The sequence below is a fragment of the Rhinichthys klamathensis genome, unplaced genomic scaffold (assembly GCF_029890125.1).
Source record: "Rhinichthys klamathensis goyatoka isolate OS25496 unplaced genomic scaffold, OSU_Roscu_1.1 h1tg000461l_1, whole genome shotgun sequence".
Lineage (NCBI taxonomy): Eukaryota > Metazoa > Chordata > Actinopteri > Cypriniformes > Leuciscidae > Rhinichthys > Rhinichthys klamathensis.
This window is the reverse complement of record NW_026606950.1, coordinates 1,100,477-1,244,655: the sequence shown is the minus strand read 5'-3', so window position 1 is coordinate 1,244,655 and position 144,179 is coordinate 1,100,477. Positions and strand designations below refer to the sequence as shown.

General features: G+C 41.2%; 1 protein-coding gene across 2 annotated transcripts; it reads left to right on the top strand.

Annotated features, from left to right (window-relative positions):
• Positions 1–47,125: 47,125 nt before the first annotated feature.
• si:ch211-236d3.4 (protein FAM107B) lies at positions 47,126–135,332 on the top strand. 2 transcript variants are annotated; one of them, XM_056236668.1, is made up of 5 exons: positions 47,126–47,164; positions 75,174–75,231; positions 119,589–119,820; positions 134,714–134,870; positions 135,052–135,332. In XM_056236668.1, exons 1-5 carry the CDS (start codon positions 47,141–47,143, stop codon positions 135,166–135,168), a joined length of 588 nt encoding a protein of 195 aa, XP_056092643.1. In that variant the 5' UTR covers positions 47,126–47,140; the 3' UTR covers positions 135,169–135,332. The 2 variants fall into 2 exon arrangements, with proteins under 2 accessions (XP_056092643.1, XP_056092644.1); XM_056236669.1 differs by lacking the exons at positions 47,126–47,164; positions 75,174–75,231 and adding an exon at positions 113,464–113,682.
• The last annotated feature ends 8,847 nt before the right edge of the window (positions 135,333–144,179 follow it).

The window sequence follows — 144,179 nt, the reverse complement described above, 5'->3', positions numbered from 1 at the left end:
CAATGATCCTGAGAGACTGATTGGTTGTCTGAGTAAAATGAGCCCGCCCTCTTGTCTCTATGACACTGTGATCCAGAGTTATGTTCAATACAAAAGCGGTTTCTATGGTGTAGGACGGCCCATTTCATGGGCCGTCCTACACCATAGTAAGTCAATGGGGCAACTTTGGGCCCCTCCTGCCCCTCAGGGGTGCAACTTTTACCCCATTGTGTGGTATGTTCTTACAGAGCCTGTCAGCCTCTTCAAATGTGGCCAATTTCACGTTTCTGCGACATCCTCGTTCCGAGCTACGGCTCGTCAAAGTTTTTCGCAATGTTAAGTCTATGGGATTTTTTTGGGCCGTTTTTCGCCCCTGGGGCGACCATCGTACCCCCGATCTCTTAGAAAAGTCATAGCACACCATTCCCGAACAGGCCGCACGTTTTGACACCTCATTCATGGGTCTGTGACAAAAACTGCGGGAGGAGTAGCGCGTCAAAAAGTGGCCAGAAGAATAATAATAAGAAGAATAATAAGTATGTGAGATAACAATAGTGTTGCTTCGCCATAGGCAAGCACCACTAATAATAAGTATGTGAGATAACAATAGTGTTGCTTCGCCATAGGCAAGCACCACTAACTAGAATGTACATTTCCAGAAGAAAATGTGAAGTGGTGCTTGCAGTGGCAAAACTCGCCGCTCGGTTGCTAGAGTGTGGTACATTATTGCATACGAGACAACAAACACGTCTCTACGATGTTCTGGTGCTGAGATATGGCTTATTTATGTGTTTGTATGGTTACTAGGGTACTCTATATGGTTGCTATGGTGTGCTTATACAGTTTATGAGATGATATTTAAAGACCAGTTGACAGTCTAAGTCAAAAAAGCCAAACTCCATGTTTCTACTATTTTCTGGAGCTGAAATATGGCTTGGAAATGTAGTTTTATGGTTGCTAGGGTGCCCTAAGTGGTTGCTAGGGCACGGCTATGAAGTTGTTATGCCCCTACTTATTGGCTGCTCGATTGGCCGAGTCAAAAGAGCCCAACCCCAAGTCTCTATGACCTTCTAGTCAAAAGATATGATCTCACAAATGTTGTGCCAATGTTAAGTCTATGGGAATTTTTTCGTCCGATTTATCGCCTGCTGAACGAACATCGTACAACCGATCACTTAGAAAAGTCATAGCACACCTCTCCTCAATGAGCCGGTCGATTTGACACCTCATTCATGGGTCTACGACAAAAAATGCGGGAGGAGTAGCGTGCCGAAATTTTGTCTAGGTGAATAGTAATCACAATACTAGAATGTACATTTCCAGAAGAAAATGTGAAGTGGTGCTTGCAGTGGCAAAACCCGCCGCTCGGTTGCTAGGGTGTGGTACATGATTGCATACGAGCCAACAACCATGTCTGTACGATATTGTGGAGCTGAGATATGGCTTATTCATGTGTTTGTATGGTTACTAGGGTACCCTATATGGTTGCTATGGTGTGCTTATACAGTTTATGAGATGATATTTAAAGAGCAGTTGACAGTCTGAGTCAAAAAAGCCAAACTCCATGTTTCTACTATTTTCTGGAGCTGAAATATGGCTTGAATATGTTGTTTTATGGTTGCTAGGCTGCCCTAAGTGGATTCTAGGGCGCGAATATGAAGTTATTATGTCACTACTTATTGGCTGCTTGATAGGGCGAGTCAAAAGAGCCCAACGCCAAGTCTCTATGACCTTCTGGTGAAAAGATATGATCTCACATATTTTGTGCCAATGTTAAGTCTATGGGACTTTTTTCGTCCGATTTATCGCCCGCCGGACGAACATTGTACAACCAATAACTTAGAAAAGTCATAGCACACCTCTCCTCAATGAACCGGTCGATTTGACACCTCACTCATGGGTCTACGAAAAAACGTGCGGGAGGAGTAGCGTGCCGAAGTTTTGTCTAGGTGAATAGTAATCACAATACTAGAATGTACATTTCCAGAAGAAAATGTGAAGTGGTGCTTGCAGTGGCAAAACTCGCCGCTCGGTTGCTAGGGTGTTCTTGGAGTTTGCTATGATGATGCAAGGCAGTTGCTAGGGTGTTCTGGGTGGTTGCTAGGCGGTTGCTAGGGTGTTCTGGGTGGTTGCTAGGGTGTTGCTAGGGTATTCTGGGTGGTTGCTAGGGTGTTGCTATGCGGTTGCTAGGGTATTCCGGGTGGTTGCTAAGGTGTTTTGGGTGGTTGCTAGGTGGTTGCTAGGGTGTTGCTAGGGGGTTGCTAGGGTGTTGCTAGGTGGTTGCTAGGGTGTTGCTAGGCGGTTGCTAGGGTGTTCTGGGTGGTTGCTAGGGTGTTGCTAGGCGGTTGCTAGGGTGTTCTGAGTGGTTGCTAGGGTGTTGCTAGGTGGTTGCTAGGGTGTTGCTAGGTGGTTGCTAGGGTATTCTGGGTGGTTGCTTGGGTGTTGCTAGGCGGTTGCTAGGGTGTTCTGAGTGGTTGCTAGGGTGTTGCTAGGCCGTTGCTATGGTGTTATGGGTGGTTGCTAGGGCGTTGCTAGGCAGTTGCTAGGGTATCCTGGGCGGTTGCTAGGCGGTTGCTAGGGTGTTCTGGGTGGTTGCTAGGCAGTTGCTAGGGTGTTCTGGGTGGTTGCTAGGCGGTTGCTAGGGCGTTGCTAGGTGGTTGCTAGGGTAATCTGGGTGGTTGCTAGGGCGTTGCTAGGTGGTTGCTAGGGTATCCTGTTTGGTTGCTAGGCAGTTGCTAGGGTGTTCTGGGTGGTTGCTAGGGCGTTGCTAGGCAGTTGCTAGGGTGTTCTGGGTGTTGCTAGGGTAATTTGGGTGGTTGCTATGGTGTTACAAGGTGGTTGGTAGTTGTCAAAGATGGTTACTATTGAGTTTGTAGCATTTTATTGGCATGATTTAGCACTTAGCTAATCAATATTAGCATGTAGCTATTCACTGCTAGCATGTGTAGCATGTAGCAAGTCCTGTTTGCTAGCATGAGTCAAAAGACCCAACCCCCATCTCTATACGATGTTCTGATGCAGAGATGTAGGTCTTGCAAAATGGTTGCTAGGGTACTCTGTTTGGTTGCTAGGGAGTGGCTTGGCAGCTGCCAATCATGAAGCTCCAAAGTCAATGTGAATGTATAAACCAACCCCCATCTCTATACGATGTTCTGATGCAGAGATATTGGTTTTGCAAAATGGTTGCTAGGGTACTCTGTTTGGTTGCTAGGGAGTGGCTTGGCAGCTGCCAATCATGAAACTCCAAAGGCTTCTTGTCAGTATGAATGATATAAACCAACTCCCACGCCTTTGTGACATTCAGAATGGAAGATATCATTATTTGGATTTTGGTTGCTAAGGTGCTCGATAATGGTTGCTAGGGCGTGGCTAGGAAGTGTTGAGGTGATTCATGATTGGCTGTTTGCTGCCCCGAGTCAAACGAGACCACCCTCATGTTTCTATGACAATTCAGTCCAGAGATATCCCTTCGATCTCTTTCAATGGAAGTCTATGGGAGTTGTTGCTAAGGTGCTCTAAATGGTTGCTAGGGCGTGGCTTGATAGCTTCACAATGATCCTGAGAGACTGATTGGTTGTCTGAGTAAAATGAGCCCGCCCCCTTGTCTCTATGACACTGTGATCCAGAGTTATGTTCAATATGAAAGCGGTTTCTATGGTGTAGGACGGCCCATTTCATGGGCCGTCCTACACCATAGTAAGTCAATGGGGAAACTTTGGGCAGCTCCTGCCCCCCAGGGGTGCAACTTTTACCCCATTGTGTGGTATGTTCTTACAGAGTCTGTCAGCCTCTTCAAATGTGGCAAATTTCACGTTTCTGCGAAATTCACACTCTGAGCTATGACTCGTCAAAATTTTTCGCAATGTTAAGTCTATGGGATTTTTTTGGGCCGTTTTTCGCCCCTGGGGCGACCATCGTACCCCCGATCTCTTAGAAAAGTCATAGCACACCATTCCCGAACAGGCCGCACGTTTTGACACCTCATTCATGGGTCTGTGACAAAAACTGCGGGAGGAGTAGCGCGTCAAAAAGTGGCCAGAAGAATAATAAGAATAAGAATAAGAATAAGAATAATAAGTATGTGAGATAACAATAGTGTTGCTCTGCCATAGGCAAGCACCACTAACTAGAATGTACATTTCCAGAAGAAAATGTGAAGTGGTGCTTGCAGTGGCAAAACTCGCCGCTCGGTTGCTAGCGTGCGGTTAGCTAGTTTTTACCAAGATGCTAGCATGATTAGCATTATTAGCATGTTGCTAGCATCATGCTAGCATGATTAGCATGTTGCTAGCATCATGCTAGCATTATAAGCATGTTACTAGCATGTTTTAGTTAGATTCTCCCATTATGCTAGCATGTTGCTAGCATGATGCTAGCAAAAATAAGAATGTTGCAAACATGTTTTAGTTAGATGCTAGCATTATTTGCATCATGCTAGCATGATTAGCATATTGCTAGCATCATGCTAGCATGATTAGCATATTGCTAGCATCATGCTAGCATGATTAGCATATTGCTAGCATCATGCTAGCATGTTTAGCATGTTGCTAGCATGATGCTAGCATGTTTAGCATGTTGCTAGCATGTTGCTAGCATCTTGCTAGCATGATGCTAGCATGTTTAGCATGTTGCTAGCATGTTGGTAGCATGATGCTAGCATGATTAGCATGTTGCTAGCATGATGCTAGCATGTTTAGCATGTTGCTAGCATGTTGCTAGCATGATGCTAGCATGATTAGCATGTTGCTAGCATGATGCTAGCATGATTAGCATGTTGCTAGCATATTGCTAGCATGTTGCTAGCATGATTAGCATGATGCTAGCATGATGCTAGCATGATTAGCATGTTGTTAGCATGATGCTAGCATGATTAGCATGTTGCTAGCATGATGCTAGCATGATTAGCATGTTTCTAGCATATTTGTAGCATGATTAGCATGTTGCTACCATGTTACTAGCATGATTAGCATGTTGCTAGCATGATGCTAGCATGATTAGCCTGTTCCTAGCATGTTTGTAGCTAGTTGCTAGCATGATTAGCATGTTTCTAGCATCATGCTAGCATGAATAGCATGTTGCTAGCATTATGCTAGCATGATTAGCATGTTGCTAGCATGATGCTAGCATGTTTAGCATGTTGCTAGCATGGTTGCTAAGGTATTACTAGGTGGTTGCTAGGGTGTTGCTAGGCGGTTGCTAGGGTGTTCTGGGTGGTTGCTAGGGCGTTGCTAGGCAGTTGCTAGGGTATCCTGGGTGGTTGCTAAGCGGTTGCTAAGGTAATTTGTGTGGTTGCTAGGGCATTCCTAGGGTGTTCAGGGTGGTTGCTAGGGTGTTGCTAGGTTGTTGCTAAGGTATTCTGGATGGTTGCTAGGGTGTTCTGGGTGGTTGCTAGGCAGTTGCTAGGGTGTTCTGGGTGGTTGCTAGGCAGTTGCTAGGGTGTTCTGGGTGGTTGCTAGGGTGTTGCTAGGCAGTTGCTAGGGTATCCTGGGTGGTTGCTAGGCGGTTGCTAGGGTGTTCTGGGTGGTTGCTAGGGCGTTGCTAGGCAGTTGCTAGGGTGTTCTGGGTGGTTGCTAGGGTAATCTGTGTGGTTGCTATGGTGTTACTAGGTGGTTGGTAGTTGTCAAAGATGGTTACTGTTGAGTTTGTAGCATTTTATTGGCATGATTTAGCACTTAGCTAATCAATATTAGCATGTAGCTATTCACTGCTAGCATGTGTAGCATGTAGCAAGTCCTGTTTGCTAGCATGAGTCAAAAGACCCAACCCCCATCTCTATACGATGTTCTGATGCAGAGATATCGGTCTTGCAAAACGGTTGCTAGGGTACACTGTTTGGTTGCTAGGGAGTGGCTTGGCAGCTGCCAATCATGAAGCTCCAAAGTCAATGTGAATGTATAAACCAACCCCCATCTCTATACGATGTTCTGATGCAGAGATGTAGGTCTTGCAAAATGGTTGCTAGGGTACTCTGTTTGGTTGCTAGGGAGTGGCTTGGCAGCTGCCAATCATGAAACTCCAAAGGCTGCTTGTCAGTATGAATGATATAAACCAACTCCCATGCCTCTGTGACATTCAGAATGGACGATATTCCTCTTTGGATTTTGGTTGCTAAGGTGCTCGACAATGGTTGCTAGGGCGTGGCTAGGAAGTGTTGAGGTGATTCATGATTGGCTGTTTGCTGCCCCGAGTCAAACGAGACCACCCTCATGTTTCTATGACAATTGAGTCCAGAGATATCCCTTCGATCTCTTTCAATGGAAGTCTATGGGAGTTGTTGCTAAGGTGCTCTAAATGGTTGCTAGGGCGTGGCTTAATAGCTTCACAATGATCCTGAGAGACTGATTGGTTGTCTGAGTAAAATGAGCCCGCCCTCTTGTCTCTATGACACTGTGATCCAGAGTTATGTTCAATACAAAAGCGGTTTCTATGGTGTAGGACGGCCCATTTCATGGGCCGTCCTACACCATAGTAAGTCAATGGGGCAACTTTGGGCCCCTCCTGCCCCACAGGGGTGCAACTTTTACCCCATTGTGTGGTATGTTCTTACAGAGCCTGTCAGCCTCTTCAAATGTGGCAAATTTCACGTTTCTGCGACATCCTCGTTCCGAGCTACGGCTCGTCAAAGTTTTTCGCAATGTTAAGTCTATGGGATTTTTTTGGGCCGTTTTTCGCCCCTGGGGCGAACATCGTACCCCCGATCCCTTATAAAAGTCATAGCACACCATTCCCGAACAGGCCGCACGTTTTGACACCTCATTCATGGGTCTGTGACAAAAACTGCGGGAGGAGTAGCGCGTCAAAAAGTGGCCAGAAGAATAATAATAATAAGAAGAAGAAGAAGAAGAATAATAAGTATGTGAGATAACAATAGTGTTGCTTCGCCATAGGCAAGCACCACTAACTAGAATGTACATTTCCAGAAGAAAATGTGAAGTGGTGCTTGCAGTGGCAAAACTCGCCGCTCGGTTGCTAGGTTGTGGTACATGATTGCATATGAGCCAACAACCATGTCTGTACTATGTTCTAGTGCTGAGATATGGCTTGTTCATGTGTTTGTATGGTTACTAGGGTACCCTATATGGTTGCTATGGTGTGCTTATACAGTTTATGAGATGATATTTAAAGACTAGTTGACAGTCTGAGTCAAAAAAGCTGAACTCCACGTCTCTACAATTTTCTGGAGCTGAGATATGGCTTGAATATGTTGTTTTATGGTTGCTAGGCTGCCCTAAGTGGTTGCTAGGGCGCGAATATGAAGTCATTATATCACTACTTATTGGCTGCTTTATAGGGCGAGTCAAAAGAGCCCAACCCCAAGTCTCTATGACCTTCTGGTGAAAAGATATGATATAACTAATTTTGTGCCAATGTTAAGTCTATGGGACTTTTTTCGGCCGATTTATCGCCCGCCGGACGAACATCATACAACCGATCGCTTAGAAAAGACATAGCACACCTCTCCTCAATGAACCGGTCGATTTGACACCTCATTCATGGGTCTACGACAAAAGGTGCGGGAGGAGTAGCGTGCCGAAGTTTTGTCTAGGTGAATAGTAATCACAACACTAGAATGTACATTTCCAGAAGAAAATGTGAAGTGGTGCTTGCAGTGGCAAAACTCGCCGCTCGGTTGCTAGGGTGTGGTACATTATTGCATACGAGACAACAAACACGTCTGTACGATGTTCTGGTGCTGAGATATGGCTTATTCATGTGTTCAGGTGGTTACTAGGGTACTCTATATGGTTGCTATGGTGTGCTTATACAGTTTATGAGATGATATTTAAAGGGTTAGGTTAGGTTAGCAAACTCCATGTTTCTACTATTTTCTGGAGCTGAAATATGGCTTGGAAATGTAGTTTTATGGTTGCTAGGGTGCCCTAAGTGGTTGCCAGGGCACGGCTATGAAGTTGTTATATCACTACTTATTGGCTTCTTGATAGGCCGAGTCAAAAGAGCCCAACCCCAAGTCTCTATGACCTTCTGGTCAAAAGATATGATCTCACAAATTTTGTGCCAATGTTAAGTCTATGGGACTTTTTTGGGCCAATCTATCTCCCGCCGGACGATCATCGTACAACCGATCCCTTAGAAAAGACATAGCACACCTCTCCTCAATGAACCGGTCGATTTGACACCTCATTCATGGGTCTACGAGAAAACGTGCGGGAGGAGTAGCGTGCCGAAGTTTTGTCTAGGTGAATAGTAATCACAATACTAGAATTTACATTTCCAGAAGAAAATGTGAAGTGGTGCTTGCAGTGGCAAAACTCGCCGCTCGGTTGCTAGCGTGCGGTTAGCTAACTTTTACCAAGATGCTAGCATGATTAGCATGTTGCTAACATCATGCTAGCATGATTAGCATGTTGTTAGCATTCTGTTAGCATTATTAACATGTTGCTAGCATGATGCTAGCATGATTAGCATTTTGCTAGCATGTTGCTAGCATGATGCTAGCATGATTAGCATGTTGCTAGCATCATGCTAGCATGATTAGCATGTTGTTAGCATCATGCTACCAACATGCTAGCATGATTAGCATGTTGCTAGCATGATGCTAGCAAAAATAAGCATGTTGCAAACATGTTTTAGGTAGATGCTAGCATGATTAGCATATTGCTAGCATCATGCTAGCATGTTTAGCATGTTGCTAAAATGATGCTAGCATGGTTGCTAAGGTGTTACTAGGTGGTTGCTAGGGTATTATGGGTGGTTGCTAGGGCGTTGCGAGGCGGTTGTTAGGGTGTTCTGTGTGGTTGCTATGGTGTTGCTATGCGGTTGCTAGGGTGTTGCTAGGGGGTTGCCAGGGTGTTTTGGGTGGTTGCTAGGCGGTTGCTAGGGTGTTCTGGGTGGTTGCTAGGGTGTTGCTAGGCGGTTGCTAGGGTGTTCTGAGTGGTTGCTAGGGTGTTTTTAGGCGGTTGCTAGGGTGTTCTGGGTGGTTGCTAGGGTGTTGCTAGGCGGTTGCTAGGGTGTTCTGAGTGGTTGCTAGGGTGTTGCTAGGCGGTTGCTAGGGTGTTCTGGGTGGTTGCTAGGGTGTTGCTAGGGTGTTGCTAGGCGGTTGCTAGGGTGTTCTGGGTGGTTGCTAAGGTGTTTTGGGTGGTTGCTAGGCGGTTGCTAGGGTGTTGCTAGGTGGTTGCTAGGGTGTTTTGGGTGGTTGCTAGGGTGTTGCTAGGCGGTTGCTAGGGTCTTCTGGGTGGTTGCTAGGGTGTTGCTAGGCGGTTGCTAGGGCGTTCTGGGTGGTTGCTAGGGTGTTGCTAGGCGGTTGCTAGGGTGTTCTGAGTGGTTGCTAGGGTGTTGCTAGGCGGTTGCTAGGGTGTTCTGAGTGGTTGCTAGGGTGTTGCTAGGTGGTTGCTAGGGTATTCTGGGTGGTTGCTAGGGTGTTGCTACGGGGTTGCTAGGGTGTTTTGGGTGGTTGCTAGGGTGTTGCTAGGCGGTTGCTAGGGTGTTCTGAGTGGTTGCTAGGTGGTTGCTAGGGTGTTGCTAGGCGGTTGCTAGGGTGTTCTGAGTGGTTGCTAGGTGGTTGCTAGTGTATTCTGGGTGGTTGCTAGGGTGTTGCTAGGCGGTTGCTAGGGTATTCTGGGTGGTTGCTATGGTGTTGCTAGGCAGTTGCTAGGGTGTTTTAGGTGGTTGCTATGGTATTCTGGATGGTTGCTATGGTGTTACTAGGTGGTTGGTAGTGTTTACATTTGGTTACTATAGAGTTTTTATAATGTTCATGGCATGATTTAGCACTTAGCTAATCAATATTAGCATGTAGCTATTCACAGCTAGCATGTTTAGCATGTAGCAAGTCCTGTTTGCTAGCATGAGTCAAAAGAGCCAACCCCCATCTCTATACGATGTTCTGATGCAGAGATATTGGTCTTGCAAAACGGTTGCTAGGGTACTCTGTTTGGTTGCTAGGGAGTGGCTTGGCAGCTGCCAATCATGAAGCTCCAAAGTCAATGTGAATGTATAAACCAACCCCCATCTCTATACGATGTTCTGATGCAGAGATATAGGTCTTGCAAAATGGTTGCTAGGGTACTCTGTTTGGTTGCTAGGGAGTGGCTTGGCAGCTGCCAATCATGAAACTCCAAAGGCTGCTTGTCAGTATGAATGATATAAACCAACTCCCATGCCTCTGTGACATTCAGAATGGACGATATTCCTTTTTGGATTTTGGTTGCTAAGGTGCTCGACAATGGTTGCTAGGGCGTGGCTAGCAAGTGTTGAGGTGATTCATGATTGGCTGTTTGCTGGCCCGAGTCAAACGAGACCACCCTCATGTTTCTATGACAATTCAGTCCAGAGATATCCCTTCGATCTCTTTCAATGGAAGTCTATGGGAGTTGTTGCTAAGGTGCTCTAAATGGTTGCTAGGGCGTGGCTTGATAGCTTCACAATGATCCTGAGAGACTGATTGGTTGTCTGAGTAAAATGAGTCCGCCCCCTTGTCTCTATGACACTGTGACCCACAGCTATGTTCAATACAAAATCCCTATGTAATTTACCATAGTAGGAGAAACGCATGCATTTCATGGGCCGTCCTACACCATAGTAAGTCAATGGGGCAACTTTGGGCAGCTCCTGCCCCACAGGGGTGCAACTTTTACCCCATTGTGTGGTATGTTCTTACAGAGTCTGTCAGCCTCTTCAAATGTGGCAAATTTCAGGTTTCTGCGACATCCTCGTTCCGAGCTACGACTCGTCAAAGTTTTTCGCAATGTTAAGTCTATGGGATTTTTTTGGGCCGTTTTTCGCCCCTGGGGCGACCATCGTACCCCCGATCTCTTAGAAAAGTCATAGCACACCATTCCCGAACAGGCCGCACGTTTTGACACCTCATTCATGGGTCTGTGACAAAAACTGCGGGAGGAGTAGCGCGTCAAAAAGTGGCCAGAAGAATAAGAAGAATAAGAATAATAAGTATGTGAGATAACAATAGTGTTGCTTCGCCATAGGCAAGCACCACTAACTAGAATGTACATTTCCAGAAGAAAATGTGAAGTGGTGCTTGCAGTGGCAAAACTCGCCGCTCGGTTGCTAGGGTGCGGTTAGCTAGTTTTTACCAAGATGCTAGCATGATTAGCATGTTGTTAGCATTATGCTAGCATTATTAGCATGTTGCTAGCATGATTAGCATGTTGCTAGCATGATGCTAGCAGAATTAGCATGATGCTAGCATGATTAGCATGTTGCTAGCATGATGCTAGCATGATTAGCATGTTGCTAGCATTATGCTAGCATGATTAGCATGTTGTTAGCATCATGCTAGCATCATGCTAGCAAGATTAGCATGTTGTTAGCATCATGCTACCAACATGCTAGCATGATCAGCATGTTGCTAGCATGATGCTAGCAAAAATAAGCATGTTGCAAACATGTTTTAGCTAGATGCTAGCATGATTAGCATATTGCTAGCATCATGCTAGCATGTTTAGCATGTTGCTAGCATGTTGCTAGCATGGTTGCTAAGGTGTTACTAGGTGGTTGCTAGGGTATTATGGGTGGTTGCTAGGGCGTTGCTAGGCGGTTGCTAGGGTGTTCTGTGTGGTTGCTATGGTGTTGCTAGGCGGTTGCTAGGGTGTTCTGGATGGTTGCTAGGGTGTTGCTAGGCGGTTGCTAGGATGTTCTGAGTGGTTGCTAGGGTGTTGCTAGGTGGTTGCTAGGGTATTCTGGGTGGTTGCTAGGGTGTTGCTAGGCGGTTGCTAGGGTGTTCTGGGTGGTTGCTAGGGTGTTGCTAGGCGGTTGCTAGGGTGTTCTGGGTGGTTGCTATGGTGTTGCTATGCGGTTGCTAGGGTATTCTGGGTGGTTGCTAGGGTGTTCTGGGTGGTTGCTAGGGTGTTGCTAGGCGGTTGCTAGGGTGTTCTGGGTGGTTGCTATGGTGTTGCTATGCGGTTGCTAGGGTATTCTGGGTGGTTGCTAGGGTGTTTTGGGTGGTTGCTAGGCGGTTGCTAGGGTATTCTGGGTGGTTGCTAGGGTGTTTTGGGTGGTTGCTAGGGTGTTGCTAGGTGGTTGCTAGGGTGTTCTGGGTGGTTGCTAGGGTGTTGCTAGGTGGTTGCTAGGGTGTTCTGGGTGGTTGCTAGGGTTTTGCTAGGGTGTTCTGGGTGGTTGCTAGGGGGTTGCTAGGTGGTTGCTAGGGTGTTTTGGGTGGTTGCTAGGGTGTTGCTAGGTGGTTGCTAGGGTGTTCTGGGTGGTTGCTAGGGTGTTGCTAGGTGGTTGCTAGGGTGTTCTGAGTGGTTGCTAGGGTGTTGCTAGGCGGTTGCTAGGGTGTTCTGGGTGGTTGCTAGGCGGTTGCTAGGGTATTCTGGGCGGTTGCTAGGGTGTTGCTAGGGTGTTTTGGGTGGTTGCTAGGGTGTTGCTAGGTGGTTGCTAGGGTGTTCTGGGTGGTTGCTAGGGTGTTGCTAGGGTGTTGCTAGGTGGTTGCTAGGGTGTTCAGGGTGGTTGCTAGGGGGTTGCTAGGTGGTTCCTAGGGTGTTTTGGGTGGTTGCTAGGGTGTTCTGGGTGGTTGCTAGGGTGTTGCTAGGTGGTTGCTAGGGTGTTCTGGGTGGTTGCTAGGGGGTTGCTAGGTGGTTGCTAGGGTGTTTTGGGTGGTTGCTAGGGTGTTGCTAGGTGGTTGCTAGGGTGTTCTGAGTGGTTGCTAGGGTGTTGCTAGGCGGTTGCTAGGGTGTTCTGGGTGGTTGCTAGGCGGTTGCTAGGGTATTCTGGGTGGTTGCTATGGTGTTGCTAGGCGGTTGCTAGGGTGTTTTGGGTGGTTGCTAGGGTGTTTTAGGTGGTTGCTATGGTATTCTGGATGGTTGCTATGGTGTTACTAGGTGGTTGGTAGTGTTCACATTTGGTTACTATAGAGTTTTTATAATGTTCATGGCATGATTTAGCACTTAGCTAATCAATATTAGCATGTAGCTATTCACAGCTAGCATGTTTAGCATGTAGCAAGTCCTGTTTGCTAGCATGAGTCAAAAGAGCCAACCCCCATCTCTATACGATGTTCTGATGCAGAGATATTGGTCTTGCAAAACGGTTGCTAGGGTACTCTGTTTGGTTGCTAGGGAGTGGCTTGGCAGCTGCCAATCATGAAGCTCCAAAGTCAATGTGAATGTATAAACCAACCCCCATCTCTATACGATGTTTTGATGCAGAGATATAGGTCTTGCAAAATGGTTGCTAGGGTACTCTGTTTGGTTGCTAGGGAGTGGCTTGGCAGCTGCCAATCGTGAAACTCCAAAGGCTGCTTGTCAGTATAAATGATATAAACCAACTCCCATGCCTCTGTGACATTCAGAATGGAAGATATCCCTGTTTGGATTTTGGTTGCTAAGGTGCTCGACAATGGTTGCTAGGGCGTGGCCAGTAAGTGTTGAGGTGATTCAGGATTGGCTGTTTGCTGGCCCGAGTGAAACGATCCCACCCTCATGTTTCTATGACACTTATATCCTGAGATATCCCTTTGATCTGTTTCAATGGAAGTCTATGGAACTTGTTGCTAAGGAGCTCTAAATGGTTGCTAGGGCGTGGCTTGATAGCTTCACAATGATCCTGAGAGACTGATTGGCTGTCTGAGTAAAATGAGCCCGCCCCTTTGTCTCTATGACACCGTGATCCAGAGTTATGTTCAATACAAAATCCCTATGCAATTTACCATAGTAGGAAAAACACATGCATTTCATGGGCCGTCCTACACCATAGTAAGTCAATGGGGCAAATTTGGGCCCCTCCTGCCCCTCAGGGGTGCAACTTTTACCCCATTGTGTGGTATGTTCTTACAGAGCCTGTCAGCCTCTTCAAATGTGGCAAATTTCACGTTTCTGCGACATCCTCGTTCCGAGCTACGACTCGTCAAAGTTTTTCGCAATGTTAAGTCTATGGGATTTTTTTGGGCCGTTTTTCGCCCCTGGGGCGACCATCGTACCCCCGATCTCTTAGAAAAGTCATAGCACACCATTCCCGAACAGGCCGCACGTTTTGACACCTCATTCATGGGTCTGTGACAAAAACTGCGGGAGGAGTAGCGCGTCAAAAAGTGGCCAGAAGAATAATAAGAAGAACTAGAATGTACATTTCCAGAAGAAAATGTGAAGTGGTGCTTGCAGTGGCAAAACTCGCCGCTCGGTTGCTAGGGTGTTGTTGGAGTTTGCTATGATGATGCAAGGCAGTTGCTAGGGTGTTCTGGGTGGTTGCTAGGTGGTTGCTAGGGTGTTCTGAGTGGTTGCTAGGGTGTTGCTAGGTGGTTGCTAGGGTATTCTGGGTGGTTGCTAGGGTGTTGCTAGGCGGTTGCTAGGGTGTTCTGGGTGGTTGCTAGGGTGTTGCTAGGTGGTTGCTAGGGTGTTCTGAGTGGTTGCTAGGGTGTTCTGGGTGGTTGCTAGGGTATTCTGGGTGGTTGCTAGGGTATTCTGGGTGGTTGCTAGGGTGTTGCTAGGCGGTTGCTAGGGTGTTCTGGGTGGTTGCTAGGGTGTTGCTAGGCGGTTGCTAGGGTGTTCTGAGTGGTTGCTAGGGTGTTGCTAGGTGGTTGCTAGGGTATTCTGGGTGGTTGCTAGGGTGTTGCTAGGTGGTTGCTAGGGTGTTCTGTGCGGTTGCTAGGCGGTTGCTAGGGTATTCTGGGTGGTTGCTATGGTGTTGCTAGGCGGTTGCTAGGGTGTTTTGAGTGGTTGCTAGGCGGTTGCTAGGGTGTTCTGGGTGGTTGCTAGGGTGTTGCTAGGCGGTTGCTAGGGTGTTCTGGGTGGTTGCTAGGGCGTTGCTAGGGTGTTCTGGGTGGTTGCTAGGGTGTTCTGGGTGGTTGCTAGGGTGTTGCTAGGTGGTTGCTAGGGTGTTTTGAGTGGTTGCTAGGCGGTTGCTAGGGTGTTCTGGGTGGTTGCTAGGGTGTTGCTAGGCGGTTGCTAGGGTGTTCTGGGTGGTTGCTAGGGCGTTGCTAGGCAGTTGCTAGGGTGTTCTGGGTGGTTGCTAGGGTGTTGCTAGGGTAATTTGGGTGGTTGCTATGGTGTTACTAGGTGGTTGGTAGTTGTCAAAGATGGTTACTGTTGAGTTTGTAGCATTTTATTGGCATGATTTAGCACTTAGCTAATCAATATTAGCATGTAGCTATTCACTGCTAGTATGTGTAGCATGTAGCAAGTCCTGTTTGCTAGCATGAGTCAAAAGACCCAACCCCCATCTCTATACGATGTTCTGATGCAGAGATATTGGTCTTGCAAAACGGTTGCTAGGGTACTCTGTTTGGTTGCTAGGGAGTGGCTTGGCAGCTGCCAATCATGAAGCTCCAAAGTCAATGTGAATGTATAAACCAACCCCCATCTCTATACGATGTTCTGATGCAGAGATATTGGTCTTGCAAAATGGTTGCTAGGGTACTCTGTTTGGTTGCTAGGGAGTGGCTTGGCAGTTGCCAATCATGAAACTCCAAAGGCTTCTTGTCACTATGAATGATATAAACCAACTCCCACGCCTTTGTGACATTCAGAATGGAAGATATCCCTCATTGGATTTTGGTTGCTAAGGTGCTCGACAATGGTTGCTAGGGCGTGGCTAGGAAGTGTTGAGGTGATTCATGATTGGCTGTTTGCTGCCCCGAGTCAAACGAGACCACCCTCATGTTTCTATGACAATTCAGTCCAGAGATATCCCTTCGATCTCTTTCAATGGAAGTCTATGGGAGTTGTTGCTAAGGTGCTCTAAATGGTTGCTAGGGCGTGGCTTGATAGCTTCACAATGATCCTGAGAGACTGATTGGTTGTCTGAGTAAAATGAGCCCGCCCCCTTGTCTCTATGACACTGTGATCCAGAGTTATGTTCAATATAAAAGCGGTTTCTATGGTGTAGGACGGCCCATTTCATGGGCCGTCCTACACCATAGTAAGTCAATGGGGAAACTTTGGGCAGCTCCTGCCCCCCAGGGGTGCAACTTTTACCCCATTGTGTGGTATGTTCTTACAGAGTCTGTCAGCCTCTTCAAATGTGGCAAATTTCACGTTTCTGCGAAATTCACACTCTGAGCTATGACTCGTCAAAGTTTTTCGCAATGTTAAGTCTATGGGATTTTTTTGGGCCGTTTTTCGCCCCTGGGGCGACCATCGTACCCCCGATCTCTTAGAAAAGTCATAGCACACCATTCCCGAACAGGCCGCACGTTTTGACACCTCATTCATGGGTCTGTGACAAAAACTGCGGGAGGAGTAGCGCGTCAAAAAGTGGCCAGAAGAATAATAATAAGAAGAATAATAATAAGTATGTGAGATAACAATAGTGTTGCTTCGCCATAGGCAAGCACCACTAATAATAAGTATGTGAGATAACAATAGTGTTGCTTCGCCATAGGCAAGCACCACTAACTAGAATGTACATTTCCAGAAGAAAATGTGAAGTGGTGCTTGCAGTGGCAAAACTCGCCGCTCGGTTGCTAGGGTGCGGTTAGCTAGTTTTTACCAAGATGCTAGCATGATTAGCATGTTGCTAGTATCATGCTAGCATGATTAGCATGTTGTTAGCATTATGCTAGCATTATTAGCATTTTGCTAGCATGATTAGCATGTTGCTAGCATGATGCTAGCATGATGCTAGCATGATTAGCATGATGCTAGCATGATTAGCATGTTGCTAGCATGTTGCTAGCATGATGCTAGCATGATTAGCATGTTGCTAGCATAATGCTAGCATGATTAGCATGTTGTTAGCATCATGCTAGCATCATGCTAGCATGATTAGCATGTTGTTAGCATCATGCTACCAACATGCTAGCATGATTAGCATGTTGCTAGCATGATGCTAGCATGATTAGCATGTTGCTAGCATGATGCTAGCAAAAATAAGCATGTTGCAAACATGTTTTAGCTAGATGCTAGCATGATTAGCATATTGCTAGCATCATGCTAGCATGTTTAGCATGTTGCTAGCATGTTGCTAGCATGGTTGCTAAGGTGTTACTAGGTGGTTGCTAGGGTATTATGGGTGGTTGCTAGGGCGTTGCTAGGCGGTTGCTAGGGTGTTCTGGGTGGTTGCTATGGTGTTGCTATGCGGTTGCTAGGGTATTCTGGGTGGTTGCTAGGCGGTTGCTAGGGTGTTCTGGGTGGTTGCTAGGGTGTTGCTAGGGGGTTGCTAGGGTGTTCTGGTTGGTTGCTAGGGTGTTGCTAGGCGGTTGCTAGGGTGTTCTGGGTGGTTGCTAGGGTGTTGCTAGGCGGTTGCTAGGCGGTTCTGGGTGGTTTCTATGTTGTTGCTATGCGGTTGCTAGGGTATTCTGGGTGGTTGCTAAGGTGTTTTGGGTGGTTGCTAGGCCGTTGCTAGGGTGTTCTGGGTGGTTGCTAGGGTGTTCTGAGTGGTTGCTAGGGTGTTGCTAGGTGGTTGCTAGGGTAATCTGGGTGGTTGCTAGGGTGTTGCTAGGTGGTTGCTAGGGTATTCTGGGTGGTTGCCAGGGTGTTGCTAGGCGGTTGCTAGGGTGTTCTGGGTGGTTGCTAGGGTGTTGCTAGGGGGTTGCTAGGGTGTTCTGGTTGGTTGCTAGGGTGTTGCTAGGCGGTTGCTAGGGTGTTCTGGGTGGTTGCTAGGGTGTTGCTAGGCGGTTGCTAGGCGGTTCTGGGTGGTTGCTATGTTGTTGCTATGCGGTTGCTAGGGTATTCTGGGTGGTTGCTAAGGTGTTTTGGGTGGTTGCTAGGCGGTTGCTAGGGTGTTCTGGGTGGTTGCTAGGGTGTTCTGAGTGGTTGCTAGGGTGTTGCTAGGTGGTTGCTAGGGTAATCTGGGTGGTTGCTAGGGTGTTGCTAGGTGGTTGCTAGGGTATTCTGGGTGGTTGCCAGGGTGTTGCTAGGCGGTTGCTAGGGTGTTCTGGGTTGTTGCAAGGGTGTTGCTAGGTGGTTGCTAGGGTATTCTGGGTGGTTGCTATGGTGTTGCTAGGCGGTTGCTAGGGTGTTTTGGGTGGTTGCTAGGGTATTTTAGGTGGTTGCTATGGTATTCTGGATGGTTGCTATGGTGTTACTAGGTGGTTGGTAGTGTTCACATTTGGTTACTATAGAGTTTTTATAATGTTCATGGCATGATTTAGCACTTAGCTAATCAATATTAGCATGTAGCTATTCACAGCTAGCATGTTTAGCATGTTGAAAGTCCTGTGTGCCAGCATGAGTCAAAATACCCAACCCCCATCTCTATACGATGTTCTGATGCAGAGATGTAGGTCTTGCAAAAAGGTTGCTAGGGTACTCTGTTTGGTTGCTAGGGAGTGGCTTGGCAGCTGCCAATGATGAAACTCCAAAGGCTGCTTGTCAGTATGAATGATATAAATCAACCCCCATCTCTCTACGATGTTCTGATAGAGAGATGTAGGTCTTGCAAAATGGTTGCTAGGGTACTCTGTTTGGTTGCTAGGGAGTGGCTTGGCAGCTGCCAATCATGAAACTCCAAAGGCTGCTTGTCAGTATGAATGATATAAACCAACTCCCATGCCTCTGTGACATTCAGAATGGACGATATTCCTCTTTGGATTTTGGTTGCTAAGGTGCTCGACAATGGTTGCTAGGGCGTGGCTAGGAAGTGTTGAGGTGATTCATGATTGGCTGTTTGCTGCCCCGAGTCAAACGAGACCACCCTCATGTTTCTATGACAATTCAGTCCAGAGATATCCCTTCGATCTCTTTCAATGGAAGTCTATGGAACTTGTTGCTAAGGAGCTCTAAATGGTTGCTAGGGCGTGGCTAGATAGCTTCACAATGATCCTGAGAGACTGATTGGCCGTCTGAGTAAAATGAGCCCGCCCCTTTGTCTCTACGACACTGTGATCCAGAGCTATGTTCAATATAAAAGCGGTTTCTATGGTGTAGGACGGCCCATTTCATGGGCCGTCCTACACCATAGTAAGTCAATGGGGCAACTTTGGGCAGCTCCTGCCCCACAGGGGTGCAACTTTTACCCCATTGTGTGGTATATTCTTACAGAGCCTGTCAGCCTCTTCAAATGTGGTAAATTACACGTTTCTGCGACATCCTCGTTCCGAGCTACGACTCGTCAAAGTTTGACGCAATGTTAAGTCTATGGGATTTTTCGGCCGGTTTTTCGCCCCTGGGGCGAACATCGTACCCCCGATCCCTTAGAAAAGTCATAGCACACCATTCCCGAACAGGCCGCACGTTTTGACACCTCATTCGTGGGTCTGTGACAAAAACTGCGGGAGGAGTAGCGCGTCAAAAAGTGGCCAGAAGAATAAGAAGAATAAGAAGAATAAGAATAATAAGTATGCACAATAACACTAGTGTTGCTTTGCCATAGGCAAGCACCACTAACTAGAATGTACATTTCCAGAAGAAAATGTGAAGTGGTGCTTGCAGTGGCAAAACTCGCCGCTCGGTTGCTAGGGTGCGGTTAGCTAGTTTTTACCAAGATGCTAGCATGATTAGCATGTTGTTAGCATTATGCTAGCATTATTAGCATGTTGCTAGCATGATTAGCATGTTGCTAGCATGATGCTAGCAGAATTAGCATGATGCTAGCATGATTAGCATGTTGCTAGCATGATGCTAGCATGATTAGCATGTTGCTAGCATTATGCTAGCATGATTAGCATGTTGTTAGCATCATGCTAGCATCATGCTAGCAAGATTAGCATGTTGTTAGCATCATGCTACCAACATGCTAGCATGATCAGCATGTTGCTAGCATGATGCTAGCAAAAATAAGCATGTTGCAAACATGTTTTAGCTAGATGCTAGCATGATTAGCATATTGCTAGCATCATGCTAGCATGTTTAGCATGTTGCTAGCATGTTGCTAGCATGGTTGCTAAGGTGTTACTAGGTGGTTGCTAGGGTATTATGGGTGGTTGCTAGGGCGTTGCTAGGCGGTTGCTAGGGTGTTCTGTGTGGTTGCTATGGTGTTGCTAGGCGGTTGCTAGGGTGTTCTGGATGGTTGCTAGGGTGTTGCTAGGCGGTTGCTAGGATGTTCTGAGTGGTTGCTAGGGTGTTGCTAGGTGGTTGCTAGGGTATTCTGGGTGGTTGCTAGGGTGTTGCTAGGCGGTTGCTAGGGTGTTCTGGGTGGTTGCTAGGGTGTTGCTAGGCGGTTGCTAGGGTGTTCTGGGTGGTTGCTATGGTGTTGCTATGCGGTTGCTAGGGTATTCTGGGTGGTTGCTAGGGTGTTCTGGGTGGTTGCTAGGGTGTTGCTAGGCGGTTGCTAGGGTGTTCTGGGTGGTTGCTATGGTGTTGCTATGCGGTTGCTAGGGTATTCTGGGTGGTTGCTAGGGTGTTTTGGGTGGTTGCTAGGCGGTTGCTAGGGTATTCTGGGTGGTTGCTAGGGTGTTTTGGGTGGTTGCTAGGGTGTTGCTAGGTGGTTGCTAGGGTGTTCTGGGTGGTTGCTAGGGTGTTGCTAGGTGGTTGCTAGGGTGTTCTGGGTGGTTGCTAGGGTTTTGCTAGGGTGTTCTGGGTGGTTGCTAGGGGGTTGCTAGGTGGTTGCTAGGGTGTTTTGGGTGGTTGCTAGGGTGTTGCTAGGTGGTTGCTAGGGTGTTCTGGGTGGTTGCTAGGGTGTTGCTAGGTGGTTGCTAGGGTGTTCTGAGTGGTTGCTAGGGTGTTGCTAGGCGGTTGCTAGGGTGTTCTGGGTGGTTGCTAGGCGGTTGCTAGGGTATTCTGGGCGGTTGCTAGGGTGTTGCTAGGGTGTTTTGGGTGGTTGCTAGGGTGTTGCTAGGTGGTTGCTAGGGTGTTCTGGGTGGTTGCTAGGGTGTTGCTAGGGTGTTGCTAGGTGGTTGCTAGGGTGTTCAGGGTGGTTGCTAGGGGGTTGCTAGGTGGTTCCTAGGGTGTTTTGGGTGGTTGCTAGGGTGTTCTGGGTGGTTGCTAGGGTGTTGCTAGGTGGTTGCTAGGGTGTTCTGGGTGGTTGCTAGGGGGTTGCTAGGTGGTTGCTAGGGTGTTTTGGGTGGTTGCTAGGGTGTTGCTAGGTGGTTGCTAGGGTGTTCTGAGTGGTTGCTAGGGTGTTGCTAGGCGGTTGCTAGGGTGTTCTGGGTGGTTGCTAGGCGGTTGCTAGGGTATTCTGGGTGGTTGCTATGGTGTTGCTAGGCGGTTGCTAGGGTGTTTTGGGTGGTTGCTAGGGTGTTTTAGGTGGTTGCTATGGTATTCTGGATGGTTGCTATGGTGTTACTAGGTGGTTGGTAGTGTTCACATTTGGTTACTATAGAGTTTTTATAATGTTCATGGCATGATTTAGCACTTAGCTAATCAATATTAGCATGTAGCTATTCACAGCTAGCATGTTTAGCATGTAGCAAGTCCTGTTTGCTAGCATGAGTCAAAAGAGCCAACCCCCATCTCTATACGATGTTCTGATGCAGAGATATTGGTCTTGCAAAACGGTTGCTAGGGTACTCTGTTTGGTTGCTAGGGAGTGGCTTGGCAGCTGCCAATCATGAAGCTCCAAAGTCAATGTGAATGTATAAACCAACCCCCATCTCTATACGATGTTTTGATGCAGAGATATAGGTCTTGCAAAATGGTTGCTAGGGTACTCTGTTTGGTTGCTAGGGAGTGGCTTGGCAGCTGCCAATCGTGAAACTCCAAAGGCTGCTTGTCAGTATAAATGATATAAACCAACTCCCATGCCTCTGTGACATTCAGAATGGAAGATATCCCTGTTTGGATTTTGGTTGCTAAGGTGCTCGACAATGGTTGCTAGGGCGTGGCCAGTAAGTGTTGAGGTGATTCAGGATTGGCTGTTTGCTGGCCCGAGTGAAACGATCCCACCCTCATGTTTCTATGACACTTATATCCTGAGATATCCCTTTGATCTGTTTCAATGGAAGTCTATGGAACTTGTTGCTAAGGAGCTCTAAATGGTTGCTAGGGCGTGGCTTGATAGCTTCACAATGATCCTGAGAGACTGATTGGCTGTCTGAGTAAAATGAGCCCGCCCCTTTGTCTCTATGACACCGTGATCCAGAGTTATGTTCAATACAAAATCCCTATGCAATTTACCATAGTAGGAAAAACACATGCATTTCATGGGCCGTCCTACACCATAGTAAGTCAATGGGGCAAATTTGGGCCCCTCCTGCCCCTCAGGGGTGCAACTTTTACCCCATTGTGTGGTATGTTCTTACAGAGCCTGTCAGCCTCTTCAAATGTGGCAAATTTCACGTTTCTGCGACATCCTCGTTCCGAGCTACGACTCGTCAAAGTTTTTCGCAATGTTAAGTCTATGGGATTTTTTTGGGCCGTTTTTCGCCCCTGGGGCGAACATCGTACCCCCGATCTCTTAGAAAAGTCATAGCACACCATTCCCGAACAGGCCGCACGTTTTGACACCTCATTCATGGGTCTGTGACAAAAACTGCGGGAGGAGTAGCGCGTCAAAAAGTGGCCAGAAGAATAATAAGAAGAACTAGAATGTACATTTCCAGAAGAAAATGTGAAGTGGTGCTTGCAGTGGCAAAACTCGCCGCTCGGTTGCTAGGGTGTTGTTGGAGTTTGCTATGATGATGCAAGGCAGTTGCTAGGGTGTTCTGGGTGGTTGCTAGGTGGTTGCTAGGGTGTTCTGAGTGGTTGCTAGGGTGTTGCTAGGTGGTTGCTAGGGTATTCTGGGTGGTTGCTAGGGTGTTGCTAGGCGGTTGCTAGGGTGTTCTGGGTGGTTGCTAGGGTGTTGCTAGGTGGTTGCTAGGGTGTTCTGAGTGGTTGCTAGGGTGTTCTGGGTGGTTGCTAGGGTATTCTGGGTGGTTGCTAGGGTATTCTGGGTGGTTGCTAGGGTGTTGCTAGGCGGTTGCTAGGGTGTTCTGGGTGGTTGCTAGGGTGTTGCTAGGCGGTTGCTAGGGTGTTCTGAGTGGTTGCTAGGGTGTTGCTAGGTGGTTGCTAGGGTATTCTGGGTGGTTGCTAGGGTGTTGCTAGGTGGTTGCTAGGGTGTTCTGTGCGGTTGCTAGGCGGTTGCTAGGGTATTCTGGGTGGTTGCTATGGTGTTGCTAGGCGGTTGCTAGGGTGTTTTGAGTGGTTGCTAGGCGGTTGCTAGGGTGTTCTGGGTGGTTGCTAGGGTGTTGCTAGGCGGTTGCTAGGGTGTTCTGGGTGGTTGCTAGGGCGTTGCTAGGGTGTTCTGGGTGGTTGCTAGGGTGTTCTGGGTGGTTGCTAGGGTGTTGCTAGGTGGTTGCTAGGGTGTTTTGAGTGGTTGCTAGGCGGTTGCTAGGGTGTTCTGGGTGGTTGCTAGGGTGTTGCTAGGCGGTTGCTAGGGTGTTCTGGGTGGTTGCTAGGGCGTTGCTAGGCAGTTGCTAGGGTGTTCTGGGTGGTTGCTAGGGTGTTGCTAGGGTAATTTGGGTGGTTGCTATGGTGTTACTAGGTGGTTGGTAGTTGTCAAAGATGGTTACTGTTGAGTTTGTAGCATTTTATTGGCATGATTTAGCACTTAGCTAATCAATATTAGCATGTAGCTATTCACTGCTAGTATGTGTAGCATGTAGCAAGTCCTGTTTGCTAGCATGAGTCAAAAGACCCAACCCCCATCTCTATACGATGTTCTGATGCAGAGATATTGGTCTTGCAAAACGGTTGCTAGGGTACTCTGTTTGGTTGCTAGGGAGTGGCTTGGCAGCTGCCAATCATGAAGCTCCAAAGTCAATGTGAATGTATAAACCAACCCCCATCTCTATACGATGTTCTGATGCAGAGATATTGGTCTTGCAAAATGGTTGCTAGGGTACTCTGTTTGGTTGCTAGGGAGTGGCTTGGCAGTTGCCAATCATGAAACTCCAAAGGCTTCTTGTCACTATGAATGATATAAACCAACTCCCACGCCTTTGTGACATTCAGAATGGAAGATATCCCTCATTGGATTTTGGTTGCTAAGGTGCTCGACAATGGTTGCTAGGGCGTGGCTAGGAAGTGTTGAGGTGATTCATGATTGGCTGTTTGCTGCCCCGAGTCAAACGAGACCACCCTCATGTTTCTATGACAATTCAGTCCAGAGATATCCCTTCGATCTCTTTCAATGGAAGTCTATGGGAGTTGTTGCTAAGGTGCTCTAAATGGTTGCTAGGGCGTGGCTTGATAGCTTCACAATGATCCTGAGAGACTGATTGGTTGTCTGAGTAAAATGAGCCCGCCCCCTTGTCTCTATGACACTGTGATCCAGAGTTATGTTCAATATAAAAGCGGTTTCTATGGTGTAGGACGGCCCATTTCATGGGCCGTCCTACACCATAGTAAGTCAATGGGGAAACTTTGGGCAGCTCCTGCCCCCCAGGGGTGCAACTTTTACCCCATTGTGTGGTATGTTCTTACAGAGTCTGTCAGCCTCTTCAAATGTGGCAAATTTCACGTTTCTGCGAAATTCACACTCTGAGCTATGACTCGTCAAAGTTTTTCGCAATGTTAAGTCTATGGGATTTTTTTGGGCCGTTTTTCGCCCCTGGGGCGACCATCGTACCCCCGATCTCTTAGAAAAGTCATAGCACACCATTCCCGAACAGGCCGCACGTTTTGACACCTCATTCATGGGTCTGTGACAAAAACTGCGGGAGGAGTAGCGCGTCAAAAAGTGGCCAGAAGAATAATAATAAGAAGAATAATAATAAGTATGTGAGATAACAATAGTGTTGCTTCGCCATAGGCAAGCACCACTAACTAGAATGTACATTTCCAGAAGAAAATGTGAAGTGGTGCTTGCAGTGGCAAAACTCGCCGCTCGGTTGCTAGGGTGTTGTTGGAGTTTGCTATGATGATGCAAGGCAGTTGCTAGGGTGTTCTGGGTGGTTGCTAGGTGGTTGCTAGGGTGTTCTGAGTGGTTGCTAGGGTGTTGCTAGGTGGTTGCTAGGGTATTCTGGGTGGTTGCTAGGGTGTTGCTAGGCGGTTGCTAGGGTGTTCTGGGTGGTTGCTAGGGTGTTGCTAGGTGGTTGCTAGGGTGTTCTGAGTGGTTGCTAGGGTGTTCTGGGTGGTTGCTAGGGTATTCTGGGTGGTTGCTAGGGTATTCTGGGTGGTTGCTAGGGTGTTGCTAGGCGGTTGCTAGGGTGTTCTGGGTGGTTGCTAGGGTGTTGCTAGGCGGTTGCTAGGGTGTTCTGAGTGGTTGCTAGGGTGTTGCTAGGTGGTTGCTAGGGTATTCTGGGTGGTTGCTAGGGTGTTGCTAGGTGGTTGCTAGGGTGTTCTGTGCGGTTGCTAGGCGGTTGCTAGGGTATTCTGGGTGGTTGCTATGGTGTTGCTAGGCGGTTGCTAGGGTGTTTTGAGTGGTTGCTAGGCGGTTGCTAGGGTGTTCTGGGTGGTTGCTAGGGTGTTGCTAGGCGGTTGCTAGGGTGTTCTGGGTGGTTGCTAGGGCGTTGCTAGGGTGTTCTGGGTGGTTGCTAGGGTGTTCTGGGTGGTTGCTAGGGTGTTGCTAGGTGGTTGCTAGGGTGTTTTGAGTGGTTGCTAGGCGGTTGCTAGGGTGTTCTGGGTGGTTGCTAGGGTGTTGCTAGGCGGTTGCTAGGGTGTTCTGGGTGGTTGCTAGGGCGTTGCTAGGCAGTTGCTAGGGTGTTCTGGGTGGTTGCTAGGGTGTTGCTAGGGTAATTTGGGTGGTTGCTATGGTGTTACTAGGTGGTTGGTAGTTGTCAAAGATGGTTACTGTTGAGTTTGTAGCATTTTATTGGCATGATTTAGCACTTAGCTAATCAATATTAGCATGTAGCTATTCACTGCTAGTATGTGTAGCATGTAGCAAGTCCTGTTTGCTAGCATGAGTCAAAAGACCCAACCCCCATCTCTATACGATGTTCTGATGCAGAGATATTGGTCTTGCAAAACGGTTGCTAGGGTACTCTGTTTGGTTGCTAGGGAGTGGCTTGGCAGCTGCCAATCATGAAGCTCCAAAGTCAATGTGAATGTATAAACCAACCCCCATCTCTATACGATGTTCTGATGCAGAGATATTGGTCTTGCAAAATGGTTGCTAGGGTACTCTGTTTGGTTGCTAGGGAGTGGCTTGGCAGTTGCCAATCATGAAACTCCAAAGGCTTCTTGTCACTATGAATGATATAAACCAACTCCCACGCCTTTGTGACATTCAGAATGGAAGATATCCCTCATTGGATTTTGGTTGCTAAGGTGCTCGACAATGGTTGCTAGGGCGTGGCTAGGAAGTGTTGAGGTGATTCATGATTGGCTGTTTGCTGCCCCGAGTCAAACGAGACCACCCTCATGTTTCTATGACAATTCAGTCCAGAGATATCCCTTCGATCTCTTTCAATGGAAGTCTATGGGAGTTGTTGCTAAGGTGCTCTAAATGGTTGCTAGGGCGTGGCTTGATAGCTTCACAATGATCCTGAGAGACTGATTGGTTGTCTGAGTAAAATGAGCCCGCCCCCTTGTCTCTATGACACTGTGATCCAGAGTTATGTTCAATATAAAAGCGGTTTCTATGGTGTAGGACGGCCCATTTCATGGGCCGTCCTACACCATAGTAAGTCAATGGGGAAACTTTGGGCAGCTCCTGCCCCCCAGGGGTGCAACTTTTACCCCATTGTGTGGTATGTTCTTACAGAGTCTGTCAGCCTCTTCAAATGTGGCAAATTTCACGTTTCTGCGAAATTCACACTCTGAGCTATGACTCGTCAAAGTTTTTCGCAATGTTAAGTCTATGGGATTTTTTTGGGCCGTTTTTCGCCCCTGGGGCGACCATCGTACCCCCGATCTCTTAGAAAAGTCATAGCACACCATTCCCGAACAGGCCGCACGTTTTGACACCTCATTCATGGGTCTGTGACAAAAACTGCGGGAGGAGTAGCGCGTCAAAAAGTGGCCAGAAGAATAATAATAAGAAGAATAATAACTAGAATGTACATTTCCAGAAGAAAATGTGAAGTGGTGCTTGCAGTGGCAAAACTCGCCGCTCGGTTGCTAGGGTGTGTATAGCTAGTTTTTAGTAAGATGCTAACAAAATAAGCATAATGATAGCATGATTAGCATGTTGCTAGCATCATGCTACCGTGTCTTTAGCATGATGCTAACATGATTAGCAGGTTGCTAGCATGTTTGTAGCTAGATGCTAGCATGATTAGCATGTTGCTAGCATCATGCTAGCATGATTAGCATGTTGCTTGCATCATGCTAGCATGATTAGCATGTCGCTAGCATCATGCTAGCATGATTAGCATGTTGCTAGCATCATGCTAGCATGATTAGCATGTTGCTAGCATAATGCTAGCATGATTAGCATGTTTCTAGCATCATGCTAGCATGATTAGCATGTTGCTAGCATCATGCTAGCATGATTAGCATGTTGCTAGCATAATGCTAGCATGATTAGCATGTTTCTAGCATCATGCTAGCATGATTAGCATGTTGCTAGCATAATGCTAGCATGATTAGCATGTTGCTAGCATAATGCTAGCATGATTACCATGTTTCTAGCATCATGCTAGCATGATTAGCATGGTGCTAGCATCATGCTAGCATGATTAGCATGTTGCTAGCATCATGCTAGCATGATTAGCATGTTGCTAGCATCATGCTAGCATGATTAGCATGTTTGCTAGCATGTTTGTAGCTAGATGCTAGCATGATTAGCATGTTACTAGCATCATGTTAGCATGATTAGCATGTTGCTAGCATCATGCTAGCATGATTAGCATGTTGCTAGCATCATGCTAGCATGATTAGCATGTTGCTAGCATCATGCTAGTATGATTAGCATGTTGCTAGCATCATGCTAGCATGATTAGCATGTTTGCTAGCATGTTTGTAGCTAGATACTAGCAAGATTAGCATGTTGCTAGCATCATTTAGCACTTAACTAATCGATATTAGCATGTAGCTATTCACAGCTAGCATGTTTAGCATGTTGAAAGTCCTGTGTGCTAACATGAGTCAAAAGACCCAACCCCCATCGCGATACAATGTTCTGATGCTGAGATATAGCTGTTACAAAATGGTTGCTAGGGTAATCTGTTTGGTTGCTAGGGAGTGGCTTGGCAGCTGCCAATCATGAAACTCCAAAGGCTGCTTGTCAGTATGAATGATATAAACCAACTCCCATGCCTCTGTGACATTCAGAATGGAAGATATCCCTCTTTGGATTTTGGTTGCTAAGGTGCTCGACAATGGTTGCTAGGGCGTGGCTAGGAAGTGTTGAGGTCATTCATGATTGGCTGTTTGCTAGCCCGAGTCAAACGAGACCACCCTCGTGTTTCTATGGCACTTCTATCCGGAGATATCCCTTCCATCTCTTTCAATGGAAGTCTATGGAACTTGTTGCTAAGGTGCTCTAAATGGTTGCTAGGGCGTGGCTTAAAAGCTTAACAATGATCCTGAGAGACTGATTGGTCATCTGAGTAAAATGAGCCCGCCCCTTTGTCTCTACGACACTGTGATCCAGAGTTATGTTCAATATAAAAGCGGTTTCTATGGTGTAGGACGGCCCATTTCATGGGCCGTCCTACACCATAGTAAGTCAATGGGGCAAATTTGGGCCCCTCCTGCCCCTCAGGGGTGCAACTTTTACCCCATTGTGTGGTATATTCTTACAGAGCCTGTCAGCCTCTTCAAATGTGGTAAATTTCACGTTTCTGCGACATCCTCGTTCCGAGCTACGACTCGTCAAAGTTTGACGCAATGTTAAGTCTATGGGATTTTTCGGCCGGTTTTTCGCCCCTGGGGCGACCATCGTACCCCCGATCCCTTATAAAAGTCATAGCACACCATTCCCGAACAGGCCGCACGTTTTGACACCTCATTCATGGGTCTGTGACAAAAACTGCGGGAGGAGTAGCGCGTCAAAAAGTGGCCAGAAGAATAAGAAGAAGAACTAGAATGTACATTTCCAGAAGAAAATGTGAAGTGGTGCTTGCAGTGGCAAAACTCGCCGCTCGGTTGCTAGGGTGTTCTTGGAGTTTGCTATGATGATGCAAGGCAGTTGCTAGGGTGTTCTGGGTGGTTGCTATGGTGTTGCTATGCGGTTGCTAGGGTATTCTGGGTGGTTGCTAAGGTGTTTTGGGTGGTTGCTAGGCGGTTTCTAGGGTGTTCTGGGTGGTTGCTAGGGTGTTGCTAGGGTGTTGCTAGGTGGTTGCTAGGGTGTTTTGGGTGGTTGCTAGGGTGTTGCTAGGCGGTTGCTAGGGTGTTCTGGGTGGTTGCTAGGGTGTTGCTAGGTGGTTGCTAGGGTGTTCTGAGTGGTTGCTAGGGTGTTGCTAGGTGGTTGCTAGGGTATTCTGGGTGGTTGCTAGGGTGTTGCTAGGTGGTTGCTAGGGTGTTCTTGGTGGTTGCTAGGGTGTTGCTAGGTGGTTGCTAGGGTGTTCTGAGTGGTTGCTAGGGTGTTGCTAGGTGGTTGCTAGGGTGTTCTGAGTGGTTGCTAGGGTGTTGCTAGGCCGTTGCTATGGTGTTCGAGGGTGGTTGCTAGGGCGTTGCTAGGCAGTTGCTAGGGTATCCTGGGCGGTTGCTAGGCGGTTGCTAGGGTGTTCTGGGTGGTTGCTAGGCAGTTGCTAGGGTGTTTTGGGTGGTTGCTAGGCGGTTGCTAGGGCGTTGCTAGGCGGTTGCTAGGGTAATCTGGGTTGTAGCTAGGGCGTTGCTAGGCGGTTGCTAGGGTATCCTGGGTGGTTGCTAGGCGGTTGCTAGGGTGTTCGGGGTGGTTGCTAGGGCGTTGCTAGGCAGTTGCTAGGGTGTTCTGGGTGGTTGCTAGGGTGTTGCTAGGGTAATTTGGGTGGTTGCTATGGTGTTACTAGGTGGTTGGTAGTTGTCAAAGATGGTTACTGTTGAGTTTGTATCATTTTATTGGCATGATTTAGCACTTAGCTAATCAATATTAGCATGTAGCTATTCACTGCTAGCATGTGTAGCATGTAGCAAGTCCTGTTTGCTAGCATGAGTCAAAAGACCCAACCCCCATCTCTATACGATGTTCTGATGCAGAGATGTAGGTCTTGCAAAATGGTTGCTAGGGTACTCTGTTTGGTTGCTAGGGAGTGGCTTGGCAGCTGCCAATCATGAAGCTCCAAAGTCAATGTGAATGTATAAACCAACCCCCATCTCTATACGATGTTCTGATGCAGAGATATTGGTTTTGCAAAATGGTTGCTAGGGTACTCTGTTTGGTTGCTAGGGAGTGGCTTGGCAGCTGCCAATCATGAAACTCCAAAGGCTGCTTGTCACTATGAAAGATATAAACCAACTCCCATGCCTCTGTGACATTCAGAATGGACGATATTCCTCTTTGGATTTTGGTTGCTAAGGTGCTCGACAATGGTTGCTAGGGCGTGGCTAGCAAGTGTTGAGGTGATTCATGATTGGCTGTTTGCTGGCCCGAGTCAAACGAGACCACCCTCATGTTTCTATGACAATTCAGTCCAGAGATATCCCTTCGATCTCTTTCAATGGAAGTCTATGGGAGTTGTTGCTAAGGTGCTCTAAATGGTTGCTAGGGCGTGGCTTGATAGCTTCACAATGATCCTGAGAGACTGATTGGTTGTCTGAGTAAAATGAGCCCGCCCCCTTGTCTCTATGACACTGTGATCCAGAGTTATGTTCAATATAAAAGCGGTTTCTATGGTGTAGGACGGCCCATTTCATGGGCCGTCCTACACCATAGTAAGTCAATGGGGAAACTTTGGGCAGCTCCTGCACCCCAGGGGTGCAACTTTTACCCCATTGTGTGGTATATTCTTACAGAGTCTGTCAGCCTCTTCAAATGTGGCAAATTTCACGTTTCTGCGACATCCTCGTTCCGAGCTACGACTCGTCAAAGTTTTTCGCAATGTTAAGTCTATGGGATTTTTTTGGGCCGTTTTTCGCCCCTGGGGCGACCATCGTACCCCCGATCTCTTAGAAAAGTCATAGCACACCATTCCCGAACAGGCCGCACGTTTTGACACCTCATTCATGGGTCTGTGACAAAAACTGCGGGAGGAGTAGCGCGTCAAAAAGTGGCCGGAAGAATAATAATAAGAAGAATAATAAGTATGTGAGATAACAATAGTGTTGCTTCGCCATAGGCAAGCACCACTAATAAGAAGAATAAGAAGAATAAGAATAATAAGTATGCACAATAACACTAGTGTTGCTTTGCCATAGGCAAGCACCACTAATAAGTATGTGAGATAACAATAGTGTTGCTTCGCCATAGGCAAGCACCACTAACTAGAATGTACATTTCCAGAAGAAAATGTGAAGTGGTGCTTGCAGTGGCAAAACTCGCCGCTCGGTTGCTAGCGTGCGGTTAGCTAGTTTTTACCAAGATGCTAGCATGATTAGCATGATTAGCATGTTGCTAGCATCATGCTAGCATGATTAGCATGTTGCTAGCATCATGCTAGCATTATAAGCATGTTACTAGCATGTTTTAGTTAGATTCTCCCATTATGCTAGCATGTTGCTAGCATGATGCTAGCAAAAATAAGAATGTTGCAAACATGTTTTAGTTAGATGCTAGCATTATTTGCATCATGCTAGCATGATTAGCATATTGCTAGCATCATGCTAGCATGATTAGCATATTGCTAGCATCATGCTAGCATGTTTAGCATGTTGCTAGCATGTTTAGCATGTTGCTAGCATGATGCTAGCATGTTGCTAGCATGTTGCTAGCATGATGCTAGCATGATTAGCATGTTGCTAGCATGATTCTAGCATGATTAGCATGTTGCTAGCATATTGCTAGCATGTTGCTAGCATGATTAGCATGTTGCTAGCATGATGCTAGCATGATTAGCATGTTGCTAGCATGGTGCTAGCATGATTAGCATGTTGCTAGCATGATGCTAGCATGATTAGCATGTTTCTAGCATATTTGTAGCATGATTAGCATGTTGCTACCATGTTACTAGCATGATTAGCATGTTGCTAGCATGATGCTAGCATGATTAGCCTGTTGCTAGCATGATCCTAGCATGATTAGCATGTTTCTAGCATCATGCTAGCATGATTAGCATGTTGCTAGCATTATGCTAGCATGATTAGCATGTTGCTAGCATGATGCTAGCATGTTTAGCATGTTGCTAGCATGATGCTAGCATGGTTGCTAAGGTATTACTAGGTGGTTGCTAGGGTGTTGCTAGGCGGTTGCTAGGGTGTTCTGGGTGGTTGCTAGGGCGTTGCTAGGCAGTTGCTAGGGTATCCTGGGTGGTTGCTAAGCGGTTGCTAGGGTAATTTGTGTGGTTGCTAGGGCATTCCTAGGGTGTTCAGGGTGGTTGCTAGGGTGTTGCTAGGTTGTTGCTAAGGTATTCTGGATGGTTGCTAGGGTGTTCTGGGTGGTTGCTAGGCAGTTGCTAGGGTATCCTGGGTGGTTGCTAGGGTAATTTGGGTGGTTGCTAGGGCTTTGCTAGGCAGTTGCTAGGGTGTTCTGGGTGGTTGCTAGGGTGTTGCTAGGCAGTTGCTAGGGTATCCTGGGTGGTTGCTAGGCGGTTGCTAGGGTGTTCTGGGTGGTTGCTAGGGCGTTGCTAGGCAGTTGCTAGGGTGTTCTGGGTGGTTGCTAGGGTAATCTGTGTGGTTGCTATGGTGTTACTAGGTGGTTGGTAGTTGTCAAAGATGGTTACTGTTGAGTTTGTAGCATTTTATTGGCATGATTTAGCACTTAGCTAATCAATATTAGCATGTAGCTATTCACTGCTAGCATGTGTAGCTTGTAGCAAGTCCTGTTTGCTAGCATGAGTCAAAATAGCCAACCCCCATCTCTATACGATGTTCTGATGCAGAGATATCGGTCTTGCAAAACGGTTGCTAGGGTACACTGTTTGGTTGCTAGGGAGTGGCTTGGCAGCTGCCAATCATGAAGCTCCAAAGTCAATGTGAATGTATAAACCAACCCCCATCTCTATACGATGTTCTGATGCAGAGATGTAGGTCTTGCAAAATGGTTGCTAGGGTACTCTGTTTGGTTGCTAGGGAGTGGCTTGGCAGCTGCCAATCATGAAACTCCAAAGGCTGCTTGTCAGTATGAATGATATAAACCAACTCCCATGCCTCTGTGACATTCAGAATGGACGATATTCCTCTTTGGATTTTGGTTGCTAAGGTGCTCGACAATGGTTGCTAGGGCGTGGCTAGGAAGTGTTGAGGTGATTCATGATTGGCTGTTTGCTGCCCCGAGTCAAACGAGACCACCCTCATGTTTCTATGACAATTCAGTCCAGAGATATCCCTTCGATCTCTTTCAATGGAAGTCTATGGGAGTTGTTGCTAAGGTGCTCTAAATGGTTGCTAGGGCGTGGCTAAATAGCTACACAATGATCCTGAGAGACTGATTGGCCGTCTGAGTAAAATGAGCCCGCCCCTTTGTCTCTACGACACTGTGATCCAGAGTTATGTTCAATATAAAAGCGGTTTCTATGGTGTAGGACGGCCCATTTCATGGGCCGTCCTACACCATAGTAAGTCAATGGGGCAACTTTGGGCAGCTCCTGCCCCTCAGGGGTGCAACTTTTACCCCATTGTGTGGTATATTCTTACAGAGCCTGTCAGCCTCTTCAAATGTGGTAAATTACACGTTTCTGCGACATCCTCGTTCCGAGCTACGACTCGTCAAAGTTTGACGCAATGTTAAGTCTATGGGATTTTTCGGCCGGTTTTTCGCCCCTGGGGCGAACATCGTACCCCCGATCCCTTATAAAAGTCATAGCACACCATTCCCGAACAGGCCGCACGTTTTGACACCTCATTCGTGGGTCTGTGACAAAAACTGCGGGAGGAGTAGCGCGTCAAAAAGTGGCCAGAAGAATAAGAATAAGAATAAGAAGAATAAGAATAACTAGAAGGTACATTTCCAGAAGAAAATGTGAAGTGGTGCTTGCAGTGGCAAAACTCGCCGCTCGGTTGCTAGGGTGTGGTACATTATTGCATACGAGCCAACAATCATGTCTGTACGATATTGAGGAGCTGAGATATGGCTTATTCATGTGTTTGTATGGTTACTAGGGTACGCTATATGGTTGCTAGGGTGTGCTGGGTGGTTGCTAGGGCGTTGCTAGGCAGTTGCTAGGGTGTTCAGGGTGGTTGCTAGGGTGTTCTGGGTGGTTGCTATGGTGTTGCTAGGCAGTTGCTAGGGTGTTCTGGGTGGTTGCTATGGTGTTGCTAGGGTATTCTGGGTGGTTGCTAGGGTGTTTTGGGTGGTTGCTAGGCGGTTGCTAGGGTGTTCTGGGTGGTTGCTAGGGTGTTGCTAGGGTGTTGCTAGGCGGTTGCTAGGGTGTTCTGAGTGGTTGCTAGGGTGTTCTGGGTGGTTGCTAGGGTGTTGCTAGGCGGTTGCTAGGGTGTTCTGGGTGGTTGCTAGGGTGTTGCTAGGGTGTTGCTAGGCGGTTGCTAGGGTGTTCTGGGTGGTTGCTAGGGTGTTGCTAGGGTGTTCTGGGTGGTTGCTAGGGTGTTGCTAGGCGGTTGCTAGGGTGTTCTGGGTGGTTGCTAGGGTGTTGCTAGGCGGTTGCTAGGGTGTTCTGGGTGGTTGCTAGGGTGTTGCTAGGCGGTTGCTAGGGTTTTCTGGGTGGTTGTTAAGGTGTTTTAGGTGGTTGCTAGGCGGTTGCTAGGGTCTTCTGGGTGGTTGCTAGGGTGTTGCTAGGCGGTTGCTAGGGTCTTCTGGGTGGTTGCTAGGGTGTTGTTAGGCGGTTGCTAGGGCGTTCTGAGTGGTTGCTAGGGTGTTGCTAGGCGGTTGCTAGGGTGTTCTGAGTGGTTGCTAGGGTGTTGCTAGGTGGTTGCTAGGGTATTCTGGGTGGTTGCTAGGGTGTTGCTAGGCGGTTGCTAGGGTATTCTGGGTGGTTGCTATGGTGTTGCTAGGCGGTTGCTAGGGTGTTTTAGGTGGTTGCTATGGTATTCTGGATGGTTGCTATGGTGTTACTAGGTGGTTGGTAGTGTTCACATTTGGTTACTATAGAGTTTTTATAATGTTCATGGCATGATTTAGCACTTAGCTAATCAATATTAGCATGTAGCTATTCACAGCTAGCATGTTTAGCATGTTGAAAGTCCTGTGTGCTAGCATGAGTCAAAAGACCCAAACCCCATCTCTATACGATGTTCTGATGCAGAGATGTAGGTCTTGCAAAATGGTTGCTAGGGTACTCTGTTTGGTTGCTAGGGAGTGGCTTGGCAGGTGCCAATAATGAAACTCCAAAGGCTGCTTGTCAGTATGAATTATATAAACCAACCCCCATCTCTATACGATGTTCTGATATAGAGATGTAGGTCTTGCAAAATGGTTGCTAGGGTACTCTGTTTGGTTGCTAGGGAGTGGCTTGGCAGCTGCCAATCATGAAACTCCAAAGGCTGCTTGTCAGTATAAATGATATAAACCAACTCCCATGCCTCTGTGACATTCAGAATGGAAGATATCCCTGTTTGGATTTTGGTTGCTAAGGTGCTCGACAATGGTTGCTAGGGCATGGCCAGTAAGTGTTGAGGTGATTCATGATTGGCTGTTTGCTGCCCCGAGTCAAACTAGCCCACCCTCATGTTTCTATGACTCTTATATTCTGAGATATCCCTTTGATCTGAAATGGGGTACATTTCCAGAAGAAAATGTGAAGTGGTGCTTGCAGTGGCAAAACTCGCCGCTCGGTTGCTAGCGTGCGGTTAGCTAGTTTTTACCAAGATGTTAGCATGATTAGCATGTTGCTAACATCATGCTAGCATGATTAGCATGTTGCTAGCATGATGCTAGCATGATTAGCATGTTGCTAGCATGTTGCTAACATGATTAGCATGTTGCTAGCATCATGGTAGCATTATTAGCATATTGCTAGCATGATGCTAGCATGATTAGCATGTTGCTAGCATGTTGCTAGCATGTTGCTAGCATGATTAGCATATTGCTAGCATCATGCTAGCATGTTTAGCATGTTGCTAGCATGATGCTAGCATGTTTAGCATGGTGCTAGCATTTTGCTAGCATGATGCTAACATGATTAGCATGATGCTAGCATGATTAGCATGATGCTAGCATGATTAGCATGTTGCTAGCATATTGCTAGCATGATTAGCATGTTGCTAGCATGTTACTAGCATGATTAGCATGTTGCTAGCTTGATGCTAGCATGATTAGCCTGTTGCTAGCATGTTTGTAGCTAGTTGCTAGCATGATTAGCATGTTTCTAGCATCATGCTAGCATCATGCTAGGGCGTTGCTAGGCGGTTGCTAGGGTGTTCTGGGTGGTTGCTATGCGGTTGCTAGGGTATTTTGGGTGGTTGCTAAGGTGTTTTGGTTGGTTGCTAGGCGGTTGCTAGGGTGTTCTGGGTGGTTGCTAGGGTGTTCTGAGTGGTTGCTAGGGTGTTGCTAGGGTGTTGCTAGGCGGTTGCTAGGGTGTTCTGGGTGGTTGCTAAGGTGTTTTGGGTGGTTGCTAGGCGGTTGCTAGGGTGTTCTGGGTGGTTGTTAGGGGGTTGCTAGGGGGTTGCTAGGTGGTTGCTAGGGTATTCTGGGTGGTTGCTAGGGTGTTGCTAGGCGGTTGCTAGGGTGTTCTTGGTGGTTGCTAGGGTGTTGCTAGGCGGTTGCTAGGGTGTTCTGAGTGGTTGCTAGGGTGTTGCTAGGTGGTTGCTAGGGTGTTCTGAGTGGTTGCTAGGGTGTTGCTAGGTGGTTGCTAGGGTGTTGCTAGGCGGTTGCTAGGGTGTTCTGAGTGGTTGCTAGGGTGTTGCTAGGTGGTTGCTAGGGTATTCTGGGTGGTTGCTAGGGTGTTGCTAGGCGGTTGCTAGGGTATTCTGGGTGGTTGCTAGGGTGTTGCTAGGCGGTTGCTAGGGTGTTTTGGGTGGTTGCTATGGTATTCTGGATGGTTGCTATGGTGTTACTAGGTGGTTGGTAGTGTTCACATTTGGTTACTATAGAGTTTTTATAATGTTCATGGCATGATTTAGCACTTAGCTAATCAATATTAGCATGTAGCTATTCACAGCTAGCATGTTTAGCATGTTGAAAGTCCTGTGTGCTAGCATGAGTCAAAAGACCCAAACCCCATCTCTATACGATGTTCTGATGCAGAGATGTAGGTCTTGCAAAATGGTTGCTAGGGTACTCTGTTTGGTTGCTAGGGAGTGGCTTGGCAGCTGCCAATAATGAAACTCCAAAGGCTGCTTGTCAGTATGAATTATATAAACCAACCCCCATCTCTATACGATGTTCTGATATAGAGATGTAGGTCTTGCAAAATGGTTGCTAGGGTACTCTGTTTGGTTGCTAGGGAGTGGCTTGGCAGCTGCCAATCATGAAACTCTAAAGGCTGCTTGTCAGTATAAATGATATAAACCAACTCCCATGCCTCTGTGACATTCAGAATGGAAGATATGCCTGTTTGGATTTTGGTTGCTAAGGTGCTCGACAATGGTTGCTAGGGCGTGGCCAGTAAGTGTTGAGGTGATTCAGGATTGGCTGTTTGCTGCCCCGAGTCAAACGAGCCCACCCTCATGTTTCTATGACTCTTATATTCTGAGATATCCCTTTGATCTGTTTCAATGGAAGTCTATGGAACTTGTTGCTAAGGAGCTCTAAATGGTTGCTAGGGCGTGGCTAGATAGCTTCACAATGATCCTGAGAGACTGATTGGCCGTCTGAGTAAAATGAGCCCGCCCCTTTGTCTCTACGACACTGTGATCCAGAGTTATGTTCAATATAAAAGCGGTTTCTATGGTGTAGGACGGCCCATTTCATGGGCCGTCCTACACCATAGTAAGTCAATGGGGCAACTTTGGGCAGCTCCTGCCCCACAGGGGTGCAACTTTTACCCCATTGTGTGGTATATTCTTACAGAGCCTGTCAGCCTCTTCAAATGTGGTAAATTACACGTTTCTGCGACATCCTCGTTCCGAGCTACGACTCGTCAAAGTTTGACGCAATGTTAAGTCTATGGGATTTTTCGGCCGGTTTTTCGCCCCTGGGGCGAACATCGTACCCCCGATCCCTTATAAAAGTCATAGCACACCATTCCCGAACAGGCCGCACGTTTTGACACCTCATTCGTGGGTCTGTGACAAAAACTGCGGGAGGAGTAGCGCGTCAAAAAGTGGCCAGAAGAATAAGAAGAATAAGAAGAATAAGAATAATAAGTATGCACAATAACACTAGTGTTGCTTTGCCATAGGCAAGCACCACTAATAAGTATGTGAGATAACAATAGTGTTGCTTCGCCATAGGCAAGCACCACTAACTAGAATGTACATTTCCAGAAGAAAATGTGAAGTGGTGCTTGCAGTGGCAAAACTCGCCGCTCGGTTGCTAGCGTGCGGTTAGCTAGTTTTTACCAAGATGCTAGCATGATTAGCATGATTAGCATGTTGCTAGCATCATGCTAGCATGATTAGCATGTTGCTAGCATCATGCTAGCATTATAAGCATGTTACTAGCATGTTTTAGTTAGATTCTCCCATTATGCTAGCATGTTGCTAGCATGATGCTAGCAAAAATAAGCATGTTGCAAACATGTTTTAGCTAGATGCTAGCATTATTTGTATCATGCTAGCATGATTAGCATATTGCTAGCATCATGCTCGCATGATTAGCATATTGCTAGCATCATGCTAGCATGTTTAGCATCAGCATGTTGCTAGCATGATGCTAGCATGATTAGCATGTTGCTAGCATGATGCTAGCATGATTAGCATGTTGCTAGCATGATGCCAGCATGATTAGCATGTTGTTAGCATATTGCTAGCATGTTGCTAGCATGATTAGCATGTTGCTAGCATGATGCTAGCATGATTAGCATGTTGCTAGCATGATGCTAGCATGATTAGCATGTTGCTAGCATATTTGTAGCATGATTAGCATGTTGCTACCATGTTACTAGCATGATTAGCATGTTGCTAGCATGATGCTAGCATGATTAGCCTGTTGCTAGCATGTTTGTAGCTAGTTGCTAGCATGATTAGCATGTTTCTAGCATCATGCTAGCATGAATAGCATGTTGCTAGCATTATGCTAGCATGATTAGCATGTTGCTAGCATGATGCTAGCATGGTTGCTAAGGTATTACTAGGTGGTTGCTAGGGTGTTGCTAGGCAGTTGCTAGGGTGTTCTGGGTGGTTGCTAGGGCGTTGCTAGGCAGTTGCTAGGGTATCCTGGGTGGTTGCTAAGCGGTTGCTAGGGTAATTTGTGTGGTTGCTAGGGCATTCCTAGGGTGTTCAGGGTGGTTGCTAGGGTGTTGTTAGGTTGTTGCTAAGGTATTCTGGATGGTTGCTAGGGTGTTCTGGGTGGTTGCTAGGCGGTTGCTAGGGTGTTCTGGGTGGTTGCTAGGCAGTTGCTAGGGTATCCTGGGTGGTTGCTAGGCGGTTGCTAGGGTAATTTGGGTGGTTGCTAGGGCGTTGCTAGGCAGTTGCTAGGGTGTTCTGGGTGGTTGCTAGGGTGTTGCTAGGCAGTTGCTAGGGTATCCTGGGTGGTTGCTAGGCGGTTGCTAGGGTGTTCTGGGTGGTTGCTAGGGCGTTGCTAGGCAGTTGCTAGGGTGTTCTGGGTGGTTGCTAGGGTAATCTGTGTGGTTGCTATGGTGTTACTAGGTGGTTGGTAGTTGTCAAAGATGGTTACTGTTGAGTTTGTAGCATTTTATTGGCATGATTTAGCACTTAGCTAATCAATATTAGCATGTAGCTATTCACTGCTAGCATGTGTAGCATGTAGCAAGTCCTGTTTGCTAGCATGAGTCAAAAGACCCAACCCCCATCTCTATACGATGTTCTGATGCAGAGATGTAGGTCTTGCAAAATGGTTGCTAGGGTACTCTGTTTGGTTGCTAGGGAGTGGCTTGGCAGCTGCCAATCATGAAACTCCAAAGGCTGCTTGTCAGTATGAATGATATAAACCAACTCCCATGCCTCTGTGACATTCAGAATGGACGATATTCCTCTTTGGATTTTGGTTGCTAAGGTGCTCGACAATGGTTGCTAGGGCGTGGCTAGGAAGTGTTGAGGTGACTCATGATTGGCTGTTTGCTGCCCCGAGTCAAACGAGACCACCCTCATGTTTCTATGACAATTGAGTCCAGAGATATCCCTTCGATCTCTTTCAATGGAAGTCTATGGGAGTTGTTGCTAAGGTGCTCTAAATGGTTGCTAGGGCGTGGCTTAATAGCTTCACAATGATCCTGAGAGACTGATTGGTTGTCTGAGTAAAATGAGCCCGCCCTCTTGTCTCTATGACACTGTGATCCAGAGTTATGTTCAATACAAAAGCGGTTTCTATGGTGTAGGACGGCCCATTTCATGGGCCGTCCTACACCATAGTAAGTCAATGGGGCAACTTTGGGCCCCTCCTGCCCCTCAGGGGTGCAACTTTTACCCCATTGTGTGGTATGTTCTTACAGAGCCTGTCAGCCTCTTCAAATGTGGCAAATTTCACGTTTCTGCGACATCCTCGTTCCGAGCTACGGCTCGTCAAAGTTTTTCGCAATGTTAAGTCTATGGGATTTTTTTGGGCCGTTTTTCGCCCCTGGGGCGACCATCGTACCCCCGATCTCTTAGAAAAGTCATAGCACACCATTCCCGAACAGGCCGCACGTTTTGACACCTCATTCATGGGTCTGTGACAAAAACTGCGGGAGGAGTAGCGCGTCAAAAAGTGGCCAGAAGAATAATAATAAGAAGAAGAAGAAGAAGAAGAATAACTAGAATGTACATTTCCAGAAGAAAATGTGAAGTGGTGCTTGCAGTGGCAAAACTAGCCGCTCGGTTGCTAGCGTGCGGTTAGCTAGTTTTTACCAAGATGATAGCATGATTAGCATGTTGCTATTATCATGCTAGCATGATTAGCATGTTGTTAGCATTATGCTAGCATTATTAGCATGTTGCTAACATGATTAGCATGTTGCTAACATGATTAGCATGTTGCTAGCATGATGTTAGCATGATTAGCATTTTGCTAGCATGTTGCTAGCATGATGCTAGCATGTATAGCATGTTTCTAGCATGATGCTAGCATGATTAGCATGTTGCTAGCATGATGATTAGCATGTTGCTAGCATGATGCTAGCATGATTAGCATTTTGCTAGCATGTTGCTAGCATGATTAGCATGTTGCTAGCATGATGCTAGCATGATTAGCATGTTGTTAGCATCATGCTAGCATGATAAGCATGTTGTTAGCATCATGCTACCAACATACTAGCATGATTAGCATGTTGTTAGCATTATGCTAGCATGATTAGCATGTTTACTAGCATGATGTTAGCATGATTAGCATTTTGTTAGCATGTTGCTAGCATGATGCTAGCATGATTAACATGTTTATAGCATGTTGCTAGCATGATTAGCATATTGCTAGCATGATGCTAGCATGTTTAGCATGTTGCTAGCATGATGCTAGCATGGTTGCTAAGGTGTTACTAGGTGGTTGCTAGGGTATTATGGGTGGTTGCTAGGGCGTTGCTAGGCGGTTGCTAGGGTTTTTGGCTGGTTGCTATGGTGTTGCTAGGCGGTTGCTAGGGTGTTCTGGGTGGTTGCTAGGGTGTTGCTAGGCGGTTGCTAGGGTGTTCTGAGTGGTTGCTAGGGTGTTGCTAGGCGGTTGCTAGGGTGTTCTGGGTGGTTGCTAGGGTGTTGCTAGGCGGTTGCTAGGGTGTTCTGAGTGGTTGCTAGGGTGTTGCTAGGCGGTTGCTAGGGTATTCTGGGTGGTTGCTAGGCAGTTGCTAGGCAGTTGCTAGGGTGTTCTGGGTGGTTGCTAGGGTGTTGCTAGGCGGTTGCTAGGGTGTTCTGAGTGGTTGCTATGGTGTTGCTAGGGTATTCTGGGTGGTTGCTATGGTGTTGCTAGGCGGTTGCTAGGGTGTTTTGGGTGGTTGCTAGGGTGTTTAAGGTGGTTGCTATGGTATTCTGGATGGTTGCTATGGTGTTACTAGGTGGTTGGTAGTGTTCACATTTGGTTACTATAGAGTTTTTATAATGTTCATGGCATGATTTAGCACTTAGCTAATCAATATTAGCATGTAGCTATTCACAGCTAGCATGTTTAGCATGTTGAAAGTCCTGTGTGCTAGCATGAGTCAAAAGACCCAACCCCCATCTCTATACGATGTTCTGATGCAGAGATGTAGGTCTTGCAAATTGGTTGCTAGGGTACTCTGTTTGGTTGCTAGGGAGTGGCTTGGCAGCTGCCAATGATGAAACTCCAAAGGCTGCTTGTCAGTATGAATGATATAAACCAACCCCCATCTCTATACGATGTTCTGATGCAGAGATGTAGGTCTTGCAAAATGGTTGCTAGGGTACTCTGTTTGGTTGCTAGGGAGTGGCTTGGCAGCTGCCAATGATGAAACTCCAAAGGCTGCTTGTCAGTATGAATGATATAAACCACCCCCCATCTCTATACGATGTTCTGATATAGAGATGTAGGTCTTGCAAAATGGTTGCTAGGGTACTCTGTTTGGTTGCTAGGGAGTGGCTTGGCAGCTGCCAATCATGAAACTCCAAAGGCTGCTTGTCAGTATGAATGATATAAACCAACTCCCATGCCTCTGTGACATTCAGAATGGACGATATTCCTCTTTGGATTTTGGTTGCTAAGGTGCTCGACAATGGTTGCTAGGGCGTGGCCAGTAAGTGTTGAGGTGATTCAGGATTGGCTGTTTGCTGCCCCGAGTCAAACGAGCCCACCCTCATGTTTCTATGACAATTCAGTCCAGAGATATCCCTTCGATCTCTTTCAATGGAAGTCTATGGGAGTTGTTGCTAAGGTGCTCTAAATGGTTGCTAGGGCGTGGCTTGATAGCTTCACAATGATCCTGAGAGACTGATTGGTTGTCTGAGTAAAATGAGCCCGCCCTCTTGTCTCTATGACACTGTGATCCAGAGTTATGTTCAATACAAAAGCGGTTTCTATGGTGTAGGACGGCCCATTTCATGGGCCGTCCTACACCATAGTAAGTCAATGGGGCAACTTTGGGCCCCTCCTGCCCCTCAGGGGTGCAACTTTTACCCCATTGTGTGGTATGTTCTTACAGAGCCTGTCAGCCTCTTCAAATGTGGCAAATTTCACGTTTCTGCGACATCCTCGTTCCGAGCTACGGCTCGTCAAAGTTTTTCGCAATGTTAAGTCTATGGGATTTTTTTGGGCCGTTTTTCGCCCCTGGGGCGACCATCGTACCCCCGATCTCTTAGAAAAGTCATAGCACACCATTCCCGAACAGGCCGCACGTTTTGACACCTCATTCATGGGTCTGTGACAAAAACTGCGGGAGGAGTAGCGCGTCAAAAAGTGGCCAGAAGAATAATAATAATAAGAAGAAGAAGAAGAATAACTAGAATGTACATTTCCAGAAGAAAATGTGAAGTGGTGCTTGCAGTGGCAAAACTCGCCGCTCGGTTGCTAGGGTGCGGTTAGCTAGTTTTTACCAAGATGCTAGCATGATTAGCATGTTGCTAGTATCATGCTAGCATGATTAGCATGTTGTTAGCATTATGCTAGCATTATTAGCATGTTGCTAGCATGATTAGCATGTTGCTAGCATCATGCTAGCATGATTAGCATGATGCTAGCATGATTAGCATATTGCTAGCATGTTGCTAGCATGTTGCTAGCATGTTGCCAGCATGATGCTAGCATGATTAGCATGTTGTTAGCATGTTGCTAGTATGATGCTGGCATGATTAGCATGTTGCTACCAACATGCTAGCATGATTAGCATGTTGCTAGCATGATGCTAGCAAAAATAAGCATGTTGCAAACATGTTTTAGCTAGATGCTAGCATGATTAGCATATTGCTAGCATCATGCTAGCATGTTTAGCATGTTGCTAGCATGGTTGCTAAGGTGTTACTAGGTGGTTGCTAGGGTATTATGGGTGGTTGCTAGGGCGTTGCTAGGCGGTTGCTAGGGTGTTCTGGGTGGTTGCTATGGTGTTGCTAGGCGGTTGCTAGGGTATTCTGGGTGGTTGCTAGGGTGTTCTGAGTGGTTGCTAGGGTGTTGCTAGGTGGTTGCTAGGGTATTCTGGGTGGTTGCTTGGGTGTTGCTAGGCGGTTGCTATGGTGTTGCTAGGTGGTTGCTAGGGTGTTCTGAGTGGTTGCTAGGGTGTTGCTAGGCCGTTGCTATGGTGTTATGGGTGGTTGCTAGGGCGTTGCTAGGCAGTTGCTAGGGTATCCTGGGCGGTTGCTAGGCGGTTGCTAGGGTGTTCTGGGTGGTTGCTAGGCAGTTGCTAGGGTGTTCTGGGTGGTTGCTAGGCGGTTGCTAGGGCGTTGCTAGGCGGTTGCTAGGGTAATCTGGGTGGTTGCTAGGGCGTTGCTAGGTGGTTGCTAGGGTATCCTGGTTGGTTGCTAGGCAGTTGCTAGGGTGTTCTGGGTGGTTGCTAGGGCGTTGCTAGGCAGTTGCTAGGGTGTTCTGGGTGGTTGCTAGGGTAATTTGGGTGGTTGCTATGGTGTTACAAGGTGGTTGGTAGTTGTCAAAGATGGTTACTATTGAGTTTGTAGCATTTTATTGGCATGATTTAGCACTTAGCTAATCAATATTAGCATGTAGCTATTCACTGCTAGCATGTGTAGCATGTAGCAAGTCCTGTTTGCTAGCATGAGTCAAAAGAGCCAACCCCCATCTCTATACGATGTTCTGATGCAGATATATTGGTCTTGCAAAACGGTTGCTAGGGTACTCTGTTTGGTTGCTAGGGAGTGGCTTGGCAGCTGCCAATCATGAAGCTCCAAAGTCAATGTGAATGTATAAACCAACCCCCATGTCTATACGATGTTTTGATGCAGAGATATAGGCCTTGCTAAATGGTTGCTAGGGTACTCTGTTTGGTTGCTAGGGAGTGGCTTGGCAGCTGCCAATCATGAAACTCCAAAGGCTGCTTGTCAGTATGAATGATATAAACCAACTCCCACGCCTTTGTGACATTCAGAATGGAAGATATCATTATTTGGATTTTGGTTGCTAAGGTGCTCGATAATGGTTGCTAGGGCGTGGCTAGGAAGTGTTGAGGTGATTCATGATTGGCTGTTTGCTGCCCCGAGTCAAACGAGACCACCCTCATGTTTCTATGACAATTCAGTCCAGAGATATCCCTTCGATCTCTTTCAATGGAAGTCTATGGGAGTTGTTGCTAAGGTGCTCTAAATGGTTGCTAGGGCGTGGCTTGATAGCTTCACAATGATCCTGAGAGACTGATTGGTTGTCTGAGTAAAATGAGCCCGCCCCCTTGTCTCTATGACACTGTGATCCAGAGTTATGTTCAATATAAAAGCGGTTTCTATGGTGTAGGACGGCCCATTTCATGGGCCGTCCTACACCATAGTAAGTCAATGGGGAAACTTTGGGCAGCTCCTGCACCCCAGGGGTGCAACTTTTACCCCATTGTGTGGTATGTTCTTACAGAGCCTGTCAGCCTCTTCAAATGTGGTAAATTACACATTTCTGCGACATCCTCGTTCCGAGCTACGACTCGTCAAAGTTTTTCGCAATGTTAAGTCTATGGGATTTTTTTGGGCCGTTTTTCGCCCCTGGGGCGACCATCGTACCCCCGATCTCTTAGAAAAGTCATAGCACACCATTCCCGAACAGGCCGCACGTTTTGACACCTCATTCATGGGTCTGTGACAAAAACTGCGGGAGGAGTAGCGCGTCAAAAAGTGGCCAGAAGAATAAGAAGAATAAGAATAATAAGTATGTGAGATAACAATAGTGTTGCTTCGCCATAGGCAAGCACCACTAATAAGTATGTGAGATAACAATAGTGTTGCTTTGCCATAGGCAAGCACCACTAATAAGTATGTGAGATAACAATAGTGTTGCTTCGCCATAGGCAAGCACCACTAATAATGATAAATGTATGAACTGTACTCTGCCTATATCCTACTTTTTAATTAAACTGTTGTTTTAAATTATTATCGCACTTGCAAGTGTCAGTCTTGTACGGAAGTGTATTGCATTTACTTGAGGAAAAATCATCTACTCTGTTTTTCTGAATTAACAAGTTAATTATCTCAGAATTACGAGATAATATTTTATGGAAAAAAGTTTTTGCTCTGTTTTTCTGAATTAACAAGTTAATTATCTCAAAATAACTCATAATTCAAGAGTAACTCATTAATTCATAAAAACAGAGTGAAAAAAATGTTTTTCAAGAAAAATGTATCTCATAATTCTGAGATAATTAACTCGTTAATTCAGAAAAACAGAGATTTTTTTTTCTTCAAGTGAATGCAATACGCTTCAGAAGTCTTGTCTAAAATTAAATACTGTAGTTAAATTGTCAAATTATGTGCTTAATAATGATAAATGTATGAACTGTACTCTGCCTACTTTTTAATTAAACTTTTGTTTTAAATTATTATCGCACAAAAACAATATATTCTGTTTTTCTGAATTAACGAGTTAATTATCTCAGAATTACGAGATAATTTTTCATGGAAAAATGTTTTTGCTGTTTTTCTGAATTAATGACTTAATTATCTCAAAATTATGAGTAACTCATTCATTCATAAAAACAGAGTGAAAAAAATGTTTTTCAAGAAAAATGTATCTCGTAATTCTGAGATAATTAACTCCTTAATTCAGAAAAACAGAGTAGATTTTTTTTTCTTCAAGTGAATGCAATACGCTTCCGTAGTCTTGTGTCTAAAATTAAATACTGTAGTTAAATTATCAAATTAAGTGCTTAATTTTTTTTTTTTTTTTATGTGTATTGCATAAAAAAGCAAACAAATCAGCCTTTTAAAATGTATTACGGCACATGCCGGATTATGCTAACACGCTTTACAGAAAATGAGAATAACATAGCTCATATAAAATGCTATTTTATCACCTGACATTAATGTGATTCGACTGGCTCACTTTCCTGTGCCATGGCTGGATTCCCAAAGTAGAGGACATTGCAAAAACATGTAAAAACAGAGCAGACCACCCATGCCTTGATAATCCCGGCAAAAATCAGACCCCTTCCCTGAATTCTGACAGTTATTCCGAGTCCATCCCACCATGAGCCTTTCCCAAGACTTCCTTCTCTGTCACCGCCAATTAGCATAATCTTGGGGCAGTGGATAAATCCTGCAAGGAAAGCGGAGTAACAGGTGCCACGCATGGTCTGGATTACTCTGACTCAGTTTGATTCCAGTTTGTTTAAAGCTAAGAAACCCAAATACCTACCTCAAGTTTGCAAGCTGGTCCTTTTTGTCAAGCCAAAGAATGTCAGAGAGACTTAGTCATGATAATCTAACCCAACTAGTCACTTTTGCCAGACTAGCCCACGTCTGATCTGCCAGGGAGAGAGGGTTTTTCAGTCTTCACCCCCTCCCTTCCTCCTTCCCTCTCTGGTGGAGCCCAAGTGGACACGGATCAAGTCGAGGAGAAGAGTAGAGTTTGGACTCACAAAGAAATCTCTGACATCTGGGCCTAGCGGACATACAGCAACCTCATCCCGCCCCGAAGTCTCAGCATGGGGGCGTCGTATGGAAAAAAAGTAAGTTATTTTTGTTTAGCAGTTAAGGTAACTGATAGTGAGTGGATGACACAGGCCATGGCTTGTTTTCAACACTTGACATGTCTTGTTCACATCAGAATCATCGCCAAGCATTCAAGCTACTGCTATTTTGTCTTTTATTATTAATATTGAACAATTGAAACATCTAAAGTAATAACTTTTTTTCAATGTAACCATCTAATGTGTGAATGAGTGCTGATTTTAACGTTACTTTGTTTGTTATAGTCAACATTCATGATAATGCTTTGATACTTTCCAATTAACACTTGTTTACATAGTCTAAAAGAGCATTTGAGTCCAGGACGGTAATGCTGTTTACGGTTGGCGCAATATAAAACGGATTTGCTCTCATTTCCACGAGTTTCGGATTAACCCAAGAGCCCATTGTTGGTGTTTTGAATATTTAGGCCATTTGCAGTGAAGTATTGGAGGAGTAACACTGACAAATATTCGAGCTATGGGGAGGGGTGCATGCTGGGAAGGTGTGGTGGGGACTGAAGTTGACTCAATGCTCAGTGCTGCTAGTGACAGCTGACAGCTGCTGTAGAGAGGATTATAGCATACAAGAGCCTCTTCTGATTACCTACGTCTGAGCCATTCGACTGTACAATCAAGCGTCAGGTTTATTAAGGTGAAGAGTCACCGTCAGAATTAAATACATCTTGGATAAGGAACTGTTCTGTATAGGCATGTAGCTAAATGTTTTGTAAATTAGCAGGTTATTGACCAATCTTTATCCAGAAAAGGGCTGTTTCTTAAAAGCATTGTGAGCTAAATTGATATTAGAGACCATTGTTCTGGTTCTATGATCTATTCAGTCTTACAATGATTTTGAGCCCTGGACCATAACTAGTTGTCTATAATTGTGAAAACATTACTAGGTGTATTGTGTCTGTTTCTTTGGACACTTTTATGTGGCCAGGAGTTTATTTTTCCTAAAATTAATGTATTCCCCCCACTGAATCACATTAAAAGTATAACTTTATCATGATCTTGATCATTTATTTGTGCTACTTTGCATATGCCTTTTATAGATTTGTTATCTTAAATTATGAAAAGCATCAGGAAATATGAATTATTATAAATGAATATATGAAAATTCTAACAACACAAACATAGAGTATAATAAACATAATGTCATGTGCTTACTTACACTTACTAACTAACAGTCACACACTCACTTACTCAGTTAGCCTACTTAGTTACTTTCTGTTGTGGTGTCATTTGCACTAGAGTCCTGCGCGGGACTGTTTTCTTCATCCCGCTCCCGCCCGCGCCCGCCGAATTTCTGACCATTACCGCCCGCTCCCGCAACGTATGTGTTACACTCCCGCCCGCTCCCGCAATATGTATGTCCACTCCCGCCCGCACCCGCAAAACTCGGAGAATTTATTCCCGCACAATAATAGAGATGCATTGACTTTGTGTCTTCTCCCGTCCCGCAGGAAAAAAAAAAGCGCGTATTTGTATTGCTATTGTTAAAGAGATTCATGGGGTTGTTGGTTTCGTTTCCCTGGCCTGCATGTAGCCTATTCTGACGCACTGATCAGGAAGATGAATAGTAAATGTCAGACTTGCCTTGCTCAGGTTTTGTGCTGTAAATACCTCGTTTAAGGTTCTTTTCCACATCATTGACATCTCCATCATGTCGTTAGGCAACCTCCCGATCCCGCAGGGGTTTTTTTTGTCCGCCCATTCCCGCCCGCAGCAAAGTTCAAACCGCCCGCTCCCGCGAGATTTGGGTTGGGTCCCGCGGGACCCGGCGGGACTCAATCCCAATGCAGCCCTCTAATTTGCACCATAAACAGCAGTTTTGTACCTAATCAAATTTTCTTTGAATTTACAGCACTTGTTTACTAAGTAGAAAGCAGTCGGTCAAGAGCTTGAGAATATGATGTGTGAAAAAACAAACAGAAATTAAAGTCAAATATAAAGTAATTCAGTCACATTTGGCAAAACGAGTGAAAATAATGTGAAATTTTGTGCATTTGGAATACATAAAAAAGCTAGCTATGAAGTTAATGTGTAATTTTGTGTATTTAGGATGCATTAAATGCTAGCTATGAAGTTAGCCTTATCATGGGGTGGGGAATTTTCATAATAATAATAATAATAATAACAATAAACTGACAAAGAAAGTGTGTTTTAAGAAGCCTATTCTTTAAAAGACACTCCCAATATTGTTCCCTTCATTCTAGCAGCGGGGCAGAGGTCGTGGATTTATGCTGATTTACTTTCAAGACACGCTATCAAAAAGCCGCCAATAATACTCTAGCAATGACCTTGCAAATTCCTTTCCAAGTCCCACATGCAAACTGGAGCCAGACCAATTCAGTATCCCGTAATCACCCGAAATATCATTCTGTTCAACCAGCATGGCGGATCATACAGCCTGTACTTCAAAACTTACAGTATATCTGAAGTAAAGCAAGAATGGTGGCCCCCGGTGAGCAGATTGTTTTTTTGATAGTCCAGCAGTTTTTGGCATGTGAGTTGTTCAGTAATGTCTAAGGTGCAGCAGAGAAACCAGTGCTCAGCGAGAGCTGAAAATGTCAGCTTGTCAGAGCTGTAATTTCACCCTCTCTGCCAGCTTCCGGGACTCTTGGCATGAGCTGAATACCTTGACAGGACCTCACAGTTATAGACCCTCACATTACAAGACCCCTCTTTCCCTTTATCAAATAGGCTGTTGAACTGAGGCCTAACTGGAAGAGAGATCATGCAAACATTTGCGATTGTTAAAGTCCCCCTGCATGTAGTCAATCATTTTATCCCTTAAAACTCAACTTTAATCACCAAAATGACATCTTTAAACGTTTTTTTCTTTGAATTTTATTTGTCATGCCTTAAAGTAGCTTGAATGTAACTCTACACCCTTGCCTCGTTTGGTATACGCGGTTCTATGAATATGCAAATTAGCCCCGCCTCCACTCAGCTCCAGCTCAGAGATCCACTGGTTGACGATCACACGTTGACCTGATTGGTTACCAGGTTTTATATGACGTCAGAAACATAGATATCCATAATGAAGGCTAGATGTCTCATCAGCACTGCTGGCCAATGGAGGTCGACGTCCGCAACTGGCGGCCATCTTGTCACAGGCAGCTCGCTCACTCGTAACATTGTGTTTTAATGAAATAACCATAACTTCAGCGCCGCCGCTCCCACCACGCGCATCACGCGCTGTGCGTAGGGCACCAAGTGCTGAGGGGGCACCAAAAATAGCCTAATGAAAAACCAATCATCAAACTTCTTGTTATAATCAGATTCAGCGCGTTCTTCCTCTTCATTCCGCAGCGGCGCCGAGCAGAGACAGAGAGCACGTCAGAAACACAGGACAGGGTGTGTGTGTGTGTGATGTGTTCATGTGTGTGTTCATCTGAGCCTCATTGGTCTGTCACTGCTCGTCAATGTCAGAATATTTGAGATGACCAATCAAATCAAAGTAGGCGGGCTTTATGTTCACAGACGCTGAGCGCGAATTTTAACAGTGCAACTCGACGCTTCAGTTTACGGTCAAGTGCGAGATAAGATGTAAGTAGCTAAACTTAACTTTATTTGACCGTTTTTTTTAGGTCATAAATGTTAAACGAATGACAAAAAATAATTAGGCAAACTAATATAGTTTTGTCTAATTTCGCCATTTTGAACTGAAAATAGGCCTATGTAACATGTAGCCTAGTGTAATAGTTTAGGCTACTGTCATTGTTAGGGGACAAGAAACATGAACAAAGCCGTTTTCATCATGTTAGGCACAGGATTTATAATGAATGTGTACATATTGAGAATAAAATACAAATTGTAACCTTTAGTAAATTAAAAAAGCCAACTTTAGGAGGGGAAGAGACAAAGAGAAACAAAGAGAAAAAGAGTGTGATGCTGATGAGGAGAGAAAAATAATCAGCTGCCCACTGACATGGTTTTAAAGCTGTTGTTATCGATTTTTTTTTTTTTTTTGCCTTCACAACATCTTTAAAATGCACATCTGTAGTTCAGAAAAATCCCAAATTTCCCCCGAACACCCTTAACTAACCTGCCTCAAATTCGGGATCCCAGTGATTATAAAACCATGCCATTGCATGGTAATGAAACTAGTTAATAGTAAGCATTAGACCCTAATCTAAAGTGTTACTTTTTAGCTTTTTAATTTTTTTATAAATCATACCCTCATTGGGGGCTTAGCCCCCCTAAATGAAAATCCTAAATAAAAATGTTTTTTTTTAGGGGGGGGGGGGGGGGGGGGGTAGGGGGGCGGGGGGGCATCATAAAGGAATTATGCTTAGGGCACCAAAATGGCTAGCAGCGGCACTGCATAACTTGCTCAATTTTCTACCGATTTTCAAACGTTTTGGTTTGTTATAAACGTCAGAGATGTAGTTATGACACTGCATACTGTATAGTGTATAAATAAATAATCATCCAGTATTATAGCCACGTTAATAATGTTTGTAAGAAACCAAACCGTTTGTAAATCCGTCAAGTTTTCAGCGAGATAAGAGTATTTGTGTTCATGCTGATCACTCATCTTACATCAGGCACCACAGAGCCCGCCAGAAAGCTTGCCTGTGACAAGATGGCCGGCGGTGATGATGATGATAGGGACTCTTTATTGTGGATATCTATGGTCAGAAACACCAACGATTTCAAACCGCATTTTTTGAGACTGACTAATTGGTTCACTGCAGTTTTATGGAGAAAATACTCAGCAATGGTGTTGACTTATGAATTTGCACATGGTTTTTCTTAAAGCACATTAAAAACACCACATAGACAACAACATTAAAAGCTTTATTTTCACCACAGGGGGACTTTAATATAACCTCATGCAGCGACATGCTCTGTTTTGTTGTGTCTGGTAAACGCAATTGATTTCATTAAAACTTTGTTCTGTGTTCATCCTGTGACAAGCTTTATTCCACTGGAGCGTGTGTCTCCACTGTGGCATTTCATGCATGGGTGAGATGAGACGCACCTGCACAAAGCTCACTCAATCACGAGTGAATATGGAGTAATTGGGATACTGGTTGTAACCCAAGCAAATTAAATCTTACGAAAAATAAGTGGGCCTATACTTTTTTTGGTGTATAAAAGTATACTTTTAAGTATACCAGTCTAGTAAACTTTGAGTACACGACTAGTTTACAGTTAAGTTTTCCGTTTGTACTGCAACTATACAAGTGAACTGATCATCAGTCAAATACTTTTGCAAATATTTTGGTTTATGAAAGTGCACTTTGAAGTATACTCTCACAGTAAACTACTCCAAGTAGGATATACTAAGTTTCCTTTAAAGGAACATGCCGACTTTTGGGGACTTTAGCTTATTCACCATATCACCCAAGTCCACACATACCCTTCTCATCTCCGTGTGTGCCGTAACTCTGTCTGACGCACCCACCGCTAGCCTAGCTTAGCACAAATATTGGAGGTAAACAGATCTAACCTACTGCTCCCAATAAGTGACAAAATAATGCCAATATTTTCCAATTTACATGTTGTGATTTGTATAGTCACAGCGTGTGTACAAATAACAAGGTCACATGAGACACAGCCATCTTCTAACCGTATACATACTGGGAACTATTTTCTCAGAAGGTGAAGCACTGCTGCTTGGGCGGAGTGATTTGCACCTGAAAAGCACCGTTGTTACTTCCGTCAACAAAACCAACTTGATATACAGTCCCTCCAGAAAAACGTGATTATGCGATCGCTGAATTCAATGCATAATCAGCCAAAGTCCGCATATTTATTTATAAATTGCTGATTTCCGCGCAAAATATGCGGCTTGCATGATTTCATAATCCCCGCATTTTCGTCGCAAAAAAGTCACATATATCTTAGCAGAAAGTTGGAAAATGTTGCGTTTGCTTCACACAAGAGCCGTTTCCCCCCGTTGCCATGGAAACGTTATGAAGTGACGTAATTATGCGACGTGAACATCATCGAAAAGCTGTAAAACAGGAGCACACTTTATTTTTTAATATTTTCTTTTATTCATTTTTACTGAAGTTGTAGCATATTCCTCTAGTAAAGCTACAGAACTTGTTTGACTCATCATGGAGGCGATTGGTATCTCACAACTCGCACTTTATTCCCAAATCGATCTCGTATAACTGTCTGCCACACGTTCTACCGTCCACATCGTTACTTTTATAAACAAAATAAGATAAAAGAAGTAGCATCAAACAGAAATTACCCGCACACATGGGGTGTTCGAGGCACGCATACAATATAATACTGCAGACAGTTCAACAGGGAGCGCAGCTCTTAAAGGGGCCACGCCTTATTTCCACTCGATACAGTCTGAAATAAAACAAGATGAGAAATTAAATATGTCCAGCGCTTTCTGTGATGTAGTATGCTTGCTTATCATAGGAAGTAATAAGAAATGACCCTTTACATTAAGGTAGGAGCCTAGTGAGAACAGGGTGTTGGGGGGGAATCACTTTTTTTCTCTTTTTCATCAAACCGCAGTTTTTGCAAGTTCCCGCAATTTCATCGCAAAAAAATGCATAAATATCCCGTATGTTCCATCGCATTTTTAAAGAAAACGGGCCGCGTAATCAAGGATTTTTGCCCGCAACAATCACAAAAAACTCCGCGTTTTTCTGGAAGGACTGGATATAGCTAGTAGCGAATGTGACTGGAGATCTCAGGTGCCGTGAGCAAATCACTCCGCCCCCAAGTAGCAGTGCTTCGCCGGGCGGGCTTTTTTGGGCTTCTTTTGGCTTCAAAATCTCAGGCTCTACTCACTCCCATTATAAAGCTTGGAAGAGCCAGGATATTTTTTAATATAACTCCGATTGTGTTTGGCTGATAAAAGAAAGTCATATACAAATAGGATGGCTTGGGGGTGAGCAAATTTCATTTTTTGGTGAAGTATCCCTTTAAAATAAACACTTGGTGTGGATGCATATGTAGTTATTGTTTTTGATGTGAATGGGCCTTTATTCCACACTGGACACTGTTTGTATACTGAGCATTATGCAGTAAACAGCATACTCGGTTTCATTCCAAACATAGCCTCTGGTTTGGCATTTTACGTGCTTTGGGTGGAAACTATTTAGGAACAATAAAGCTCAGACTGATCTTGGATGTGCATCTCTGCTCCTAAATTATAATGAGTAACAACAAAGCTGGTCAGGATTAATACGGCTACATCAGCCAACTCCTGAGCAGAGCACTTGCATGTGATTTCCCTACTGCTAAATGGGATGTCAAGTTGTGCTAATGCTTCCTGTGCCAGAGACCTACTGAGGAAGATTAGACCAATCAGACAAATCCTTTCTAAACGAACCAACAGTCAAGCTAAAAATAATTACACGCTCTGGGACGGAATTTAACTCTGAAAGTACAGGTGTTTATGTATATTTATATAGAAGTCATCAAGAGTCAGAAGTCAGAAGAGACCCCACAAATGTCTAATACGTTCAAAAGTTTATTCACGGTTTTCTTTTTTAATAAATGGACTAAAGTAGCTTTTGTAAAGGTGCACATGGTATTTATTTGCCAGTCTGTCTTCCACTCACTGAGTCATCAGTAATGTTGGACTTCTGACATCTAGTGGTGTGGATGAAGCAAGTTTTCAGTTACCATTGCCATCATTCAATGACGGTCGTATTTGTCACCCATGATTCATTTATTCCACATTTAAAAGTGAGGCTGGTCATGTGATCTCAACATAACAGCCACCATGATGAGGCGCCCCGCTTTATGTGATACTTGTATTGGCTACTGACATGACTGGTCTTTGATTCTTATAGTGCATCTTTAAGTTACACCAGGTTGATTTTATAATTACCTATAATTAGCCATATAAAGATTCTATTCTATTCTATTATACTACATTCTCAGGTATTATTGTATAACATGCTTTGCTGGAGGACAGCTTGAAATCTTTTGTGAGAAATTCCACTAATATAGCTGTTTAAAAGTTGTATTTGTTGTGTTCTTTTTCTGCTATACACCAAATATGAGCTTTTATTAATAAAAGGAAAGCATCAACATTACAGTAGCTTTTTGTTTTAATGTAATGTTAACTGTATCACTTGTGTGTTTTCACAGTTGTTTGAACATCTGTATTAATTTTGTTATAAAAAAAGAGGAATCCTAAATAGTTAAAGGGATATCTCACTTTGGAATTAATTTCTGGTATGTTTTAGCTTACCTCCAGGGCATCCAAGATGTAGGTGTCTTTGTTTCCGCAGTAGTTTCAGTTTTGATATGTTTAGGTCAAACCGTTCTTGTCTGTCAGTCATATAATGCAGGTCTATGGTCACCAGCATGCACAGAGAAGTCCAAATTAAACATGATTTAATGACTCGTAAATGTAAGTACACATTGATCTCCTAAGACACGAAACGAGCGGTTTGTGTGAGAAAACGAACAGTATTTATTAGGGGTGGGAATCTCTAGGCACCTCACGATTCGATTACGATTCAGAGGGCTGCGATTCGATGCTAAATCGATTATCAGAATCTTTTTTTTGTGTGTGTGTGACTATAAATACTTTGCTTTAAAAGTACAAAGTAATGACCCATAAAGAATTAACGTACAATATATTTTATTAACATTGCAAAGAACGAACAGGAAAATACATGTGTGTCTGAACTAGCAGCAGCATATTTGTAGTAAATTAATAATATAACAACGACCGGTAACGTTACAGCCGAGTGTTTTTCCTCCTCTGGCTGGAAACGTGTCATTTGGCTTCATGTGTCTTGTTTCCGAAATATTTTAGTTTTACTCTACAAAGCTTACAACTAGTGTGGCTCTTGTCCAGCTCCTTTCCCCCTTCAACTTCAGAAGCCAAAATATTTCCACACGTCAGCTTTTAACGAGGAGGGTGTTTGGATTTGGCGCTCAGCCATCGCGTCCGCGTCTGTTATGTGCACGCCACAGACGGTCCGGCCACTGCACTTCCGCGCTTCAGAGTTCCGTCTTTCGCGTTCCGTCAATATTACGTTATTATAAATATATATCTAAAAAAAAAATTATTTTTTTTTGAAAATCGATTTTTGACAATTGTGAATCGATTCAGAATCATCCACGTCCGCAATTCAGAAGCGATTTTTTCCCCCACCCCTAGTATTTATATCGTTTTTACCTCTTGTAAACGCAGCCACGTCCAAGTGATCTGAGGGCGCCGGCGCTTCGGTCTGTGCAAGCGCCGGAAGTGATCTCTCGCGCGTGTACGTCACTCATACAATTATTTTATTTTTTATTGTTTTCTTTTACGACAGTTTAAACATCCCGGATAAGCACAAATTAGTACCATTTTAATTAGCCGTCTTAGCTACAATCTCTGTTCTGTGTAAACAATGAGTGACGTACACGCGCGAGAGATCACTTTAGTTACCATAGACCTGCATTATATGACTGACAGACAAGAACGGTTTGACCTAAAAATATCAAAATTGAAACTACTGCGTAAACAAAGACACCTACATCTTGGATGCCCTCGAGGTAAGCTAAAACATACCAAACATTAATTTCAAAGTGAACTATCCCTTTAACTGCTGAAATCTGGAGTTTAGCAGCTTCCGGTTGGCTGATGTCAGACAGTGAGTGTGAAGGAGAAAAAGAGGGTCAGATTGGAAGTAAGATGGGTCCAGACAGCAGAAAGTAGAACCCTGGAGACGAGTAACTGAACCTGTCCGTGGTGCACTTCAGCCTCTGCAACAAACGCGTCTCTTACACAGGACTCTCAAAGAAGAAATCCCTTTCTCTCTCACCGTCTCTCTCTTTTAGCATTAGCACAGGTCTCATTTCACTCCATTAAGAGAAGAAAAAAACTCTGAAATAAGAAACAACACTTCAATTTAAAGGCTAAATTGTGGGTTGCAGGCGGAGATAGAGGTTAATCTGAGACTGTGGAATGCTGAAGTTTCAAATGACTGCTCGGATGTTTCACTTTACATTAGATATTTGTTTCTCTAAATTAGACTTAGTTTTTAATTTAATTTCCTTTTTAAATACTTTCATTTTCCTGTATGTTCTTGAAAATGATGTAGAAGACATTAAACTCGATCAAATGATGGAATTTATGAGGGAAAAGGTTCACCACTCATCATAAAAAAATAAAACAATGTAATCAACTTATGAATAGTGTGGCACAGTTTAAAATATGAAATATTCTAGAATGTCTACAGCAATGTATGGTTTATGAACATGGTGTTATGAATATAATTTTGCATGTGATTTTTATTGTCTCAACTCAACTTTTATTTATAAAGCACTTTCAAAACCATTCAAATGGACCAAAGTGCTGTCCACAAGTAATAAATATCTATAAAATACACAGAAACATAAAATTACATCAAGACATGACACCCAAAGAATCAAACCACAAATCACTCACAGTTGCTATACTCACACCCCGAAAATCGAGCCACAAAACACTCACAATTCTCAGACCTAATCAACCGCCAAAAGCTTGATGAAATAAATAAGTCTTCAAGTCCTTTCTAAAAATATCCATGCTTGACGAGGATATTGTGGTCAAAAATTCTATAAAGATATATATTTGCTAAATCCTATAAGTTGGTTTGACCATCTAAATATGTACTGATAAAGAGCATGTTTCTTTGCAAGTTAATAATTCACGAATCAATTTTCTCTTTCATTATTTTGGTTTGACCTTAATTATTAATACTAATGTTTTCCTCCCACACAGTTTCCTCCAACACAAAGCATTGTAGCCTAGAACAAATTGGGTTTCAAATATTGTTTTTTGAAGGATATTTTTCTCATTTGCTGGAAAAGAATCACTTATAGGCCTACTATGGGAATCATACATTTGACCCAGTGCTGCTGATCAAAATCCATGCTTGCATGCATTGAAAGTAAATGAGTAGTCTAAAACTCATTAATTGTCGTTACTGAAATCCCCAGAGCTTTGTAACTGACACGTTGTGATTCATTGAGAGCTTAAAAAGCACAGCTGCATATGGCTGATTTGCCCTTTGGCATATGAAACTAAATATATGTGTTGTACACAAATATTTGATGACGCTTGACGCAGTTCAGGTTTTATTTATAACCTTTTTTACTGCATTTACATATATAGCATTGGATGTATTGGTTTAGGCCATGACGACGTAGGCTGTGTGGATATGTACTGGTCTAGTACTATATTCCCCACCAGGTGGCACAATCGCTCCAAATGTTAAAATGCCTTTAAGTATTACGTATCAGCATATGACATTTAAAAACTGTGGTTTACTATAAAACAATTTTGTGTAACAACATAAGGCAAATATCTTACAACTAAAAACTTTTTTAGCAGCATCACATTTTACAAATATGACCAGGATATTAACACGCCTTGGGATCAAATGAGAGAAATGTGTTTAGTTTGTGAGTTGTCTGAAAGTGTACTTGATTGCAGAGTTATCTAAAAGAGTTGACTGTCTTAAGGAAGCCCTGTATAAATATAGATCAAACCGTTCTGGATACTGGCTAGTCAGTGCAATTTTTTCTTCTTTAATGTTAAATCAATTTAATGTTTATCCAACTGCGACCCTACATAGCATACGATTAAAAATGTAAATTCTATAAAGGTTTATAAAGTCCAACATCTCCAAATTCACCCATTTTTAGGCAGAAAATAGTACTGCAAAAAAAAAAAAGTTTACCTTACTAATTCAAAAAGTCTGTTGTTGGACTACTATTAGATGAGCCACATTTGAAGTTGTAATGAATAAAAGACTCACATTACAGTTAAAAAGACCCCAACTCGTGTCCGTTTACTGTAGAACATGCATGTGCATTAGCTGGACAAGCCTAAAATAAAAAATAAAAATAAAAAAAATCGTATTTTTTGTGAGTGATTGACTTGTTGTTTGTGATGCAAATTTGAGTCTATACATAGTCAAGTAGATTTAAGATATATTTGTATTGTTGAAAAATTCCTGCTTGGGGACATTACGGGTTGGTTTGCACAAGGACAAGTGTATGTGCACACACTTGACTACACACATGTACAGCTGTTTATTAGAGTGGCTCCAAGCAGCCCAAGATTTATCACCATTTCCACTTACTTTCATCTCAACGGGAAACCAGAAGATGGACTCTGATCTTGTGTAGTTTACCAGGTCTTAGCTCCCATTAAAACACATAATGACCATTAGGGGAATGGAAAATGTTTTAACTGCGTAAGGAAAGAAGCCTTTAGGGATCTCTAATGTCTGTTTCATTGCAACATTTAGATTCATATTCGTATTCAGGCCCAGGCAGCAGATCAGGACCATGGGAATCTGCAGAACGGTGTCACAAACAGAATGATAAACGAATAAACAATATTTTATCGTACATGAAATCATTCCTTATCAGTGTATGTCTGTGTGCCGCAGCGGGTCCCTGCAGAAGACTGGAGCGTTGATCCGTGCCCATGTTCTCCAGTAGGTCCTGTGGATAATTAGCAGGCTGTCTCTCCCCTCCGTGGCCTCCGCTAATTGTTTGTGTTGTCTAGGAAACCTGAGAACCCTCCGCTTGAAACCAGAGCAGCAAAGCAGCGCCAAAATCTATTAAAACACCCTTTTTGTTTGTGGCTTATGCGTGAGGATGCAATATCACTTTGCAGTATATGGGTACAGAGACAGGTTCTGAACAGCGTAAATAAAACATGAGAGATCAGAACGGGCCACAAGCAGAAAGGTCAAGCGATCACTTCGGCCAGTAACTGGACACTACAGGTGAGGCGCTGTGGCATCCAGCCCGTCTTGGAGGACAATGGTGCATTCTAGAAGAGGTCACGCTTGGCTCTCCTCGAGGTTCAGTGATGCCAGATTGCTTTGGCCGTGGCCTATATTCTGTCCCTTGTGATAGACGAGAGGACAACTTTGATTTCAGAGAGGTTGATGTTCTTTTCTACATTAGGCTACTACATCATACTGCACTAGAGGCCTGTAAAAAATGATCGTGATTTTAACGGTAAAAAACTGTAAAAAATGCTACGGGGAAAAACTGTTAATTGGTTAACAGAAAGTTTTCCATACTATATACGGTGAATAACTGTGATAGATCTAACCGTACATTTTATGTAATTTTACAGTTAAATACCATTCAATTTACAGTTTTTGGAAGTGAAAAAGAACAAGTCACTTTATAATTTACTGTGAAAAAAACGTAAATTGGCATTCCCACAATTCCCTGCTTGACACTTCACATTTGATATATTTTTGTTGAAATAACTGTTTCTTCATAGTTTTTTTTTTTTCTAATCAGTTATGTACATTAGGGTTTTATTTTACATTTAATGATGTTAAATTAATGTTTATTGCATTTTTAAAATGGCATGTGTTACCATGATGGTGTAAATATTAGTATTAACTTTCTCAGCTTGTGGAAAAGCTGTTTATGATGAGCTTTGGTTCATCATGTGACTCATCACCACTGTGATATGTGGTTGTCATTGTAATACAATGGTACAGAACAGATATTAGTACTTCAATAGATTGGTAAATCAACATTATAGCAGATAATGAAATACGTTTTTTACTGTAAATTTAAGTTAAGTCTGTAAAACCTAAAAAGTTGCTACCGTATTTTTTACGGTAAATTTAACTGAATTTTATTTTTTTTACAGTACAATTTGTTAGTACTGTGCCATTATACACTTACCCAAATTATCCTTCATTATGCTATCATTGTAAAATAAAACAACATCAGCGGAAACAGACGATTAGTCACGTGGGTTTAAAGGGTTCGTTCACCCCAAAATGTAAACTCTGTCAGTAATTACTCTCCCTCATGTTGTTCAACCCCGTAAGACTTTCGTTCATCAGATATTTTTGATTAAATCTGAGAGCTGGATCACTCCTCCATAGGCTTCTATGTAATAGAAACAGTCCAAGTGACTACAGTGGCTCAACCTTAAGTTTATCAAGCGACGAGAATACTTTTTGTGCGCAAAAAAATAAAATAAAAATAACGTAAAATTAAGTAATTACTGACAGAATTTTTGGGTGAACTAACCCTTTAAAAGGTGCTATATGTACGTTGTTGACCGTACTAAAGCATAAAATACCATAATATGTTTGCAGATATTTCGGAAACATGCTGATTTCAAATACTCATTTCTCTGAAAAACACTTCTACAGCCAGTTATTTTACTTTGAAATGTGCGCTCCATGTGGGAATGTCTGTTTTTGTTTTGGTCTGTGCGATACCGGATAAAAACCACCTCAGGTGAGCGTTAAAAATTTTGCGAAAAAACATTTTTCCTAAACTTTGGCATTTCCATCACTCGTTTCTGATGCGAGACTTCAAAATGCGAATAAAAACAGGGTGATGAAAACATAGCTATTGGTGTCTGAGTAGTTTTAAATTTATAAAAGGAGAGTCTTATTATTTACAAAGGAGAGTTGGATCCAAGTGCAGCAGACACATTTATTTAAATGTGCACAACAAGAGTAAATCCAAGCAGAAACTAAATATTCCAGACATGGGCTAAACCAGAACTGAAACAAACACACACGTAACATCCATCAAGGGAAACACAGACAAAGAATATGGGAAACACATGGGTTTAAATACACAAGATAACAAGGAACAGGTGAAAGTGATTAGTAGCTATGGAGATTAATGAGGGTAACTATGGAAACAAACCATGGACTAATGCTGCCTTCAGTTCACGTGCTAGTGGAATAACGGTAAATACTAGTTTCCTAGTTTAAAAAATTGGAAATGAACGACCTCTTAAGACAAAATTTGAATGCGATGAGCTCGTAATCATGACTTCAGAAGTGGGAAGTAAGATTGTGGGATCAGAAGTGGGATTTCCGATACCACGTGAAGGCAGCTTAAAGGGATACTCCACCCAAAAATTAAATTCTGTCATCATTTACTCACCCTCAAGTTGTTGCAAACCTGTATGAGTTTCTTTCTTCTGCTGAACACAAAGGAAGATATTTTGAAGAACGATTGGAACCGAACAGTTGTTTGGCACCATTGACTCCCATAGTAGAAAAAAAAAATACTATGGAAGTCAATGGTGCCAAAGATCCAATCGTTCTTCAAAATATCTTCCTTTGTGTTCAGCAGAAGAAAGAAACTCATACAGGTTTGCGACAACTTGAGGGTGAGTAAATGATGACAGAATTTTCATTTTTGGGTGGAGTATCCCTTTAAGGAAACAAGGCAAACACAGGATGTAAAACACAGGAACTATGAGAAAAGGAACTACATATTAAGAGTCCTAAGACACAAAACAGGGAAACACGAAACAGGAATCGTAACAGATACAATGTTAAAGGTGCTCTAAGCGATGTCACGCGTTTTTTAGGCCAAAACATTTTTTGTCACATACAGCAAACATCTCCTCACTATCCGCTGGCTGCCTGTCCCCTGAACACACTGTAAAGAAACGCGATCTCTGTAGACAGCCCAGGCTCCACAAACGGCAACAAAAACAAACTGCGGCGACCCGCTCCCCGAAACATAACAAACTGTTCCAGCCAATGACCGACAAGAAGGGTTTGGGGGGGTGGTTTGGGGGGGTTAGTGTGCGGATGAGGAGGAGGGAGGGTCTAGCTAGCCTCCGTTTTGTTTGACAATAGTTCGAATGTCAACAAGAAGTGACGTCACCCAGGATCGCTTAGAGAACCTTTAATATACCAAAACTTGAACTATCATAATCTGCTTTTCACCCCTTAAAATGTACTGATAGCCACCATAATAATACAAGTGGCACAATAGAAACTTAAAACTAAACAACATAAAATGCAATGCAAAAAACAATATAATTCCCAGTAAGCATTACTGACAACAAAAATTAGAAGAAAAAAAGTTATTTTTATAAAACATAATTTATGTCGTGTTTGCACATGGGAATGTCCTTGTACTGTTTTTCATCATAAAATACTATGGTAATTCATAATTTTTGCTTCTAAAAAACATCAATTTGACTGTAGTATACAGTGAAATTACATATATTGCAATGTTGAACAAAATGTATTGTTTTGTTCATTCCCATTGCGTCACGTTTTGAGTTTATTTGTTCATGTTTAGAGTTTGTTTTTGTTCTGTTCTGTTCCTGTCTGTGTTTCAAGGTTGTTTTTTCTAGCTTGTTAATTAGTTCAGTCTTCCTCCGTATGTGTTCATGGTTACTGATTGGTTTATTTCTGTTTAGGTGTGTTTACTGTCTATTCAAGCCCTGTGTTTCTTTCAGTTCATTGTCAGTTTTATTACTATTTTGGTTGTTCTGTTCCAAGTTCCAGAGATTCTTTAGTCTTTTGTAAAGTTTTGAGTTTGTTTAATAAAAGAAGCTGCTGCATCTAGATCCTGGCAACTTTCTTTTGTGCTGCGACCAGTGATTGTGACACATTATTTTTCATATTTTATTGTTTCATTTTACCTTTCAATGGAAGTGCTGTCATTGCAGCTATAACTATGATTTCAGCGTGCCAGATATTGTTTCTACATAAAAATGCATAGTAGGGCATACTCTCGTTTAGTAGAGTTTAGTGCAGTGTATGACTTTCATTTTGCTGTGCAGGAGCATATTTTGAAAAAGATTATTTTGATAATAAAAGTCAATAGGGTCCTATGTTGTTTTGGACCCCATGAACTTGAATTGACAAAAACTATTGAAAGATTCTTCAAAATATATACACTACACCATAGCCTCACTATAGTAAACTTAAATATGCACACATACAAATATCAATACTACATTGCACTGTACTGAAACTTGCACTATAAAGTCAGGTCACTGGTCAAGCAAACACACATTGTGGATTCTAGACTGTAAACTATCCGGCAGTGTTCCTATCGAAAAGGTGATTGGCCCTTTAGATGAAAGCTTCCATTCCTACTGTTGCAAAGTTCTACATTACAATTTCTACCATTTATTTTTCTGTCTCTCGCCTACATCTGCACCGCACTGGTCTATCAGTACTATACTATACTGTACTTTACAGCATGCTATTTGTTCATTCACAATTTTAGAGATGGCCTGTATTGTTTAACGTTTAATTTGTTAATTTGTGTCTGTGTTGTCTGAATAATCACAGTCATACTGACACATATTGACTGGCTTAAGAACCATTTCACCAGAGAATCAAGATATATGAAAACCAATTCCACACTTAATGGACTGAGGGGCATGCCATAATTAAAGGAGAGCATTCAATGCCGAATAAATCCAATTCATGCTATTAAACACCACTCTACCATTCACGGAACGCTGCTCCAAATATGGATTGACTCTTAGAGAGCATAAGCTTATTTCAACCTGATTCCATTGTTACTTGAGGAGGCTTTGCATCTTTCAGCCTCTTAGTAAGTCTTTGTTGATTATAATACTGTGTAAAGCCTCTCTCCCAATGAGAGGACACAAATCCCCTTTAAATACAAGCAAATTAATTACATCTCAATAAAGCTTCCTTCTTTTTTATATCAGGCCTGAGAGCTCACTTGGTATTTGTGCAGGTGAATAAAACTCCTCTGTTGGTTTTGTTTGCAAAGGGTGTGTAAGGGACAGCTAAGCAGAAATTATTGCACTGAATTTTCCCTCTAGGTTGTAAGAGGTCTATGTAAGCCTGAAATGAAAGACATGTGTTCTTTCCTCAGAATGTGACTCTCTTTTATTTCCCAATTTCCATGTCCTTGCTGTGAGTGATAAGACAGTGAGGCCCTTGTGAAGACACCAAGCCTGAGCAGGCTTCTCCTAGCAACTGCTGCTTCAGTATCCATTCACTCAGCTAGAGGGTTCTGCATTAAATATATCTCAGGAAAGATCCGGAAAAGAGTCCTCGGGCATTAATTTGTAACTGCGGGCTGTAGAAAAGCTGGGTCCACTCAAAAAGAGAAGGGGTGCATGCTCCTACTGCTGGATCACAAAACTTTTACATCTGAGACCAAGTGGTTTCATTGAGTATAAATACTGGGGTTGAATATGAATATGTTTTGGTTTGGTTCTGTTTCTGTTTGCCTATGTTTCTTGTCATTGTAAGTTGACCTGTGTCAGAAATCACCCCCTATACCCGTGGTAGTGATGGTGGTGATGGTGATGGCGCAGTGGATAAGACACATGCCTTTGGTGTGAGAGACCCGGGTTCGAATCCACTGTGAGACACCAATGTGTCCCTGAGCAAGACACTTAACCCCTAGTTGCTCCAGAGGCGTGCGACCTCTGACACATAGAGATACCCCTCGCTGCAGACTGTAGCGCGGTTACGTCACGTATACACGTCACGTATGTACGTCACGTATGTGTTACCACGCATGCGCAAAGTAGACGCATGTGCGCACGCGCAAATTATACGCATTTGCGCACGCGCAGTTCATTACAATCACTTCCGGCGATGGATTCGATGGCAGTAAGTCAATCAATACGCATTATTTATGCTCTTTTAACAATTGTTCCTTTGTGTTAACGGCTTTTAATTGTAAGAGATTCCATAGAGCGCATCAGAAATGTTTTAGATTTTACAAAAAAATTTATGTTTTATGATCTCATATTATCAAAATGACTTCAGCGAGTTTCAGCGAGTCTTAAAATGATATGTATAAGTCTTAATTCGCCTTTAAACAAATTAAGGTTTGAAAGATGTCTTCAAATAGAGCAGAAAGACTTATATAAGTAATGTAGTTGATTGTTCCATCCATTGCAAAAGAAATGTTGTTCCTCAGTATCAGATCGTAACGTTACTGTAAAAGTTACATTCGTGAATGTAGTGAGTGTACTGTAAGTTATGTTAAATACATTTGTGGTGAAATTAATTAAAAAGTAATGGAGTTGAACATTGTATTTTGCTCAAATAAGATTCATTGTGATTCTCCTTAGTTGTTTATATCATTTAGATAGCATAACTTTTCTTTTTTTTAAACTAGTTTATGTTGTTCATAAATAAAGAAAAGTATTTTAGGTACTTTACAGACAAAGCCAATAACTTTGTTTAAAAAAAATATATATATATAAAATTTCTTGTATGACTCTGTACTATATTAATGCCTTTCTTCAAAATGATTCATATTGTTTGTTCTGTATTTTATCTAAATTAGGTGTTGTGAACTGGAGTGCATTTTCCAGCAATACAAGCAAGAGTTCCGGGTGCCCTACTCGTTAACTCTGTGCTTGCACTGCAATATACGAGGACTGCCCACCTGGGGCTGGGTATATGGGTGATGGCAGAAGGGGAGTCCTGCGTTGATTTTATTCTGATAAGGAGGTTGAGGGCTATGCTCAGTTGATTGTTTTTTCAATGATGGAGGGGAATTTCAAGCTGAGTAGGTGTGTGTGTGTGTGTGTCTGTCTGTCTCTCTCTCTCTCTCTGTGTTTGTGTGTGTGTGTGTGTGTGTGTGTGTCTGTCTCTGTGAGTCTCTGTCTGTGTTTGTGTGTGTGTGTGTGTGTGTGTGTGTGTGTGTGTGTGTGTGTGTGTCTGTCTCTGTGTGTGTGTCTATCTCTGTGCTTGTGTGTGTCTGTCTGTCTGTGTGTGTACAGATGTATGTGATTATCTGTATTTGTACATATTTCTTTTACACAATTATCTTTGTTTTGAAATAAAAGTTATGAGTTTGTTTTTTGAGTTGGCATGCATAATATCGGATACAGAGATTGACAATGTGCTGTATGTAGTTGGTTTAACTTCAAACTACTTTATTGGAATAAATGTTTTATGATAGCCTATATAATGCACAAAAATAAACAATTGTTAACTATTAAAGGGGAATGATTAAAATAAGAAATATATAAGGTGCCATCAGTGTTTACAGTAATTTTGTAATTTACAAAGTGAAGTGCAATAAAAGACAGAATGAATCTAAGGCTGCTGGTGTCCTTTTATAAATCCACCATTGAGAGCATTCTTTCATATTGCATCTCTGTGTGGTTTGCTGCGTGTTCTGCTGCTGACAAAAAGGCTCTGCAGAGAATCATCAAGACTGCAGAAAACATTATAGGATGCCGTTTACCATCTTTGTCAGACATTGCACTTAGTCGCACTCTCTCAAGGGCCAAAAACATCATCAAGGACAATACTCATCCAGGTCACCTTTTGTTTCAACTGTTGCCTTCTGGTAGGCGTTATAGGTCTATACAATCCAGCACCACCAGATTAAAAAATAGCCTCTTTCCAAATGCACTGTTTTAATTCAACTTTATACTGATTTTATACTGTTTTTATTTTTGTTTTATTTATATATATTATTTTATGTACTGTAGGGATTATTTAAATGTATTTATTGTATACACCAGTGGAGAGTGATCCCAATTTCGTTGTATTGTAAAGTACAATGACAATAAAGGCATTCAATTCAATTCAATAGAATGTGAAAATAAACTTTAAATAACATACTACACAGATATTACACAATAATACATTCTAAAATTTCTTATAAGTTTACCTTAAATCAGGCATAGTTAAAACTATGGATGTGTGTTTTACTTCTTTTTGCTGCTTTCATTATTACTTTAGAGTTTTTTAATACATTAACATTTTTGTTAAATATTATGTCAAATTGACGCGGGACGTCAAAACACGTGACGTAACCGCGTAACGCGCATGCGCTGTCGCCGCGATATGGCGCATGCGTGGTAACACATACGTGACGTACGTACGTGACGTATTGTATATACGTGACGTCACCGCGCTACAGTCTGCAGCGAGGAGTACTTGGACACATATAGCAATTGTAAGTCGCTTTGGATAAAAGCGTCAGCTAAATGAATAAATGTAAATGTCTATACCCTTAAATAGGAACATTTTTGAGTGGACTGCCATTTGTAGTTGTGTTATGTAGTTTTTCAACCTTCATAATATATTTCCAAGACCCTTGTGATGGTACATCGACTTAAAATAAGTTAAATGACAAGTCTGCCATAGCCTGACGTGGTCTGTATCGCTTTTACTGGCACTGTGTAACTTCGGGTTTCGGGTAGGAACCCGTGCACAAAAAGAACTACAAAATTCGACTGCTTTACGGCATACGTCACTTCCCCCACCACTTCCTCAAATTGTCTGTGGCCATTGCAGACATCCCAAGCATGGGCGTAGGTTTGGTCTCAGCTTTGGTGGGGACATCCCCCCCCCTCCATCTATTTCATCTCATTATATTGTATCCTGACCCCGATACACCATCCTGTATACTGTCAATAAAGAGCTAGTATAACTGTATAATCTCAAAAATGCACTCTCAAAAAATAAAAACCTGAGACTGTGTAATGCTGAACAACCAAACATTTTATTTAACATAAATTATTATGTAGGCCTACATTAGTATTTACACTAACAAAAAATACTGTCACAAGGAAGTACTTTCAGAACTTGTGGAGCAAAACAAATCTAAATAAATAAATATAATAACCTTTTTCTATTATAAACACTTTTTACCCTCCAGTACCTCTAACAAATACTCACACTCACGTTAATACCTGGGAATGTGAAATGCTGAACAACCATACGGTTTACTGCTTCTATTGTTCTCAATTGTAAGTCGCTTTGGATAAAAAGTGTCTGCTAAATGAATAAATGTAAATCTGTTGTGGTTTGATGCTGTCTTTCCTGCATACAAAATGGTTGATTAATTTTGTAGTCTATCCTATGGCTAGCAAGTTTAACCCTCCTACCAGATATTGTTATTTGGATATTATCAATCAAATAATTATTCATTATATTTGAATAACCAACAGTGTTAACTTTTGCCTTTTTAACATTGCCAACATGTTTTTCCAGCACATGTGTCTAGCAAGTAACTTAGGCTACACTCAGAAATACATTACATAAACAGAATGTAGAAACGAAAAATGTCTCAGATGATCCACTGTTTATGACTGCAAGATTCTAAGTTAAGGTAGGCTAATTAACATTCAGTGACTTGCTAACATAGCATTCTATCATGATAGCGCGACTTCTATGAGTCTATCCGTGCTGCACACCCCTAATTAATGCTCCTAACCTTGAAAGATTGCAGAAGCTAGGTTTAACTGTAACAATATTCTGGGTAACCAGGATCACCAGTTAATACTATTTTCCACAGTAGAATCTGCATTTGAAAGCCTGGTCAGTCACTACTACTGCTAGTTATTTGTGTGGCTAGTTATTTTTGCCTACTTACACTCTGCTTTATGAAAAGGCTTCGTATGTCCCCTTTCTTCTTCTTGGGTGACATAGCTGATCTACAAAGTACAAAAAGGGGCAAAAAACGGAACATTAAAATGTTTTACTCTGGCCTTTTTATATGGCAGGCAGAGAGACAGCCCTGGTAACTTACCGTCGGCGTCGTCACGCGCGCACACACACACACGCACACACCACCCGCTCGCTGCCAGTGAGTGCAAGCACAAAAAGTAGTCCCGGCCCGCGCGTGTAGCCTGCCTGTCAGATACCCCGCCGCCAATCAAATTACGGCGTATCTTGTACCGTCGTCGTCCTGGCCGTTGGAATCGATCCAAATAGCAGTGCAAAGATCCAAATGCAGCGCAAATATCAAAATAGCAGTTCAAAGGAGCTTGCTATATTGGTGGGGACAAATTTGTCATCTCAAAATATTGATTGGGACTAGTACCTAGCGTCCCCCCCTAAACCTACGCCCTTGATCCCAAGTCTCCCGGGAGTCTCCCGCATATTGATAGCGTCTCCCTGATGCCCGAAAATTAGTTCAAATCTGCCGGAATCTAGAGCGCTCATGCGAGACATAACATACTGCGTGCATAACATACATAGCGCGAGCACGGCAGAGAGTGAGAGAGCGAGAGACCTTGCGAGACCATGCAAACTGCCACCCCCCGTCAACAATCCAGTCACCAAGATATACCTCACTGAAATGACTTCTTGCAGGTTGGGATGTCTGCCATTGTTGATTCCAAAGCCGGTGCTGGATAAACAGCGAGCGTGCGCGTGCGACAGTAGGCTGCGGAAGGCTAAATTATTTACGACAGCAGTAATGGACAATTCTGCTTCCAACCTGTAGGGCGACCGCTGAGGAAAAGTTACTTGGTGTTGCTTTAAGGTTCATACATAGTTTCCATGACAGAGTTCAAGATCAATCTTTTCATCTTACTACTGGAGCTGCCAGTTTGCCAAGTTTCAAATGATTATTAAACGGCAAGCACAAACCATGCAAAAGCGACAGACCTTCAGGCGCAATTAGTATCCAATTTGTGTCACTCGTTTTCATTCACTCCTTCAAATGGACTATATTAGTGGAGTAATGTAGGGAACAGGGAATAGAGTATAGGGGGCGATTTCAAACACAGCCCTGGTTTCCTCTTGTGTGCCAGTTAATTACTGATTACGTTCACCTGTGGTTCATTTTGTTCCCTCGTTTACCTCTGTGTATTTAAGTCCTCAGTTTCCTTTGTTCAGATGTCCGTTCTATGTTACGTAAACTAGGGTTAGCCTAAGCTCCTTCTCATTAGTCTAGCCTATAGAGTTGGACTGTTAGATGTGAGTCATGGACTTAGCCAAGTCTATGTCGATTTACTGGTAGCTTTGCTCTAAGGGATCTAGATGCTCTTGGGGCATGGCTCAGACTAGCTTGAGATTCTCATTTCATTGACACTTAAATCGCTATTCTAGACAGTGTTGATAATGAAGGAATTAAATGATTTAAGTTACATGTAGCCTAGTGAAATTTCTGTCATAAAAGTTTATTACTAAATATTTCATTATTTCAATAATTGATGAAATAAAACTGGTTTGGGCCAGCTTTTTCCAAGCAAAACTAAATATAATCTGAAAAAAACGCATGTTCATTTGTTGTCATGAACAAAATGTTCAACTTAATATTAAATTCTACAGGGATCTTTGGATCCTTTCAACCAGGCATGCAATTTGTGAATTAAGTTTTTATTATTTTTTTTATTATTCAAATAAATATCGAACCACGGTGCTTCGTGGTAATGCTGCTAAATTAAATAACATGTAGGCCTATAGAATAATTATGAACTTAAATGAAACAATATCGCAACATTTCGACAAATACATTATTTGATCTGTTTTTACATTTTAATTCAGGGCGATTTAGCCTGCTACATTTCATTAGAGCGAGATTTTCACCCTTGTCATTTTCTCATTGGGAAGCGCTTACATAGGCTACATGTTTGAGTAGATCCTCTGTACCTCTCGTTTTCATATGGATTACATAATCAGATAACATTTATTAGCCTGAATATTTAGACATTTAAAGGCATTAGACAGAGCCGATTTCTTATAGTGACTGAGCTGAAGTGGCTTTCGGTTCATTTTTGTGACGCGCAGTTCCCGGAGACAGAGACGACAGATAAACTTTTGTCGTTAGCAAAAGTTCGAATAAAACCCGATTTTAGAAAAATGCATAGGGCCACTCGGCGTGGTCTGCCAAAACACTTAATTATAAACTTCAATATTTCATTCAAAATAATCTCAAAACGCTTTGTGAAATTTTGAAAAGCCGTGCATGCATTAAGGCCACTTGAACTATGGACAACTGAAACGCTGGTTTTGATTTTATTGTTTATCGTTGTTTAAACGTGCTTGTTCTGTTGCATATCTCTATTTTATATTTGATATGGTCTATTGGTGAAGTAGCCTATAGCATTGATTACTGTGGAGGGAGGGGTGTGGGGATTCAAATAATTCAGCAGAAGCAGGGATGTTTAGACCAGAAGGAAATCCCCGTCCCCCTGGCAAATCACACTTTACTTAAAACCATGTTTTTAAAAACTCTAGGTTGTAGGGAATCAAAAAAAAAAAAAATAATAGGCCTAATAAAATATATATATATATATATTGGCTATATATATAAAATTACTTTTTTTACAGAACTGCTTTTGAAATTACGATTGGCCTCATACGATTGGTACAGATGCAAAGTCGTTCTGTTGGATACTATTGTTCCTTAGTGTAAAATGGAAATGCATGGTAATTTTATTTTATAAATATAAGCAAAAAACTGTATGGTGTACCAGAGTTTTAGAGCTACACAAATCTCTCTGCATTAATAAATATAAAATTTACAATAGACCATGTTTGTTCGGGATTTGAACCCGTGTCATCTTGATGATCGAACCGTAAGTTCTACCACTCGGCTATGAATTTTCTCACTGAGAAATGCCCAAACGTTTGTTTGTCATGAGCGAGAAAACGTTTTGTCGTTAGCCTGTGAGTGTAGGCCTACTTTAGCCTACATGAATAAAAGTAGACCTTTTACAGTTTTAAAAGATGATATCTTATCTGTATGACCAACAATTACGCAGTAAGTTCTTTTAGCTGTTATGAGAAAAATAAATTCAAATGAACGCGCCGCCGCGTTTGTCAAACTCTAATTCAACATGCCAGAATAAAGCCAGATTTTAGAATAATGCATAGCCACTCGGCGTGGTGTGCCAAAATACCCTAATTATAAACTTCAATATTTCATTCAAAACCATCTCAAAACGCTTTGTGACATTTTAAAAAGCCGTGAATGTATTAAGGCCACTGGAACCCGGATCGTAACTGCAACGCGCTGCATGTCTCAATACAGGAGCAGAAGCGCTGGTTCAGATTGTATTGTTTGTTGTTTAAACGTGCATGTTGCATATTTAAAAATATTTGTTTAAAAATAAATGTTTGTTGTAGGCTTATTTGCAAATTACCATAACTTGTAGAATTTCATCCTTACTGTTAATTGACATTAGCCCCACTTACGTTTTGATAAATGTCCCTTTGCGCCACCTGGCGGTCATTTCGCGAACGACTTTGAAATGCGACTGGTTTATTTTTATTGTATTGGTCTACTTTAAAAAATAATACTTTATAAGACATTTATGGAAAAAGACTATTTTCTTTTCAAGATTCTGTAGAATGGCCCATATAGCATTTGACTAGAATTTGTTTCCAGGTATGACTAAAAATGTGCTTTTGGCTTTCATTTATATTTTGATTGTTTGTATATATATATATATATATATATATATATATATATATATATATATATATATATATATATATATATATATATATATGTGTGTGTGTGTGTGTGTATATATATATATATATATATATATTTAGGCTATATATATACAAGAAAGAATGCAATGACAATATATATATATATATATATATATTGTCCTTGCATTATTTCTTGTGTGACACCCCTGAATGAAAGGCTCATTATTATGTAGGGTCACTGTCTGAGAACCACTTAATATTCATGATAGGGGTTGGGCCGTTCCGCCCATCTGCATATTGCCTTGGCAAACAAAAAAATGTTTTTCACAATTTAAAACAATCTATTGGTTTATGTGAATGATTAGGAAGGATGATTTTCAGATCATTTTGAAGCCAGAACTCGAAGCGTCAACATCCATTTGTCAAAAGTCTTGTGGACACATATTTAGTATTTGTTTTGTGGTCTTATTTCAGCAGCTTTCATTTTAATTTTTTTCAATAACCACGCATAAACAATATTCTCTTAAAAATACAAACAATGTACATACAAGTTGCTCACAGATTATGGTAGCCCTGTTTGTGCTATATAGAGTGAATTTACACCTTTGCCATTAACATGTTTATAAATAACTGAAAAAAGCACAAATGTAAGGGCATCACAGAACATCCAAATGGCCCCAAAAACACCTCAGACCCCAGAGGGTTAAGGGCCTTTCCTAACATGGTTATATTAGTTACTGGGAGCAGTGTTGTTCAAGGTGTGTTCCCCTGACACATTATTGGCTCAGGGCTCAGGTCTTTAGGTTTTAGTGATTTTTAGATTGGTTCGACCCAAAAGAGGGCAGGCATTGGTCAGCATGGCGTAGTTGATATTGGCCTCCCCATAGTGTCAGCAACTGACCAGTGTAGTGTTCTCTAAAAAGGGGTTTACCTGAGAAAGGGAACGAGACGTTGTGTCACGTTGCTTTGGGTATGCCTGCATATCTTTCTTCAGACAATGCAAATCTGATGACGTGTTTTCAGGCGCCCTTCTTATTTGCTGGGGCATACCTTGTGACATCATCACAATGCGTCCGCCAATGATTGGTGTGATTTTACACATGCTTCAGGCACTGGATTCCAAGAGGACACGTTCCCATAGCGCCAGCAACTGCATCTTCTTTCCTTTCTCCGGGAACAGGGGTTACATCAATTTTATGGAATTGTACAACAGGAAAAGCTCTTAGACTTAGAAACCAATATGCCGATCTAAAAAAAAAAAAAAACGTAAAATTTGTTGGCATTCTCATGGCGTTCCAAAAACTGTAACATTAAATGAAAATAGGTTTGGCATCAATGCTTCCTTTTACAGTCCTGTTACTCATGTACTTATTATAGTAATTATAATTACTGGGTAATAACTAGGTACTAACCCTGAACCTACCCCTAACCCATGTACTTACCTTATACATTGTAAGTACACGTAAGTACTGTACTGTAAAAGGAAGCGTTACCGCATCAATAATGTCAAATGGTATCATTGAATTCTGGTGCATCTAATGATGCCAAATTTTAAAGAGATGTGAGAAGAGGAAAGGTTTCAGTGAAATGTTCAGTGAAAACCTGTGAAAACTTGTTCTTATAAGGTTATTTTCTGACCCTAAAGGTGATGATACACAGGGCAACTTTTTGAGCAATGTTGCTGGGCAATATGACACATTACATTTCTACATTACAATAATACATTTCTATCTGGATAATTTAGATCAGTCGTGGGCCCTGTGTCTCATCTGGTTGCCTGTTGATGGCAACATCGCCAAGCAACATTGCTCAAAAAGTTGCCCTGTGTATCATCACCTTAAGACCCTAGAACATAGAAATGCTACTCCTTGCTAGAATTGCACGGCAAGAGAAAAGGACTGGAACAGCCGGTTTCATGTTACAACAGCAGAAGCATGGTTAATGTGCTTCCACCTTTCCTGGATCCATGACAACTGAACTCATATATCCTAAATCAATTGGAGAAAGGAGCAAGCAGACAGAGAGCCAGTAATGCTGTGATTGATGAGAGCGATGTGAATATTTGTAAGCTGATAAGCCTCTTTTTTTCTCTCTCTCTTCTCTGTCTCTCTCTCGCACGACGCACGCATCAGAAGGGATACAACATTGAGCAGCAGAGTGTGAAAAACGGAAAACACCTGAATGGAGTGGGTAAGTCTACACTCACGCGTCCTTGAGAACAATGAAAGCCGCCCAACAGCCCTGCAGAGGAACAATGCAATGTTGCCACGGCTCCTTCTGTTCCACGCAAATGTCTTTGACCTTGTTTCTTGACACGTCACGGCTGAGTCAAAAAGACTTCCGAAGACCCATGCCTCCTGACATAAAATAATAATAAAGGCTTTTAAATGTGTCATGTGCCACTGGCCTTGAAAAGTTCTTCATTTGATCTAGGAGCGAAGACAAGAAAGATCCTGTTTTTAATAGGTTAAGTTTAGTTGTTTGGCAAGAAACGTCAAACTTGTGCAATTAATATAGAATTGCGATCAAGTCGAATTTATTTATATAGGGCTTTTCACAATACACATTGTCAAAGCAGCTTTACAGAAAATCATGATGTTAATGTTTATAATATCATAATATCTTCATGCCTTATATTGTCGCATTTAGCAGATTAGAGCTGGCCGACAATATAGTTTACATTTTGCGATAAACAAGGAATCAAGAAGTTGAGCTATATTGGCTTGTATATATGTATACATGAGCATGTTGTATTTTACAACATGTTGTACTTTTTATACAGAGCTGGGTGATAATATAGTTATATTTTACGCCGAAATAAAAAACAGGCAGTTAAGGTTTCCTGTATGGCTTGACGTTAGGGCACTGTATGTCTGTGAACACAGTTGGATATATCCAACTTTATATATAAAGCTTTGCGAAAATACAGTTTACATTTCTGCGACGATATAAACAATCACACAGCCGAGATTTGCTAAATAGTACAGTATGTATTGCTATATGTCAGTATTCTCTATAAAAGATAAAGTAGGATGTACTATACAACTTTTAATATATCCCTGACGATAATATAATTTACAATTTTCGACGATATAACAATCAGTATAGTATAGGCTACATACCACTTAATGTGAGTTTACTGTATGTACTGTACGTATGCAGATAAGATTGGATATACTTAGTAGATAGTAGTTTTTCTTTATTAATTATTAAGTAAGTCTGATCACAGGTATGATTATATCTGATGATTTGCAACAGCTTCGAATGACTTGGCCCAGTAGTGCACAACACAACGAAATTAAAAAATTAAACACAAGTTAACAACACAACGAAAACAAGCCACAACAAAACGAACTATACTAAGCTAATTAGGGCCCAAGCCTTGAAAAGGCGAAGGCCCTATTGTTTTCCTAAGGATTATTATTTATTATTATTAGGGCCCAAGCCTTGAAAAGGCGAAGGCCCCTATTGTTTTCCTAAGGATTATTAGGGCCCAAGCCTTGAAAAGGCGAAGGCCCTATTGTTTTCCTTAGGATTATTAGGGCCCAAGCCTTGAAAAGGCGAAGGCCCTATTGTTTTCCTTAGGATTATTATTTATTAGGGCCCAAGCCTTGAAAAGGCGAAGGCCCTATTGTTTTCCTAAGGATTATTATTTATTATTATTATTATTATTATTTTACTACCTTTTGGGCACTTTTGGGGGCCTTAACGTGCTCGAAAACTCTTGAAACTTTGCACACATCTCAGAACCCGCGGCCATCAGGGCCGGGCTGAAGCTGGTACCCGGGCGTGGCAGGGGGGCTCGACAGCGCCCCCTGGAACGTGGTTTGAACACTTGGTCCATAAATCAAACACGCTTGCATGTAATAATATGAAACTCAGTACACATATAGATCTCATCGGTTCATATATACTTCATGCTCTTACTTTTTACCCCAGCCCAACAGGAAGTCGGCTATTAAGGGTTGTTTGGAAAACACATGCAATGGAATGTGAAATACTCCTCCTAGAGAATTCAAACACACGGCACGAAATTCGGTCAGCATGAAGTCAAGACACTGAGGATGAAAAATTGCCAGGGGATTTTTGATATCTCGAACGGTTTGGCCGTGGCGAGTAAACGAAATTATGGCGAGAAACGTGAAACAGGAAGTGTGTTATAACTACTGCATACATTAACTAATCTTGATGAAACTTCAGCAGTGTGTTCGTTGTAAGAGCCCGATCACATGGATGTGACTATTGTGAGTCAAAGTTATAGCGCCACCAACTGGCAGCAGGAAGTGTGTCACTTTCAAAATGCTTTTAAATCACCCTCTTATTTTTACCCGATTTGCTTCAAACTTCATGTGCATAATGTAGACACACGCCAGATGTAGACCTGTGAAAGGATTATTGATATCTTAGATACTGTTGCCATGGCAATGCATCAAACATTAATATTCCTTTTTTTAAGCTTTTTCATGCTTTTTTATGCTTTCGGGCACTTTTGGGGTTCTTAACGTGCTCGAAAACTCTTGAAACTTTGCACACGGGACAAAACCCGCGGCCATCAGGGCCAGGCTGAAGCTGGTACCCGGGCGTGGCAGGGGGGCTCGACAGCGCCCCCTTGAACGGGTCAGACAATTTGGTCCATATATCCAACACGCTTTACCCTATTTGCTTCAAACTTGATGTGTATAATGTAGACACAAGCCAGATGTAGACCTGTGAAAGGATTGTTGATATCTTAGATGCTGTTGCCGTGACAACGCATCAAACTTTAAAATTCTTTTTGGATACTTTTGAGATTCTTAGCGCACTTTTGGGGCCCTTAACATGCTCGAAAACTCTTGAAACTTTGCACACGGGTCAGAAACCGCGGCCATCAGGGCCGGGCTGAAGCTGGTACCCGGGCGTGGCAGGGGGGCTCGACAGCGCCCCCTGGAACGGGGTCCGAAAACTTGGTCCATAAATCAAACAGGCTTTACCCGATTTGCTTCAAACTTGATGTGTATAATGTAGACACACGCCAGATGTAGACCTGTGAAAGGATTGTTGATATCTTAGATGCTGTTGCCGTGACAACGCATCAAACTTTAATATTCTTTTTGGATACTTTTGAGACTCTCAGCGCACTTTTGGGGCCCTTAACATGCTCAAAAACTCTTGAAACTTTGCACACGGGTCAGAACCCGCGGCCATCAGGGCAGGGCTGAAGCTGGTACCCGGGCGTGGCAGGGGGGCTCGACAGCGCCCCCTGGAACAGGGTCCGAAAACTTGGTCCATAAATCAAACACGCTTGAATGTAATAATATGAAACTCGGTACACATATAGATCTCATCGATTCATATATCCTTTGTACTTTTACTTTTTACCCCAGCCCAACAGGAAGTCGGCTATTATGGTTTGTTTGGAAGCGTATGCCCCTGGAATTCGATATACTCCTCCTAGAGAATTCAACCAATCGCCACGAAACTCGGTCAGCATGAAGTCAAGACATTGAGGATGAAAAGTTGCCAGGGGATTTTTGATATCTCGAACGGTTTGGCCGTGGCGAGGAAACGAATTTATGGCGAATAAAGGAAACAGGAAGTGTGTTATAACTTCTGCATACATTAACTGATCTTGATGAAACTTCAGCAGTGTGTTCGCTGTAAGAGTCCGATCACATGGATGTGACTATTGTGAGTCAAAGTTATAGCGCCACCAACTGGCAGCAGGAAGTGTGTCACTTCCTGAAGGCTTTGAAATCACCCTCTTATTTTTACCCAATTTGCTTGAAACTTTATGTGTATAATGTAGACACACGGCAGATGTAGACCTGAGAAAGGATTATTGATACCTTAGATACTGTTGCCGTGGCAACGCATCAAACTTTATTATTCTTTGTTGATGCTTTTGAGACTCTTAACATACTTGAAATTGCATGAAACCCGACAGACACATCACATTTATTAGACAGTAGACATGTGCAGAGTTTCAGAAACGGGCGTGGTGAGGGGCTCAGTAGCGCCACCTTTTGTCAAAAGTGGGGGGATTGATTTTATCTACAGTAATAAAAATCGGTATGTGTATTGTTCTCCTCCAGCCAGACAACTTTCTAATTTACACTCAATAGCTCCAACCAACAGGAAGTCAGATATTTTGGTTTGAAAATTGTCATTTTATGTCTCTCTCTCTCTGAGCCTACGTCTATGTATGTGTGTGTGTGTCTGTGAGTGTGGGGAGGGGGAGGGGGGCTAGATTAACCATTTGACTGCTGTGTGGTTTGGCCTGCATTAAAAAAGAAAAAAAAATGTCTTACGCCTTGTATTTTTTAAATAAGTTGTATTAATAAGTAAAGGCATATAACCAGTTGAATTGTAGTGCATTGAAAATAGTTTTATATAATTAGTTTATTAATTAAATTAACTTGGTCAGAAAATTTGGTCCATAAATCAAACACACTTGCATGTAATATTATGAAACTCTGTACACATATAGATCTCATCGGGCCAAACAACTTTAAGCCAGCCCAACAGGAAGTGGGCTATTTTGGTCTTAATGTGGATGTTTTGCAAAACCAGGCTCTACATTTTTACCCACTCCTCTTAAGTGGTTTATTTTATTCCCACCAAACTTTTTCAACATGATGAAAATACATTAAAGAAGCATAATTGTGAATATCTATTGAATATCTCTAATTGTTTTGCTATGGCGAGGGATTAAAGTCATGTAAAAAAAAATAAACACTAAAAGCCTCATATCTTCTAAAAATTTAATTATACACCATTTATTTCTAGATAAAATTATACAAATATCAGAACTAAACCCATTTTATTCTTGTTTTCAATTTAAGAATAATGTACAAGTTTAAAAACAGCCAGGATGCACTATTCAGTTAAAAAATAAATATATCAAGTAATACATAGGGCTATACTGCCCTCTTGTGTTCAAAATCAGGTAGGCCTGTTGTATTTAAATATAGGTAGCTGCTATGTGACTCCGAGAATTTTTTCTCACCGGTTATTTGACGTGTAACACCGGGGGCTTTTATATCGCTAAGTTAAAAGTGAAAGTAAAGTAAGGACATTTATAGTGGTGGCGCTCACAGTGCGCTCGAATGAATTTCTATGGAAGTAGAAATGAAAAAACGTTCGCTCTGTTTTGCTCGCTCGTCGCCATGGACGCGCACCGTAATGAATGCCACTGCAGCCGCATACTTTTTAGTGTCACTTTAAAATTAGTGCAATATCGGGGGCCAATTGCTTGAATTGTGAGTTCAATAGTCTATTATTTTTCACGGAAAACACAACAACAAAAGAGTACAATGATAGATTCGCTTAAATAGGCGCTTTTACATAAAATAGCCTATTCCGTCATCATCTTTTCAGTCAGCTCTTCACTCTCGTGATTAATGAAATTTGACTCCTGTTGCTGATATTTGCTGCAACTTTCGTTCCGCTCACAATTTAGTAAGCAAACACGCTTCAAATGTGTTTTTATTTTATTTTTGTGTATATATATGTGTGTGTATATATATGTGTGTATATATATATATATATATATATATATATAGCTTATGTTTCAAATATGAGTTAATTAACAATCGTTTGAAAGAATGATACTTTTAAACATATCACTAAGCCGTCATTAGGTGTCGCCAGGCGACCGTCTTAATGAGCGAGTCATTGATTCATTTGTTCGAACGATTCGTTCGAACGGCTGAGTCATTCATGAATGAGACAGATTATGGATTGGTCATTGAATCTTTGAGTCAACCGATTCGTTCAAAATGCTGAATCATTCAGTAATGAGAAAACACGTTGCTGTGAGATGCTCGATGGTTCTGCTGTGATCTTTGTTTAACTAGTTTCACTGCTGAAACAGAAAAAAGTCAATATTGCATATAAAATGTAAGTGATTTGACTTGTGTGTGTGTCTGTGTGTGTGTGTGTGTGTGTGTGTGTGTGTGTGTGTGTGTGTGTGTGTGTGTGTGTGTGTGTGTGTGTATGATTGTGTCTGTTACTTTTTGGATATATATCTTTTTATATAAAAAAAAATAGGCATACAACCCATATATTTTAAATGTATTGTTTGCTTTAAATTACATTAAGATTTGTATGTTTGGTAATTGAACCTGAATGAATTTTAAATGAATGTGCTATATTTCAGAGTTTTCCTTAAAATTTGACCTAACACTAACTTTATTCTCATCTGAATGATAGATTATTTATTTCTGTATAAAATAAAAAAGAGATTTTGGTTGGGTGACAGTTGTAGTTTACAGTTTGACAAAAGCACAATGTTGTGTTTTATTGCGATTGTTCACAAATATAAGTAAACACTTATGAGATAGATGTTTATGGATTGATTGGTCATTGAATCTTTGAGTCAACCGATTCGTTCAAAATGCTGAATCATTCAGTAATGAGAACGCGTTGCTGTGAGATGCGCGATGGTTCTGCTGTGATCTTTGTTTAACTATTTTCGCTGCTGAAACAGAAAAAAAGTCAATATTGCATCTAAAATGTAAGTGATTTGACGTGTGTGTGTGTGTGTGATTGTGTGTGTGATTGTGTCTGTTACAGTGATAAGAGTTTAACCCTTGTTAAACTTTAGACCTTGTCTTTTTGGATATATATCTTTTTATATTAAAAAATAGTCATACAACCCATATATTTTAAATGTATTGTTTGCTTAAAAATTACATTAAGATTGTATGTTTGGTAATCGAACCTAAATGAATTTTACATGAATGTGCTATATTTCAGATCATATATTTGTTTTCCTTAAAATTTGAACTAACACTAACTTTATTCTCATCTGAATGATAGATTATTTATTTCTGTATAAAATAAAAACACCTTTGATTTTTCTTTTTTAATCAATGTAGAATGTGTAACTGAAAAAATAAACAGATTAGGGCTCTGTTTGATGACAAGAAATGAAAACCAATGCGATATGATGAATGTCCAAAAGATGGCTCCCACAGACTGTTTTTAAATAGGATTGTTTGATATTTTTTGCTTTTAAACTGTGTGTGTGTGTGTGTGTGTAAGAGATTTTGGTTGGGTGACAGTTGTAGTTTACAGTTTGACAAGAGTTTATAGTTTGACAAAAGCACAATGTTGTGTTTTATTGCGAGTGTACACAAATATAAGTAAACACTTTGCAGTTTGAATAATGTCCTGTATGAACAAAAGGACGGAGTATGTCTTTATGTCTACATTGTTCAATTACGCCACACACACACACACACACACACAAACACTATTTTTCTAATCAGATCAGGCAAGTAATATTCTGTCTTGTCTCTTAAAACAATATATATATATTTATGTATATATATATATATATATATATATATATATATATGTGTGTGTGTGTGTGTATATATATATATAAATATAGCTGCGAGCAGCGTGAAAGGGCCAAAGCCGGCGGCACCGCCACCCCGGTTATAGCGCCACCAACTGGCAGCAGGAAGTCTGTCACTTTCAAAAAGCTTTGAAATCACCTGATTGCTTCAAACTTCACTACTATGATGTAAACACACGGCAGATGTAGACCTGGATGTAGACCTGACCTTTCAGAAGGTTGCTCTCGCATACTTTGTGGTTGACATGTGCCCTCAATGCACACTTTTGCAGAGCCCACACTGATACAAGCTCTACAGCACACTTCTTTTCGACAGTCAAAGCAGGGTTACGTTTTTGCACGTCGTGCACAATAACCCTAAAGGCACCAGGGTGGCGGTGCCACCGGCTTTATATATATATATATATATATATATATATATATATATAAATAAATATAGCTGCGAGCAGCGATGAAGGGCCAAAGCCGGTGGTACCGCCACCCCGGTGCCTTTAGGTAACTAAAGGCACCGGGGTTGCGGTGCCACCGGCTTGGGCCCGTAATCGCTGCTCGCAGCTATATTTATTATTATTATTATTATTTTACTACCTTTTGGGCACTTTTGGGGGCCTTAACGTGCTCGAAAACTCTTGAAACTTTGCACACATCTCAGAACCCGCGGCCATCAGGGCCGGGCTGAAGCTGGTACCCGGGCGTGGCAGGGGGGCTCGACAGCGCCCCCTGGAACGTGGTTTGAACACTTGGTCCATAAATCAAACACGCTTGCATGTAATAATATGAAACTCAGTACACATATAGATCTCATCGGTTCATATATACTTCATGCTCTTACTTTTTACCCCAGCCCAACAGGAAGTCGGCTATTAAGGGTTGTTTGGAAAACACATGCAATGGAATGTGAAATACTCCTCCTAGAGAATTCAAACACACGGCACGAAACTCGGTCAGCATGAAGTCAAGACACTGAGGATGAAAAATTGCCAGGGGATTTTTGATATCTCGAACGGTTTGGCCGTGGCGAGTAAACGAAATTATGGCGAGAAACGTGAAACAGGAAGTGTGTTATAACTACTGCATACATTAACTAATCTTGATGAAACTTCAGCAGTGTGTTCGTTGTAAGAGCCCGATCACATGGATGTGACTATTGTGAGTCAAAGTTATAGCGCCACCAACTGGCAGCAGGAAGTGTGTCACTTTCAAAATGCTTTTAAATCACCCTCTTATTTTTACCCGATTTGCTTCAAACTTCATGTGCATAATGTAGACACACGCCAGATGTAGACCTGTGAAAGGATTATTGATATCTTAGATACTGTTGCCATGGCAATGCATCAAACATTAATATTCCTTTTTTTAAGCTTTTTCATGCTTTTTTATGCTTTCGGGCACTTTTGGGGTTCTTAACGTGCTCGAAAACTCTTGAAACTTTGCACACGGGACAAAACCCGCGGCCATCAGGGCCAGGCTGAAGCTGGTACCCGGGCGTGGCAGGGGGGCTCGACAGCGCCCCCTTGAACGGGTCAGACAATTTGGTCCATATATCCAACACGCTTTACCCTATTTGCTTCAAACTTGATGTGTATAATGTAGACACAAGCCAGATGTAGACCTGTGAAAGGATTGTTGATATCTTAGATGCTGTTGCCGTGACAACGCATCAAACTTTAATATTCTTTTTGGATACTTTTGAGATTCTTAGCGCACTTTTGGGGCCCTTAACATGCTCAAAAACTCTTGAAACTTTGCACACGGGTCAGAAACCGCGGCCATCAGGGCCGGGCTGAAGCTGGTACCCGGGCGTGGCAGGGGGGCTCGACAGCGCCCCCTGGAACGGGGTCCGAAAACTTGGTCCATAAATCAAACAGGCTTTACCCGATTTGCTTCAAACTTGATGTGTATAATGTAGACACACGCCAGATGTAGACCTGTGAAAGGATTGTTGATATCTTAGATGCTGTTGCCGTGACAACGCATCAAACTTTAATATTCTTTTTGGATACTTTTGAGACTCTCAGCGCACTTTTGGGGCCCTTAACATGCTCAAAAACTCTTGAAACTTTGCACACGGGTCAGAACCCGCGGCCATCAGGGCCGGGCTGAAGCTGGTACCCGGGCGTGGCAGGGGGGCTCGACAGCGCCCCCTGGAACAGGGTCCGAAAACTTGGTCCATAAATCAAACACGCTTGAATGTAATAATATGAAACTCGGTACACATATAGATCTCATCGATTCATATATCCTTTGTACTTTTACTTTTTACCCCAGCCCAACAGGAAGTCGGCTATTATGGTTTGTTTGGAAGCGTATGCCCCTGGAATTCGATATACTCCTCCTAGAGAATTCAACCAATCGCCACGAAACTCGGTCAGCATGAAGTCAAGACATTGAGGATGAAAAGTTGCCAGGGGATTTTTGATATCTCGAACGGTTTGGCCGTGGCGAGGAAACGAATTTATGGCGAATAAAGGAAACAGGAAGTGTGTTATAACTTCTGCATACATTAACTGATCTTGATGAAACTTCAGCAGTGTGTTCGCTGTAAGAGTCCGATCACATGGATGTGACTATTGTGAGTCAAAGTTATAGCGCCACCAACTGGCAGCAGGAAGTGTGTCACTTCCTAAAGGCTTTGAAATCACCCTCTTATTTTTACCCAATTTGCTTCAAACTTTATGTGTATAATGTAGACACACGGCAGATGTAGACCTGAGAAAGGATTATTGATATCTTAGATACTGTTGCCGTGGCAACGCATCAAACTTTATTATTCTTTGTTGATGCTTTTGAGACTCTTAACATACTTGAAATTGCATGAAACCCGACAGACACATCACATTTATTAGACAGTAGACATGTGCAGAGTTTCAGAAACGGGCGTGGTGAGGGGCTCAGTAGCGCCACCTTTTGTCAAAAGTGGGGGGATTGATTTTATCTACAGTAATAAAAATCGGTATGTGTATTGTTCTCCTCCAGCCAGACAACTTTCTAATTTACACTCAATAGCTCCAACCAACAGGAAGTCAGATATTTTGGTTTGAAAATTGTCATTTTATGTCTCTCTCTCTCTGAGCCTACGTCTATGTGTGTGTGTGTGTGTGTCTGTGAGTGTGGGGAGGGGGAGGGGGAGGGGGGCTAGATTAACCATTTGACTGCTGTGTGGTTTGGCCTGCATTAAAAAAGAAAAAAAAATGTCTTACGCCTTGTATTTTTTAAATAAGTTGTATTAATAAGTAAAGGCATATAACCAGTTGAATTGTAGTGCATTGAAAATAGTTTTATATAATTAGTTTATTAATTAAATTAACTTGGTCAGAAAATTTGGTCCATAAATCAAACACACTTGCATGTAATATTATGAAACTCTGTACACATATAGATCTCATCGGGCCAAACAACTTTAAGCCAGCCCAACAGGAAGTGGGCTATTTTGGTCTTAATGTGGATGTTTTGCAAAACCAGGCTCTACATTTTTACCCACTCCTCTTAAGTGGTTTATTTTATTCCCACCAAACTTTTTCAACATGATGAAAATACATTAAAGAAGCATAATTGTGAATATCTATTGAATATCTCTAATTGTTTTGCTATGGCGAGGGATTAAAGTCATGTAAAAAAAAATAAACACTAAAAGCCTCATATCTTCTAAAAATTTAATTATACACCATTTATTTCTAGATAAAATTATACAAATATCAGAACTAAACCCATTTTATTCTTGTTTTCAATTTAAGAATAATGTACAAGTTTAAAAACAGCCAGGATGCACTATTCAGTTAAAAAATAAATATATCAAATAATACATAGGGCTATACTGCCCTCTTGTGTTCAAAATCAGGTAGGCCTGTTGTATTTAAATATAGGTAGCTGCTATGTGACTCCGAGAATTTTTTCTCACCGGTTATTTGACGTGTAACACCGGGGGCTTTTATATCGCTAAGTTAAAAGTGAAAGTAAAGTAAGGACATTTATAGTGGTGGCGCTCACAGTGCGCTCGAATGAATTTCTATGGAAGTAGAAATGAAAAAACGTTCGCTCTGTTTTGCTCGCTCGTCGCCATGGACGCGCACCGTAATGAATGCCAGTCCAGCCGCATACTTTTTAGTGTCACTTTAAAATTAGTGCAATATCGGGGGCCAATTGCTTGAATTGTGAGTTCAATAGTCTATTATTTTTCACGGAAAACACAACAACAAAAGAGTACAATGATAGATTCGCTTAAATAGGCGCTTTTACATAAAATAGCCTATTCCGTCATCATCTTTTCAGTCAGCTCTTCACTCTCGTGATTAATGAAATTTGACTCCTGTTGCTGATATTTGCTGCAACTTTCGTTCTGCTCACAATTTAGTAAGCAAACACGCTTCAAATGTGTTTTTATTTTATTTTTGTGTGTATATATGTGTGTATATATATATAGCTTATGTTTCAAATATGAGTTAATTAACAATCGTTTGAAAGAATGATACTTTTAAACATATCACTAAGCCGTCATTAGGTGTCGCCAGGCGACCGTCTTAATGAGCGAGTCATTGATTCATTTGTTCGAACGATTCGTTCGAACGGCTGAGTCATTCATGAATGAGACAGATTATGGATTGGTCATTGAATCTTTGAGTCAACCGATTCGTTCAAAATGCTGAATCATTCAGTAATGAGAAAACACGTTGCTGTGAGATGCTCGATGGTTCTGCAACAGGAAGTGTGTTATAACTTCTGCATACATTAACTGATCTTGATGAAACTTCAGCAGTGTGTTCGCTGTAAGAGTCCGATCACATGGATGTGACTATTGTGAGTCAAAGTTATAGCGCCACCAACTGGCAGCAGGAAGTGTGTCACTTCCTAAAGGCTTTGAAATCACCCTCTTATTTTTACCCAATTTGCTTCAAACTTTATGTGTATAATGTAGACACACGGCAGATGTAGACCTGAGAAAGGATTATTGATATCTTAGATACTGTTGCCGTGGCAACGCATCAAACTTTATTATTCTTTGTTGATGCTTTTGAGACTCTTAACATACTTGAAATTGCATGAAACCCGACAGACACATCACATTTATTAGACAGTAGACATGTGCAGAGTTTCAGAAACGGGCATGGTGAGAGCAATTAGAGAATAATGTTTAAGTTTAAAAACAGCCAGAATGGTTGTTTAGTCAAAAAAATTTTTTTTCCAAATCATACATAGTGTTATACTGCCCTCTTGTGTTCAAAATCAGGTAAAAAGCGAAAGTAAAATAAGGACGTCTGCACAATTCATTAATAATGGTGCAGAGTAGAGTGAGCTTTTTCAATTAATTCCTATGGAAGTAGGAATGAACTAAACAACGTTCGCTCTGTTCTGCTCGTCCCTCACCGTGGGCGCGCAGAGTTATGAATGCCCGTGCAGCCGTGAGCATTTTAGTTTCATTTTAAAATTAGCGCCATTTCGGGGGACGTATTACTTTAATTTATTTAACAAAAACACAATGTTGTGTTTTATTGCGAGTGTACACAAATATAAGTAAACACTTTGACGTTTGAATGATGTCCTGTATGAAGAAAATGACGGAGTATGTTTCACTGTTCAATCGCGCTGAGCCACCCAGACCCCCACACACACACTGACACACACACACACACACACACACACACAAACACACACACACACACACAATAATAAAACATTCAACCTAACATATACAAATTACACTGCTATGTTGAAATAGTCAGTAGTACAATTTGTATCATTCACAGTAAGCACCGCTCCACTGTGATTTTTCCAAGCACATTTTTGCACAAGTGAAGAGGATGATTTTTTCCGTCGATATTGGAACGTGAGTGAAGTACAAAGCCTGTAATAAAGAATAGTTTAGCATCCAAATACATCGCAAATGTTGCAACATTTAGATTCTAAAGAGAGATTTACGTGAGCCTAACACCACTTACTTTTACTTTTGTTTTAAATTTTTTCGTTTTGGCTTTATTATAGTTATTTTTTTATTCGTGTTCTGTTCTGAATATCATTAAATTTAAAGGATTTGTTGTGGAATATTTTGAGTGTATAATCAAATAACACTAAACCGTCACTAGGTGTCGCCAGGCGACCGTCTTAATGAGCGGGTCATTGATTCATTCGTTCAAACGATTCGTTTGAACGACTGAGTCATTCATGAATGAGACAGATGTTTATGAATTGGTCATTGAATCTTTGAGTCAACCAATTTGTTCAAAATGCTGAATCATTCAGTAATGAGAAAACACGTTGCTGTGAGATGCAATGGTTCTGCTGTGATCTTTGTTTAACTATTTTCGCTGCTGAAACAGAAGAACAGTCAATATTGCATCTAAAATGTAAGTGACTTGACACGTGTGTGTGTGTGTGTGTGTGTGTGTGTGTGTGTGTGTGCGTGCGTGTGAGTGCGTGCGTGCGTGCGTGTGTGTGTGTGTGTGTGTGTGTGTGTGCAATCAATCCCAGGTAAGAGGCATGAATAATGAGAATTGGACTTCTAGGAGTGAGGTTAATATTCCGGAGACGGTTCCCTCGGATTGTGAAAAGGAGGCGGCGCGGGAGAGGCCAGGCATTGCGCTACTTCTATTTCAAAGTTTAAAACAATGCTAATATCATTTTTTTGAACGATTTCATTACAAATGTTTATTTTATATATTTATAAAATATTATAAAATATAATAACTATGTTTTGTCCTATTAACAAAAGACAGGCAATGTACTATTAACAAATGTTAATAGTTTTTTAAAAGTTAAAATGATACTTTATGCATTTGTTTTGTGTCAGATGATTAACAATATAAATTAAACAAAGCTTAAAACAAACAAAATAATAAAACGAAAACAAAGCTTGAACATTTTATTTAATTGAAAAGCCTTTTTGAAATAAAATGTGTTTTTTTCCCTCTGAAATAGCAAAAGCATCGCACACTTAGCTGTACCTGCTCTAAATAAATAATAGTATTTAAATAAAAATACAAAATCGAAATAAATAAATTATATAAAACAAAATCAAATCAAAGAAAATAAATCTTATTAAAGTTATGCAGGCACACATTTAACAATAATTTTCAAGTGACAAATAAAATCAATCAAAATTCCTTACACATGGAGTTAATCCTGACGATTCCTGAGGCGCCTTTCCTCATGACACTCGCTTTTTTTTTCGAAGATATATTTTCTTTGGTTTGATTTTGTTTTTGTAATAATTTATTTTATTTAGTTCGATTTTGTATTTTTATTGAATTACTATTTTTTATTTAGAGCAGGTACAGCTAGTGTGTGATGCTTTTGCTATTTCAGAGGAAAACAATAATTTTATTTAATTAATAATTTTTGTTTCAGTCCACCATATAATTATGTTGTGTTTGATCTATGGAAAAAAGTTAGTTGTGAAATGGTTGAATATTAACAAAAGTTAATAGTTTTTTACAAGTTAGAATAATACGATATATATATATAAACAAGCCGGTGGCACCGCCACCCCGGTGCCTTTAGGGTTACTGTGCATGACGGGCAATATCGTAACTCCGCTTTGACCTTTGAGAAGATGTGTGCTATAGAGCTTGCATTGGTGTGGGCTCTGCAAAAGTGTGTGTGTGTGTGTGAGGCGTGATTGAACAATGTAGACATATATATATATATATAAAGGCACCGGGGTGGCGGTGCCACCGGCTTGTTTATATATATATATATATATATATATATGAATATAGCTGCGAGCAGCGATGAAGGGCCAAAGCCGGCGGCACCGCCACTCCGGTGCCTTTAGGTAACTAAAGGCACCGGGGTTGCGGTGCCACCGGCTTGGGCCCGTAATCGCTGCTCGCAGCTATATTTATTTATTATTATTATTATTTTACTACCTTTTGGGCACTTTTGGGGGCCTTAACGTGCTCGAAAACTCTTGAAACTTTGCACACATCTCAGAACCCGCGGCCATCAGGGCCGGGCTGAAGCTGGTACCCGGGCGTGGCAGGGGGGCTCGACAGCGCCCCCTGGAACGGGGTTTGAACACTTGGTCCATAAATCAAACACGCTTGCATGTAATAATATGAAACTCAGTACACATATAGATCTCATCGATTCATATATACTTCATGCTCTTACTTTTTACCCCAGCCCAACAGGAAGTCGGCTATTAAGGGTTGTTTGGAAAACACATGCAATGGAATGTGAAATACTCCTCCTAGAGAATTCAAACACACGGCACGAAACTCGGTCAGCATGAAGTCAAGACACTGAGGATGAAAAATTGCCAGGGGATTTTTGATATCTCGAACGGTTTGGCCGTGGCGAGTAAACGAAATTATGGCGAGAAACGTGAAACAGGAAGTGTGTTATAACTACTGCATACATTAACTAATCTTGATGAAACTTCAGCAGTGTGTTCGTTGTAAGAGCCCGATCACATGGATGTGACTATTGTGAGTCAAAGTTATAGCGCCACCAACTGGCAGCAGGAAGTGTGTCACTTTCAAAATGCTTTTAAATCACCCTCTTATTTTTACCCGATTTGCTTCAAACTTCATGTGCATAATGTAGACACACGCCAGATGTAGACCTGTGAAAGGATTATTGATATCTTAGATACTGTTGCCATGGCAATGCATCAAACATTAATATTCCTTTTTTTAAGCTTTTTCATGCTTTTTTATGCTTTCGGGCACTTTTGGGGTTCTTAACGTGCTCGAAAACTCTTGAAACTTTGCACACGGGACAAAACCCGCGGCCATCAGGGCCAGGCTGAAGCTGGTACCCGGGCGTGGCAGGGGGGCTCGACAGCGCCCCCTTGAACGGGTCAGACAATTTGGTCCATATATCCAACACGCTTTACCCTATTTGCTTCAAACTTGATGTGTATAATGTAGACACAAGCCAGATGTAGACCTGTGAAAGGATTGTTGATATCTTAGATGCTGTTGCCGTGACAACGCATCAAACTTTAATATTCTTTTTGGATACTTTTGAGATTCTTAGCGCACTTTTGGGGCCCTTAACATGCTCAAAAACTCTTGAAACTTTGCACACGGGTCAGAAACCGCGGCCATCAGGGCCGGGCTGAAGCTGGTACCCGGGCGTGGCAGGGGGGCTCGACAGCGCCCCCTGGAACGGGGTCCGAAAACTTGGTCCATAAATCAAACAGGCTTTACCCGATTTGCTTCAAACTTGATGTGTATAATGTAGACACACGCCAGATGTAGACCTGTGAAAGGATTGTTGATATCTTAGATGCTGTTGCCGTGACAACGCATCAAACTTTAATATTCTTTTTGGATACTTTTGAGACTCTCAGCGCACTTTTGGGGCCCTTAACATGCTCAAAAACTCTTGAAACTTTGCACACGGGTCAGAACCCGCGGCCATCAGGGCCGGGCTGAAGCTGGTACCCGGGCGTGGCAGGGGGGCTCGACAGCGCCCCCTGGAATGGGGTCCGAAAACTTGGTCCATAAATCAAACACGCTTGAATGTAATAATATGAAACTCGGTACACATATAGATCTCATCGATTCATATATCCTTTGTACTTTTACTTTTTACCCCAGCCCAACAGGAAGTCGGCTATTATGGTTTGTTTGGAAGCGTATGCCCCTGGAATTCGATATACTCCTCCTAGAGAATTCAACCAATCGCCACGAAACTCGGTCAGCATGAAGTCAAGACATTGAGGATGAAAAGTTGCCAGGGGATTTTTGATATCTCGAACGGTTTGGCCGTGGCGAGGAAACGAATTTATGGCGAATAAAGGAAACAGGAAGTGTGTTATAACTTCTGCATACATTAACTGATCTTGATGAAACTTCAGCAGTGTGTTCGCTGTAAGAGTCCGATCACATGGATGTGACTATTGTGAGTCAAAGTTATAGCGCCACCAACTGGCAGCAGGAAGTGTGTCACTTCCTAAAGGCTTTGAAATCACCCTCTTATTTTTACCCAATTTGCTTCAAACTTTATGTGTATAATGTAGACACACGGCAGATGTAGACCTGAGAAAGGATTATTGATATCTTAGATACTGTTGCCGTGGCAACGCATCAAACTTTATTATTCTTTGTTGATGCTTTTGAGACTCTTAACATACTTGAAATTGCATGAAACCCGACAGACACATCACATTTATTAGACAGTAGACATGTGCAGAGTTTCAGAAACGGGCATGGTGAGAGCAATTAGAGAATAATGTTTAAGTTTAAAAACAGCCAGAATGGTTGTTTAGTCAAAAAAATTTTTTTTCCAAATCATACATAGTGTTATACTGCCCTCTTGTGTTCAAAATCAGGTAAAAAGCGAAAGTAAAATAAGGACGTCTGCACAATTCATTAATAATGGTGCAGAGTAGAGTGAGCTTTTTCAATTAATTCCTATGGAAGTAGGAATGAACTAAACAACGTTCGCTCTGTTCTGCTCGTCCCTCACCGTGGGCGCGCAGAGTTATGAATGCCCGTGCAGCCGTGAGCATTTTAGTTTCATTTTAAAATTAGCGCCATTTCGGGGGACGTATTACTTTAATTTATTTAACAAAAACACAATGTTGTGTTTTATTGCGAGTGTACACAAATATAAGTAAACACTTTGACGTTTGAATGATGTCCTGTATGAAGAAAATGACGGAGTATGTTTCACTGTTCAATCGCGCTGAGCCACCCAGACCCCCACACACACACTGACACACACACACACACACACACACAAACACACACACACACACACACACACACACAATAATAAAACATTCAACCTAACATATACAAATTACACTGCTATGTTGAAATAGTCAGTAGTACAATTTGTATCATTCACAGTAAGCACCGCTCCACTGTGATTTTTCCAAGCACATTTTTGCACAAGTGAAGAGGATGATTTTTTCCGTCGATATTGGAACGTGAGTGAAGTACAAAGCCTGTAATAAAGAATAGTTTAGCATCCAAATACATCGCAAATGTTGCAACATTTAGATTCTAAAGAGAGATTTACGTGAGCCTAACACCACTTACTTTTACTTTTGTTTTAAATTATTTCGTTTTGGCTTTATTATAGTTATTTTTTTATTCGTGTTCTGTTCTGAATATCATTAAATTTAAAGGATTTGTTGTGGAATATTTTGAGTGTATAATCAAATAACACTAAACCGTCACTAGGTGTCGCCAGGCGACCGTCTTAATGAGCGGGTCATTGATTCATTCGTTCAAACGATTCGATATCAGTACGAATCAACGAATCATTCAGTAATGAGAACGCGTTGCTGTGAGATGCTCGATGGTTCTGCTGTGATCTTTGTTTAACTATTTTCGCTGCTGAAACAGAAAAAAAGTCAATATTGCATCTAAAATGTAAGTGATTTGACGTGTGTGTGTGTGTCTGTGTGTGTGTGTGTGTGTGTGTATGATTGTGTCTGTTACAGTGATTGTTTAACCCTTGTTAAAGTTTAGGCCTTGTCTTTTTGGATATATATCTTTTTATATAAAAAAAATAGCATACAACCCATATATTTTAAATGTATTGTTTGCTTTAAATTACATTGAGATTTGTATGTTTGGTAATTGAACCTGAATGAATTATAAATGAATGTGCTATATTTCAGATCATATATTTGTTTTCCTTAAAATTTGAACTAACACTAACTTTATTCTCATCTGAATGATAGATTATTTATTTATGTATAAAATAAAAACACATTTGATTTTTCTTTTTTAATCAATGTAGAATGTGTAACTGAAAAAATAAACAGATTAGGGCTCTGATCGAGGACAATAAATGAAAACAAATGCAATATGATGAATGTCCAAAAGATTTTTTTTGCTTTTAAACTATGTGTGTGTGTGTGTGTGTGTGTGTGTGTGTGTGTGTGTGTGTGTGTGTGTGTGTGTGTGTGTGTGTAAGAGATTTCGGTTGGGTGACAGTTGTAGTTTACAGTTTGACAAAAGCACAATGTTGTGTTTTATTGCGATTGTACACAAATATAAGTAAACACTTTGCAGTTTGAATAATGTCCTGTATGAACAAAAGGACGGGGTATGTTTTTATGTCTACATTGTTCAATCACGCCACACACACACACACACACACACACACACCAACTATTTTTCTAATCAGATCAGGCAAGTAATATTCTGTCTTGGCACACTTCATATAACTTTCAAACTTGTGTACTTATTTCATGTGTCCATTAAGTCCATGAGACCGTAGGGTGTCTCATTTTTCATTTTAGGTTTCAGAAGGTTGCTCACGCATACTTTGTGGTTGATATGTGCCCTCAATGCACACTTTTGCAGAGCCCACACCAATGCAAGCTCTACAGCACGCATCTTCTCAAAGGTCAAAGCGGAGTTACGATATTGCCCGTCATGCACAGTAACCCTAAAGGCACCGGGGTGGCGGTGCCACCGGCTTGTTTATATATATATATATATATATATATATATATATAAAGGCACCGGGGTGGCGGTGCCACCGGCTTGTTTATATATATATATATATATATATATATATATATATATATATAAATATAGCTGCGAGCAGCGATGAAGGGCCAAAGCCGGCGGCACCGCCACTCCGGTGCCTTTAGGTAACTAAAGGCACCGGGGTTGCGGTGCCACCGGCTTGGGCCCGTAATCGCTGCTCGCAGCTATATTTATTTATTATTATTATTATTATTATTTTACTACCTTTTGGGCACTTTTGGGGGCCTTAACGTGCTCGAAAACTCTTGAAACTTTGCACACATCTCAGAACCCGCGGCCATCAGGGCCGGGCTGAAGCTGGTACCCGGGCGTGGCAGGGGGGCTCGACAGCGCCCCCTGGAACGTGGTTTGAACACTTGGTCCATAAATCAAACACGCTTGCATGTAATAATATGAAACTCAGTACACATATAGATCTCATCGGTTCATATATACTTCATGCTCTTACTTTTTACCCCAGCCCAACAGGAAGTCGGCTATTAAGGGTTGTTTGGAAAACACATGCAATGGAATGTGAAATACTCCTCCTAGAGAATTCAAACACACGGCACGAAACTCGGTCAGCATGAAGTCAAGACACTGAGGATGAAAAATTGCCAGGGGATTTTTGATATCTCGAACGGTTTGGCCGTGGCGAGTAAACGAAATTATGGCGAGAAACGTGAAACAGGAAGTGTGTTATAACTACTGCATACATTAACTAATCTTGATGAAACTTCAGCAGTGTGTTCGTTGTAAGAGCCCGATCACATGGATGTGACTATTGTGAGTCAAAGTTATAGCGCCACCAACTGGCAGCAGGAAGTGTGTCACTTTCAAAATGCTTTTAAATCACCCTCTTATTTTTACCCGATTTGCTTCAAACTTCATGTGCATAATGTAGACACACGCCAGATGTAGACCTGTGAAAGGATTATTGATATCTTAGATACTGTTGCCATGGCAATGCATCAAACATTAATATTCCTTTTTTTAAGCTTTTTCATGCTTTTTTATGCTTTCGGGCACTTTTGGGGTTCTTAACGTGCTCGAAAACTCTTGAAACTTTGCACACGGGACAAAACCCGCGGCCATCAGGGCCAGGCTGAAGCTGGTACCCGGGCGTGGCAGGGGGGCTCGACAGCGCCCCCTTGAACGGGTCAGACAATTTGGTCCATATATCCAACACGCTTTACCCTATTTGCTTCAAACTTGATGTGTATAATGTAGACACAAGCCAGATGTAGACCTGTGAAAGGATTGTTGATATCTTAGATGCTGTTGCCGTGACAACGCATCAAACTTTAATATTCTTTTTGGATACTTTTGAGATTCTTAGCGCACTTTTGGGGCCCTTAACATGCTCAAAAACTCTTGAAACTTTGCACACGGGTCAGAAACCGCGGCCATCAGGGCCGGGCTGAAGCTGGTACCCGGGCGTGGCAGGGGGGCTCGACAGCGCCCCCTGGAACGGGGTCCGAAAACTTGGTCCATAAATCAAACAGGCTTTACCCGATTTGCTTCAAACTTGATGTGTATAATGTAGACACACGCCAGATGTAGACCTGTGAAAGGATTGTTGATATCTTAGATGCTGTTGCCGTGACAACGCATCAAACTTTAATATTCTTTTTGGATACTTTTGAGACTCTCAGCGCACTTTTGGGGCCCTTAACATGCTCAAAAACTCTTGAAACTTTGCACACGGGTCAGAACCCGCGGCCATCAGGGCCGGGCTGAAGCTGGTACCCGGGCGTGGCAGGGGGGCTCGACAGCGCCCCCTGGAACAGGGTCCGAAAACTTGGTCCATAAATCAAACACGCTTGAATGTAATAATATGAAACTCGGTACACATATAGATCTCATCGATTCATATATCCTTTGTACTTTTACTTTTTACCCCAGCCCAACAGGAAGTCGGCTATTATGGTTTGTTTGGAAGCGTATGCCCCTGGAATTCGATATACTCCTCCTAGAGAATTCAACCAATCGCCACGAAACTCGGTCAGCATGAAGTCAAGACATTGAGGATGAAAAGTTGCCAGGGGATTTTTGATATCTCGAACGGTTTGGCCGTGGCGAGGAAACGAATTTATGGCGAATAAAGGAAACAGGAAGTGTGTTATAACTTCTGCATACATTAACTGATCTTGATGAAACTTCAGCAGTGTGTTCGCTGTAAGAGTCCGATCACATGGATGTGACTATTGTGAGTCAAAGTTATAGCGCCACCAACTGGCAGCAGGAAGTGTGTCACTTCCTAAAGGCTTTGAAATCACCCTCTTATTTTTACCCAATTTGCTTCAAACTTTATGTGTATAATGTAGACACACGGCAGATGTAGACCTGAGAAAGGATTATTGATATCTTAGATACTGTTGCCGTGGCAACGCATCAAACTTTATTATTCTTTGTTGATGCTTTTGAGACTCTTAACATACTTGAAATTGCATGAAACCCGACAGACACATCACATTTATTAGACAGTAGACATGTGCAGAGTTTCAGAAACGGGCGTGGTGAGGGGCTCAGTAGCGCCACCTTTTGTCAAAAGTGGGGGGATTGATTTTATCTACAGTAATAAAAATCGGTATGTGTATTGTTCTCCTCCAGCCAGACAACTTTCTAATTTACACTCAATAGCTCCAACCAACAGGAAGTCAGATATTTTGGTTTGAAAATTGTCATTTTATGTCTCTCTCTCTCTGAGCCTACGTCTATGTGTGTGTGTGTGTGTGTCTGTGAGTGTGGGGAGGGGGAGGGGGAGGGGGGCTAGATTAACCATTTGACTGCTGTGTGGTTTGGCCTGCATTAAAAAAGAAAAAAAAATGTCTTACGCCTTGTATTTTTTAAATAAGTTGTATTAATAAGTAAAGGCATATAACCAGTTGAATTGTAGTGCATTGAAAATAGTTTTATATAATTAGTTTATTAATTAAATTAACTTGGTCAGAAAATTTGGTCCATAAATCAAACACACTTGCATGTAATATTATGAAACTCTGTACACATATAGATCTCATCGGGCCAAACAACTTTAAGCCAGCCCAACAGGAAGTGGGCTATTTTGGTCTTAATGTGGATGTTTTGCAAAACCAGGCTCTACATTTTTACCCACTCCTCTTAAGTGGTTTATTTTATTCCCACCAAACTTTTTCAACATGATGAAAATACATTAAAGAAGCATAATTGTGAATATCTATTGAATATCTCTAATTGTTTTGCTATGGCGAGGGATTAAAGTCATGTAAAAAAAAATAAACACTAAAAGCCTCATATCTTCTAAAAATTTAATTATACACCATTTATTTCTAGATAAAATTATACAAATATCAGAACTAAACCCATTTTATTCTTGTTTTCAATTTAAGAATAATGTACAAGTTTAAAAACAGCCAGGATGCACTATTCAGTTAAAAAATAAATATATCAAATAATACATAGGGCTATACTGCCCTCTTGTGTTCAAAATCAGGTAGGCCTGTTGTATTTAAATATAGGTAGCTGCTATGTGACTCCGAGAATTTTTTCTCACCGGTTATTTGACGTGTAACACCGGGGGCTTTTATATCGCTAAGTTAAAAGTGAAAGTAAAGTAAGGACATTTATAGTGGTGGCGCTCACAGTGCGCTCGAATGAATTTCTATGGAAGTAGAAATGAAAAAACGTTCGCTCTGTTTTGCTCGCTCGTCGCCATGGACGCGCACCGTAATGAATGCCAGTCCAGCCGCATACTTTTTAGTGTCACTTTAAAATTAGTGCAATATCGGGGGCCAATTGCTTGAATTGTGAGTTCAATAGTCTATTATTTTTCACGGAAAACACAACAACAAAAGAGTACAATGATAGATTCGCTTAAATAGGCGCTTTTACATAAAATAGCCTATTCCGTCATCATCTTTTCAGTCAGCTCTTCACTCTCGTGATTAATGAAATTTGACTCCTGTTGCTGATATTTGCTGCAACTTTCGTTCTGCTCACAATTTAGTAAGCAAACACGCTTCAAATGTGTTTTTATTTTATTTTTGTGTGTATATATGTGTGTATATATATATAGCTTATGTTTCAAATATGAGTTAATTAACAATCGTTTGAAAGAATGATACTTTTAAACATATCACTAAGCCGTCATTAGGTGTCGCCAGGCGACCGTCTTAATGAGCGAGTCATTGATTCATTTGTTCGAACGATTCGTTCGAACGGCTGAGTCATTCATGAATGAGACAGATTATGGATTGGTCATTGAATCTTTGAGTCAACCGATTCGTTCAAAATGCTGAATCATTCAGTAATGAGAAAACACGTTGCTGTGAGATGCTCGATGGTTCTGCAACAGGAAGTGTGTTATAACTTCTGCATACATTAACTGATCTTGATGAAACTTCAGCAGTGTGTTCGCTGTAAGAGTCCGATCACATGGATGTGACTATTGTGAGTCAAAGTTATAGCGCCACCAACTGGCAGCAGGAAGTGTGTCACTTCCTAAAGGCTTTGAAATCACCCTCTTATTTTTACCCAATTTGCTTCAAACTTTATGTGTATAATGTAGACACACGGCAGATGTAGACCTGAGAAAGGATTATTGATATCTTAGATACTGTTGCCGTGGCAACGCATCAAACTTTATTATTCTTTGTTGATGCTTTTGAGACTCTTAACATACTTGAAATTGCATGAAACCCGACAGACACATCACATTTATTAGACAGTAGACATGTGCAGAGTTTCAGAAACGGGCATGGTGAGAGCAATTAGAGAATAATGTTTAAGTTTAAAAACAGCCAGAATGGTTGTTTAGTCAAAAAAATTTTTTTTCCAAATCATACATAGTGTTATACTGCCCTCTTGTGTTCAAAATCAGGTAAAAAGCGAAAGTAAAATAAGGACGTCTGCACAATTCATTAATAATGGTGCAGAGTAGAGTGAGCTTTTTCAATTAATTCCTATGGAAGTAGGAATGAACTAAACAACGTTCGCTCTGTTCTGCTCGTCCCTCACCGTGGGCGCGCAGAGTTATGAATGCCCGTGCAGCCGTGAGCATTTTAGTTTCATTTTAAAATTAGCGCCATTTCGGGGGACGTATTACTTTAATTTATTTAACAAAAACACAATGTTGTGTTTTATTGCGAGTGTACACAAATATAAGTAAACACTTTGACGTTTGAATGATGTCCTGTATGAAGAAAATGACGGAGTATGTTTCACTGTTCAATCGCGCTGAGCCACCCAGACCCCCACACACACACTGACACACACACACACACACACACACACACAAACACACACACACACACACAATAATAAAACATTCAACCTAACATATACAAATTACACTGCTATGTTGAAATAGTCAGTAGTACAATTTGTATCATTCACAGTAAGCACCGCTCCACTGTGATTTTTCCAAGCACATTTTTGCACAAGTGAAGAGGATGATTTTTTCCGTCGATATTGGAACGTGAGTGAAGTACAAAGCCTGTAATAAAGAATAGTTTAGCATCCAAATACATCGCAAATGTTGCAACATTTAGATTCTAAAGAGAGATTTACGTGAGCCTAACACCACTTACTTTTACTTTTGTTTTAAATTTTTTCGTTTTGGCTTTATTATAGTTATTTTTTTATTCGTGTTCTGTTCTGAATATCATTAAATTTAAAGGATTTGTTGTGGAATATTTTGAGTGTATAATCAAATAACACTAAACCGTCACTAGGTGTCGCCAGGCGACCGTCTTAATGAGCGGGTCATTGATTCATTCGTTCAAACGATTCGTTTGAACGACTGAGTCATTCATGAATGAGACAGATGTTTATGAATTGGTCATTGAATCTTTGAGTCAACCAATTTGTTCAAAATGCTGAATCATTCAGTAATGAGAAAACACGTTGCTGTGAGATGCAATGGTTCTGCTGTGATCTTTGTTTAACTATTTTCGCTGCTGAAACAGAAGAACAGTCAATATTGCATCTAAAATGTAAGTGACTTGACACGTGTGTGTGTGTGTGTGTGTGTGTGTGTGTGTGTGTGTGCGTGCGTGTGAGTGCGTGCGTGCGTGCGTGTGTGTGTGTGTGTGTGTGTGTGTGTGCAATCAATCCCAGGTAAGAGGCATGAATAATGAGAATTGGACTTCTAGGAGTGAGGTTAATATTCCGGAGACGGTTCCCTCGGATTGTGAAAAGGAGGCGGCGCGGGAGAGGCCAGGCATTGCGCTACTTCTATTTCAAAGTTTAAAACAATGCTAATATCATTTTTTTGAACGATTTCATTACAAATGTTTATTTTATATATTTATAAAATATTATAAAATATAATAACTATGTTTTGTCCTATTAACAAAAGACAGGCAATGTACTATTAACAAATGTTAATAGTTTTTTAAAAGTTAAAATGATACTTTATGCATTTGTTTTGTGTCAGATGATTAACAATATAAATTAAACAAAGCTTAAAACAAACAAAATAATAAAACGAAAACAAAGCTTGAACATTTTATTTAATTGAAAAGCCTTTTTGAAATAAAATGTGTTTTTTTCCCTCTGAAATAGCAAAAGCATCGCACACTTAGCTGTACCTGCTCTAAATAAATAATAGTATTTAAATAAAAATACAAAATCGAAATAAATAAATTATATAAAACAAAATCAAATCAAAGAAAATAAATCTTATTAAAGTTATGCAGGCACACATTTAACAATAATTTTCAAGTGACAAATAAAATCAATCAAAATTCCTTACACATGGAGTTAATCCTGACGATTCCTGAGGCGCCTTTCCTCATGACACTCGCTTTTTTTTTCGAAGATATATTTTCTTTGGTTTGATTTTGTTTTTGTAATAATTTATTTTATTTAGTTCGATTTTGTATTTTTATTGAATTACTATTTTTTATTTAGAGCAGGTACAGCTAGTGTGTGATGCTTTTGCTATTTCAGAGGAAAACAATAATTTTATTTAATTAATAATTTTTGTTTCAGTCCACCATATAATTATGTTGTGTTTGATCTATGGAAAAAAGTTAGTTGTGAAATGGTTGAATATTAACAAAAGTTAATAGTTTTTTACAAGTTAGAATAATACGATATATATATATAAACAAGCCGGTGGCACCGCCACCCCGGTGCCTTTAGGGTTACTGTGCATGACGGGCAATATCGTAACTCCGCTTTGACCTTTGAGAAGATGTGTGCTATAGAGCTTGCATTGGTGTGGGCTCTGCAAAAGTGTGTGTGTGTGTGTGAGGCGTGATTGAACAATGTAGACATATATATATATATATAAAGGCACCGGGGTGGCGGTGCCACCGGCTTGTTTATATATATATATATATATATATATATGAATATAGCTGCGAGCAGCGATGAAGGGCCAAAGCCGGCGGCACCGCCACTCCGGTGCCTTTAGGTAACTAAAGGCACCGGGGTTGCGGTGCCACCGGCTTGGGCCCGTAATCGCTGCTCGCAGCTATATTTATTTATTATTATTATTATTTTACTACCTTTTGGGCACTTTTGGGGGCCTTAACGTGCTCGAAAACTCTTGAAACTTTGCACACATCTCAGAACCCGCGGCCATCAGGGCCGGGCTGAAGCTGGTACCCGGGCGTGGCAGGGGGGCTCGACAGCGCCCCCTGGAACGGGGTTTGAACACTTGGTCCATAAATCAAACACGCTTGCATGTAATAATATGAAACTCAGTACACATATAGATCTCATCGATTCATATATACTTCATGCTCTTACTTTTTACCCCAGCCCAACAGGAAGTCGGCTATTAAGGGTTGTTTGGAAAACACATGCAATGGAATGTGAAATACTCCTCCTAGAGAATTCAAACACACGGCACGAAACTCGGTCAGCATGAAGTCAAGACACTGAGGATGAAAAATTGCCAGGGGATTTTTGATATCTCGAACGGTTTGGCCGTGGCGAGTAAACGAAATTATGGCGAGAAACGTGAAACAGGAAGTGTGTTATAACTACTGCATACATTAACTAATCTTGATGAAACTTCAGCAGTGTGTTCGTTGTAAGAGCCCGATCACATGGATGTGACTATTGTGAGTCAAAGTTATAGCGCCACCAACTGGCAGCAGGAAGTGTGTCACTTTCAAAATGCTTTTAAATCACCCTCTTATTTTTACCCGATTTGCTTCAAACTTCATGTGCATAATGTAGACACACGCCAGATGTAGACCTGTGAAAGGATTATTGATATCTTAGATACTGTTGCCATGGCAATGCATCAAACATTAATATTCCTTTTTTTAAGCTTTTTCATGCTTTTTTATGCTTTCGGGCACTTTTGGGGTTCTTAACGTGCTCGAAAACTCTTGAAACTTTGCACACGGGACAAAACCCGCGGCCATCAGGGCCAGGCTGAAGCTGGTACCCGGGCGTGGCAGGGGGGCTCGACAGCGCCCCCTTGAACGGGTCAGACAATTTGGTCCATATATCCAACACGCTTTACCCTATTTGCTTCAAACTTGATGTGTATAATGTAGACACAAGCCAGATGTAGACCTGTGAAAGGATTGTTGATATCTTAGATGCTGTTGCCGTGACAACGCATCAAACTTTAATATTCTTTTTGGATACTTTTGAGATTCTTAGCGCACTTTTGGGGCCCTTAACATGCTCAAAAACTCTTGAAACTTTGCACACGGGTCAGAAACCGCGGCCATCAGGGCCGGGCTGAAGCTGGTACCCGGGCGTGGCAGGGGGGCTCGACAGCGCCCCCTGGAACGGGGTCCGAAAACTTGGTCCATAAATCAAACAGGCTTTACCCGATTTGCTTCAAACTTGATGTGTATAATGTAGACACACGCCAGATGTAGACCTGTGAAAGGATTGTTGATATCTTAGATGCTGTTGCCGTGACAACGCATCAAACTTTAATATTCTTTTTGGATACTTTTGAGACTCTCAGCGCACTTTTGGGGCCCTTAACATGCTCAAAAACTCTTGAAACTTTGCACACGGGTCAGAACCCGCGGCCATCAGGGCCGGGCTGAAGCTGGTACCCGGGCGTGGCAGGGGGGCTCGACAGCGCCCCCTGGAATGGGGTCCGAAAACTTGGTCCATAAATCAAACACGCTTGAATGTAATAATATGAAACTCGGTACACATATAGATCTCATCGATTCATATATCCTTTGTACTTTTACTTTTTACCCCAGCCCAACAGGAAGTCGGCTATTATGGTTTGTTTGGAAGCGTATGCCCCTGGAATTCGATATACTCCTCCTAGAGAATTCAACCAATCGCCACGAAACTCGGTCAGCATGAAGTCAAGACATTGAGGATGAAAAGTTGCCAGGGGATTTTTGATATCTCGAACGGTTTGGCCGTGGCGAGGAAACGAATTTATGGCGAATAAAGGAAACAGGAAGTGTGTTATAACTTCTGCATACATTAACTGATCTTGATGAAACTTCAGCAGTGTGTTCGCTGTAAGAGTCCGATCACATGGATGTGACTATTGTGAGTCAAAGTTATAGCGCCACCAACTGGCAGCAGGAAGTGTGTCACTTCCTAAAGGCTTTGAAATCACCCTCTTATTTTTACCCAATTTGCTTCAAACTTTATGTGTATAATGTAGACACACGGCAGATGTAGACCTGAGAAAGGATTATTGATATCTTAGATACTGTTGCCGTGGCAACGCATCAAACTTTATTATTCTTTGTTGATGCTTTTGAGACTCTTAACATACTTGAAATTGCATGAAACCCGACAGACACATCACATTTATTAGACAGTAGACATGTGCAGAGTTTCAGAAACGGGCATGGTGAGAGCAATTAGAGAATAATGTTTAAGTTTAAAAACAGCCAGAATGGTTGTTTAGTCAAAAAAATTTTTTTTCCAAATCATACATAGTGTTATACTGCCCTCTTGTGTTCAAAATCAGGTAAAAAGCGAAAGTAAAATAAGGACGTCTGCACAATTCATTAATAATGGTGCAGAGTAGAGTGAGCTTTTTCAATTAATTCCTATGGAAGTAGGAATGAACTAAACAACGTTCGCTCTGTTCTGCTCGTCCCTCACCGTGGGCGCGCAGAGTTATGAATGCCCGTGCAGCCGTGAGCATTTTAGTTTCATTTTAAAATTAGCGCCATTTCGGGGGACGTATTACTTTAATTTATTTAACAAAAACACAATGTTGTGTTTTATTGCGAGTGTACACAAATATAAGTAAACACTTTGACGTTTGAATGATGTCCTGTATGAAGAAAATGACGGAGTATGTTTCACTGTTCAATCGCGCTGAGCCACCCAGACCCCCACACACACACTGACACACACACACACACACACACACAAACACACACACACACACACACACACACACAATAATAAAACATTCAACCTAACATATACAAATTACACTGCTATGTTGAAATAGTCAGTAGTACAATTTGTATCATTCACAGTAAGCACCGCTCCACTGTGATTTTTCCAAGCACATTTTTGCACAAGTGAAGAGGATGATTTTTTCCGTCGATATTGGAACGTGAGTGAAGTACAAAGCCTGTAATAAAGAATAGTTTAGCATCCAAATACATCGCAAATGTTGCAACATTTAGATTCTAAAGAGAGATTTACGTGAGCCTAACACCACTTACTTTTACTTTTGTTTTAAATTATTTCGTTTTGGCTTTATTATAGTTATTTTTTTATTCGTGTTCTGTTCTGAATATCATTAAATTTAAAGGATTTGTTGTGGAATATTTTGAGTGTATAATCAAATAACACTAAACCGTCACTAGGTGTCGCCAGGCGACCGTCTTAATGAGCGGGTCATTGATTCATTCGTTCAAACGATTCGATATCAGTACGAATCAACGAATCATTCAGTAATGAGAACGCGTTGCTGTGAGATGCTCGATGGTTCTGCTGTGATCTTTGTTTAACTATTTTCGCTGCTGAAACAGAAAAAAAGTCAATATTGCATCTAAAATGTAAGTGATTTGACGTGTGTGTGTGTGTCTGTGTGTGTGTGTGTGTGTGTGTATGATTGTGTCTGTTACAGTGATTGTTTAACCCTTGTTAAAGTTTAGGCCTTGTCTTTTTGGATATATATCTTTTTATATAAAAAAAATAGCATACAACCCATATATTTTAAATGTATTGTTTGCTTTAAATTACATTGAGATTTGTATGTTTGGTAATTGAACCTGAATGAATTATAAATGAATGTGCTATATTTCAGATCATATATTTGTTTTCCTTAAAATTTGAACTAACACTAACTTTATTCTCATCTGAATGATAGATTATTTATTTATGTATAAAATAAAAACACATTTGATTTTTCTTTTTTAATCAATGTAGAATGTGTAACTGAAAAAATAAACAGATTAGGGCTCTGATCGAGGACAATAAATGAAAACAAATGCAATATGATGAATGTCCAAAAGATTTTTTTTGCTTTTAAACTATGTGTGTGTGTGTGTGTGTGTGTGTGTGTGTGTGTGTGTGTGTGTGTGTGTGTGTGTGTGTGTGTAAGAGATTTCGGTTGGGTGACAGTTGTAGTTTACAGTTTGACAAAAGCACAATGTTGTGTTTTATTGCGATTGTACACAAATATAAGTAAACACTTTGCAGTTTGAATAATGTCCTGTATGAACAAAAGGACGGGGTATGTTTTTATGTCTACATTGTTCAATCACGCCACACACACACACACACACACACACACACACACCAACTATTTTTCTAATCAGATCAGGCAAGTAATATTCTGTCTTGGCACACTTCATATAACTTTCAAACTTGTGTACTTATTTCATGTGTCCATTAAGTCCATGAGACCGTAGGGTGTCTCATTTTTCATTTTAGGTTTCAGAAGGTTGCTCACGCATACTTTGTGGTTGATATGTGCCCTCAATGCACACTTTTGCAGAGCCCACACCAATGCAAGCTCTACAGCACGCATCTTCTCAAAGGTCAAAGCGGAGTTACGATATTGCCCGTCATGCACAGTAACCCTAAAGGCACCGGGGTGGCGGTGCCACCGGCTTGTTTATATATATATATATATATATATATATATATATAAAGGCACCGGGGTGGCGGTGCCACCGGCTTGTTTATATATATATATATATATATATATATATATATATAAATATAGCTGCGAGCAGCGATGAAGGGCCAAAGCCGGCGGCACCGCCACTCCGGTGCCTTTAGGTAACTAAAGGCACCGGGGTTGCGGTGCCACCGGCTTGGGCCCGTAATCGCTGCTCGCAGCTATATTTATATATATTTATTATTATTATTATTATTATTTTACTACCTTTTGGGCACTTTTGGGGGCCTTAACGTGCTCGAAAACTCTTGAAACTTTGCACACATCTCAGAACCCGCGGCCATCAGGGCCGGGCTGAAGCTGGTACCCGGGCGTGGCAGGGGGGCTCGACAGCGCCCCCTGGAACGGGGTTTGAACACTTGGTCCATAAATCAAACACGCTTGCATGTAATAATATGAAACTCAGTACACATATAGATCTCATCGGTTCATATATACTTCATGCTCTTACTTTTTACCCCAGCCCAACAGGAAGTCGGCTATTAAGGGTTGTTTGGAAAACACATGCAATGGAATGTGAAATACTCCTCCTAGAGAATTCAAACACACGGCACGAAACTCGGTCAGCATGAAGTCAAGACACTGAGGATGAAAAATTGCCAGGGGATTTTTGATATCTCGAACGGTTTGGCCGTGGCGAGTAAACGAAATTATGGCGAGAAACGTGAAACAGGAAGTGTGTTATAACTACTGCATACATTAACTAATCTTGATGAAACTTCAGCAGTGTGTTCGTTGTAAGAGCCCGATCACATGGATGTGACTATTGTGAGTCAAAGTTATAGCGCCACCAACTGGCAGCAGGAAGTGTGTCACTTTCAAAATGCTTTTAAATCACCCTCTTATTTTTACCCGATTTGCTTCAAACTTCATGTGCATAATGTAGACACACGCCAGATGTAGACCTGTGAAAGGATTATTGATATCTTAGATACTGTTGCCATGGCAATGCATCAAACATTAATATTCCTTTTTTTAAGCTTTTTCATGCTTTTTTATGCTTTCGGGCACTTTTGGGGCCCTTAACGTGCTCGAAAACTCTTGAAACTTTGCACACGGGACAAAACCCGCGGCCATCAGGGCCAGGCTGAAGCTGGTACCCGGGCGTGGCAGGGGGGCTCGACAGCGCCCCCTTGAACGGGTCAGACAATTTGGTCCATATATCCAACACGCTTTACCCTATTTGCTTCAAACTTGATGTGTATAATGTAGACACAAGCCAGATGTAGACCTGTGAAAGGATTGTTGATATCTTAGATGCTGTTGCCGTGACAACGCATCAAACTTTAATATTCTTTTTGGATACTTTTGAGATTCTTAGCGCACTTTTGGGGCCCTTAACATGCTCAAAAACTCTTGAAACTTTGCACACGGGTCAGAAACCGCGGCCATCAGGGCCGGGCTGAAGCTGGTACCCGGGCGTGGCAGGGGGGCTCGACAGCGCCCCCTGGAACGGGGTCCGAAAACTTGGTCCATAAATCAAACAGGCTTTACCCGATTTGCTTCAAACTTGATGTGTATAATGTAGACACACGCCAGATGTAGACCTGTGAAAGGATTGTTGATATCTTAGATGCTGTTGCCGTGACAACGCATCAAACTTTAATATTCTTTTTGGATACTTTTGAGACTCTCAGCGCACTTTTGGGGCCCTTAACATGCTCAAAAACTCTTGAAACTTTGCACACGGGTCAGAACCCGCGGCCATCAGGGCCGGGCTGAAGCTGGTACCCGGGCGTGGCAGGGGGGCTCGACAGCGCCCCCTGGAACAGGGTCCGAAAACTTGGTCCATAAATCAAACACGCTTGAATGTAATAATATGAAACTCGGTACACATATAGATCTCATCGATTCATATATCCTTTGTACTTTTACTTTTTACCCCAGCCCAACAGGAAGTCGGCTATTATGGTTTGTTTGGAAGCGTATGCCCCTGGAATTCGATATACTCCTCCTAGAGAATTCAACCAATCGCCACGAAACTCGGTCAGCATGAAGTCAAGACATTGAGGATGAAAAGTTGCCAGGGGATTTTTGATATCTCGAACGGTTTGGCCGTGGCGAGGAAACGAATTTATGGCGAATAAAGGAAACAGGAAGTGTGTTATAACTTCTGCATACATTAACTGATCTTGATGAAACTTCAGCAGTGTGTTCGCTGTAAGAGTCCGATCACATGGATGTGACTATTGTGAGTCAAAGTTATAGCGCCACCAACTGGCAGCAGGAAGTGTGTCACTTCCTAAAGGCTTTGAAATCACCCTCTTATTTTTACCCAATTTGCTTCAAACTTTATGTGTATAATGTAGACACACGGCAGATGTAGACCTGAGAAAGGATTATTGATATCTTAGATACTGTTGCCGTGGCAACGCATCAAACTTTATTATTCTTTGTTGATGCTTTTGAGACTCTTAACATACTTGAAATTGCATGAAACCCGACAGACACATCACATTTATTAGACAGTAGACATGTGCAGAGTTTCAGAAACGGGCGTGGTGAGGGGCTCAGTAGCGCCACCTTTTGTCAAAAGTGGGGGGATTGATTTTATCTACAGTAATAAAAATCGGTATGTGTATTGTTCTCCTCCAGCCAGACAACTTTCTAATTTACACTCAATAGCTCCAACCAACAGGAAGTCAGATATTTTGGTTTGAAAATTGTCATTTTATGTCTCTCTCTCTCTGAGCCTACGTCTATGTGTGTGTGTGTGTGTCTGTGAGTGTGGGGAGGGGGAGGGGGGCTAGATTAACCATTTGACTGCTGTGTGGTTTGGCCTGCATTAAAAAAGAAAAAAAAAATGTCTTACGCCTTGTATTTTTTAAATAAGTTGTATTAATAAGTAAAGGCATATAACCAGTTGAATTGTAGTGCATTGAAAATAGTTTTATATAATTAGTTTATTAATTAAATTAACTTGGTCAGAAAATTTGGTCCATAAATCAAACACACTTGCATGTAATATTATGAAACTCTGTACACATATAGATCTCATCGGGCCAAACAACTTTAAGCCAGCCCAACAGGAAGTGGGCTATTTTGGTCTTAATGTGGATGTTTTGCAAAACCAGGCTCTACATTTTTACCCACTCCTCTTAAGTGGTTTATTTTATTCCCACCAAACTTTTTCAACATGATGAAAATACATTAAAGAAGCATAATTGTGAATATCTATTGAATATCTCTAATTGTTTTGCTATGGCGAGGGATTAAAGTCATGTAAAAAAAAATAAACACTAAAAGCCTCATATCTTCTAAAAATTTAATTATACACCATTTATTTCTAGATAAAATTATACAAATATCAGAACTAAACCCATTTTATTCTTGTTTTCAATTTAAGAATAATGTACAAGTTTAAAAACAGCCAGGATGCACTATTCAGTTAAAAAATAAATATATCAAATAATACATAGGGCTATACTGCCCTCTTGTGTTCAAAATCAGGTAGGCCTGTTGTATTTAAATATAGGTAGCTGCTATGTGACTCCGAGAATTTTTTCTCACCGGTTATTTGACGTGTAACACCGGGGGCTTTTATATCGCTAAGTTAAAAGTGAAAGTAAAGTAAGGACATTTATAGTGGTGGCGCTCACAGTGCGCTCGAATGAATTTCTATGGAAGTAGAAATGAAAAAACGTTCGCTCTGTTTTGCTCGCTCGTCGCCATGGACGCGCACCGTAATGAATGCCACTGCAGCCGCATACTTTTTAGTGTCACTTTAAAATTAGTGCAATATCGGGGGCCAATTGCTTGAATTGTGAGTTCAATAGTCTATTATTTTTCACGGAAAACACAACAACAAAAGAGTCCAATGATAGATTCGCTTAAATAGGCGCTTTTACATAAAATAGCCTATTCCGTCATCATCTTTTCAGTCAGCTCTTCACTCTCGTGATTAATGAAATTTGACTCCTGTTGCTGATATTTGCTGCAACTTTCGTTCTGCTCACAATTTAGTAAGCAAACACGCTTCAAATGTGTTTTTATTTTATTTTTGTGTGTATATATGTGTGTATATATATATATATATAGCTTATGTTTCAAATATGAGTTAATTAACAATCGTTTGAAAGAATGATACTTTTAAACATATCACTAAGCCGTCATTAGGTGTCGCCAGGCGACCGTCTTAATGAGCGAGTCATTGATTCATTTGTTCGAACGATTCGTTCGAACGGCTGAGTCATTCATGAATGAGACAGATTATGGATTGGTCATTGAATCTTTGAGTCAACCGATTCGTTCAAAATGCTGAATCATTCAGTAATGAGAAAACACGTTGCTGTGAGATGCTCGATGGTTCTGCTGTGATCTTTGTTTAGCTAGTTTCGCTGCTGAAACAGAAAAAAAGTCAATATTGCATCTAAAATGTAAGTGATTTGACTTGTGTGTGTGTGTGTGATTGTGTGTGTGATTGTGTCTGTTACAGTGATAAGAGTTTAACCCTTGTTAAACTTTAGACCTTGTCTTTTTGGATATATATCTTTTTATATTAAAAAATAGTCATACAACCCATATATTTTAAATGTATTGTTTGCTTTAAATTACATTAAGATTGTATGTTTGGTAATCGAACCTAAATGAATTTTACATGAATGTGCTATATTTCAGATCATATATTTGTTTTCCTTAAAATTTGAACTAACACTAACTTTATTCTCATCTGAATGATAGATTATTTATTTCTGTATAAAATAAAAACACCTTTGATTTTTCTTTTTTAATCAATGTAGAATGTGTAACTGAAAAAATAAACAGATTAGGGCTCTGTTTGATGACAAGAAATGAAAACCAATGCGATATGATGAATGTCCAAAAGATGGCTCCCACAGACTGTTTTTAAATAGGATTGTTTGATATTTTTTGCTTTTAAACTGTGTGTGTGTGTGTGTGTGTGTGTGTAAGAGATTTTGGTTGGGTGACAGTTGTAGTTTACAGTTTGACAAGAGTTTATAGTTTGACAAAAGCACAATGTTGTGTTTTATTGCGAGTGTACACAAATATAAGTAAACACTTTGCAGTTTGAATAATGTCCTGTATGAACAAAAGGACGGAGTATGTCTTTATGTCTACATTGTTCAATTACGCCACACACACACACACACACACAAACACTATTTTTCTAATCAGATCAGGCAAGTAATATTCTGTCTTGTCTCTTAAAAAAACAATATATATATATTTATGTATATATATATATATATATATATATATATATATATATATGTGTGTGTGTGTGTGTATATATATATATAAATATAGCTGCGAGCAGCGTGAAAGGGCCAAAGCCGGCGGCACCGCCACCCCGGTTATAGCGCCACCAACTGGCAGCAGGAAGTCTGTCACTTTCAAAAAGCTTTGAAATCACCTGATTGCTTCAAACTTCACTACTATGATGTAAACACACGGCAGATGTAGACCTGGATGTAGACCTGACCTTTCAGAAGGTTGCTCTCGCATACTTTGTGGTTGATATGTGCCCTCGATGCACACTTTTGCAGAGCCCACACTGATACAAGCTCTACAGCACACTTCTTTTCGACAGTCAAAGCAGGGTTACGTTTTTGCACGTCGTGCACAATAACCCTAAAGGCACCAGGGTGGCGGTGCCACCGGCTTTATATATATATATATATATATATATATATATAAATAAATATAGCTGCGAGCAGCGATGAAGGGCCAAAGCCGGTGGTACCGCCACCCCGGTGCCTTTAGGTAACTAAAGGCACCGGGGTTGCGGTGCCACCGGCTTGGGCCCGTAATCGCTGCTCGCAGCTATATTATTAGTTTTGAGTCTTTTATTTTTAATAAAAAAAAAAAAAAAGTCAGGGACCGTAAAGCAGTGGCATTAGCAAAATCACAAAATAGAAAATATCATAATTGCTTTCATTTTTTTTTTTTTTTTTTTTTTGGTGTGCACCAATAACACATGGCTATTTAATAGCCTATATTGAACTTCCTCATACCATGATATGCAATTTTATAACTATCGTCCAACCATAACATATTCATATTAGTTTTAATATAAAATTATTTTCTTATATAACTAACAAATCTCCCACAGAAGCCCTATTTCCAGTGTGAAAAAAAAAAAAAAACATCCCATGGATTATCGAGTTAAGATGAGCCTGATGGTCATGTCCAGAGATGTTGTTTTATGTAATCTTGAATGTTAACATGAACATTGCATGATCGTAAGATGATTCAATCTGTATGTGTGTGTTTTTTTTTTTTATTGCTCAGTGTATGAGTTTGTGAAGGAGGAAAGCTTTTTGGTAGTCTAATGGTTAATGTGAGATTTAGCAGAAGCGCGAGAGAGGGAGAGATTAAGCCCTCCACTAATCCCATTGGACTCCAGAGAGAGAGAGAGAGAGAGAGAGAGAGAGAGAGAGAGAGAGAGAGAGAGAGAGAGAGAGAGAGAGAGAGAGAGAGAGAGAGAGAGAGAGAGAGAGAGAGAGAGAGAGAGAGAGAGAGAGAGAGAGAGAGAGAGAGGGGTGTGTGAAAAATAAAGTTGGGAGGAGCAGGAGGGGCGTATCTTTGATGCCCAGTGGTCACATGACTGTTTACACTGTGAGAGAGGAGGCATGTGTGTGAAGAACAGCAGAAACTCAAAAGAAACGGCCCTCACATAAACATGTAGGATATCTCACACACACACACACACGCACACAAAGGCAACAGCAGGATGGACCAGAGAGTTGAACACAGTTTGTATCCCCCCGAGGGCCAGCCCAGCAGACCCAGAGATGTACTGGTGAAGTCAGGTAAGACAGAAACACCAGACTGTGGCTGAGATTACAGGATGCTGAACTGATGATGCTGTATTGTGCAGGAAAACCCTACTAGGGGTCTGTATTTGAATACCAAGGATAAGATAGCAGGAATTCATAGATTTGTTGTATTCATTAATTTCAGTGTATTATTACTATGTAACAACTCAGTTGCAATGTAGTAATAACAGATGAATAAACTGTTTTATATCAAGATACATTCACACTGATGCATTTGTTATAAAAAAAAAAAAAAAAAAAAGAAGATCTCTGCCTGCTTTAAACTAAAAATTCCTGTTTTTAGGGTCAAATGTATAATGTTTTTAAGAACAAGCTGGTGTAGTATATAAAAGACAAACTAAGAAGGCAAAATAACGACATTAATGACACTTAAAGAAATCAGTTTGGTGAGAAACAGGGCACCAAACATGCTGAGCAACTGTGAGGCAACAACTTCAACAACTCTTTGATTGCCATTATATGCACCATTTGACATTTTCTGAATTGTATTTTTGTCAGCTGGTGGAAAACTTGTGGCAATTTTTAGGTGTCAGTAACATAGGTTAAGTGACAAGAAGGATCATCTTTCACAATTTTGTTGTTGTAATGTTTTACCAGCAGTATCTTCCTTTATGTTTGTTTTAGCTGAAAAGCGCAAGGTCCACGATGTATTTCTGCCCGACCATGATCGACACCAATAAACCCTGCTTTGTGTATTTGAACAGTTATCTTAAATCATCCATCTCAGAATACCCAGCTTTTAAACAAACACGCCTTTCACCAACATATCTGGGAAGTCTATTAAGCAATTTCTATGTGAATTAAACCTCAAAGGGAAAGTCATAATGTTGTTCCAAATCCGTATTTTTTTCCAAATCCTTTCTTTCCGGTGTGAAACACAAAAGAATATATTTTGAATAATGTTTAACTTTTTTTGCCCATGAAATGGAGGTCAGTGAGGTCCAAAACATCATTGCACCACACTGACTTTCATTGTATGTGTTTATCCAAATATATGTTTGTGTTTTCTACAGAATAAAGAGTTGTGTAGTTGATTGCCATTAGAAATGCACCATTTGACATTTTCTGAATTGTATTTTTGTCAGCTGGTGGCAAAACTTGTGGCAATTGTTTCCAAAAAAAAAACGGTTCAAATAGACTAAAAACTGTTCAAATACACTAAAAAACTGTTCAAAAAGACTAAAAAAACTGTTCAAATACACTAAAAAACTGTTCAAAAAGACTAAAAAACTGTTCAAAAAGACTAAAAAACTGTTCAAATAGACTAAAAAACTGTTCAAATACACTAAAAAACTGTTCAAATACACAATTCTCTTATTTTCTACAGAATAAGAGAATTGTGTAGTTCCACAAGAGTGGAAAAAAAATGACAGAACGTTCATTTTTGAGTGAACTATCCCATTCTATTATATTATATTCAAGTATACTGACATAAAATAGCTCAGGAAAAAGAGCATGATCCACGTTAGTCATAGAAACTCTTTTTATTTACTCTTCCAGTCTAGATTTAGATGCTTGAAATAGGTTATATTGTGCTATTGTCCTTAGAGACTGCTGCGTTGTTTCTTGCTGGGCACCTTTATAATGCTAATTCCCTGTCTGAGAGCTGTGCCTAAATTTTATGGCTTGCCAAGGACTAGTATTCAGCAGGGATTATGGGAAATGGCACCGCACTTCCACACAAACACACCCACCCATGGGAGAATGGGATCCCAGGGCATCCTCTGAGAATGCTGACGTCGCCATGACAACTGTCACCATTCTATTTGTATACAATCCAATGTGGGAACAAACTAACTTCTTATGTAACAGGGGATTTTTGTTGTTGTTGGGATTCAGTTTTTAAGACTGAATGCCTGGTGATCAACAAGACAATACACTGAATTTGAAGTGATGCAGAGGAATCTAAACTGTGCTGCCAGTATTGCCTTAAAGGGATAGTTCACGCAAAAATGAAAATTGTCCTATAATGTACTCACCCTCAAGCGAAGCCATCCTAGGTGTATAAGACTTTCTTCTTTCAGCCAAACACAATCTGAGTTAAATTGTAAAATATCCTTGCTCTTCCTAATGGGAGTGAATGGTAACTGACGTATCCAAAAAATGTATTTTTTCCCAGACCGCAACATAGTGTCGGCCCAGATCCGGCCCACATCTGGTACACATGGATTCCACACGGCCCAGATGTGGGCCGGATCTGGGCAGACACTATGTTCCTGTCTGGGTTGTAAGAAAAATATCGATATTTATAACTTTATAAACTATAATCTCCTGGCTTCCTGTAACGTTCGTCTGCGAGTCTAGTTCCGGTGGAAGAGTGACCTCTGACCCCATGCATGACGTAGGATGTAGGAGTAGCGTAAGTTTAGGTGAGAGTAAATGGCTCTAACGGTTCAAACAAACAGGGCTGGGCAACAAACTCAAGCTCCCACATTTCTCTTTAAAAAAATCTCGTTTTAGACTTCTAATTTGTGAGCGGTGTTTTGTTTTGCTTGATCCTCCGCGCTTCCGCGTTCATCTATACGTCATGCGTCGGGTCAGAGGTCACTCTTCTGCCGACTTGCGTGCAGATGTTACCAGAAGCCAGTCATTATAGATTATAAAGTTATAAATATGGATATTTTTCTTACAAAAACACAACGCTAAGTTTCAGAAAGCCTGGGAAGAACCTGGATATTTTTTAATATAACTCTGACTGTGTTTGGATGAAAGAAGAATGTCTTATACACCGAGGATGAAACACCTTTGACTTTTTTTCTTTTCTTTTTATGTAATCCAAAATGAATTCAGATTCTTAAGGCACATTTTGGAATGTTTTTGATTGGAAAAATGTGTTCTTTTTAAATGCTAAAATAATCCAAATTCTCTTCAAAATAATAGTGGATATCTGTTCATACTCTGCTAGGACACCTGTGTGATTCTGAGGGGAAATGACTCCATACATCCACTGAATATCAAAGAAAAGTGCAGTTCTGAGAGCATCATTTACGGCATTTTGCCACTTCGTCTGGTGTTTTGTAATCTAAAGCAATGCAATTTTGAAATGATCAAAAGTGTCCAAATACTTTTTTTAGGGCCATTGTTTTTCATAGTGCCATGGCACTGTACTTTCTTGAAGGGGTTAGCATATTAGCACACTTTTAATTTTAGTAGTCCTACTGAATCACTTTTGGTTATGCTGGGTATATAAGGAAACACTGCTGTAACCACACAAAATCGAATTAACCCCACAATCTATCATGCAATTCTTGGAAATAGACTCAGATCTGATCAGCAGAAGCCCTTGCCTTTCCTGTCTGTGTGACTCCAGGGTTTGTGGGGGATGCTGATAAATACATTATGCCCGTAATAGAGGGATATTCACTTTCAGAGCAGACACAGTCCTCCGTCTGTTGCTCTTCACCATGTTACTGATCCCTAATCGATGAGATCAAGGACAGGCTTCCAGAGGCACAGATTATGTAGCAATACAAAACATTTTGTAGAGCCTGTGTATATGTGTAAGTACTTTTATCCCATATTGAATTCTATCTGTAAGCTCTGGATAAATACACAGAAATCATTTGTATTTCATAACCATGAATTGGGACGCAACATTCTCGCAGCACATAACATTGAAGTGGGCCACACAAATGCTCACACAGTTTACTCAGTTAACAGACATTGCAACACATTAATTTGCAAAAAAAAAAAGCAATATTTGCAAACACAAACATGAAAAAAAAAAAAAATGAAACATATTCTGGTGATGTTAGATCACTTGAAATCTACTTCACTGTCTCACAGAGACAGATGTTTTGGTAACACTTTACAATAAGATTCATTAGTTAACATTAGTTAATGTTTTAACTAACATGAACTCACAATGAGCAATACATTTGTTACTGTATTTATTAATCTTTGTTAATTTTAGTTGATAAAACTACAGCTGTTCATTTAATAACATATTAATAAACACTCTAAAAATGCAGAGTTGTTTCAACCCATGTTTGGGTCAAATATGGACAAACCTAATCGTTGGGTTAAAAAATTAATTAAAATTTTTTAACCAATGGCTGGGTTGGCTAACCCAAACATGGGTTGAAACAACCCAGCATTTTTTAGAGTGAATGTTAAAAATTAATATTAACTAAGATTAATTAATGCTGAAGAATTATTGTTCATTCTTAGTTCATGTTAACTAAAGTTGTTAATGAAACCTTATTGTAAAGTGTTACCGATATTTTTTAGTAATAATTATGTAAATTTTCATATTTCATATGACTTTATTTTTATTATTCTTACATAAGCCCACATACTGTGTAGACTCTCTGGCTTCCATGTGCCAACACGCTCTCTGACCAGACAGTGCTTATGGATTCATAATCCTCATAAACACGAAATATCTCTTTTAATGGATCAACAGCATTCAGTATGAACAAAATAAGGTCCATATCAGTGATGTTATTCCAGTGGATTGTGAGAGATTTACTTTTGGCATAATTTTTTTTCTGATGCATATGACATTTTCATATTTTAGCTAAATTTAGTTTATCTTTTGCTGTTAGGGGAAGTGAAAACAACAAATTCGAGAGCAGTTGTCAACCGTGCGATATATAAAACTTATGTAGATCTAAAACTAGATTTTTCCATTTTCTGAAAGAAAATGTGGTGTTTGTCCCTAACAAATGCACTGCCGTTACATGCTTATCATGCTTATCATTAATATGTAGCATGAAGTGCTATGAAGTGAAGTGAAACGTATAGTACTTGGATGGTTTGTTCCCTTACAGAGAGTATGAGCAATAACAATAGTGATAAAATAAACTGAGAATATAAGAAAAGGTCTTTAGTTTATAACTTAATACTTAGAAGAATATAGGTTTTAAAAAAGGGCGGAAACTTTATTTACTTGTTTGAAAAAAATCTTTGGTGTAAACTTGCTAACCTCTGGGCTACAAATACTTTCACATGCATGAATTCCCTTCATCATCTTACCTGTCATCATCAACATCAGTTCACCCCCGTCCTCTTCTCATGCACTCTGATTGAGAAGTGCTAAGAATTGAGCTCAGCTTTTTTAATATTGAATGGTGGAGACTGTCTCTGGTTCCTCCTCCAAGCATAGCATTGTTCTGAGCAAGCTTCAATGCATATGACACCTGATCCGCTGTCACTTTAGCACGGATCACTGCACTTTTAATCTGTCCTATCCTGAGAGGAGTGTCTTTATGCAGTTGAGCTGGCTTGCATTATGGATCTGGGTACAAGTTTGTTCTTTAGTGGTGATGAAGAATTACAAACTTGTCTGAACCAGTACTATTTAATAACCTCCTACTTTTCTAAACATACTACACTGAATTGTCTTTCTTTTTCTTTCTCTCGTTTGATTTTTTGGGGGGGGGGAAATGTGCCAGAGTGTGATATTTAGTCAATTTCAGGGGAACAAGAACACAAGTGCAAAAAAGATTATCTTTGGGGTCAGGTATAGGTAGAAAAGATCATTCGCATCAGTGCTTCGTCTGTGTGTGATGGTGTGTAAGAGGTCTGGTGGTGTAAAAATTCTCCAAATAGCTGGAGGAAATGAAGGTAAGGAATTTCCTCCCAAACCCAGAGGAACGTAAACACTCTGAATGTCCACCTGCTACTTTCAGGAAACCTGCTTCGGCTCACATGGAATCATTTAAACTGGAGCAGAGACAAGTAGTGTATGTAGTAGTGTATGTAAATGCTGGCTCTCTGATGTGGGTTGTTTATGCTCCACCACCCCACTTACCGCTGTTTCTTATGTTCTTCTTTTGCGTCAATCTCTGCCCCGCAGTTAAAAGAAGTCAGGAAGGGAAACGTTACTTCCTTTCAATAAAATCCTTCCTCTCACATTGTTTTCTCTCTGTTCTCAGCCTCAGCGTATGCCGATATTCAATGGGAACAGCCTCATCAGCCGAGAACCCCGGAGAGGGATCCATTTGGTTACCCTCATCGCGAGATCCCCCCATTGGCCAGTTACACTCCTCAGCCTGATTACATGACAGCGGATGATGATCTCATCAAACCCAAAAAGCTGATTAATCCTGTGAAAGCCTCTAAAAGCCACCAGGAGCTTCATCGGGAGTTGCTTATGAACCAAAAACGGTATGAGAATACACAGTGTACAGTAGACTTGTAGTCAAGACTGCCTAAACCGAGACCAAGACACTACCAAGACCAGAGGGTATCGAGACCAAGACAAGACCAAGACCGAGACCCAGTCGAGACCAAGACCGAGACCGGAGGGGGGAAAAAACTAGTGTTTTTTCTCTAGTGTGGTTGGGACTAGTGTTGTTGAAGCTAAGCAATAACTTGTAAGATTTTGTTTTGCATTGCCTGCCTATCTCTGCCGATTTCGAAGTCTCCAAATGAATCCATTCTGCAACTTTTAAATACATAAATATATTTTTTAAAACGAAATTATAAGCTAAAATCCAGGATCCGAAAGTTGGTTGTTTTGTCGCTATGGTTACACACACACACCGTTGGCGGTGCGCTCAAAGTCATCTGTCAGTTGTGCAGTTACCCAAAATCTCCTGAATGAAGTTAAAACCAATCATGTCACTGATATGTGTTTTACTAAATATTAATACATCAAAAACTGTACATGATATGTGTTTTTAAATCAAGTGATCAAAGTGCTCATTGCCGCTGCGATCAGTGGCGCGGATACGGCTCGCGCACCGCACTGTCTTCACTCGGACGCGCACTTTAAATTCGTTGCGGATATCGTCGTGGATGTTGATATTGCTAAATCCCCCGACCACTATGTTGGTCTGAGACAACGAGACCTAGGGTGTACTCACACTAGCCAGTTTGAACTGTGCCCGAGTGCGTTTGACCACCAAAGCGCGGTTCGTTTGACTAGTGTGAGTGCTCCGAACCGTGCCCAGGCGCGGCTCGATTAGCCGGCCCTGGCCCGCTTGGAAGAGGTGGGCCAGAGCACGGTTCGGTTGGACTCGGGCGCGGTTCGCATGCAGTGTGAGCGCTAACCGTGCTGGAGCACGGAACAGGACGCGTGGCGTCATGGTTTTGCGACGCTCCAAAAACCAACACAGTCCGTAATCAAAGCTGCAAAGTCCTTGCTGCACTTCAGCTGGTACCTTGCAAACCTCCTCATACGAGCAGCACGATTACGTGAAAATTTTCGCGCCACTAAAGCGACGCATCTGTTTAACAACAGGCTGTGAGAGGGCTGTGGACCACCGTGGACCAAACGACACAAAATTATCCACAAAGAAAACAGAGCGATGGACTCCATTGTGTTCAGAGAGCGCCGCTCTTCTTGTTTATCCTGAAACCGTCGCACGCACCATAATGACGTAAGCGTGCTCCGGCACGAATGCTGAAACCCTATGTGAGTGCAGGCCAGAGGGGGAGTGGGGAGGGGGGACAATCGTACTCAGGCCCGGTTCATGGCAACCGTGCCTAGTGTGAGTACACCCCTAGACAAGACCGAGAGGTCCGAGACCAAGACAAGACCAAGACCAAAGACCGTCAAGACCGAGACCATGTAAAAGTGGTCTCGAGACATACATCACTAGTGTACAGTACATTCACACTCATCTGCTAAATGACAAGTTATACTCAAAAACAGCATGAGGAAACAGATGTTTCTGGGGGTATACAGTAGGTGATGTAGCATGTACCAGATGTGGGCCGGATCTGGGCCTACACAATGGTGTTGTCTGTGTTAACAATGTAACAAAGTTAAAAGCTCAGGAAAGACGGAGGCAGGAACTGGTGATCATTTAACATAGCTTTAATAATAAAACAAACAACAAAACGGAAGTAAAGCGGCAGCCCCTCAGGGACAACGGCCACATTCATAGTTACATGTTACATCTCTAAATTCATGGAATGGCACAGTTTAAAATAATAGCAGATTTGTTTTATTTTAAATTAACACTAAAAACTAAGATGAAAAATTAACTTCAGAAAGAAATGTACTTTTGCTATGGTTAAATAAATGTTCAGTGATATATTTCAAAAATTCTTGAATTTTTTCACTCTATATAGTGTTGATATGGCAACTAGTAAATACGTAAGTAAATAAATAAACAAGTTATGTCACGCTAGCATGTTTGGAAACTTTTAAAACATGTTAGTTACAACTAGCTTATGACAGATAATCAGAAGTCCGTTAGTTTGATCCCAACCAAATGCGAGACATGAGTTATCAACTCTGTGCTCCTGAGCTAGATATTTAACTCTAGGTTGCAGTCTGTAATACATGTTTTGTAAGTCGCTTTGGATAAAAATGTCTGCTATTTGACAACTTACAGGTAAACGCATAAGTCACATAGCTTACAGTTCAACCAGAGCTGGAGATTAGGAGATGTTGATCCTGGAACAACCAATCAGGACATATAAGTTAGGGTTAGGGTTAAGGTTTAGAGATTTAAACAACAGTAGTATCAACCTTTTTTCCCTCTGATTTTACGGCTTGTTAATTTGCAGTGAAGGAAATGCTTAGGGACTGTGTTTTTGGACAGGACAAACATGTACTGGTATGATGGTCACTAGTTGGCTACTTACTTTCTCAGCACATCTGGACAGGTTTTAGTTGATATTGTGAAAATGTTTTGTTATTTTGAACAACCCTATGACCCATATGACTTAATGGTAACACTTTATTTTGATGGTCCCTTTTGAACATTCTGTTGACTATAACTTTGCAACTACATGTCAACTAACTCTCATTAGAGTATTAGTAGACTGTCTGCTTAATATTTGCCAACTCTTTATTGTTATGGCCCCCCTACTGACTATAAGTAACTTTGCAACTACATGTCAACTAATGCTGCGTTCCAGGCAGGTTTTTGAGCACGTAAATCACGACTTCAAACCACGACTCACGACTTTGTAGCATTCCAGGCCAGTCACGCCAAACTACCTGAGCGCAATATGTATACTTATTTTTTCAGACACATAACATTGTAATACATAATCTTGTGTGTATTATTATCATTATTATTATATTATTATTAATTTGACTGCAACGTTATATTGTCCTAAAGTGTATTCTCACTGTGTACCGCCTGCAGAAACACTGCATCCGTAGGGGCTGCCATTGTTGTTTTGTATGGTTTTGCGGGCTATGTGACGTCAGAACCCGTAACTGGGAGTACATCGATCTAGTACGAGTTCACGGGTGGGAAGTCACGGGTTTGACTGCCGTTCCAGTGCACTTTCACGGGTATAAGGTTGGAAAAACACGGGTTACAGGTTGCCTGGAACGCGGCATAACTCTCATTTGAGTATTAGTAGACTGTCTGCTTAATATTTGCCAACTCTTTATTGTTATGGCCCCCCTACTGACTATAAGTAACTTTGCAAATACACGTCAACTTATTCTAACCCTAACCCTACCAGTCCACTAATACTCTACTAATAAGAGTTAGTAGACATGTGCTATAGGTGCAACGTTACTTATAGTCAACAGAATGTGTTAAAGGGACCATCAAAATAAAGTGAAACTGACTTAATAATTTCATTACTTTTTGTTGTTTTCTGCAACAATAAATCAGTAACCAAAAAATACAATTCTCCAAGTACTGAAACAGAGGGTCTTTTTGGTCTTCAGTCTGTGCTAGCACTTTGATTAGCATTGCTTAGTAATGTCACCCCCCACTTCTATAATACCAGTAAATGTGGTAAAGATGAACACACTCCCTCTGTCTTAGCAGAGGGGTCTAAAGCCCTCAGGAGTGGCAACAGAGCCCCTTTATCCTTCCCCCTCTCTCCTAGACACTTTAGAGGAGGTTTAAGATTTAAAGAACGCAAGGCTCAGCCAATTAAGAGATATAGTGTTCACATCTCACGAGGGTCCTGCATTGTGTTTTCACACAGGGGAAATGAGCACTTATCTAAAGTGGCCAACGATAGAGCTTTGCTGTTTATGCCGCGATCCTGTGACACAGCAAACCCAAGAACATAGAGTGCTCTTGAGTGCGTTGTCATTTTCAGCTGTGAGATTTTAGGCAGAAACAGGTCTGTAGTGCACAACAATGTTGGAGAGTAATTAACTAAGTCCACGTACATATTGTGGTTGTCACTCCTCTTCATAATCTTGTTCTGTACACAGATTTTGGTCATCCATGCAAGTATTAAGTGCATGGCAGTATGTAGCCTAAAAGTAGCTTCGCTAATTTGTACTGCGATTAAACATCACATTCTGAATTGGGCAAATGCATTCTGATTGCATTCTTGTAGTGTAGCTATAAATACTTTTTTTTGCTTGCAGCTATTGGTGCATTCAAATCATGTTGGAATGATTGTATTTGCAAGTTGATAACAATGAAAACAAACAAAGAATAACAATTTGTTTGATTTATCATAATGTATTCTAATTATAATGTTGATGTGGCCATTTTGTTTGTAGCCCAGTTTTATAGCTAGCCAGAGCTCATTCAGCTGGTTTATGAGGAAACAAATTTGAGTAAATACAATTTCCCATCATTCTCTGTGACAATACCAAAATGATCAACTACAGATATAAAGCATTAATTAAACATCTAATATGAATATTTTTGGTAAAACTTTATATGTATTAACAGACTGTTAATATCTGCTAACTCTTTATTGTGATGTTCCTCCAACAGGCATTCTACTGACTATAAGTAACTTTGCAACTACATGTTAACTTACTAACCCTACCAGTCCACTAATACGCTGATTTTACGCAGCCGCCATTTTGAAATCGAAAGCGAGGCTCCGGTGGGAAGAACCCCGGAAGTACAGATAGACAACAATGCCTTGGACTACCAACCTGAAGCTGCTGCCGCGATTTACACTATTGGATGTTAATATCCAATATAGGATATGTATATAGTTCGTTCCTGCTTCTTTTTTTTACGTTCTGAATTATATATAAAAAAAAAACAATTTTATTTATAAATGAATTTCACTATATATAGTCTAAAGCAGTGGTTCTCAATTCTGGTCCTATAGGGAGCCACTGCTCTGCACAGTTTGTATGTCTCCCTCATTTAACACACCTGATTCAGATCATCAGCTCGTTAGGAAAGAGCTTTATTAACTGAAGTGGGTGTGTCAGATAAAGGAGACATATAAAATGTGCAGAGCAGTGGCTCCCTAGGACCAAGATTGAGAACCACTGGTCTAAAGTATGAAAGAAATGTATGTACATTTTTAGAATAACTAATTTCTACATTAAACACAACGATACGCCATCGCATTCGCGACTCTCCTATGATTAAAGGCGACACTTCCGACATTTCAAAATGGCGGCTGCGTGAAATCAGCGTATACCATAAAACTTCAAATAATAGCCGAGTCCCAAATAGACGTCTGTCTCTTTTACACGCCTGGTGTGGCTGCAGGTTTGGGTAAATAAAGGCCGGCCTCAAATAGAGGCCGGGTCTGTTTTTTAGTTTCAGGTTGTATTTAATCTTCTAAGACCGTCAGATCATCGTCCGCTTTTTGGCGGCCGCCAAAGCAAATTTTTTGTCCCTCCAAAGCCTTTTTTGATCGATGAGTGATGTAGAATAGAATGACTGCTGCGCTTGACATCAAAATCAATTGACGCGATAGTAAAAGGTTGGAAGACCGCAGTTTCACGTGGAGCATTTGGAGATTTTTAGAGATTAGAGACTCTAGGCCTATACACTCAATGAACAACATCTCAACACTAAATTATAAAGGCCTGTCTCATATAGACGCCTGTCTCAAATACAAGCCGGTGCAGTTCGACGATTTGGGAAAATAAAAGCCCGGGCTACTATTTGAAGTTTTAAGGTACTACTCTACTAATACTCTAATGAGAGTTAGTAGGTGCAACGTTACTTATAGTCAACAAAATGTGTTAAAGGGACCATCAAAATAAAGTAAAACCATCTTGTTGTTCTTATTTTCATCATCATTTACAAATCCATTTTATCAATTGACCAAAATCACCTGAATGCCTGCCATGTTATAGTTATAAAAATCATATGTACATGTAGGAACTTTCCAGGTTGGCTTGAATGTGGCATATCCTCGTGCAGTTCTCAGCTGGTTTCCAACTGAAGATAAGCAGGATTCAGCCTGGGCATTTCATGGATGGGAGACCTCATAGTGAAGGGGGTACCATGGCCCGGTTTCACAGACAGGTTTTAAATTAACCCAGGATTAAGGCCTTAGATAAATTAGGACATTTAAGTAGCTTGTATAAACGTGCCTTAGAAAAAGCATTACTGGTACATTTTAGTCTGGGACTAGATTTAAGCCTTGTCTGTGAAACCGGGCAACTATTGTGAAAATGCACTGTCCTTTGGCTTAAATAATGATCCTGTCAATTTGTAGGTTGTTTTTTGATCTGCTTCCTGGCTAAATTTTCCCACTGGTCATTTCCATGCACATAGATTAGCTAAATCACAGAGTTCCTGTCCCAAACAGCACCCTAAGCTCTCATGGTCTTCTTCTGAGTCTATATTTCCATGACATAAAGCTGCTTTAACTGTAGGGTAGAAGTCTGCTGCGGAGCTCGTGTGGATTAAGGGCAGATAGCAACTGCAAAGGGGACGCTCGTGAGCACCCTTCTGAAACCTAGAATGATAAACGGGGTGTTTCAGGGCTTTTCAGTTTCCGTTGCTAAAGAGCCACGACCTGCAGAGTTCAATCCTAAACCGAACACACTTGACAATGATCAAGTAATCCTAAAGATGTTGATTAGCTGGTTCTGATGCGTTTAATTAGGGTTGAAACTAAACCCTCCAAACAGTGTTGTGCCTGAACTAGAGGTCTTCACGGGTACACTTGGATCCGAAAACCCGAGGTCCGACCCGAGACCCAAGCGGGTTCGGGTCCGAAACTCCGACGAGTGTCTCGGACACGGGTCGGGTTCGGTATTAGTGGCTTTGGGTCTCGGGTAATTTAAAATAAATATGCCTTTTCCAAATGTACCCGAGAAGACCCGAATTCTTTTAAACTATGTTGGGCATTTAACAAAATTGCAGTATTTAAAACAACTCTATGACACCGTTCTCTCACTTTTTCTAAGTGAGAGAGGGAATCCACGCTTCTACAAATGGGCTATAAGCATAAAGCACGGTTGACTCCGCATTTATTTACTCAGTTGCTCGCTCCACATAAACCAACCCCTCCCTTTGCCAAGAAGAACTAGTGCGCCATCATGTGGATGGATGTTTGACTAAATGCAAGTATTTGAATTGTCGTTTAGCCAGGCCTGTCAATCAATTTTAAAAATACGCGCCACTGTCAGAAAAGCATGGAGGGAAAACGAATGGTGGTTCTAATCATCGTATGGTCCGGTAAATAACATTATGCCAAATGTTATAGGACGTAATGGGTTATGATGTGTGATTGACATTTTAGCACTTCACCGCGCTTACACTTGCGCGTCTATGTTAAGTGCATTTTTGAGAAACGCAGGGCTGCAGGCTGTGCACAATGCAAATGCAGTTTACGTTCGGGTCCAGTCGGGTTCTAAAGGAAATGGCGTCAGGTCGGGTCGGACTCGGGTCTAATTTTATCGGGTCTGTCTCGGGTCGGGGTATTCTTTAAAAAAAATTATTTATGCACGTCGGGTTCGGGTAAGTAGTGATTCGGGTCGATTCGGGTCGGGTACAGTTTTTAGGACCCGAGAAGACCTCTAGCCTGAACGTGTCCGTTCATTGAACGATAGTTCATGAACTCGTTCATATTATGGGCGAACGTAAACTGAACGTACTGTTTTACTGCCTGATGAACGTTACTTGAACGTTCATTCTGGTGCCTGTGAACGCTCTCTCAGTTTAACTTTGTTCAATAGGGTGCCAGATTTCTATAGAGCCTTCCAGGAGAAAACTCGGCTAAAACACACTGTAGACAGGCCTTAATATGTAACGAAAAAAACACCCAATCTGGCAACACCAGCCACCAGTGTCGCTCCGCCGCACGCGTCATCAAAACAAAAAGCAGCATGTAGTCGACAAAGCATCGAGGAGGCGTCGTCGTATGATCATTTAAACGAGTTTTATGACAAGGTCGGCGAGGATGTGCAAAAATCTTACATTTGTGCAAACTTTGCCCGCCGATAAAATAATTGCTGTCTGTGGTTGTATATGGGCTGTGGCAATAATTTAAAAAAAAAATAGCAAGGGAAAATGTATGAACTATGAACTGAACTAGTTCATTTTAAAATTTGTGAACTGAACTTTGAACTAGTTCATGTAGAAAGTGAACCTTCCCAACACTGCTCCAGGTCCTGTCCCTCTAGCCCTGTCCTACGGTCTTGTGGACTTAACACACATGCCATTGTATGCAAGGATGCAAGTGCACATGAAGTGTGCCATTTGAGTCTGTGTTTCCCGAAACCATAGTTCCAACGAACAGTCGCAAACACCATCGCAAAGTTGTGTGGTTAAACGACAGCTCCCGACCTGTGGTTATAAGCATAATTTCTTGTTTTCGTGACGTCTGGACTTAATAAATACTTATCTTGGGCAAAATAAGCAAGCTGACATTCAGTACAATCTGTATCTTTTATTTATAATGAATACATACAAATGTCATTTAGGTCTTTTAGTTTGTCAAGAGATTTAAAGCACTGTATGTGCGCACGAGCTCTAGTACGTAAGAACGAGCCTATGATTGAATCTGGAAATAAATTAAATTAAATTAACACAGCGTGATTTATGATTCCAAACCTCATCACAAGTCAGATTGTGGATTGATAACATTCAAAATTTTCCATTGTTAAAGGAGGAGTTGTAGTCTGTGCAGCAGGTTGAATCACTGAGGTAGTTTAGCTATTTTCAATTAGCTTTTCAGGCTATCGTTTTAAAATAGCTTCCCCAACACTTTAATAACTGGCGGAGCTAAACTTCTCAGGAAGGTGGCCCTCAGGAGCAGGATTGGACACCGTTGACTTTGACCAACATGTAGTCCCAGTACTAATCCAGCTATCTCATGTGCTAAGACTAATAGAGTTGCAGACAGCATGAATGGATGGCCGATTTATTAGAGGCTTTCATTACAGAGAAAAAGTCACTGTTTGTGTGGGTACATTCATTAGTGTGTGCACTCTGTTCCACTACCAAACACTTTAAGCCACAGAGAGCTTTCTGGCACAGTGCCGTGTCGGCCATTAAGCAAGTATCTTTTAGCTACTGTTGGCACTTTTGCCTCTTTGGTGCTGAGAGACCCTGCAGAAGACGGTCAATCTGTAGAGGACATGAAAAGAGAGAGAGAAAGGGATGGGGATCTCACATCCACACAGATAACAGTGGGCATCAAAGGTGGCACAGTGAGCGCAAGGGTGGCAGAGGAAATAGGTCCTCTTTTCTCAAGCCTTCTCTAGATAAGCCTTTTTACGATGAGTTAAACTAAACACTGAAAGAAATCAGTCAGGAGAAGTGATGCTAAAAGAAGGCACTAAAAGGGGAGAGACAGATTTGGCTCGTATGTCACTGTTAGTCACGATAGGAAAAAAGACACCATCTATGGATCATTTCAGGAACAGGTCGATGCCAACGACCCAAGCAAAGGTTCAGCAAGTGAGTATTCATAGCCGAGAGCTGAGATAGGGCTAAAGAGCAGCGTGGCTTCATTATGAGGAGCTTTCAGGAGCTTTCTCTTGTTCTCTTCATTAAATGTCCCTTGTGTTTATTTGTTGTTGTCTGGCTGTCTCTTCGGCTTGAAGGACACCATCTAAATTAACAGGGATGCTAATTGGAACTCCCACATCTGCTGAACTCCACACACACACACACACACACACACACACTTTCTTCCCCTCCTCTCAGCACCCGTGGCGCCACCTCCCTGTGGAGAGAACAAGTTCACACGTAATTTAATTATCAGTCTGTCTGTTCGTGCGAGTGTGAGTGTGGGTGTGCATATGTCTATCCTGGCACTAAAGTTAATAATTATCATGTGTGTTAACAGCAGCTTGGCACCTTGAAGAAACGGTTGTGAGAGCTTAGGCAGCATTGGTCAGAATTGATGGAAGAATCATATATATTCAGCCAAGCTGCACAAACAAGCACACCATTCTGATGTCAGGTCTGTCAGAATGAGCCCACTGTAATGGTATCATCAGCCTTTCCTATGACTGAGATGGAACGTCACAACACTGGCAACATGAAGTGTAGAACAGCAGGAAACTAATGGGTATTCATCTGCTATTCTGCCACGGTTCGCAGTCAAACAGCTCTACATATTTCCACAGGCCACATTATAACAGATTTGCATAATACATTTTTTGTACATTCACACCTTTTCTTTTATTAAATAAAAAAGCAAACAAGTTTTACAAAGCACACTTATCTGATTAGTGACACTAACAGGACAATACTGCCACCTGCTGGATTACATATGGACTGCATAAGCGTATGATGTGTTTTCTATTCTATTCCATTCTCGTTTTTTCCTACCTTTTTCTATTCTGTTTCTATTCGTTTTCTTCTCTATTCTTTCTTATTCTGTTCGCTCTTCTATTCTTTGTTGTTGTTTTTACCATGCATGTATTTGCTATATTTTTATTGTGATATTTGATGCTTATTTTTAGTTGCTGTTTTCTATTGCTTTCTATTCTATTCCTTTCCTTTTGTCTGTTTGTTGTATTCTAATCTTTGTTTTTTTTTACATTCTACTGTGGTATATTGCTTTCTATTCTATTCTATTCTATTCTATACCTTTCCTTTCCTTTGCTCTGTTTGTTGTATTCTAATCTTTGTTTTTTTTACATTCTAATGTGGTATATTGCTTTCTATTCTATTCTATTCTAATCTATTCTATTCCTTTCCTTTGCTCTGTTTGCTGTATTCTAATCTTTGTTTTTTACATTCTACTGTGGTATATTGCTTTATATTCTATTCTATTAATTTCCTTTCCTTTGCTCTGTTTGTTGTATTCTAATCTTTGTTTTTACATTCTACTGTGGTATATTGTTTTCTATTCTGTTCTATTCTATTCTATTCATTTCCTTTCCTTTGCTATGTTTGTTGTATTCTAATCTTTTTTTTTACATTCTACTGTGCTTTCTATTCTATTCTATTCTATTCTATTCTATTCCTTTCCCTTCCTTTCCTTTCCTTTCGTCTGTTTGTTGTGTTCTAATATTTGTTTTTTTAGATTCTAATGTGGTATATTGTTTTCTATTCTATTCTATTCTATTCTACTCCTTTCCTTTCCTCTCCTCTGTTTGTTGTATTCTAATCTTTGTTTTTACATTCTAATGTGGTATATTCTATTCTATTCTATTCTATTCCTTTCCTTTGCTCTGTTTGCTGTATTCTAATCTTTGTTTTTTACATTATACTGTGGTATATTGCTTTCTATTCTATTCTATTCTATTCCTTTCCTTTCCTTTGCTCTGTTTGTTGTATTCTAATCTTTGTTTTTTTACATTCTACTGTGCTTTCTATTCTATTCTATTCTATTCTATTCCTTTCCCTTCCTTTCCTTTCGTCTGTTTGTTGTATTCTAATCTTTGTTTTTACATTCTACTGTGGTATATTCTATTCTATTCTATTCTATTCTATTCCTTTCCTTTCCTTTGCACTGTTTGCTGTATTCTAATCTGTGTTGTTTACATTATACTGTGGTATATTGCTTTCTATTCTATTCTATTCTATTCTATTCTATTCCTTTCCTTTCCTTTGCTCTGTTTGTTGTGTTCTAATATTTGTTTTTTTAGATTCTAATGTGGTATATTGTTTTCTATTCTATTCTATTCTACTCCTTTCCTTTCCTCTCCTCTGTTTGTTGTATTCTAATCTTTGTTTTTACATTCTAATGTGGTATATTCTATTCTATTCTATTCTATTCTATTCTATTCTATTCCTTTCCTTTGCTCTGTTTGCTGTATTCTAATCTTTGTTTTTTACATTATACTGTGGTATATTGCTTTCTATTCTATTCTATTCTATTCCTTTCCTTTCCTTTGCTCTGTTTGTTGTATTCTAATCTTTGTTTTTTTACATTCTACTGTGCTTTCTATTCTATTCTATTCTATTCTATTCTATTCCTTTCCCTTCCTTTCCTTTCGTCTGTTTGTTGTATTCTAATCTTTGTTTTTACATTCTACTGTGGTATATTCTATTCTATTCTATTCTATTCTATTCCTTTCCTTTCCTTTGCACTGTTTGCTGTATTCTAATCTGTGTTGTTTACATTATACTGTGGTATATTGCTTTCTATTCTATTCTATTCTATTCTATTCTATTCTATTCTATTCCTTTCCTTTCCTTTGCACTGTTTGCTGTATTCTAATCTGTGTTGTTTACATTCTACTGTGGTATATTGCTTTCTATTCTATTCTATTCTATTCTATTCCTTTCCTTTCCTTTGCTCTGTTTGTTGTATTCTAATCTTTGTTTTTTTTACATTCTAATTGTTACGATGGTGGTTGAAGCACGGAGGAAGCAGGATCCACATGCAGTACACTTTATTAAATAAACTGAAAACTTCACAAAGACTCAGAACAGGAACAGGGCATCCAACATTAACAGTAACAATACAAGAACTCACAAAGACTGGACTGAAACACAGGGCTTAAATACAAGGGCAAACGAGCTGAACAAGATAACAAGGGGGCGTGGTTAACCGGGGACACCTGGGAAGACTAATAGACATAGTGGGGAACTGCTAAAACAAGAAATGACAGGGGAACACAGACTGACATTACAACACTAATGTGGTATATTGCTTTCTATTCTATTCTATTCCTTTCCTTTCCTTTCCTTTGCTCTGTTTGTTGTATTCTAATCTTTGTTTTTTTACATTCTACTGTGCTTTCTATTCTATTCTATTCTATTCCTTTCCCTTCCTTTCCTTTCGTCTGTTTGTTGTATTCTAATCTTTGTTTTTACATTCTACTGTGGTATATTCTATTCTATTCTATTCTATTCCTTTCCTTTCCTTTGCACTGTTTGCTGTATTCTAATCTGTGTTGTTTACATTATACTGTGGTATATTGCTTTCTATTCTATTCTATTCTATTCTATTCCTTTCCTTTCCTTTGCTCTGTTTGTTGTGTTCTAATATTTGTTTTTTTAGATTCTAATGTGGTATATTGTTTTCTATTCTATTCTATTCTACTCCTTTCCTTTCCTCTCCTCTGTTTGTTGTATTCTAATCTTTGTTTTTACATTCTAATGTGGTATATTCTATTCTATTCTATTCTATTCTATTCCTTTCCTTTGCTCTGTTTGCTGTATTCTAATCTTTGTTTTTTACATTATACTGTGGTATATTGCTTTCTATTCTATTCTATTCTATTCCTTTCCTTTCCTTTGCTCTGTTTGTTGTATTCTAATCTTTGTTTTTTTACATTCTACTGTGCTTTCTATTCTATTCTATTCTATTCTATTCCTTTCCCTTCCTTTCCTTTCGTCTGTTTGTTGTATTCTAATCTTTGTTTTTACATTCTACTGTGGTATATTCTATTCTATTCTATTCTATTCTATTCTATTCCTTTCCTTTCCTTTGCACTGTTTGCTGTATTCTAATCTGTGTTGTTTACATTATACTGTGGTATATTGCTTTCTATTCTATTCTATTCTATTCTATTCTATTCTATTCTATTCTATTCCTTTCCTTTCCTTTGCACTGTTTGCTGTATTCTAATCTGTGTTGTTTACATTCTACTGTGGTATATTGCTTTCTATTCTATTCTATTCTATTCTATTCCTTTCCTTTCCTTTGCTCTGTTTGTTGTATTCTAATCTTTGTTTTTTTTACATTCTAATTGTTACGATGGTGGTTGAAGCACGGAGGAAGCAGGATCCACATGCAGTACACTTTATTAAATAAACTGAAAACTTCACAAAGACTCAGAACAGGAACAGGGCATCCAACATTAACAGTAACAATACAAGAACTCACAAAGACTGGACTGAAACACAGGGCTTAAATACAAGGGCAAACGAGCTGAACAAGATAACAAGGGGGCGTGGTTAACCGGGGACACCTGGGAAGACTAATAGACATAGTGGGGAACTGCTAAAACAAGAAATGACAGGGGAACACAGACTGACATTACAACACTAATGTGGTATATTGCTTTCTATTCTATTCTATTCCTTTCCTTTCCTTTCCTTTGCTCTGTTTGTTGTATTCTAATCTTTGTTTTTTTACATTCTACTGTGCTTTCTATTCTATTCTATTCTATTCCTTTCCCTTCCTTTCCTTTCGTCTGTTTGTTGTATTCTAATCTTTGTTTTTACATTCTACTGTGGTATATTCTATTCTATTCTATTCTATTCTATTCTATTCTATTCTATTCTATTCCTTTCCTTTCCTTTCCTTTGCACTGTTTGCTGTATTCTAATCTTTGTTGTTTACATTCTACTGTGGTATATTCTATTCTATTCTATTCTATTACTTTCCTTTCCTTTGCTCTGTTTGTTGTATTCTAATCTTTGTTTTTTTTTACATTCTACTTTGGTATATTGCATTCTATTTTATTCTATTATATTCCTTTCCCTTCCTTTCCTTTCATCTGTTTGTTGTATTCTAATATTTGTTTTTTACAATCTAATGTGGTATATTGTTTTCTATTCTATTCCTTTCCTTTCCTCTCCTCTGTTTGTTGTATTCTAATCTTTGTTTTTACATTCTAATGTGGTATATTGCTTTCTATTCTATTCTATTCTATTCTATTCTATTTCTTTCCCTACCTTTCCTTTCGTCTGTTTGTTGTATTCTAATATTTGTTTTTTTACATTTTAATGTGGTATATTGTTTTCGATTATATTCTATTCCTTTCCTCTGTTTGTTGAATTCTAATCTTTGTTTTTGACATTCTACTGTGTCTATTGTTTTCTATTCTATTGTTTTCTATTCTATTTTAATTTTGATTTACTTTAATTTTCAAATATTATTTTATTTTATCTAATCTAATTTCCTCTGATTTCTATTGTATTCTTTTCTCTTTTTTGTTCTCTTTTCGAATGTGCTCTCTATTCTTTTATGTTCTATTAATTATTTTTCTTGTTCATTCTGTTCCGTTCACTTTTTTTTTTTTTCTATTTTATGTGATACTCCTCAGAGGTATTAGTGTGGAGAGCAAGCCAGAACTGCAGCGTGTGTTGGAGCAAAGGAAGAGAGAGCAGATGATAAAACAGAGAAAGCAGGAGGAGGAAGCCCGGAGGAAGATCTCTCCACTGGAACAGGAGCTTCTCAAGAGACAGCAGAAGCTAGAGGAGGTAGAGTCCATGCAATCATACATTATTTCATACGGCTCAATATCCTCTTCTTGTATATCAGAGATCTATAACCCTCTTTTATATGTATATCACGTTTAGCTGCAAAACACCAACCAAATATGCGCTAAATATCTGACAGATATATATATGTATGTGTGTGTGTGTGTGTGTTGTGCTTTAGCTGGAGAAGGAGCAAGCAAGTGTGGAGGACAGCAACTGCAGCGCCCCGGAGTTCATCAAAGTTAAGGAGAACCTGAGACGAACGTCCTTTACAAGTTCTGGAGAGAAGGAGGTCTAGGGACACAGACTGGATCCAGATGTGTGTGTTTGTGCAGTAACATAGAGACCTAAACACTGAGCTTCTCTACTGCCTGTCTCACACCAACAACACCTTCAGCACTCTGTGGAGCAGGAGATAAAGACAGGACCCAAAGAACCTCTGCTACATCTCCACTTCACGAAGAGCTTGATGCTCGAGAGGTTTAAAGAGACAAGACGAGAACGAGTGTGTCGTTTGTTCTGCTCTGGATTGGACACGATGGGTTAAAGAGTAACTGTCCAGGCTGCTTGTGTGTGCGTGCGTGTGTGTGTGTGTGTGTGTGCATGCATGGATGGACAGCTATGTTCTGGTTCTGTCACATTAGATAAAAAAGTGAAAACAAGGTACAAGGAGTAGTTTCAGAGTGAATAAACAGTCTATTTCTCTCTAACCGAAAGGCTGAACATTTATAAGGCGACAATTAGACGAACATATCAGTATTACTGCCAAATATTTGTTCATCGCCTAATTTTACACTTAACAATCAGCACTTGTCACTTTTAAATGAAAATATAACAACTACTATTGTTTTCAGCCTTCATCACTCTTGAATTTAAGCTGAGAAAAAAAAAAAGAACATAACCAGTAAACATTGATCATTACTACAACGATGGCTAAAATAATGATGCAGGATTACATGAAGCTAACACGACAGAGAGGTAAACCTGTGTGAATAGAGTTTGTGCTTTTTCCAGTGCCTTTGTATAAGAAATGCAACAGTATATGGGCGGCCTGACTGTCAATGTGGTTCAATGTATGTTGCGCAGAATTTAGTTCATAATCTTAATTATGAAATGTTCCTTAATATGTCTGCGTATATCAGAAAAAAGTGAAGTTTCTTTCAAATGATTTGCTGCTTCATTGTTTAAACAAACATTTACAAATGAAAAACATGAACACAAAGCACTAATGGCTGAAACATGTGCTATGTGTTCACTCTCAGACCATTTATTTTCTTATTTTTATTTAACATTTTTTTCTCTGTTTTAGATGATTTTAAAGTAAAATTGAAATAATATGTAATTTCTGCCTTTTCTGGCCCCTAAAGCCATTGGATAATACAACAATCAATGTGTTACTTGAGTACAATTCAGTGTTTATTTACTTATGTCAAAATCATAAGGAAATATACAAGTAGGCTATATTTTCTGTAGCTTTAGCCATGACCTTTTGATTGTTATAAACAGAGAACTTACACAACAAATAAAAGGTACACTTGCTTTGTATAAATAAAATATATAGTAATAATAAATGTACATTTTGATTTTGTGCCCCTTATTTCCTGACATTACAGTTTTTTTACAATCACTTTGTTACTATTTTCAGAACCTTGATGTCATTTTTCAAAACTCTAGACACAAAACTCAAAGCGGTTATCACTTCAGGCTGTCTAATGTTCAAAACATTGCATTGTGCATTCACATCTTTAAAGAAATCTTGCACTTGCACAATCATGGTCCAAAAAACAAATTTACTGTGAAGTACCATTGAAACATAACTATAGATCACCCACACACAAGCAACCGATAGTTTCACTGTGTCAGTGTTCGTACAATCATTAAATATTGTAGAACACAATAGGTGATCCAGGTTTCATTATGGTCTACATGTACAGTAAACACATCTCTGTAAAAGCACTGCAGTCGTAGAGAGAATACACACATAGTGGAATCACTGAACAAAGTGTGTAATATAGTGATGCAAAACACTACAGTGCAATCACAACACAGGTTTATTGGAATCAAATAAAATATTAGGCTACATCCATGGATATTGCAGTCTAATTGGTTCATGCTCCACGCTAATTGGTGACAATGAATCTCGTTATCTTGAAACTGTCATGATTTACTGTAAACATGGAAGATTGTGTGTCTGTTTCCATACAACTATGCATTACAGTAAGAGTAATGCAACAGTTACTTATCATTTTGAGCAGTTGTATGAGTTGATAGTTCGATCATTGTAAGGAAATGAATAGACACTCGTTTGAAATCTAATGTGTGAATTGCCTTTTTAAATAGTAGTACTGTGATGTTACAGTAAGTTGTGTCATATTGAACAGGGGATTTTTGTTGAATGAACAAATGATCTAAGTTTTATGTGGTACCCAAGCAATTGAAGGGTTAGAGTTTTGAAAAATGTGCATTTTGATCGTTGGTTGTGAGTTTTGTGTCATGAAAAATGACATCAAGGTACTGAAAATGGTAACAAAATGATTGGAAAAAACTGTAAATAATTCGTTGGTATTCTTTTATTCAAACAAACACCAACAACAACAACAAAAAAGATCAGCTTTTTGCAAAACACACACTTGCAAAGAAAACCATCTACATGCACCAACAAGTTAACAATAAGCTATCAAGTTCAACTCTGTTCTATTTAGATAATGCCAGCTCCGTGTCCGCAGGGCCAGGCATCCAGTGTGTGTGTGTGTGTGTGTGTGTGTGTGTGTGTGTGTGTGTGTGTGTGTGTGTGTGTGTGTGTGTGTGTGTGTGTGTGTGTGTGTGCGCGTGCGTGCGTGCGTGCGTGTGTGTGTGTGTGTGTGTGTGTGTGTGTGTGTGTGTGTGTGTGTGTGTGTGTGTGTGTGTGTGTGTGTGTGTGTGTGTGTGTGTGTGTGTGTGTGTGTGTGTGTGTGTGTGTGTGTGTGTGTGTGTGTGTTGTGAATTTGAACTAGCTGCTGTAAAAGTGAAGTGTCTTGATGCTACCGGAGGTCACAGGGCTCGGTTCAGGGTTATCATGCTCGGTTTCACTTTAATGGGTCTTCGGTGGAGTTCGGTTTTTTCCACTGATGGAAATTCTCCATCTTGCCCTCCATCCAGCTTCTCGATAGCTTCTTAATTAGAGGGACAGGTAACACTATATCCCGAATCACAAGACCCTTTGTCCACAAAAACACGCTATCCACCTCTAATCTGTTTAATCCCTAAGAATCTTCAGGATCCGATTTGTTGTGCTCTAGTAAACAAGGGCTAAATTGTTTGACGCGAGGCAGTTGTGAACCTGAACTGAACGATGGCACACCTAAACTACATGAACACAACAGCCTGAACATGAACTGTGTTTGAGGGAGCAAATGCAAACCAGGCCGACGAAACACAACGCATCTGCTATGATTCATTAATATGATTCATTTTCAGTTTAAACCAAATTAATAACTGATCTGAATCCACTATGTAAGCTACAAAAATGATCATCAATTGATAAGCACATTTAGCGATTACATGTAAAAAAGGAGTGACAGAAGCTATCACACTTTCAGAGAATCTCTCAGGTTTATTTTTGAAGGATAGTTTGTTCACACAAATCCTTAAAGTTACACTCAAAAGTTTGAGGTTTTTGAATCCTTTTGAAAGTCTCTTATGCTCACCAAATCTGCGTTTATTTGAGCAAGAACGCCGTAAATATCATTACAATTTCTAATAACTGTTTTCTATTTTAAAATGTAATTTATTCCTGTGATCAAAGCTGATTTTGCAGCATCATTACTCTTCAGTGTCACATGATCCTTCAGAAATCACTCTAATATGATGATTTGATGATCAAGAAACATTTATGATTATCAATGTTGACAACAGTGGGTTTTCTTGTAGAATTCTTTGATGAATTGAAAATTCAAAAGAACAGCATTTATTTGAAATATATATTTTTGTAACCATATAAATGTCTTTACTGTCACTTTTGGTCGATTTAATGCACACTTGCTGAATAAAATATTAATTTCTAAAAAGAAAATCTTACATTTTTGAAGAATATTCAGCAATTCAGCACAGCATTTAATATGATGATTGCAATAGATGTATTAATGAGTTGTTATATTAACGGTACGGAAGGACAAAAATACCATTTTAATTATCAGGAGAATAATCAGTGAACAAGATTTTTTCTGAATTTTTTATGCAATATAATCCCAATTTATAGTTTCTTCCCTCGTGGATTGTGAACAGTAAAAAACAGGCAAAATCCATGACATTATCGCCCAGGAAAAGGATAAAGTTTAATGAATGTCGTGTAGTCATGGAGTAATTTGTCACAAAGAATCCTTTTATTACAGACTTATCAGCATAATATACACAATACAACAATTATGAAACACAAAATGATCTATGAAACACCGAAAATGTAAAAGTTAGCATACACAAATATCACATTTTGACCAAAGGTTATAATAATTGGAACACAAAATTATAAAACACATATAACGACATACACCACAATTTAGTTCAAAAATTGCCTTAATATCACTCTGGTTTTATTGTATTCATATTTGCCATATTTGCCCAGTGGCTATTACAAAAATTGGACTATTTAAAAACAAGCATAGGCAGAGACATTTTAAGCCTATATTTAAGTAAATAATGATCTATACGTCATCGTAATATATGTGTCCCCCAAATCACCACATCTAAAATTGGCGTAAAGTAGCGTAACATTGAGTGACACGTCTGAGGAGAAGCTTCTTGTGTTGCTTGCCCTGTGTCCAGTGTTTACCTGATAGCATCTTAAGATGTGCAGTATTTGCCCAGTGTTGGCTAAACTGCGCTCTGGTTTATGTAAAGTCCATCTCGGTTTTGGGCCAGTGCCATGTGTCCGGGCTGAAGGTCGCCCCCCTCTGCTGTGGGACGGGCTGAGTCTCAGGTTAAAGCTGCAGGACTCTGAAGCCAGAGCTGAGATGAGACATGGAGCCACACGGACAGCTGATCCCAACGCTACTCGTCCTGATGCTGGTGACCTACATCTGTGAGACAGGTATGGGGAACTCTTCCTTTTTATGTGTTTCTTATTTTAATCAACTTTTTTTTGTTGTTGTTTATGAATTATCATTACCTGATGAAGAGCCACTTGCTCGAAACATCACCTGTGGTGAGAACATGACATAAATATTTTATTTATTTTTATTTTTGGAGCTATGGTGAGCCAACAGGGGTTTTTTTATCATTAATAATATATACACTACCAGTCAAAGGTTTTGGATCAGTAATAGGCCTATTTGTAATGTTTTTAAAAGAAGAATTGTCTGCTCACCAAGGCTGCATTTATTTGATTAAAAATACAACAACAAAAAATAATTATACATAATTAAATACAAAAAATGTATATTTTGTAATATATAAATGTCTTTACTGTAAGTTTTGATTAATTTAATTCATCCTTGATGAATAAAAGTATTGATTTCTTCTATTTCTTTCCCCAAAAAAATTCTTACTGACCCAAACTTTTGAAGGTAGAAAGCTTTCTATTTCAGATAAATGCTGTTCTTTTGAACTTTCTATTCATCAAAGAATCCTGCAATAACTGTTTTCAACATTGATAATAATGAGAAACATTATAATGAGACATTAAAGTGATTTCTGAAGGATCATGTGACACTGAAGACTGGAGTAATGATGATGAAAATACAGCTTTGATCACAGGAATGAATTACACTTTACTATATATTCACAACAGTTATTTTAAATTGTAATAATATTTCACAATATTACTTTTTTTTATCAAATAAATGCAGCCATGGTGAGCAGAAGAGACTTCTTTTAAAAACATTTTAAAATCTTACTGATCCAAAACTTTTGACTGGTAGTGTATATGATATTTTATACTCTTATTTATATTATTACTATTATTGTTTATTTGTGTTTTTATATTTGTATAAGCATTAGTTTTAATTCATATTTAAATTAATAATTTAATGCAGTGCATTTATGGTGTACATCCATGTTTTTACATTGTACTTATATTTTAAAAATCCCTGTAATTACAGCTGTAATTAATTTCTCTATTTACATCTATAACTACACTGTTGACCCTTCACTCACCCCTTACCAATACCACCGAACCTGTCCCAAACCTCACCCGTATCCCTGCTCAATAGCTGCAAATGTCTTTTGAAATACAACATGAAAATAAAAGTACCTTTTTTTTTTTTTACTTTGTAGTACATTGTTAGCCTGACTTCATCATACTCATATTCTAGTCAGATGTGAGTCTGATGCTGCTCCATAGGGCTGTGATTATGAGGCGTGTCTTAACCGAACCAGGGGAAAAAAAACTCTGCACTCAATTGGATAGACCTACAACCAATCAGAGCAACGCAGTAAGTGACGTATGTTGAGCTACACATAGTTGTCAACAGAACTGAACAACACGCACGCTGGAAGAAGTAGTAAAATAATGAGTGTTGCTTCTTTTACTTGGTCCTCCATGAGTGCGACCAAATGAGAAACCACACCGACCACAGAGCTTTCATTGCGTCCCATGATCTTCTTAGTGACCATCGGAGCCAGCTGATAAATTAAACTCTTGCCGAGTCCCGTAGGAAGTTCTCTGTTCGTCTTTTAAAATGAATGCGCTGTCGATTTCTTTTACAACAGACGCGATAGCGGAATCTCTACATCTCAGTCCTCCAGCTGCAGTCATCTCTGAGGGAAACCAGTTCAACCCAAGCGCTCTTTGATGACGACGCGATTTTCCCTCCACAGAAGCACGTCGCTAAACTAGGAAATGAACTTGCGCTCCCTGGGCGGTTCAGCGCAAAAAAGGAGGCGTGTTTCGGCGCAAACAATCCCTTTTGCTATTTTGCTGTTCCATAAAACAAATGCGCCACTGACCAGAAAAAACCTAGTCTAAAGTCAGTGGCGCGGTGCGCGTTGTTCATTATGCTATTTTAAGGGCGCATGCTTGGCCATAATCAATACACGCTACTTTCAAGTCAAGTGGCGTGCGTGTTATCTATACGCATTTTGAGCTATCCGCGTGAACCGTCATCTTTTGCGTGTATGTCTATGCCGTTAAATGTCAGAGCGAAACGAAGCAAAATGTAGATCTACATCTGGGGAGCGATATTTTTTTTCCTAGGATGGTACTGGTAGGGGAAGACTCATAAATGGTATTACTGTAACCCCAGTGACGGGTAGGTTTAGGGACGGGGTTGGGGTAGGTCATACATTTATATATATAGTAATGTATGTTAAGTCAACGGCGTTGATAAACACGCTGAAAAGCGATTATGCGTGTTGATAGCACGCCAAAAATGGAAATACGAATTGGTGTGTCATACATACGCCATTTCATGAGATCAGTCTGAATGTAGCGTGTGCACAACGCGCACACACTTTGATTCTCTCATCTAAGCAGCCGTTCTCATTTTTGCAAATCATACATTATTACGATAGATAGATATAGATAGATAGATAGATAGATAGATAGATAGATAGATAGATAGATAGATAGATAGATAGATAGATAGATAGATAGATAGATAGATAGATAGAAAAGCAACCATGTAGCTTACACATTATCCCAAATTATCATACGCCTGTTTAACAGAAGTTAATTTGCGTGGGTTTCTCCATCCCCAATGTCACTTCTCTGTGTTTCACGGCCCTGACGAGAACGTTGCTCTCCTCGGCTGTGAACGCTCCTGGCGCGCGCCTGGCAAATCCGCCGTTATAATAGGAATCCGCTTTAGAACATGCGCGCCTGCTCTTAAAGGGAATGTGAGATGACGCTCTGATTGGTTTATTTCACGTTACGCCCCAAACCACACCTATGAATAATGAAGCTACTTCAGACCAACCCCTTTCAATCTTGCGTCGGGCGCAAGAGTCATTTATCCCGCCGGGAAAATAGCAACAGCGCCCAAGACCCGCACACAAAGTTATTGCGCCTCGCGCTTGACACTTGCGTTTTAGATCGTTAAAATAGGGCCCCCTGTGATGACCTGGTGACGTCAGTGTGTTGCTCTGTGTGTGATGACCTGGTGACGTCAGTGTGTTGCTCTGTGTGTGATGACCTGGTGACGTCAGTGTGTTGCTCTGTGTGTGATGACCTGGTGACGTCAGTGTGTTGCTCTGTGTGTGATGACCTGGTGACGTCAGTGTGTTGCTCTGTGTGTGATGACCTGATGACGTCAGTGTGTTGCTCTGTGTGTGATGACCTGGTGACGTCAGTGTGTTGCTCTGTGTGTGTGATGACCTGATGACGTCAGTGTGTTGCTCTGTGTGTGATGACCTGGTGACGTCAGTGTGTTGCTCTGTGTGTGATGACCTGGTGACGTCAGTGTGTTGCTCTGTGTGTGATGACCTGATGACGTCAGTGTGTTGCTCTGTGTGTGATGACCTGGTGACGTCAGTGTGTTGCTCTGTGTGTGTGATGACCTGGTGACGTCAGTGTGTTGCTCTGTGTGTGATGACCTGGTGACGTCAGTGTGTTGCTCTGTGTGTGATGACCTGGTGACGTCAGTGTGTTGCTCTGTGTGTGATGACCTGGTGACGTCAGTGTGTTGCTCTGTGTGTGATGACCTGGTGACGTCAGTGTGTTGCTCTGTGTGTGATGACCTGGTGACGTCAGTGTGTTGCTCTGTGTGTGTGATGACCTGATGACGTCAGTGTGTTGCTCTGTGTGTGATGACCTGGTGACGTCAGTGTGTTGCTCTGTGTGTGATGACCTGGTGACGTCAGTGTGTTGCTCTGTGTGTGATGACCTGATGACGTCAGTGTGTTGCTCTGTGTGTGATGACCTGGTGACGTCAGTGTGTTGCTCTGTGTGTGATGACCTGGTGACGTCAGTGTGTTGCTCTGTGTGTGATGACCTGGTGACGTCAGTGTGTTGCTCTGTGTGTGATGACCTGGTGACGTCAGTGTGTTGCTCTGTGTGTGATGACCTGGTGACGTCAGTGTGTTGCTCTGTGTGTGATGACCTGGTGACGTCAGTGTGTTGCTCTGTGTGTGATGACCTGATGACGTCAGTGTGTTGCTCTGTGTGTGATGACCTGGTGACGTCAGTGTGTTGCTCTGTGTGTGTGATGACCTGATGACGTCAGTGTGTTGCTCTGTGTGTGATGACCTGGTGACGTCAGTGTGTTGCTCTGTGTGTGATGACCTGGTGACGTCAGTGTGTTGCTCTGTGTGTGATGACCTGATGACGTCAGTGTGTTGCTCTGTGTGTGATGACCTGGTGACGTCAGTGTGTTGCTCTGTGTGTGATGACCTGGTGAC

Bases quoted from the DNA above. Each gene is read 5' to 3' on its own strand.
- si:ch211-236d3.4 (XM_056236668.1), top strand. From the start codon at position 47,141: ATGGGGGCGTCGTATGGAAAAAAA. The intron at 47,165-75,173 runs GTAAGTTATTTT...CGCACGCATCAG, and splicing joins GGGCGTCGTATGGAAAAAAA to AAGGGATACAACATTGAGCA. The intron at 119,821-134,713 runs GTATGAGAATAC...GATACTCCTCAG, and splicing joins TTGCTTATGAACCAAAAACG to AGGTATTAGTGTGGAGAGCA.